Here is a 108,901-nt window from a genome sequence, read left to right as displayed (position 1 = left end):
GCGTGTAAGACACACCTCTGTGTACTGTATTTTGCTCCTGGGTTGTCTCAAGAAAGCTCTCCAGGAGAGCTTTTTATCAGGTACGCCTGATTCGCCAGTTGCACCCCTTTCTAGACCAGGATTCCTTATGCACAGTCACTCATGCTCTTGTCACTTCTCGCCTGGACTACTGCAATGCTCTCTACATGGGGCTCCCCTTGAAGAGCACCCGGAGGCTCCAGTTGGTCCAGAATGCGGCTGCGCGGGTGATAGAGGGAGCCACTCGTGGCTCCCATATAACACCTCTCCTGAGCAAGCTGCACTGGCTGCCTGTGGTCTTCCGGGTGCACTTCAAGGTGCTGGTTATCACCTTTAAAGCGCTCCATGGCTTAGGACCGGGTTATTTACGGGACCGCCTACTGCCACCGTTTGCTTCCCACCGACCCATGCGCTCTCATAGGGAGGGCCTCCTCAGGGTGCCATCAGCCAAACAATGTCGGCTGGCGGCCCCCAGGGTGAGGGCCTTTTCCGTGGGGGCTCCTACCCTCTGGAACGAACTTCCCCCAGGACTTTGACAACTTCCTGACCTCCGGACCTTCCGCCGCGAGCTGAAGACGTATTTATTTTTCCGCGCAGGACTGCCATAGAATTTTTACTATTAGTTTTAATTTTAATGGGGTTTTATGGTTTTAATGTATTTTAACTAGGGGCCAAATTGAATAAGTTTTTTAATATTGGTTTTTATTTGTATTGTATTTATCTATTGTTGGTGTCAAGGTTCCAGAAAAACCTCTTCTGCATAAAAAAAACTCAGAGGCCATTGTTTTCCAGAGTTCTTTACTAGCATGAGGAAACTGGCACACGATGAGTGAAATTCCAAAACTGAATTTCCGGATTCTTTTCCCAGTTATACAAACCCCAAGAGTCCCACCCCCCTGACCCCTTTGATGGTCACATGGTCCCACGTTCTCCCAGTTCATTCGAATATCTTCTTGCCACTCTTCCTTCAGATGTGAACACCATCCGACCTTGACCACTTGAAGAATGTTATCATACCCCTCAGCCCCCCTTCCTCCCCTCAGGGGAAAATGTGGCAGCGTCTGGAACCCCAAAGTCTAATATGGTTTCCAGGCCTGACAGGCGTCCCCCCTTGGAAAAGAAGCTATATCCTAGGAAAGAAAACAAAGAGTCGATAAAGAAGAGTGTCAGTGGTCCACACTTCCCTTCTACCCCCCCCCTCCCCTCTCCAAGAGGTTTTTTAGGTTTGTCAGGGAAAGTGTCGTGAAATTGTTTAATCAAATTGTCCGCATTTACTTTCCAACTTTTGACCCAAGTAGATTCAGATAATGGATATCCCTTCCAGTGAACTAAATATTGTAATTGACCTCTGTATAGTCTAGAGTCAAGGATTTTCTTGATTTCATAGTGGGTTTCACCTTGGATTATCAAGCGTGGTGGGGGAGCGGCAGGTTGAGGTCTCAGACCAGACTGTCTAGCAGGTTTTAATAAGCTGGTATGGAATACCGGGTGTATTTTCCCCAACATTCGAGGGAGCTTGAGTTGGACGGTAACGGGATTAATAATTTTTACAATGGGGAAAGGACCCAAAAATTTTGGACCGAATTTTCTGCTAGGTATTCTCAACCTCAGATACTTAGTAGATAAAAAGACTTTATCTCCAATGCGAAAAGGGGGTTGAAGGGAACGGTGTTTGTCAGCTTGGGCTTTGTAATTCCGAGCTGTCACAGCCAAGCTGTGGGTTTAGCTGGCCTGTTTGCGGTTGAAGAGGGATTTGGGGGACGGCCGTTGCTGTTGTAGCTGGTTGCTGAGTTGTGAAGGGGGGTGGAATTCCACCTGGCTGCTGAGAAGGAAGTCCTTGAAATGCTTCAGCTGTCGAGGCAAACATCGGCGTGGGGCCCCCAGGAAAGAAAGGTGCTGAACTGGCTGGTTGCCATTGGTATTGGATCCACCCTTGTCCAGGATAAAATGCCCAACCAGGAGGAATAGAAGCAGCTGGAGGCAGCGTAGGCCTCTGTTGGCGGGAAAAGTCAATTGGAGGGGGGAGTTGAGATTCCCCCCAAGTCCCTGGTGCTGCCTGAACTCCCTGCCGTCTGAAGGAGGGAAGGGAGGTCCTCCTGCATTCATCGGAACGGCTTTGAGCTTCAGTAATTTCTCCCTCTCTGGTGGGAGGAAAGGTGAATTTAGGCTGAGCTAAAGGCTCTCGAGGTGGGTGAGCTGAGCTTATACGAGGCCTCACTTCCAAACGCTCAAAAGTTTCAGGGAGGTCTAATAGGGACTGGGGTTTCAGGGGGTTTCTCAGGTCCCAATCCAGTGACTCTCCCGATTCTCTGGGTTTTACTGTCCTCCAGTGAGGTTGAGAAGAGGGAGGGGGCTCTCCATTCCGCCCCGGCAAAATGTTTTCTCCCGAACGACAGCTTACCCATGAATCGGAGTCTTTGGGCCGTGCTCCAAGCTGACAAGCAGGCTCTACCACTTCGGGTTTTTGAGTCATATCTTCCGATGGGAAGTAGGGGATTTCAATTAAATCGTTAGATTCAAGCTTCTGTGCTACATCCACGCTTTCAGCTTGCTGCTCCTCCATCTTCGCTGGGTCTTTGCACCACTGTGGAGGTTACGGAGGCTGGGGCCCAGCACCCCCCTAACGGGCCCCCTCTGAGCGGAGGAGAGGGTACCGTTAGCAAAAGAAAGTTAGGAGTTTTGGAATGATGTCAAGGTTCCAGAAAAACCTCTTCTGCATAAAAAAAACTCAGAGGCCATTGTTTTCCAGAGTTCTTTACTAGCATGAGGAAACTGGCACACGATGAGTGAAATTCCAAAACTGAATTTCCGGATTCTTTTCCCAGTTATACAAACCCCAAGAGTCCCACCCCCCTGACCCCTTTGATGGTCACATGGTCCCACGTTCTCCCAGTTCATTCGAATATCTTCTTGCCACTCTTCCTTCAGATGTGAACACCATCCGACCTTGACCGCTTGAAGAATGTTATCATACCCCTCAGCCCCCCTTCCTCCACTCAGGGGAAAATGTGGCAGTGTCTAGAACCCCAAAGTCTAATATGGTTTCCAGGCCTGACAGTTGGTTTTTATCTGGTTGTGAACCGCCCTGAGTCCTTCGGGAGAAGGGCGGTATAGAAATTAAATTATTATTATTATTATTATTATTATTATTATTATTATTATTATTATTATTATTATTATTATTATTATTGTTGTTGTTGTTGTTGTTGTTGTTATTATTATTATTAAAATAATAGCCACGCTGTAAACACAGAATTGAGACTGATGATGACTAAATAGTTCAAAAATAATGTTTATCAGGAAGAATCAAGCATTGGCACAAATGCTAGATTGCATCTTGAAATTGCAGCTTCCTTCCCTCCATTTTTGACTTGTAAACTATTTTTCTGGTTCCTGGTTTGACTTAAAATTTTTCTGAATGGCAACATCCCGTTTCCAAATGCAGGGAAATTCAACTCTGCTCGGCAAATATGAAACATCTTTCTGGCTCTGTGGAGCACAACAGCGAAAACTATTCCTATTAATGGCTGTTATTACAATTTAAAATCTGGGCCGGGTAGTCAAGAGTGGAAATTTAATCAATATAATGTGCATTTAATAGTGACATACAAATAGAAAAATAGTAGCATATGAAATTGTCCATGGAATATAGCCTTCCAAGAAACTCAGTTTCCATTTATAAAGTACATTACAAAATCCCTTGTAACCTTTTTTTATGCAGCCATAGGCTTCAACGTTCATGCACAATGCCATGTGGCTGTCAGAAGTTCATAATCACCATTTCAAGTAGCCGGAGCTAAGACTTAAATACGTGACACGGTATTTTGCCCCTGGCAAAGTTAATCATCATGGTTAGCAAAACATAATGGCATAAAATATGCATACAGTACCTCCACTGCCCTGTATGTAAAAAATTGCTTCATTTATGCAGGCTGCAAAACAGATTGTTCCCAGAAGCTACAGCAGATCCCTCCATATCTTCCACGATTACTGCCTGACCAGGCTACGTAAAGTCAGGACTGCACTTATGTTTATGTCAGTTAGCTGTTCTCTGATGCGCTGCTTAGAGAGTCCAAGCAGTGGGTTTAATCTCATCTCATTGGCCAGAGACTGAGTTAAATTTGCAGAAACACTCCTCCATCCTCCCCTGGGGCTCCAGTTTGTTAACTCAGTCAGGCCAAGCGAGACTTTATTCTTAGAGCTCCACTGCTTGGACTTTTTAATAGCTATTTTGTTACCATTTTTAAAAAAAATAGCTTAATTGAGTTTAGCGACTTTGTAGCTTTGTGGTGCTCTCTGGAGTCACGCCGCTCAGCTGAGCAGCGCTAATTACAGCAGCGGCTTCTTCGCTTCCAGGGAGCCTGCAGATCGTCGGATCAAGCTAAAAATAACAACTTTTGTGAGTTTTGAGAGCGGTTTGGCGCGCAAGGAACTGTGTTGTTGGCTCTGCGCTGTTTGTCGGATTGCCAAGCGCGAAGGGGGTCGTGGTGTCAACTCTGCGCGTTTCTTTTAAATTGTCAAATTTTCTTGTGGCTAATTGACCGAGCTGGGAGCTGTGGTGTCAGCTCCGCGCTGTCTGCCTTGTATTTTAAGTGCAAAAGGGACCGTGGTGTCGGTTCTGCCTTTCAACATATTGGCTAGCCATCTATTTAAGGGAAATTCCCTTCTGCCGTTTGGCAGTTTATATTGAGGTTTGAATTCCAGTGCTGCACAGAATTCCCTTTTGACAGTTTGGCGCGTGGCAGCATCCTTTATTACCTCAGCTAATTAGCAAGGTTTAATATTGTATTGGAAGTAACAGGGCTGTAGTGCGGGCTCTAAACTTCTATTAAAGCTCTGCAATTGGTCTTTGTGTCTTTATATGAACCGGGATGATCGGTTCAGTCTTAATATGGATCTCTTAAGGTATTTATTCAACCTATGGCTCTGGGCGCTCAATGAACCGTGGTGTCAATTTGGTGTTTATTTACATGGTATCAGATCCCTAATTGCCAGACTCGCTGTGAGTAACAGGCGCTTGTACAGCTGTGGTGTTGGCTGCGCGCCATATTTTTATTTATATACTTAACCAGCGAATGCGCTATCTTGTGATTATTGACCATGGTGTCGGTCATAACATATTGGATTCTATCATTTGATTCTTTTATCAATTTTATTTAACTATGGCTGACTGCAGTCGTTCTCCATGTCGGGGAAACGCCAGTCAGGACTGGGAATTCCTCCTGTCTGCTGAAGGACCGAGTCTGCTAGTTTTTTTCTTGTAAGCCCTGCCTTCTGCTGTCATCCTCCAGCTTTTCGACTCGGTCCTGCTAAGGATCAAACATGTCTTTTAGTGCTCTACCAAGGATTTTCCCCCCAGGGCTTTCAATTCTGGCGTGAAGGGTTTTTTAACCTGATCCCGCCGAGGACCGGTCTTTAGACATTGCCTGCTGACCGGCAGTCCTGGAAAGTGACCACGGGCTTGCCCCGATATGCTCCCAGAGGGTCCATTGCCGATCACAGCAACGGGCGGGCGACTGAGGCTTTTTACATCTGACAGCCGTTTGCCTTGCCGCCAAGTTGTTTCGGCTTTGGAACGTCGCGTTTGAAGCCTTTGGGCTAGCGACCATCGGGGCTTTATTTTTCTTCGAGGAAACTTCGGATCCTCATCGGCCAGCTTCCCATTCAGGCCTTTACCTGTGTTTGCAGCCATTCGGCGAGCAGGCTTTTCAAAGTGCCTGAGCTGTTTCCGACCTGCGTTTGCAGCCATTCGGCGAGCGGGCTTTTTGAAAATTGCCTGGACTGTTTCCAACGGGGCCAAGATCGCTGTGACACTTCGGATAGCGATCGGTTCCCTCCCTGCCATTTCAAGGATCTGCATCTGTCCATATAGGAGCCCGGTGCCACCAATGACTGTAAGTCGCGGTTTTACCGCCTTTCCATAAGTTTCCTTTCGCCTTGGAGGTTTGGGTGGGAAAGTGACAGGAGAACAAAATGGCGGATGCCAATCATTCTCCTCAGGCCAAGGACACTGCAACCGGGCACGATGGTAGCCATCTTAGTGACCCAGGAGAAAGGCCCTCACGGCACCTTCACATCGAGCCCATAGGGAGCGTTCTAACCCTCCCAAGGCCAAAAAGTCTAGGGGATCAAGGGCGGAGGAACATCGCCACAAGGCCCTCGAAAGGGTCATTGTCAAGGCCCAGTCAAAAGCGGGCAAGGCTGCTCCAACCCGGCCCGGTCCAGCCAGGAGCCCTGACCTCCAGCAAAACTCTGCTCCGGATTCAGGCTCTTGGTCTCCAGATCAGCCAGGAGTGTTACCTCCCTTAACAGAGGCCGCACCACCTTTCAGGGCCCTATCTGAATCAGACCTCCAGGTTCAACCTGAGGTTCCTGCTTCAGTCTCCAGTACATAGATACCCTTCCTGGGATTTGTCACTTGTATTACAGGCTCTCACATCTTATTTATTTATTTTATTTTTATTTATTCGATTTTTATACCGCCCTTCTCCCGAAGGACTCAGGGCGGTGTACAGCCAAATAAAAAAGTGCTATATATACATTAAAACAAGACTAAAACAAACATATTACAAAACATCTTCCCCGTTCGAACCTATGGACACTAATAGCGTTAAGCTAATGTCTTTCAAAGTAGCCTTTCTTGTAGCTATCACATCTGCTCGAAGGGTCTCAGAAATAAATGCACTATCTGTCCGCAAGGAACTCTGCATTTTTTATCCTGACAGGGTGGTTCTCCATCTGGATCCCACGTTTGTCCCTAAAATCAATTCATGGTTCCATAGAGCCCAGGAGATTATTCTTCCAGATTTTTGTCCACGTCTAACACATTCTAGAGCAGGGGTCCCCAATCTTGGTCCCTTTAAGACTTGTGGACTTCAACTCCCAGAGTCCCTCAGCCGGCAAAGCAAAGCTGGCTGAGGAACTCTGGGAGTTGAAGTCCACAAGTCTTAAAGGGACCAAGGTTGGAGACCCCTGTTCTAGAGAAGGTCTCTGGCATACCCTAGACGTGCTTGGGCTCTGTGCAGATATATTGACCACGCCGCATCGACGATTTGAATCATTGTTCGTATCTTTCAAGCCTAGTTCCTTGGGCACGAAAGTGTCTTCTTCCACAATCAGTCGATGGATCAGGGCCTGCATATCTTTGGCCTACGAATAGAAGGTTCAGCCCAGACCATCTGGCATCACAGCTCATTCAACAAGAAGTGCGGCGACTTCTACAGCTTGGGCCACTCAGGCTTTGATACTGGAAATTTGTACGGCAGCCACCTGGACTTCGCCCTCTCCTTTCATATGGAATTATAAGATTGACAAGTTTGCTTCAGCTGAGGTGGCTTTTTGGCGGAGAATGTTACAGCAGGTTCTTCAACCCAAAGGGACCCTGGACTCTTCGGTTTCCTGCCCTAGGGATACTTAGCTTGAGTATATCCCACTGCTTGGACTCTCTAAGCAGCGCACCACAGAAGGAACATTGGACTTACCTGAAGGTTCCTTCTGGGTGCGCTGCGTGAGAGTCCAAACCCTCCCTTATTTATTTCCAACAGGTCAAGGGTCTGGAGGTGAGTATCTTTTTATTGTTACAGGTATCCTATCTAGATCCAGACCTCGTTAACGAACTGGAGCTCCAGGGGAGGATGGACGAGTGTTTATGCAAATTTAACTCAGTCTCTGGCCACTCAGATGAGATTAAATCCACTGCTTGGACTCTCATGCAGCGCACCCAGAAGGAACCTTCAAGTAAGTCCAATGTTCCTTCTCCATGTCTCTGTAGCCCCTCCCTTTACACTCACAATCTACATAAAGGTTTGGTAGCCAATCGCCACAAAGGGTAGGATTCCGAAAGATTCTGATTGGGCTACAGGCATACCCACAAATATTTTCTACTTTGGCTCAAAGGGATCTTCCTCCTTGGTCTTTGACCAGATTGAACGATGCAGCCTTGTTCTCATCCCTGAACCTTGTCCCAAAGGTGCTTTTTCAAGAGGCAAATGGACTTTCTGGAAACCAAAAGCACCTTTGGGACAACTATGACCTAGATGACTAAGAATCTCCCCTGAACCTTGCTGCAATGTCCCATTTTGTGTCCTGTTGACCAGTTTTGGTTGCAGTGGACCTATCTATTCCCTGCCAATGTCCCTCCATGGCCATTTCATTTTGTGCTGTTGGATTGACACGATGACAGGACCAAACTGTTGATCAGATCTTTGGAGATGCAAATGCCTCCACATCTATATCCTTCTGAGAGATGTTGCAGTGGCCTCCTGGCCAGGGTATTTATTTTTACAGGTTCTGACAGGTAGGTCACCAAATCTACTAATCAGAGGACTCTGGGGAGCAGCTCACCTGTCAGACTATGCAAAACAAATATCCAGACATGGAGTTGGCTCTGCTACAGTATGACAAGCAGATTGTCCCAAGATCTGTAGAGCAGTTCTTAAACTGAGGTGTGGATAGATGGCTAAACTGACTGATATATCCATTCATCCAAACTTGTTTGTCTCCTGCCCCCCAGCTCTAGCACCATCCCACGTTAAAGGGCATAATTAATACGGCCAATGTTTTTCCCACTGTCTAAGAAATCCCCCCATTCTTTCAACATAACTTGCCCTACAGTAAACAGTTAGGACAGCACACTCACTGGCCTCATTCGTGACACAAGAGAGACCAGCTATGTAGACAGAATAAATTATGTGGGTGTACTTTTTCACCCACATGGAAGGAAAACACGTCAAACTGACTGTTAAGACATGCCCCACCACTAGATGAAGCCAGATATGGCAGAACACCAAGATTGTCCTTTTATCCCAGAACTGAGCCCAGAGGAGCTGAGTGAAAGATTGTGATTGGTGGGACTTTGTTTTAGAATAGAATAGAATAGAATAGAATAGAATAGAATAGAATTTTTTATTGGCCAAGTGTGATTGGACACACAAGGAATTTGTCTTGGTGCATATGCTCTCAGTGTACATAAAAGAAAAGATACTTCATCAAGGTACAACATTTACAACACAATTGATGATCAATATATCAATATAAATCATAAGGATTGCCAGCAACAAGTTATAGTCATACAGTCATAAGTGGAAAGAGATTGGTGATGGGAACTATGAAACGATTAACAGTAGTGCAGATTCAGTAAATAGTCTGACAGTGTTGAGGGAATTATTTGTTTAGCAGAGTGATGGCCTTCGGGAAAAAACTGTTCTTGTGTCTAGTTGTTCTGGTGTGCAGTGCTCTATAGCGTCGTTTTGAGGGTAGGAGTTGAAACAGTTTATGTCCAGGATGCGAGGGATCTGCAAATATTTTCACGGCCCTCTTCTTGATTCGTGCAGTATACAGGTCCTCAATGGAAGGCAAGTTGGTAGCAATTATTTTTTCTGCAGTTCTAATTATCCTCTGAAGTCTGTGTTTTTCTTGTTGGGTTGCAGAACCGAACCAGACAGTTATAGAGGTGCAAATGACAGACTCAATAATTCCTCTGTAGAACTGGATCAGCAGCTCCTTGGGCAGTTTGAGCTTACTGAGTTTTAAGAGGCTAGGGCTCATGGGTCTTTGCTGATTTTGCAACCGGCTGACATAATACAAGTGGTTTGCAGGAAATGTCAGGAATTCTCTCTACTGTTGTTTTTTCTCCTTCTGCTCGGTCCGCTATTCAATTATGACGGTAATTGCAAGGGCAGGAGGCTTCACCTTTTTCCCCATGTCACACGGCTGAGTCTGAACCGGGTTTGCCATTGGCTCTGCTGCAAGTGGAGAGCTCAGAGGGGGCGGGTCCTGTGCTGGTGTGGGAAGCCCAGTGGCGCCCTCGGGATGGCTTTTACTTTTTTTTTTATTAAAAAGTTTTACCAGTTTTAACAAATTACTCTCCTCCTCCCTCCACCTCCCACCTTCCCCCCCTTCACCCAACCCCCCTGCCCCCCCCCAAACTTCCCAGAGCAAATACAGGGTATAGCATTTACCAATCATAAGCTAAAATACGCTAATTATTCATAAACTCCCATCCCTCCCCTAGAACCATAACTCCCTTATTTCATATTAAAAAAAGATTTTTTTTAAAAAAAGAATACTGTATACAATACAATTATTAGTTTCTGGTCATTCATATGCTATTTGATACTTTTTAGTCTGATATTTGTTTTGAATATATTCTATGCATCTTTTCCATTCCACTATATATCTTTCTTGTGAATAGTCTTTCAGATATGCTTAAATTTTTGCAATTTCTGCTAAGTTCATTACTTTTAGTGTCCATTCTTCAATAGTAGGCAGTTGTTCCTTCTTCCAGTATTGTGCCACCAGTAGTCTGGCTTCTGCTATTAAGTTTAAAATTAATTTAGTCTCTATTGATATACAGTCCGTAGTTATACCCAATAAAAACAATTGTGGGGTAAATTTTATCTTCTTCTTCAAAATATTTTGGATAATCCACCAAATTTTAATCCAAAATACTTTGATTTTTTTACAAGTCCACCATATATGATAATAAGTAGCATCATCACAATCACATCTCCAACATTTAGCTTGCAAATTCGGATACATACACGCCAATTTTTTTGGATCTAGGTGTCTTCTATAAAACATTTTATAAAAATTTTCTCTCAAGTTTTGAGCTTGCGTAAATTTAACATTTCTAACCCATATTGTTTCCCATGTTTCCATCATTATAGGTTGTTGAATATTTTGTGCCCATTTTATCATACAGTCCTTAACTAATTCCGCTTCTGAATCTATTTCTATGAACGCATTATATAACCTTTTAATATGCAATTGGCTTTGATCTCTAATTTGCTTTACCAGATTTTCCTCGTGTTGCATAATACCAATTTTTTGGTCTTCTCTCCATCTAGCTTGCAGCTGTCCATATTGAAACCAAGTATAATTTATCCTTTCTTCTCTCATTATATTTAAAGGTTTCAATTGTAATTTACCCTCCTGCATAAAGAGGAGCTCTTTATAGGTAACCACTTCCTGTTTTTGTTCTATATTTATATTCTCTAGCGCATGCCTAGGGATTGCCCATATGGGAATTTTATAGTTTAATTTATATTGGTACCTTTTCCAAACCCGCAACTAAGCACTTCTAAGTATATGATTTTTAAAAATCCTGTCCACTTTTTTATCATATAGTAAGTAAGCATGCCAATCATATAAAAGATCGTGACCTTCCACATTCAATATTCTTTCTTCTGTTAGGTTAAACCAATCACTGATTAGTGACAGAACAGCTGCTTCATAATATAGTCTTAAGTTAGGCATTTTGAGACCCCTTCTTTCACGTATATCCTGTATTATTTTTAGTTTCAGTCTCGGTTTCTTACCTATCCAAATAAATTTATTAATCCCTTTTTGCCATTCCTGCAAATTTGCATCTTTTTAAAGTATTGGTATCACTTGAAACAGAAATAAGAACCTAGGCAGAACGTTCATTTTTATTACTGCTATTCTTCCCAGCAATGATAGTTATAGCTTTTTCCAATTCTCCATTTCCTTCTGCACTTTTTGCCATAACACCTCATAATTATTTTTATATAATTTCACGTTTGAGGCTGTGATATATACTCCTAAGTATTTAACCTTTTTCACTATTTCAAATCCCGTTGCTCTTTCTAATTCTTCCTTTTGGTCTATAGTCATATTTTTAGTTATTATCTTTGTCTTATGTTGATTTACCTTAAATCCACATACCTTCCCATATTGACTAATTATATACTTCCCATGTTGACTAATTATATCCATCATATATGTAACTGATTGTGTTGGTTGAGATAAGGTAACAACCAGGTCATCTGCAAATGCTCTTAACCTGTAATCTTGATGTCTAATTTTAATTCCCTTTATTTTACTTGATCTACGTATTTTATTCAGTAAAATTTCTAAAGTTAAAATAAATAATAATGGGGACAAAGGACATCCCTGCCTTGTCCCCTTTTCAATTCTGAAAGCTTCTGTTAAGCTACCATTAACTATTATTTGTGCCGTTTGTCTCTGGTATATTGCTCTGATTGCTTGTGTAAAATGTTTCCCAAATTGCATCTTTTCTAATATTTTAAATAAAAATTGCCAATTCAATCGATCAAATGCCTTCTCAGCATCTAAGAAAAAGAGTGCTGCTGGGACCTGGTTGTTCCTATCCAAATATTCCAATACATTTACAATCTGTTTCACATTATATCTTATTTGTTTGCCTTCTATAAATCCTGATTGATCATTATGAATCATTTGTCTCATAACTACCATTAGTCTATTTGCTAATATTTTAGCAAAGATCTTATAATCAGTATTCAAAAGCGATATTGGTCTTTGGTTTTCTAGTTTGCTACAATCTTGATCTTCCTTTGGTATCAATGAGATAAATGCAGATCTCCAAGATGGAGGCACATCTCCTCCAAATTGGATTTTGTTAAATAAGTCCTTGAGCGGTTCTACCATTTCGGACTGTAAGTTTTTATAATAAACAGCTGTTAATCCATCTGTTCCTGGGGCTTTACCAATTTTTAACTGTTTAATTGCTAATATAATTTCTTCAGAAGTTATAGGTTGATTCAATCCTTGCCTTTGATCCTTTGTGAGTTCACAAATATTTTCTTCCTGTAAGTATCTATCTATATCTATACCCTGAATTGAGTCGCTAGCATACAACTTTGTATAAAATTCTAAAAAAGCCTTTTTAATCATATTCTGTTGAAATACCTCTTTACCTTTATATTTTATCTTTACAATAGTTTGTGATTTCTGTTTTTTCTTTATTACATATGCTAGCTACCTACCTGGTTTATTGGCATTACAAAATGTATTATGCTTAGCGTATTGTAAGTTAGTTGCCACCTGATCAGCCATCAACATATTAAACTGTCCTTCTTTAAATATATAACTATACCATTCTTCTTTTCCGGTACCGATGCAACAAAATGAGTGCTAAGTCTAGAATTTATCAAATATTTCTGATCAGATATTCTAATATGTGTTTCCTGCAGGCAAATTACATCATTTTTAAATTGTTTCAAATAATGAAATATCTTTCTTCTTTTCTGTGGTGAATTTAAACCATTAACATTCCAGGTTAAAAATTTAGTTGCCATTCTTGGCTCCTTGAAGCTTTTGGAGCATCACCTGGAAATCTTCCCCCATCTTCCTTTTAGGCCTTGCTCCCCCCACAGCTTCTGTTTTAGTGAAATCTTGGGTTGTCACTTGCGATTGTTGCCTCTTTGTTTCTTGTTCTTTACGTTTAGTAGCTACTTGAGTCATTCTTTGTTCCTTTGCTTCTTCTATTTTTCCCTGGGTTTCTGATATTTGAAATGTATTCGGAAGTTGCAACAAACTTTCATCAACAGCTACATCCACAGCTTGAGCTTGTGCCTGCATTCCTTCTCCTTCCTTCTTCCTCCTGGCTTCTGGAGATGGTGGATTTCCAGCCTTCAATACATTAACATAGAAATCTCTTGCCTTCCGAACTGTATTGAGACGATATCTTTGATCCATGTATATCAATGATATTCCAGCTGGAACATCCCATCTAAACTGCATTTGTCAGTTTCTCAGTTCATTCACCAAAAAGTCATACTCCTTCCTACCTCTTAACATTTTGGGTGGAATTTTCTTCAGCACTAATACCTCTTGGCCTGTTATTTGAATCTTGTTTTTGTACGCTGCCTGTAGCACTTCATTTCTAATCCTCCTGGTTGTAAAATAAATCACTACATCTCTTGGCAAATTTTTCTGTCTGGCAACCCAGGAGTTAATGCGATAAATTTTGTCAATTTGAAATGCAAGATCCGCTGGTTGTTCTTCCAAAATCTGTGCAAAGGCCTCTGCAAAGATCTCTCTCAAATTCTCCTGTTTATTTTCTTTCAGGCCTCTCACTCTCAGTGCAAATTCCATCGATCTATATTGTAGCAAAATCATTTCTTCATCAGCCCTGTCTACCTTAGTCTGAACTTCCTCCATTTTATTTTCCAAATTCAAATTAGATTGACTAATTTCTTCCACCCTTTCATCCAGCTGGACCATATTTGTTGCCAAACCTTGAAACGCTAATACAATGTCATCTCTTCTTGCCTCAACCAGATTTTTGACTTCTGATATTTCCTCTGTAATTTCCTTGAATTTCTCCTCAATAACTGAACTTTGCAGCTCTAGCGCTTCCTTCAGAGATTCCTTCATAGACTCTTTCAAAGAGTCTTGTAAGGCTTCCAAATTCACTGTTTTTGGATCAGCCGTATGGGCTGGGGAACCTCCAGCACTTTTAGAAAGACCAGGTTTTATTTGTTTAGATGCCATCTTTTTTATTTGTACTTTGCAATAATAAAGTCAGTGAAAACAGTTTCTTAATTCTTTTCTTAGACACAGTTCTATAATCTTTTCCTTTCAATGTTCTTTAGCCTTTTCTTGTTATTAAATCTCTTCAATTAAACGTAAAATCCAGCAGCCTTAAGAGGGCTACTTGCCAGCGACAGTAATAAAAACTTCCTTAACTTTCATTTTCACGCCCTATTAGAACAGAGGCGCCATTTCCTCTAGCCATTTCCCCTAGCCCTCTCAGTTCGTTTCAACAAAAAACAACGTATCAAAGGAGTTAGGATTTGTTACTTGCAGCTACTGGTGCTCCTGTTTTTGCTCCGTCTGATTTAGAATCCGATTAAAGTCCAATATTGATCCCAGAGGTGGTCGTGGTGCTTTGCTCTGCTTATGCAGAGATGCCCCCAGATCCGGAGCTTCTTCAGGCTTCTAGGGAGCTCACCTTTCAAGCCCCACGAATTACTCCTGGGGCTATTTGGGGAGCTCTACCTCCACCCGATTGCTCACCTCCCCCTCTTCTCCCGAGGCGAAGGTTTCCGAGCCGCTAGACTGCTGATTTACGCTGTCTTAGCAGCTCTACGCGATCGTGGGGCTGGTGGTCTAAAAAGACTGTCTTCAGCACTCAAACAGTGCCACCGGAAGCCGATGGCTCTTACTCTTGTGCGCAGTGACATTGTCCTTCTTCTCAAACTTCTTCCCACAAAGGTCGCAGGAGAACTGGTAGGAGGAGTCGGCGTCATGCTTTTTCATGTGCCAGTTCAAGGATGCCTTTTGGCGGCAGGTGAAACCACAGATTTCGCACCTGGGTGAAAAGGAAGGGGGGGAGGGGTTCACCAAAGAGGAAAGTGGGTTGCCAGAAATAGGTGATAAATCCAGCCTTGGCTCTCCCCATCACCCTCCTTACAACAGGGAGTCGTCTTCGTACAACAGGGTCGGCCAATTCTTTTGCTGGCTCTGGCTGAATGACTGACTTGGTGAAGCAGAATAGAAAATCAATACAATTTAAGATTGCCTGGGTTACCTCAGGAGCAGCCACCAATTAAAATATCTCTGCTCCTTATGTGGAAGCTAGTCGGTTGCCTTTTTTAAAAATTTAAACCTGTTAAGTTAATGAAGCCACCATAAATATATATACATTGGGATGATCGTAATTCAAGGACTACCTGTATTCATGACTGTAGCCCAGAAAGTGAGATTGAGGAAACCATCTGCTTTATGATTTACTGGAAAGGCTTCTCAGTTGATGATTGTGAGAAGGAGGAGGCTGGATTTGATGGGAGTGATTCTGATGGTGCTTAAGTCATTTCTGCAATAGGGGAAAGCATTGTGGGGCATACTCACTGTAGGGGTTTTTCTCCGGTATGAATCCGCCTATGGACAGTTAAATTACTACTTGATCGGAAGGAGTGGGTGCAGAACTCACATATGTAGTCCCTTTTATCTGCAAGTAAAGGGCACAATAAGTCACCGACCAGCCTGATCCTAAAAGCACATCCTTCATAATAGATATGGGCAACCTATAAATCTTTTCTCCCCAATTCTAGTCTGGGCTGGCCCAAGATGTTTTGATTTAGGCAGACTACAAGGGAATTAAAGCTGTAGTTCACAACTTTTAGCAGGCACCAGACGGGTGGAAGACAGATGGTTAGACTGCTCACCACTGTGCAGTTTCTCGTGTTCCTTGAGATGTTTCTTGAAGTTGAAGGATTTGCCACAGCTTGGATCAGAGCAGGTAAAGGTCTCTTGGTGAACATGCCGGTATTTCTTGTGGTACTGGAAGATGGGGAAAATAATAGCCCACAGAGAATATAAGGCTCTAAAATCTGTATGGCTCCTTAGCTTAGATCAGTAGTTCTCAACCTTTTCTTCACCATGGACTCCCTTTAAATGCCTTTTGTGGCCACAGACCCCATCCCAGATATAAATCATAAACTTTCTTCAAGTCCTCCTGGACCCCCTCTAATGACACTGCAGTCCCCCAGGGGTCTGCAGACCACAGGTTGAGAACCACTGGCATAGATAAGCCAAAGGAAGATTTTTTTAGTAGCATATGACATACACAATGATGACATTCTGTAGCAGCTGGACCATGCATCCCTTCTATTTTTTGGATGATGCTTCTAAAGCAAAGGGGGGGAACTTTTTCTGGCGTAAATTCTAAAATTTGTAGTCTTCTGTTAACTTCAGTACTCCTGGTCCAGCCAGATGCCAACAAACAGGGAATTATAGAAAGTGTCACCCTGCTGCTTTCCTCCAGAATACTGACACTTTGGAAAATTTAAAGGAAACATGGAAGTTCTGTCAGTCACCTGTCCATCCAGCCCAAAAGACCAGTGACCACTGCTGTTCCTCCATCACTTACATTCAAGTATTGGCGATTGGAGAAAATTTTCCCACAACCATCATAATCACAAAGGAGAATTTCTCGCTTGGCTGCCTTCCTGTGAAAAGGAAGAGGAAAAATGTCAAATCTCCAGGATGGGGATACGCAACAGAATTGTAGAACTATTAATACAACCTTTTTGTACTCTAGCTCAACATACTAAAATATTTTATGTCTCCCCCATCCCAAAGTAAACAACCCTGTATTGTTTAGAGATCTTGATGGGTCAAAAATAATTTGGGCAGCTAAATATATCACTTTACTTAAACTTTAACCAGTGTGATTTTTTGTTGTTAGTTGCAAAGTCGTGTCCGACCCATTGAGACCCCATGGACAACGTTCCTCCAGGCCTTCCTATCCTCTACCATCCGCTGAAGTCCATTTAAACTCACGCCTACTGCTTCAGGGACTCCATCCAGCCACCTCATTCTCTGTCGTCTCTTTCTTCTTTTGCCCTCAATCTTTCCCAGCATTAGGCTCTTCTCCAGTGAGTTTTAATGTGATTTTAATCATATTCATTTGATAGCAAAATAGATTAAATAAGAGTTTTCGGGAAGCAACTTTTCCCAAAATATTTCACTAGATGTTTTCAGTCTGTAACTCTTGAAATCTCCATGATTCCAAAGAGAATGCAATTACAATAATCCATTAGGTTTTTAATAATTTTTGTATTTTCATGTAGATGAATTTTTAAAATAATTTCTGGTTTTGCTAATCCTAGCTGCTCTTCTCCTTCTTTGGATTTTGTAATTGTTCCTTTCAGTGCAGCTGCTCTGTCTTATTCTAATGAGCAAGAACCATGGTGGCGCAATGGTCAGAATGCAGTATTGCAAGCTAACTCTGCCGACTACCTTCAGTTCGATCCTGACCAGTTCAAAGTTTACTCAGCTTTCCATCTTTCTGAGGTCGGTAAAATGAGGACCCAGATTGTTGGGGGCAATATACTGACTTTGTAAACCACTTAGAGAGGGCTGAAAAGCACTATGAAATGGCATATAAATCTAAATGCTTTTGCTATGGCTGATGATGGTTTTTATTTAATGATGTATTATTTTTGTTGTTGTAAGCTGCTTTGAGCTTGTTAGACTAAACAGCATATAAATGGCAGTTTGTAAGTAGGTTGGATGGACCGAAAGGCAGACAGACAATAAATAGATAGACAAGCCAATAATCTTTCCCAGACTTGCAGCTTTAATCAACCTACCTAAACTTCCTATACGTTTCCCTTTCTACTTTTGGCCCACGTTGGCTGAGGATATCATGAGCAACCAGGGACCTGAACTTACCTGATTCTCTTAGGACCAATTTGGGACAAGTCTTCATCTCTTGGCTGTGCCTGCTTCTTGCACCTAGAAAGAGAGATTGGGATAGCTTTTCATGAAAACTGAGCTAAAATGGCAATAAAAAACATAGAATCAATCAATGACTTAAATCAGTCAATAATAAAAGCCAAGATTTCTACACAAGGGCTTTGGGCTGACAAATATGGGGAAAGGAACTACCTGGATAGCTGGCAGAAAAATGAAGGAACTGAGTAAACCTGTCTAGGACCTTGTATGGGTCAAATCAAGTTTATACTGTAGACTAGACTGCATTTGTACTTTAATGGTACTCTATTCTTTAAGACAGAGGTGCAGAACCTGAAACCCCAGGGTAGAACATGGCTTTAAATACCTTGGTTATAGCCCAGATTTTTCCTTGACACACTATAATTCTCAAGATAATAATAGTAACATATTAACTATGTGAAAGGTAATCATTTTGTATTGACCAGTGTAATTATATTTTTAAGAGTCAGTTAGCGTAACGGTTAAACTCTAAAAGGTCACAGAGAGTTCTTAGTTTGAAAAAAAAAATGTTGCAGCATAAAGTAAAAGTGGAAAGTAGTGGTTATAAGCCATCTTTTGTACCCAATAACTAAAAAGACAGAGATCTTGGGCATTGCAGATAATTTTTTGAGTCCAATGACAATTATAATGCAGTGTCTTATCATAACCCTGTTATATCCCAGATAAGAGTCAAAGGATTTCCTATAGAATGACAGCACCTACTTGATCTTGGCTGTTCTTGAAAGACCTGGTTATACTTGGATGGTAGTCTATAAAGAAATCCCAGGACTGTAAATAGAACGGGAACTTTGCAAAATATCCCAAAGGTAGACAGTGCTAAATCACTTCCTGCCTTGCTATTGCTTTATTTAATTTTTACTGGTCTGCATTGCTAAAATCAGTTAGCCTGAGTGTTCATTTGAGATGTTCTATTCCAATGTTTCTCAACCTTGACAACTTGAAGATATGTGGATTTCAACTCCCAGAATTTCGGGAGTTCAAGTCCCATACCATTAAGTTGCTAAGACTGGGAAGAACTCTTCTATTCCATAGGTTACCTGGCAGGACTTGTACTGTATATGAAGTGGTACACAAATGATTAAAGAAAGTACTTCCTTATTGATCTTTTCTTATCCACACTGAAGTGGACTCTGCTGCATTTAAATTCTTCTAATTTCATTACCTATCCAAGGAAGGCTGATAATTTTCATCTCGCAGGTCATCAATGTGTACCACATTATCTTTCTCTGTGATATCTTCCTCCTTCAGGCGTTTCTGATCATTGATAGGTATTGCAGATGCACCACCTTCTCCATAATCAATATGCATGCATTGACTCTGCAGCCCTACTTCTTGAAGAATGATGTCTCTGTCTGGTCCCATCACATTTCTTTTGGAACCAGTGAATATTGCTTCCTTCTGCAAGGTTGTCTTTTGCTGGTTCTTCGGACAGTTCTTATTCAACTTTTGTTTAGGATGTTGTAAAATGACCTCCTTTGATTTTTCCAACCATTCCACTGCTGGTTCAGAGACTTCCTGCAAAGGTTCTTCCTCTTGGCTTTTTCCTTTGATCTGATCACTTGCTGAAGGAAAGAAATAATCAAAATGTTCCTTAAGCCCATCAATATTAGTTTGCAGTGAAAACTCTGTTTCAACATCAATCATAATGTTAAATATGGTAATTTTATAAAAAGCTTTGTATTCTAAGTATATGAAAAATTTTACCTATTGTCAGAATTTCTTTATTATTTTATTTTATTAAATTTGTATAGCACCATAACTTATTCTCAGTTATTCTGGATGGTTATACTTGCTCTTTGTATGCAACCAAATAACATTTCGGCTCACTTTTTAATATTCTGCTATGTACAGGTAATCCTCAATTTATGACCGTAATAGAGGCTGCCCATTATGGTTGCAAGTCATGACAGCCATAAAACGGGTCAACCCACATGAGTGACCCAATTATATGTTGTTGTTTTTTGCAGCAGTCATTAAGCAGCTAATTAAAATATTTTTGGATAAACTCCGTTAAAATCTTTTTATCTCAGAATTTAGCTTAATTCCAAGTAAATTAATCTGAGCCTTTCAAATCTTTTCGCCTTTGGCTCCAATTACTCAACACTTGTAAGCTATGGGAATTGTAGACCAAACATCTAAAAAGTAACAAGTTGCCTTAGTTTTCTAATCTTCAGAAGACCTCTGTTCTAGGATTTCCTCAGAATTCTTACCCAGATAGGCTACATTATCATAATTTTGATGCATGACATTCCAGTAAAGGTTTTTTTCTTTATGGTAGAGTAGACTCCATTCTTCCTCGGTGAAGTGAATAGATACATCTTCAAAGGTTATCATATCCTAAAATAATCAGAGGGGTTAGTCTATTAATTGCACGATATTTTGCAAAGACTTTGAGATGGAATTACTGATCAAATATCAGCACTATCCTCAATTTGTGATCACAGAAAAGGAAGTGCAGGACCTATTTCACAGACAAAAGCCAGGAAAAGCGCCAGGCCCAGACAAGATAACTCCTTCTTGCTTAAAAGTCTGTGCTGACCAATTGGCCCCCATCTTCACCCATATTTTCAATAAATCACTAGAGATGTGCTATGTTCCTTCTTGCTTCAAACGCTCTACCATCATCCCAGTGCCGAAGAAGCCCACCATCAAGGAACTAAATGACTACAGACCAGTTGCTCTAACATCTGTAGTCATGAAAACCTTTGAAAGGCTAGTGCTTTCCTACCTGAAAACCATCACGAATCCGCTTTTAGACCCCTTGCAATTTGCATACCGAGCAAATAGATCAACAGATGATGCTGTTAATATGGCTCTGCACTACATCCTACAACATCTTGAGTCTCCAAAGACCTATGCAAGGGTCCTTTTTGTAGACTTTAGTTCAGCATTCAATACCATCATTCCAGACATTCTTCTAACTAAGCTAAACCAGCTACAGGTACCGGAACAGACTTGTAAGTGGATCACAAGCTTCCTAACAAACAGGAAGCAGCAGGTGAAGCTAAGCAAGATCACATCAAATACCTGTACAATTAGCACAGGGCCCCCAAGGCTGTGTGCTCTCCCCACTTCTCTTCTCTCTGTATACCAATGACTGCATCTCCAATGATCCATTTGTTAAGCTACTGAAGTTCGCAGATGACACAACAGTGATTGGTCTCATTCGAGACAATGACGAATCCGCATATAGACGAGAGGTCGAACGACTAGCCTTGTGGTGCAACCAAAACAATCTGGAACTGAACACACTCAAAACCGTAGAAATGGTGGTAGATTTTAGGAAAAACCCTTCCATACTTCCACCTCTCACAATACTTGACAACACAGTATCAACAGTAGAAACCTTCAAATTTCTGGGTTCTATCATATCGCAAGATCTCAAATGGACAGCTAACATCAAAAACATCATTAAAAAAGGACAACAAAGAATGTTCTTTCTGCGCCAACTCAGTAAGCTCAAACTGCCCAAGGAGCTGCTGATCCAGTTCTACAGAGGAATTAACGTGTAGTCCTCAACGGAACTACATCCACATGGAGGGAAGTATGCAGTGGAGTACCCCAAGGCTCTGTTTTAGGCCCAGTACTCTTCAACATCTTCATCAATGACTTGGACGAGGGGATAGATGGGGAACTCATCAAATTTGCAGATGACACCAAGCTGGCAGGAATAGCCAACACTCCAGAAGATAGGCTCAAGTTACAGAAAGATCTTGACAGACTTGAACATTGGGCGCTATCTAACAAAATGAAATTCAACAGTGAAAAAAGTAAGGTTCTACATTTAGGCCAAAAAAACAAAATGCACCAGTACCGTATATGTGGTACCTTGCTCAATAGTAGTACCTGTGAGAGGGATCTTGGAGTCCTAGTGGATAACCATTTAGATATGAGCCAGCAGTGTGCAGCAGCTGTTAAAAAGCCAACACAGTTCTGGGCTGCATAAACAGAGGATAGAATCAAGATCACGTGAAGTGTTAGTGCCACTTTATAATGCCTTGGTAAGGCCACACTTGGAATATTGCATCCAGTTTTGGTCGCCACGATGTAAAAAGATGTTGAGACTCTAGAAAGAGTGCAGAGAAGAGCAACAAAGATGATTAGGGACTGGAGGATAAAACATATGAAGAACGGTTGCAGGAACTGGGTATGTCTAGTTTAACAAAAGAAGGACTAGGGAGACATGATAGCTGTGTTCCAATATCTTAGGGGCTGCCACAAAGAAGAGGGAGTCAGGCTGTTCACCAAAGCACCTGAGGGTAGAACAAGAAGCAATGGGTGGAAACTGGTCAAAGAAAGAAGCAACTTAGAACTAAGGAGAAATTTCCTGACAGTTAGAACAATTAATAAGTGGAACGACTTGCCTTCAGAAGTTGTGAATGCTCCAACACTGGAAATTTTTAAGAAAATGTTGGATAACCATCTGACTGAGATGGTATAGGGTTTCCTGCCTGGGCAGGGGGTTGGACTAGAAGGCCTCCAAGGTCCCTTCCAACTCTGATGTTATGTTATGTTATGTTATGTTATGTTATGTTATGTTATGTTATGTTATGTTATGTTATGTTATGTTATGTTATGTTATTGAGTCTGTCATTTGCACCTCTATAACTGTCTGGTTCGGTTCTGCAACCCAACAAGAAAAACACAGACTTCAGAGGATAATTAGAACTGCAGAAAAAATAATTGCTACCAACTTGCCTTCCATTGAGGACCTGTATACTGCACGAATCAAGAAGAGAGCCGTGAAAATATTTGCAGATCCCTCGCATCCTGGACATAAACTGTTTCAACTCCTACCCTCAAAACGACGCTATAGAGCACTGCACACCAGAACAACTAGACACAAGAACAGTTTTTTCCCGAAGGCCATCACTCTGCTAAACAAATAATTCCCTCAACACTGTCAGACTATTTACTGAATCTGCACTACTATTAATCGTTTCATAGTTCCCATCACCAATCTCTTTCCACTTATGACTGTATGACTATAACTTGTTGCTGGCAATCCTTATGATTTATATTGATATATTGATCATCAATTGTGTTGTAAATGTTGTACCTTGATGAACGTATCTTTTCTTTTATGTACACTGAGAGCATATGCACCAAGACAAATTCCTTGTGTGTCCAATCACACTTGGCCAATAAAATTCTATTCTATTCTATTCTATTCTAATTTCTTTGATTACCCAGGTCAAGTATACTATAAGGGGCGTGCATAAGTGCACAAAAGTGCCTACCGTTCCTGTCCTATTGTTTTCTTTCATTATATGTGCTTGTATATAATGTTGTGACAAAAAAAAAAAAAGTCCAATTTTATTCCCAATTTGTACGAGCGGAATAAGCAATGTAGTATACATGATTACTGGATGGCTAGATATGAAATGCAAACTGAAAACAACAAAGCAATGAAAAATTATCAGTATGAAAAGTAAAAATTTCGTATTCCTCAAATTGATTCTGCTGCCATCTAGACAATTATCCACTCCACTTATGTAACTGACACATAAAGCTCTTTTCTCCAGCCACTGCTTTTGTTTTAGAAAAAATTGCCCTAACTGGCAACTGGTTTAGATGGCTCAAAGAAAGGATTTAACCATTTATGGATTACAAGTCTAACAACAGCTATTAACCATAACAAGTAAATGGATTCTCTAAATTAGCACTTCCCAAATCTGGGTAAATTACCCAAAATGGGTCAAAGATATTGTTCTTTGGATAATGACACATAAACCCATTACTACAATAGGGATATTTAAATTACTTTTGGCACATGTACCAAAATACATTCAAAAACTTCCCAAAGAATTCATCTGAAGATGAAAATTGATATAATTCATAAGGCAAATTTGTTGAAATGACATAACCATTCAATAATATTGTATTATAATGCAGGTAGTCATTGAGTTATGACCATTCATTCAGTGACCACTTGAAGTCACGACGGTGCTGAAGGGAAGGACTTATGACCGGTCCTTGTAGTTTGTTAAGACTTCTTGATAAGTGGTTTTGAGTAATGAAGGAAAGGGTTTGGCAAGCATTGCTCTAAATCTAAGCCCTGAAATAAGCCATTGGCCTTATTGGCATGCGTTCAAAAGCCTGATTGTGCTTATTATCAGTGAATGATTTATTTTGGGGGAAACGGTATTAATGACCAGAATCAGCCAGTTTGACTTTAGAATTCTACATCAGGATTATTGACTTGATCATGTTCATAATTTGTTAAGAATAAACTAGAAGAAAAACTTCTAGTGTATTCTTAACAAATTATAAACCTGATCAAGTCAATAATCAAACAATGGACAAGACAGCTTTGTAAGAGACTGGAAGCCATTTGTGGATTTTCTACAATACAATAACAGATGCTTAACAGAGGGATTTGAAGACTAGGGTAATGTTCGGGCTAATCTGCTGACCGTTTCTTTTTTCATTTTTTAAATATATATTCTAATTAGATGTTGGGTCTATTTGATTATTAGAGATTTCCTAATCTGAAATATTTGTTTATATATTTTTCTTGCTAAATAAAGTTGAGAAAATTATTTGTAAATCTGTTATGTAGGAGGAGGAGAAATTACCAGGGTTTTTAAATTTTTCTTTTCAGCATCCAGCCAGGGTGGATTTTTTTGGTATGTTCAATGTTAAACTTATTTGGACGTTTGAGTCACTTTTTTCTTTTTTGTATACAATTGTTTTTTTGTTGTTACTGTTGAACGTATGGTTCTCTGTTTTATGTTTTGCATATTATTCCTGTTGATAAAACATTATATATATAGATATATAGATATATAGATAGATGTATGTATGTATGTATGTATGTGTGTGTGTGTGTGTGTGTATAGGTCTTTGGTTATTTGGGTTTTCTCCCATGTAAAATTGGAAGTGTCGTGGCGACGTTTCGACGAAGTCTCATTCGTCATCTTCAGGCTTCAGCTGCGTGCTTCTAGGAGCAATGTGTGATCGCAATGGTTTCTTCCTTTTAACTGCTAGTGGGGGTTTGAACTGATTGGGTGGGAGCTTGGCTGTGCTCTGTTTGGATGGGGTTTTTTTGTGCTCTGATTGGCTGGAGGTGTGTCCTGTTTGGGTGGGGGCTTGGTTGTGCTCAGATTAGTCTGAGTTGCAGGGGGATTTGAGCTGGTAAGCTGCTGGTGAGCTGGTGAGATGATACCTCCCGCCTACCAGCCATTTGGAAACCCGCCCTTATTAACAAACGAGTCCCTAACACGAGGAATGACACCAGACCCACACTCACGAGGGCCACACAGGATGTCACCACCACACATCCACCCAGAAAGCAGACTCAAACCCACACCGATGATGAAGCACAACCAAGGACCAGAAGCCAGACCGCAGCTGTAACATTAGCCATTTCAAACCCCTCCAATCCATACATGCAGCAGACTGACACCCACCATGAAGATGTAGCACGACCACGACCACGAAGCCAAACAACAGCAATGCAGCTCACCAGCTAAAACCTTTTGCGTATCAGCAAAGATACCAAATCCATAGCATCCATGTTGGTTATATAATCAGATTACATGTAGGCAGCACAATCTGTGCATGAATCTACAAACTACCAATTAGCCTGTATCAACACATGGACAGGAAGTATTTTCTTTTTCCAACATACATGGGCCTTTAACAGCAATAAAAGAAGCAGGATAAAAACCTTTCTTTGCAATATATGCATTCTAATCCAGCTTTCACTCTCCCCAATATATGCATTCTAATCCAGCTTTCAGTCTCCCCAATTTCTAAATGAAGAAAGCATATAGAGTCTGCCAGCAGATTAAGGCTGGCTATTTTAAAGCGTAGATGAGTCTGATATTTTCTGAATATCGTACTCTGGATAAAACCTTTTCTTTCCTTAAACTGAGACCTCAAATAAATTCCTTGTACTCACCAGACCCCTCCTCTCCTTTTCAAAATACTTCCTTATGGATGTTCTAGCTATAAGTAAAGGATTACAGCATTAGAAGCTCTCTGACTAGAGAGGCCAAACACTTTTCTCCATTCAGAACTGCCTGCACTGCTCCCTGTGAATTCAGGAGCAGCAAAGGCATCATCAGAACTTCCAGCATGTTTAAATATCAACTACATTGACAGCTTTACGTTCTAAAGATAATGTCATTCTAATAAATCCTCAGTATACCCCATTCCCCAGCACCTGAATGGGCTTGGCAGGTTCCTGTTTATGATAGGCCATAGCCAGATGTACGGCCTCCTTGCTGCTGCCTGGCTCCTGGGCTTTCAGCCATGTCTGCATGTCTGCTGGAAGCACATTGAGAAATTGCTCCAGGATGACCATGTCCACAATCTGGTCCTTGCTGTGTTCCTGAGGACAGAGCCACTGCAGTGCTGTGGTACTCAGCCTGGACAGAATCTCTTGCAGAGTTTCTCCAGGTAGGAGGGTGGATAGGCGGAATCGCTGTCGACCAGCTTCCCGATTAGCCTGGATTGAAGGCGAGTTCAGAGCGTGTTTCTCTTTATGAAGAACGGGGCTTGGCATGTAACCTCCATCCATAGAGTTGTCAGTGAACTCGTGAAAGCGAGGAGATGTTAAAGCTGATGGTATAATTGGCTCTTTAATAGTCATTTCAACAGCAGTGACAGGTTCCCGTAAATTGGGTGAAGATTGGCGGGTTGCCTTCAAACATGCTCTCAAACGCTGTATTGTCTGACTTGGATGGTTTGTACACCATTTCTTGGTACGAACTTCTGACAATGCATTACAACTTGCTGTATTCATTTTAGGGATTGATTCTGGTTTTCTTCCTGCCATATGGCACGTGTTCATCTTCTGTTGGCGTCCTGGTGGGAGGAGGATGAAGATGTGGTAAAGACTTTATAGCTTGGTTGTGGCTTGTGTGAGCCCTTCCTGTATAACAGTATTTGTGGTATTCAGTACAATTCCAAAATGTTTTATTCCTGCTTGCACACACTTTCTTATACAGATATAATGTCAATTATACAGATAATTATACAAATATACAGATAATTATACAGATATAATGTCAATGCCTGGAATGCACTACCTGACTCAGTGGTTTCATCCCCAAACCCTGAAAACTTTAACCTTAGACTGTCTACTGTTGACCTCACCCCATTCCTAAGAGGTCTGTAAGGGGCGTGCATAAGAGCACCAGTGTGCCTACCTCCCTGTCCTAATGTTCCCTTTAATTGTATTCATTTTATGTATTCAATTTCATGCTTATACTTATATATATTATCTAATATGTACTCGACAAATATTTAAATAAAAATAAAATAAAATATATCCCTTATAAAGCAGCTGATCCTTACCTTTGTCATCCCTGATATACTGCAAGGACATTTTCACAGTGACACCGTGTATAGGATCTTAGACAATGCCTTTACCACAAGTTAAAAGATAGAGACAGAGGAAACCAGACATGTAATGAAAGAAATCCCTTGCTATAATGACTTGCACCGACGGCTCTTCAAATATGAGGGATGATTTATTGAATAGTTACCGAAGAATGAAAGGCTTCCTTCTGGTCCGCTCAGGCTTTCCCGTTTTCCCCCTCAGAGGCGAACATGAATCAGGCTGCTCCCATTTTTCCCCAGGTCCTAAGGTTGACAGCCGAACCGGATCTGTAAATTGGCTCCTTACTCCTTGCAGAGCACAAAAGAAGCAGTCTTCCTCGTTACGTGTCAGTTCTTGTTCTCCGTAACAGTACTTAATACCATGAGTCTAGCGCTTTAAATGCTATTTGAAAATGAAGAGCCTAGAAACGGTTAACGGTACTCCTAGTTTTCATTCCGGTCCGAATCTACTTCCGGTAATTAGCTGAATAACCGGAAATACCCTATTTAGCCACGCCTCCTTCCATTTTAAAGGAATAAAGGCGGAAGTCCCGTCATACGGATGTTGCCTATCCAGCCGTGAATACTGTATAGGAGCGGCTGGAAGTAAACCTGTGCGAAGGAAAATTTGCCAGGATATTTGGTTTAAAGAGCCTCCTTGTGGGAATACTTTGTAATTGTACACGTTTACCTTTAACAGATCCTTTGAACTTGAGGCTTTAAGTTTTGGGAGGGAAGGATTATATTGGGTTGTGGCATAAACCTGCTTAGGATCAGGTATTGCCCAAAAGATGATCTGCTTTTTTGGTTTAGAGACTGTGGTCAGTAAGCCATACTTTTGTACAAAATCAGTTATTTTTTATTAAATACATCTTGATTAAACCAGTAGGGCCTAATGCAATATGTAAATAACTTTCTAGCACCTTTCCTTTGAATCTTTACAGGATCCTGAATTTTAGATTGGAGAGTGCCTGAGGTGCTCATTTTTTAAAAATAAGTTGAATTGTAGTAGTATTGGAGAAGATTTACAAGAATAGCCAAGAAAATGAACAGAGAGAAATCAAATCTATCTAGAATACTCAAAGCTTTAATGAAATTATATGAAGACTTAGCTTTTTGAGTAAGTTTTAATAGAGGGAAAGGAAAAAGGAGACAGGTCAGCCTGGAAAAGGTCTATTTATATAGTTGGCAAAAGTTATCAACTTTACAGTACAGTATAAGCTGTGGGTTTACAAGCCACAAAGATTGGATTCAAAGAAACAGCGAACATGCCAGATTTTGGCTTAGCACAGTGGCTAAAACAGTGTGTGTTATTGCGGTCAAGGTAGCCACAGTACAGTACAGTACAGTAAAGTTAGCGAAGGACCTCCTTTTTATGAATCTTGTTTTATGTCTGTTTTCCTGGCCTGGAGGTCACTGAAAAAAAATAGTTGCATGTTAAAATGTGGTTATTATGTGACATATGTCTAATTATATTTTTTCATCTTCCTTTTTTATTCTTTCCTGTAATAAACACACATATTGATTTAATACTAGACAAACACTTTAGATCAGTAGGTACGTAAAGGGACCCAAACATTAGTTTATTTGCTAAGATCTCCCACTGTTTTGTTTCATTCTTATAGGAGAAGATCCATTTATTTGTTTCCAACCTTCCAACAAACCTTTAAGATTTGTCGGAGTGTTTACAATGTGACTACTATTTTGAGACAACCCAGGAGCAAAATACAGGACAGAAAGGTTTTTCTTACAGTGGTTTATATAGAAGACTTCTATATATATACATACACATGGTAGGCACTACCAGGGAAGCAATCAATCACCAACCCTACACCACAGAAGATGAGGAGATACACGAGGAGAGAGACGCCTTCTCATGGCTTCCCTTATATAGACAGCTTCTTAAAGTGGCAATAACCCTGCAGACTCATCCTCAGTCTTAAAGCGGCAATAACTCTGTTGATTCATCCTGGTCCACAGCCTTATAGTGGCTGGTCAGCTTTAAACCATACCTTGACAAGATTTCATACCCATTGCCAGAAGAAATCAAAACAGCAGCCACCATCTCCTTTTGACACTGCAAAATTTAGAAATTCGTAACTTTTTGGGGTTGGGCTTCAAAAATTTTAGCAAGGAGTTCTGTGTCTGGTTGCTGGGTGGGTGTGGCCATGGTGGGTGTGGCTAGTTGGCTTCCTGCACCACGATGTGGAGGTGTATTTGCCCTCCCTGGGCTCCGGAGGCTTTCCTCGAGCCTCTGGGATGGCGAAAACGGCCTCCCAGGCTAGAGGTGGGTTTCAGCAGGTTCTGACTAGTTCTGGAGAACCGGTAGCAGAAATTTTGAGTTTGGAGAATCAGTAGTAAAAATTCTGACTGGCCCCGCCCCCATCTATTCTCTGCCTCCCAATTCCCAGCTGATCGGGAGGAAATGGGGATTTTTGCAGTAACCTTCCCCTGGAGTGGGGTGGGAATGAAGATTTTATAGTATCCTTCCCCTGCAATGCCCACCAAGCTATGCCATACCCACAGAACCAGTAGTAAAAATTTCTGAAACCCACCACTGTCCCAGGCTCCGGAGGCCCTCTGGAGGCAGGAAATGGGTTCGTTTCCAGCCTTCCCGAACTTCTGGTAGGTCTGTTTTTCGCCCTCCTTGAGCCTATGCATACCCTGCACTTACCTGCATCCAAAATGGGCTGCTTGGGGACTCCTGGGAGGGGCGGGGCCAGCTAGGAGTGAGATTTGGGGGTTCTCCGAACTGCACAGAATCTTAGCTAGAGGTTCCCACGAACCCCCAGCAGCCGACCCCTGCAACTTTTAGCATTTGTTCCACCTCCATGTAAATGAAAAAAAAAAATTGGGGAATGTAAACAGCTATATCCAATTTCCTAAGAACCTCAGCCTTCATATCAAACATAACACAACTTTTAAATCTTCACTAGGGTTATGAGACATAATACCTACACAATGTCTGAAATCTCCAATTCACGGGAAGCAGCCGCAGAAAGCAGGAATGGTTACTCTGCATAGCTCTTTCTCATCCTTTCCCATTATTCACAGAAGTGAAATAAATTTTGCTAAACTGAAGTTTGTCAAGATAAAATACTTTCAGTAAATTGTTTCCAGAAACATATAGAACACAGCTGTGTGGACGGAGAACCCTTGGTGTGAAGTCTCACTATAGCTTCCTGGTAAGAAAACTCCTTGGATTTAGATCTATACATTTCTAGGACTCCAGTATGGATGCGGTTGGCATGGCTTGACATAAAACTGGGCATAACTCCAAAATCCTATGAAATTAAAATACTGTACTTATAGATATACACTGGAGCATATTTCCCAAACTTGTGAAAGCTAAGGTTGTTTTTTTTTTTAATTATTTTAAGAAAAATGAGACTGTGAAGAATCACTCACTCCTATACTGCAAATGAGTCCAAAGCAGGGATACTCCGAGCAGGACCTTATACAGAGAAGCAGCGGAAGCATTCCTTTCCTGACGGGAGATGCATATGCTGCAGAGACAGCACCATTACCTGAGCAATGCTCAGAGCCCTCCAACAACAGCCTTTCAATACATATATTTCTCTCAACATCCTAGAAATGAGTCAAAAGAGTAATTACCGTATATACTCGAGTATAAGCCGAGTTTTTCAGCACGTTTTTTGTGCTGAAAAACGTCCCCTCGGCTTATACTCGAGTCACGCTCGGAACCCCGGCACAGGAGGGGGTACCGACCGGACCCCCATGGGAGGGACGGGGAGCGGGCCCGCCGAGGTCTCGCGGGATTTGTCGCCCCCAGGCCGGCCCCCATTCCCGTGTCTGGTGGGCGGACGGCGCAAACTTGGCGGGCTGTGCATTGGCGCGGGGAAGCCCTGGTGGTGCAGTGTTCCCGTTCGCCCTGGCCTCCGTCCTCCGATCTCCTGCGCTGGGAGGCGGCGGCGAGCCAGCGAGCAACCGGGCACCGCGGACTTTGGCAAGGAGGAAGGTGGGAGGAAGCGGAGCTGCCGGCTGTGGGGGTTGAGGCGTGCAAGAGGAGTGGCGTGGAAAGGCCTTTTGTGTGTGTGCGTGTGTGTGCGCGCCTGTGCCTAGGGAGGAGCGGAGCTGCGGCTGTGTGGGGGTTGAGGGGCGTGCAAGAGGAGCGGCGTGGAAAGGCCTTTTGTGTGTGTGTGTGTGTGTGCGCCTGTGTGCCCTAGGGAGGAAGCGGAGCTGCGGCTGTGGGGGTTGAGGCGTGCAAGAGGTGGCGTGGAAAGGCCTTTTGTGTGTGTGCGTGTGTGCGCCTGTGCCCTAGGAGGCGGAGCTGCCGGCTGTGGGGGTTGAGGCGTGCAAGAGGGTGGCGTGGAAAGGCCTTTTGTGTGTGTGTGCGTGTGTGTGCGCCTGTGTGCCTAGGGAGGCGGGCTGCGGCTGTGTGGGGGTTGAGGCGTGCAGAGGAGCGGCGTGGAAAGGCCTTTTGTGTGTGTGTGTGCGTGTGTGCGCCTGTGTGCCCTAGGGAGGCGGAGCTGCCGGCTGTGGGGGTTGAGGCGTGCAAGAGGAGTGGCGTGGAAAGGCCTTTTGTGTGTGTGTGTGTGTGTGCGCGCCTGTGTGCCTAGGGAGGCGGAGCTGCCGGCTGTGTGGGGGTTGAGGCGTGCAAGAGGCGCGCCTCCTCCTCTTCCTCCACGCTCGCTCCTCTTGCCGCCCCTCAACCCCACCATCCCCACCCTCTCCAGCGTGAAGGTCACCTCCTCCTCTTCCAGGCGGCGGCGGCGGCTCGCGGCTCCGGCTCAGCGGGCGCCACAGCCGGCAGCTCGCTTCCTCCCACTGGTCCCAGTCCAGCGAACGGTGGCGACATGCCGGCGCGCTCCGCTTTCACCGTTCGGCTGATTGGGACCGGCTGGCATGGGTCCGCGCGGGCGGGGAGCCGCCAGCCTTCTCGGCCGACGCCACCGCTCGGGAAACCCTCCCTCCCTCAGCCGAGAAGGCTGGCGGCTCCCCGCCCGCCGCGACCTGTTAAGCGGTCCCAATCCAGCCGAACGGTGAAAGCGGAGCGCGCCGCATGTCGCCACCGCTCGCTGGACTGGGACCAGTGGGAGGAAGCGAGCTGCCGGCTGTGGCGCTCGCTGAGCCGCCGCCGAGCCGCCGCCGCCTGGAAGAGGAGGAGGTGACCTTCACGCTGGAGAGGGTGGGGGATGGTGGGGTTGAGGCGTGCAGAGGAGCGGCGTGGAGGAAGAGGAGGAGGCGCGCCTCTGCACGCCTCAACCCCCACAGCCGGCAGCTCCGCTTCCTCCCTAGGGCACACAGGCGCGCACACACGCACACACACACAAAAGGCCTTTCCACGCTCACTCCTCTTGCACGCCTCAACCCCCACAGCCGGCAGCTCGCTTCCTCCCACCTTCCTCCTTGCCAAAGTCCGCGGTGCCCGGTTGCTCGCTGGCTCGCCGCCGCTCCCAGCGCAGGAGATCGGAGGACGGAGGCCAGGGCGAACGGGAACAGCCCACGCTCGAAGAGGGAAAGGGAGCGAGTGGGTGGGTGGCTGGGACAAGACCCCACCACAAACACACACACACACGCCCGTGAGGCGTCTTGCTTGCATGTCACACACGCACCGCTCGCTGGGAAAAAAAAGGATGGATGGATGGATGGAAGTAAGGAAGGAAGGATGGATTGATGGATGGGCGACCGCTTTGAAGCGCAACCCTTCTCCCGCAACTAAGGGGGGGGGGTCAATGTTTTCCCCAATCCTAGGGTGTGGGGAAACAGTCATTCTTTCTTCCCCCCTAGTCTCTCCCGAGATCGCACTGCAGCGCCCATCATCCCCAGCCGGCAATCTGAGCTCGTGCCATGGCCGGCGTGGAGGGTGTGGTGGTGGTAAAACGGCCAGGAGAAAGCTTTCGCTCTTTTCGAGAGGTCCTCTTGGAAGGCTGCCTTGGAAAGGCAAAGTGGGAGGGGCAGAGATTTCTCCTCAAGGTCCCCTTGGAAGGCTGGGTTGGAAAGGGAAAGTGGGAGGGGCAGAGATTTCTTCCTCGGGTCCTTCTAGAGTCCTTGAGAAACTGATATCATACAAGGTTAATAAATTATACTCCTCCTCCTCATTGATGAGTTTTTCATCCTGAAATTGATTGAAACATTGTACCATCATATGCTGCCATAGTATAGTGTTAACAACATCTGTAAAGATGATATATGAGCATGACACTAAGTTTTTCTATATTTCCCCTTTATTGAAAAACTTCCATCATGCTTCTTTCTGAAAACAAAGGTCATTATAATATACCTCATTATATATTTGATTTGATGATATTTCAGTTAATAAATACCATTTAAGGTGTTAAGCTTCTTTTCTTTTTCAGCAGCAAAGTGAATTACAACTTTAAAGAACTTTATTACTTTATATTCATTTATTTTAAGTATAGATTTTAGATTTTTAAACAAATATGTTTAGAGCTTTTATATCTTTCAAGTTATTCAAATTATCCCCTCAGCAGGTATATAATGGCACCCAATTCCAATATCATGTTGGGGCTTTTGAGCAAGGGAGGAGGAACGTGAGCACCGCCTTTCGCTGGCATTCCGGGATTTCCCTTTGTTTAGAGCTGGGAATCCTCCTTCCCCCTTTTGCACTCCCTCCCTCTCTCTCTCTCTCTCTCTCTCTCTCTCTCTCTCACACACACACACACACACACACACACACAGACTTCTAAAGTCGATTGGCACAATGAAAGGCAAAGACCACAATTGTTTTAAGAAAGAAGCTTTAGCAGGGGGGGGATGGGAGGGTGTTTTAAGTTTTGGCAAACAGCCAGGCCAACTGTATTGGAGAAGGTCACACAACTGGCCTTAACATTTTAGCTGCTGTCTTTTTCCTCACACTTGGGTTTAATGATATTAGAGACCCTTATTGCCCTGCCAAAAAAAAAAAAAAAAAAGCCACCCCAACGTCTATGAAAATTAACCTTCTCTGCCAAGAGACACTGTGCAGGGTATTTTCACTATTGGTGTGCATACAGGCTTAGATTTGTGCTGGGTTCTTAGTGCTTAGAGCACTGACCTTCAGAGGCACCCTGGTCCCTTGGAAGCTAAAGGAGGACTCATTTTCATGCTTGCAGTTGTATTGTCAATTTCTGTGAGACAATGTTGTTGAAGTAACTCACTCACTCATTCATTCATTCATTCATTCCTTGTGTGTCCAATCACACTTAGCCAATAAAAATTTATTCTATTCTATTCTATTCATTCATTCATTCATTCATTTATTTTGTCAAATACATATTAAATAATTATATAAATATAAGCATGAATTGAATACATAAAAGGAATACAACTAAAGGGAACATTAGGACAGGGACGGTAGGCACGCTGGTGCTCTTATGCACGCCTTACAGACCTCTTAGGAATGGGGTGAGGTCAATACTAGATAGTCTTTGGTTAAGGCTTTGGGGATTTTGGGAAGAGACCACAGAGTCAGGTAGCACATTCCAGGCATTAACAACTCTGTTACTGAAGTCACATTTTCTGCAATCTAGATTGGAGAGGTTCACTTTAAGTTTGAATCTATTGTGTTCTCGTGTATTGTTGTGGTTGAAGCTGAAGTAGTCATTGATAGGAAGTACATTGTAGCAGATAATTTTATGAGCTATGCTCAGGTCATACCAAAGGCGTAGTTCTAAATTTTCTAAAGCTGGGAATCCTCCTTCCCCTTTTGCACTCCCTCCCTCTCTCTCTCTCTCTCTCTCTCTCTCACACACACACACACACACACACACACACAGACTTCTAAAGTCGATTGGCACAATGAAAGGCAAAGACCACAATTGTTTTAAGAAAGAAGCTTTAGCAGGGGGGGGGGATGGGAGGGTGTTTTAAGTTTTGGCAAACAGCCAGGCCAACTGTATTGGAGAAGGTCACACAACTGGCCTTAACATTTTAGCTGCTGTCTTTTTCCTCACACTTGGGTTTAATGATATTAGAGACCCTTATTGCCCTGCCAAAAAAAAAAAAAAAGCCACCCCAACGTCTATGAAAATTAACCTTCTCTGCCAAGAGACACTGTGCAGGGTATTTTCACTATTGGTGTGCATACAGGCTTAGATTTGTGCTGGGTTCTTAGTGCTTAGAGCACTGACCTTCAGAGGCACCCTGGTCCCTTGGAAGCTAAAGGAGGACTCATTTTCATGCTTGCAGTTGTATTGTCAATTTCTGTGAGACAATGTTGTTGAAGTAACTCACTCACTCATTCATTCATTCATTCATTCCTTGTGTGTCCAATCACACTTAGCCAATAAAAATTCTATTCTATTCTATTCTATTCATTCATTCATTCATTCATTTTATTTTGTCAAATACATATTAAATAATTATATAAATATAAGCATGAATTGAATACATAAAAGGAATACAACTAAAGGGAACATTAGGACAGGGACGGTAGGCACGCTGGTGCTCTTATGCACGCCTTACAGACCTCTTAGGAATGGGGTGAGGTCAATACTAGATAGTCTTTGGTTAAGGCTTTGGGGATTTTGGGAAGAGACCACAGAGTCAGGTAGCACATTCAGGCATTAACAACTCTGTTACTGAAGTCACATTTTCTGCAATCTAGATTGGAGGTTCACTTTAAGTTTGAATCTATTGTGTTCTCGTGTATTGTTGTGGTTGAAGCTGAAGTAGTCATTGATAGGAAGTACATTGTAGCAGATAATTTTATGAGCTATGCTCAGGTCATACCAAAGGCGGCGTAGTTCTAAATTTTCTAAAGCTGGGAATCCTCCTTCCCCCTTTTGCACTTTTATTGTTTTTCGTTCAAATAAATATTCATGTTATTTTACTTGGCTCTATCTTTATTTTTTACATTGACCAGTAGCTGCCTCATTTCCCACCCTCGGCTTATACTCGAGTCAATAGTTTTTCCCAGTTTTTGTGGTAAAATTAGGTGCCTCGGCTTATATTCGGATCGGCTTATACTCAAGTATATACGGTATATTAAGACCAATGAACTTTCCCAAGTACATATCTTCTGGGCCTCCTGAAAAAGGAGGAATCTAGATCCCGTGTTATTCAAGGGATGATAAACACAAAGTGTTTTGTTTTTCAGTGTTTATATAATCCTGACGTATGAAGAAAGCTGCTTTTTAATTATCACCACTCAATACAATTCTTATTCGTCTTTTGGTGGCAGAGCTCTATGTCCTGGAAGCTGACCCTAAATGTCAGGGTAGGAATATCCAAAACACGCAGGAATTGAGGCCGATGATGACTGAACAGCTCAAAAATACAGTTTATCAGGAAGGAAGAATCAAGGTTGGCACAAATGCTAGATTGCATCTTGAAATTGCAGCTTCCTTCCCTCCATTTTTGACTTGTAAACTATTTTTCTGGCTCCTGGTTTGACTTAAAAATTTTTCTGAATGGCAACATCCCGTTTCCAGAAGCAGGGAAGTGCAGCACTGCTCGGCAAATATGACATATCTTTCTGGCTCTGTGGAGCACAACAGCGAAAACTACTCCTATTAATGGCTGTTATTACAATTTAAAATTTGGGCCAGCTAGACAAGAGTGGAAAATTAATCAATATAATGTGCATTTAATAGTGACATACAAATAGAAAAATAGTAGCGTATGAAATTGTCCATGGAATACGGCCTTCCAAGAAACTCAGTTTCCACTTAAAAAGTACATTACAAAATCCCTTGTAACCCTTTTTTATGCAGCCATAGGCTTCAACGTTCATGCACAATGTCATGTGGCTGTCCGAAGTTCATAATCACCATTTCAAGTAGCCGGAGCTAAGACTTAAATACTTGACATGATATTTTGCTCCTGGCAAAGTTAATCATCATGGTTAGCAAAACATAATGGCATAAAATATGCATACAGTACCTCCACTGCCCTGTATGTAAAAAATTGCTTCATTTATGCAGGCTGCAAAACAGATTGTTCCCAGAAGCTACAGCAGATCCCTCCATATCTTCCACGATTACTGCCTGACCAGGCTATGTAAAGTCAGGACTGCACTTACGTTTATGTCAGTTAGCTGTTCTCCATGTCTCTGTAGCCCCTCCCTTTACACTCCCAATCTACATAAAGGTTTGGTAGCCAATCGCCACAAAGGGTAGGATTCCGAAAGATTCTGATTGGGCTACAGGCATAGCCACAAATATTTCCTACTTTGGCTCAAAGGGATCTTCCTCCTTGGTCTTTGAACGATGCAGTCTTGTTCTCATCCCTGAACCTTGTCCCAGTTGCCTCTTGAAAAAGCACCTTTGGGACAACCATGACCTGTGCTGTTGGACTGACATGATGACAGCACCAAACTGCTGATCAGAACTGTCAAGATGCAAACGGCCTGTTCTGAGCTAGGCTTCCTTAGAAAGTAAACAGCACGAACTTAGTCCCGGCAAACCTCTTTAATTCAAACGGCTGTGAATTATTCACTCCCAGTCTGAAAGGCTTCTCAAACAGTCTATCAGGGGAGTGTTTACAAACACTCGCCTTATCTCCCTTGGAATGCTGCCAGAGAACTATTTGCCAAACGCAGGGCAAGGTCAAACTTAGCACAGAGTCAAACAGAGCTTTTAGAGATAATTAGACAACCAAACAGCTAACTAATTGCTTCCTGCAAAAGATCATGTCCCGGTTCGCTTCTTTTATGTCTTATGGGAGGGGCCAATCATCTCCAAGCCTTACTCCCAAGTCAACCCTGTTTCCTTAATTGTTCCTGTCTCTTGGCAGCTCTGCGTATGTTCACACTGTTATTCTGCTTCACTGATGTCAGACTCCGGAGGCAGCAAAGAACTACCAGACGGCCTTGGCCCGCTTTCTGCCTTCAACTCACAGCCATCGTTTGAGCCATCCCCAGACTCCAGGACTGGCCCACGTTCCTCCCCAACCTCTTCACTGTCCGAATCTGTTGCCAGCTTTGCTGGCGGGCCACAACATCTCTATCCTTCTGAGAGATGTTGCAGTGGCCTCCTGGCCAGGGTATGTATTTTACAGGTGCTGGCAGGTAAGTCACCATACAGAGGCTCAAATCTACCGATTAGAGGAGCAGTTCACCTGTCAGGCTATGTAAAACAAGTATCCAGGCATGGAGGTGGCTCTGCTACAGTCTGACAAGCAGATTGCCCCAAGATCTGTAGAGCAGTACTTACACTGAAAGGTGCAGATAGATGGCTAAACTCACTGCTATATCCATTCGTCCAAACTTGTTTGTCTCCTGCCCTCCCAGTTCTAGCACCATCCCACATTAAAGGGCATAATTAATACGGCCAATGTTTTTCCCACTGTCTGAGAAATCCCCCCATTCTTTCAACATAACTTGCCCTGCAGTAAACAGTTAGGACAGCACCACTCACTGGCCTCATTCGTGACACAAGAGAGACCAGCTGTGTAGACAGAATAAATTATGCCAGTGTACTTGTTCACCCACAGATGGAAGGAAAACACATCAAACTGACTGTCAAGACATGCCCCACCACTAGATGGAGCCAGATATGGCAGAACACCAAAGCTGTCCTTTTATTCCAGAACTGAGCCCAGAGGAGCCAAGTAAAAGATTGTGATTGGTGGGACTTTGATTTAAGAGGCTAGGGCCCATGTGTCCTTGCTGATTTTGCAACCGGCTGACATAATGCAACTGGTTTCTCTCTAGTGTTGCTTTTTCTCCTTCTGCTCGGTCCGCTATTCAATGATGACGGTAATTGCAAGGGCAGGAGGCTCCACCTTTTTCCCCATGTCACACGGCTGAGTCTGAACCGGGTTTGCCATTGGCTCTGCTGCAAGTGGAGAACTCGGAGGGGGCGGGTCCTGTGCTGGTGTGGGAAGCCCAGTGGCGCCCTCGGGATGGCTCTTACTCTTGTGCGCAGTGACATTGTCCTTCTTCTCAAACTTCTTCCCACAAAGGTCGCAGGAGAACTGGTAGAAGGAGTCGGCGTCATGCTTTTTCATGTGCCAGTTCAAGGATGCCTTTTGGCGGCAGGTGAAACCACAGATCTCGCACCTGGGTGAAAAGGAAGGGGGGGAGGGGTTCACCAAAGAGGAAAATGGGCTGCCAGAAATAGGTGATAAATCCAGCCTTGGCTCTCCCCACCACCCTCCTCACAACAGGGAAAGTTGTCTTCGTACAACAGAGTCGGCCAATTCTTTCGCTGGCTCTGGTTGAATTACTGACTTGGTGAAGCAGAGTGGAAAATCAATGCAATTTGCCTGGGTTACCTCAGGAGCACCCACCAATTCAAGTATCTCTGCTCCTTATGTGGAAGCTAGCTGGTTGTCTTTTTTTTAAAATTTAAACCTGTTAAGTTAATGGAGCCACCATAAATATATACTGTATTTTTTGGAGTATAAGACACACTTTTTCCCCCCTAAAAGGGGGTGAAAATTTGGGTGCATCTTATACACCGAATGTAGCCATGCCTACCTGCTGGCCCCCACCCTTCAGCCTCTGCCTCCCAACAGTTTACCTCCTTGCAGCAAACAGCCCATTTGAGCTTCAGCACAGCCTAATTAGAACAAGCAGTTGATTGTCAAATGGATCGGCCTCCTGACCCTCAGCTGTTTCAGGCTGCAGGGATTGCCATTGCCTATTGCTGCACCGAGCTCCGCAGTTTGCTGCAAGGAGGTAAATTGCTGGGAGGCAGGTTTTTTTTGTGTGTGCTAATCAGGCTGTGGTGAAAATGAAAATGAAATGAAAATGAAAATGAAACTAAAGCAGACTGTTTGCTGCTTTATTGCTGGGAGGCAGATTTTTTTTTTTTTCCCTCCCCAAAACAGGTAGGTGTGTCTTATAGTCCGCAGCGTCTTATACACCGAAAAATACGATATATGTTGGGATGATCATAAGTCAAGGACTACCTTGACTTGAATGTAACCTAGAACAGGGGTCACCAACCTTTCAGACCTCAGGGACCACTAAATTCATAATCTTAAATCCCGAGGACCACTAATATGATTTTTTAAAAAAGATAAATAGTATTTAGTGAAATATAAAAAATGCAAATAATTTTTTTGCGGACCACCAAAATTTTCTCGCAGACCACCAATGGTCCGCGGAACACTGGGTTGGTGACCACTGGCCTAGAAAGTGAGATTGAGAAAACCATCTGCTTTATGATTTACTGGAAAGGCTTCTCAGTTGATGATTGTGAGAAGAAGGAAGCTGGATTTGATGGGAGTGATTCTGATGGTGCTTAAGTCATTTCTGCAATAGGGGAAAGCATTGTGGGACATACTCACTGTAGGGGTTTTTCTCCTGTATGGATCCGCCTGTGGATAATTAAATTACTGCTTGTTCGGAAGGAGCGGGCGCAGAACTCACATATGTAGTCCCTTTTATCTGCAAGTAAAGGGCACAATAAGTCACCGACCAACCTGATTCTAAAGGCACATCCTTCAAAATAGATATGGGCATTGATGGGATTCAAGCAGTTTGCACCAGTTCAGGAGAACCGGTTGTTAACTTTCTGAGCAGTTTGATAAACTGGTTGTTGGAAGAAATAATTAGGGCAGAGAACCGATTGTTAAATTGCTTGAATCCCACCATTGGATATGGGCAACCTATAAATATTTTCTCCCCAATTCTAGTCAGGGCTGGCCCAAGACGTTTTGATTTAGACAGACTGCAAGGGCAATGAAAGCTGTAGTTCACAACGTTTAGCAGGCACCAGACGGGTGGAAGAGAGATGGTTAGACTGCTCACCACTGTGCAGCTTCTCATGTTCCTTGAGATGTTTCTTGAAGTTGAAGGATTTGCCACAGCTTGGATCAGAGCAGGTAAAGGTCTTTTGGTGAACATGCTGGTATTTCTTGTGGTACTGGAAGATGGGGAAAAAATAGCCCATAGAGAATATAAGGCTCTAAAATCTGTATGGCTCCTTACTTAGATCAGTAGTTCTCAACCTTTTCTTCATTATGGACTCCCTTTAAATGCCTTTTGTGGCCACAGACCCCCCCCCCCCGATTTAAATCATAAACTTTTTTCAAGTTCTCCTGGACCCCCTCTAATGACACTGCAGTCCCCCAGGGGTTCGCGGACCACAGGTTGAGAACCACTGGCATAGATAAGCCAAAGGAAGATTTTTTTTTAGTAGCAGCGACATACACAATGATGACATTCTGTAGCAGCTGGACCATGCATCCCTTCTATTTCTCTGGATGATGCTTCTAAAGCAAAGGGGGAGGGGACTTTTCCTGGCGTAAATTCTAAAATTTGTAGTCTTCTGTTAACTTCAGTACTCCTGGTCCAGCCAGATGCCAACAAACAGGGAATTATAGAAAGTGTCACCCTGCTGCTTTCCTCCAAAATGCTGACACTTTGGAAAATTTAAAGGAAACATGGAAGTTCTGTCAGTCACCTGTATCCAGCCCAAGAGACCGGTGACCACTGCTGTTCCTCCATCACTTACATTCAAGTATTGGCGATTGGAGAAAATTTTCCCACAGCCATCATAGTCACAAAGGAGAATTTCTCGCTTGGCTGCCTTCCTATGAAGAAAGGCAAAGGCAGAAGAGACAGGGAAGCCAAAAGGAAGAGGAAAAATGTCAAATCTCCAGGCTGGGGATACGCAACAGAATTGTAGAACTATTAACACAGCCTTTGTGTACTCTAGCTCAACATACAAAAATATTTTATGTCTCCCCCACCCCAAAGTAAACAACCCTGTATTGTTTAGAGATCTTGATGGGTCAAAAAATAATTTGGACAAAGACAGCTAAATATATCACTTTACTTAAACTTCAACCAGTGTGATTTTAATCATATCCATTTGATACATAATAGATTAACAATTTTTGGGCAGCATCTTTTCCCAAAGTCTTTATGATTCCAACGAGAAGGCAATTACAATAATCCATTAGGTTTTTAATAACTTTTGTATTATTAGGTAAAGGTTTCATGGGTTTGCTAATCCTGATAAGCTACAGTGGGCCTTCCTAGCTGCTCTTCTCCTTCTTTGGATCTTGTAGTTCCTTTGGGTGAAGCTACTCCGTCTTATTCTAATGAGCAAGAGCCATCGTGGCACAATGGTTAGAATGCTGTATTGCAAGCTAACTCTGCCAACTGCCTTCAGTTTGATCCTGACCGGTTCAAGGTTGACTCAGCTTTCCATCTTCCTGAGGTTGGTAAAATGAGGACCCAGATTGTTGGGAGCAATATGCTGACATTGTAAACCACTTAGAGAGGGCTGTAAAGCACTATGAAGTGGCATATAAATCTAAATGCTATTGCTATGACTAATGATGGTTTATTTAATGATGCATTATTTGCGCTTGTTAGACTAAACAGCATATAAATGGCAGTTTGTAAGTAGGATGGATGGACCGAAAGACAGACAGACAATAAATAGATAGACAAGCCAATCATCTTTCCCAGACTTGCAGCTTTAATCAACCTACCTAAACTTTTTGTAAGCTTCCCTTTCTACTTTTGGCCCATGTTGGCTGAGGATATCATGAGCAACCAGGGACCTGAACTTACCTGATTCTCTTAGGACCAATTTGGGACAAGTCTTCATCTCTTGGCTGTGCCTGCTTCTTGCAGCTAGAAAGAGAGATTGGGATTGCTTTTCATGAAAACTGGGCTAAAATGGCAATAAAAAACAGAATCAATCAATGACTCAAATCAGTTGATAATAAAAGCCAAGATTTCTACACAAGGGCTTTGGGCTGACAAATATGGGGAAAGGAACTACCTGGATAGCGGGTAGAAAAATGAAGGAACTGCGTAAACCTGTCTAGGACCTTTTATGGGTCAAATCAAGTTTATACTGTAGACTAGACTGCATTTGTACTTTAATGGTACTCTATCTTTAAGACAGAGGTTCAAAGCCTTAAATCCCAGGGTAGAACATGGCTCTAAATGTATTGATTATAGCCTAGACCAGTGATGGCTAACCTTTTTGCCATCGTGTGCCAGGAGAGGGGGTGTCACACACGTGCGGTGCCCACACCCATAATTCTATGTGTCCCGCCCCTGTGCATGTGCGCGACCCCCCCAGCTCCTGGCACGCGATGGCCCGGTAGGCCTGTTTTTCTTTATCACCTGACTCCATGCCCACTCTAGGAGTCTAGGGAGGGCAAAAACGGCTTTCCCCACCCTCCAGAGTTCCTCCAGAGGCAGAAAACGGCCCGTTTGACAAAATCCAATCCCGCGCATGCGTGCGCCGCAGCTGAACTCGCGTGCCCACTGATATGCCATAGGTTTGCCATCGCAGGCCTAGACTGTTCCTTGACACACTATAATTCTTGATAATAGTGATAGAACACTATTAACTATGTGAAATATAATCATTTTGTGTTGACCAGTGTAATTATATTTTTAAGAGTCAGTTAGTGTAACAGTTAAACTCTAAAAGGCCACAGAGAGTCCTTAGTTTCAAAAAAAGATTTGCAACATAAAGTAAAAGGATAAAGTAGTGGTTATAAGCCATCTTTTGTATCCAATAACTAAAAAGACATAGATCTGGGGCATTCCAGATAACCATTTGAGTCCAATAATGTCCAATGACATTTATAACGCAGTGTGTCATCATAACCCTGTTATATCCCAAATAAGAGTCAAAGGATTTCCTACAGGATGACAGCACCTACTTGATATTGGCTGTTCTTAAAAGACCTGATTATACTTGGATGGTAGTCTATAAAGAAATCCCAGGACTGTAAATAGAACGGGATCTTTGCAAAATATCCCAAAGGTACGCAGTGCTAAATCACTTCCTGCCTTGCTAATGCTTTTTTTAATTTTTACTGGTCTGCATTGTTAAAATCATTTAGCCTGAGTGTTCATTTGAGATGTTCTATTCCAATGTTTCTCAACCTTGACAACTTGAAGATATGTGGATTTCAATTCCCAGAATTTCGGGAATTGAAGTCCACATACCATTAAGTTGCTAAGACTGGGAAGAACTCTTCTGTTCCATAGGTTACCTGGTAGGAGTGGCATATGAAGTGGTACAGTAGAACCTCTGGTCACAACCATAATTTGTTCCATAACTTTGGCCACAAACTGATTTGGTTGTGAGCTGAACCTAATTTTGGAAATTTGGTGCTTGCAAAAAAAATGGTGCGGAAGGGGAAATTGGTTGCGGAAAAAAACTGAGTTTTTGGGTCGGAACCCGATTTGGTCCTGGTCAGAAGCATTCAAGAAAATACTTCCTTGTTGATCTCTCATTATCCACACTGAAGTGGACTCTGCTGCATTTAAATTCTTCTAATTTCATTACCTATCCAAGGAAGGCTGATAATTTTCATCTCGCAGGTCATCCATGTATAGCATGTTATCTTCCTCTGTGAAATCTTCTGCTTCCTCTTCCTCTGGTGGACCAGACACTGATTCTGGTGTCTCCCCTGGTACAGTTAAAATCCTGAAGAAAATAAAAAAATGAAAGGCCAAGATTCAGTCCCCAAACATCCTTCATTCTGGATGAACCTTGGCTTCTTTAGTTTGGTACATTCCTCCTTTTCAGTTGATGTGGTTATTGGGTCAAGAATGGTAGGTTATAAGTCAAGTCAAGCCTCATGTTATTTTTATTAGAGATCTGAAGCAGCTTTCCCCTAGTGGTCATCCTCCAGAGATATGGACTTCAACTCCCAGAATTCCCCTGCCAACAATGTTCCCTCTAATTTTTCACGAGTCTGAGCAAGCACACTAACTCCCTGAGCGGTCCCTTGGACCACTGTGAGCAACATCAGACGTGCGGGTCATGCCAGCATCGCATCCATTCAAGTCAGATGATTTATTAAATCCATTCATTTATTTTATTTATTTATTATTATTATTATTTTATTTTATTTTATTTATTATTATTATTATTATTATTATTTATTATTATTCATTTATTAAATCCATCCATTCAAGTCACATGATTTATTAAAAGAATCAAACAGATTCGGCTAGCTAAAACTTTTAGCTAGATTCGGCTAGCTAAAACTTTTAGCTAGCCGAATCTGTGCTGCGCAGCTAATCAACATCATTTGACAGGCGTTGATTAGCTGCGCAGCACAGATTCGCTAGCTAAAACTTTTAGCTAGAATCGCTAGCTAAAAGTTTTAGCTAGCGAATCTGTGCTGCAGCTAATCAACGAATTTGACAGGCGTTGATTAGCTGCGCAGCACAGATTCGACTAGCTAAAACTTTTAGCTAGAATCGCTAGCTAAAGTTTTAGCTAGCGAATCTGTGCTGCAGCTAATCAACGCCTGTCAAATGGCGTTGATTAGCTGCGCACAGATTCGCTAGCTAAAAGTTTTAGCTAGCGAATCTGTGCTGCGCAGCTAATCAACGTCATTTGACAGGCGTTGATTAGCTGCGCAGCACAGATTTTCTGTGCGCGGAGACCGTGTCAGCAGTGCGCATTTGCGCACGCGCGCAGCTTAGAGGGAACAGTGCCTGCCAATATGTAGTTACTGCTGAATTTACTGGAATATCTACAGAACCCAAAGTTGGGGAAGACTGAGCTAACAACTAAACCTGGAATCCTTCTGTTCAAGTTATGTTATGTTATGTTATGTTATGTTATGGCAAATCTCCTTCCCAGGCTGAAGGAAATCAACAACTGGCAGATGACCTGAACGTGTTTTACTGCAGGTTTGAAAGGAAACTACAGCCACCTATCTCCACAACCCCCATCTCAGACACACCAATAGCAGCCAAGCCTCCTCCAACTGACCCTATCCCATTGGGTTCACAACCCCTAGTGATCATAGAAAAGGAAGTTCAAGACCTATTTCACAGACAAAAGCCAGGAAAAACTCCAGGCCCAGACAAGATAACTCCTTCTTGCTTAAAAGTCTGTGCTGACCAATTGGACCCCATCTTCACCCGTATCTTCAATAAATTGCTAGAGATGTGCTACGTTCCTTCTTGCTTCAAATGCTCTATTATCATCCCAGTGCCAAAGAAGCCCACCATCAAGGAACTGAATGATTACAGACCAGTTGCTCTAACAACTGTAATTATGAAAACCTTTGAAAGGCTAGTGCTGTCTCACTTGAAAACCATCACGGATCCACTGTTAGACCCCCCTGAATTTGCATACTGATTAAATAGCTCAACAGATGATTTGCTTCATTTATGCAGGCTGCAAAACAGATTGTTCCCAGAAGCTACAGCAGATCCCTCCATGACAAAATTAGTGGACCAGAGGAATGCTGTCGATATAATTTACTTGGACTTCAGTAAAGCATTTGATAAAGTAGACCATAACCTACTACTAGATAAAGTAGAAAAATGTGAGTTAGACAGCACTACCACCAGATGGATTCGCAACTGGCTGACCAACCGCACTCAACATGTAGTCCTCAATGGAACTACATCCACATGGAGGGAAGTATGCAGTGGAGTACCCCAAGGCTCTGTTTTAGGCCCAGTATTCTTCAACATCTTCATCAATGACTTGGACAAGGGGATAGATGGGGAACTCATCAAATTTGCAGATGACACCAAGCTGGCAGGAATAGCCAACACTCCAGAAGATAGGCTCAAGATACAGAAGGATCTTTACAGACTTGAACATTGGGCGCTATCTAACAAAATGAAGTTCAACAGTGAAAAAAGTAAGGTTCTAAATTTAGATAAAAAAACTAAAATGCTATTGCTCAATAGTAGTAACTGTGAGAGGGATCTTGGAGTCCTAGTGGACAACCATTTAGCTATGAGCCAGCAGTGTGCAGCAGCTGCCAAAAAAGCCAACACTGTTCTGGGCTGCATAAACAGAAGGATAGAATCAAGATCATGTGAAGTGTTAATACCACTTTATAATGCCTTGGTAAAGCCATACTTGGAATATTGCATTCAGTTTTGGTCGCCACGATGTAAAAAAGATGTTGAGACTCTAGAAAGAATGCAGAGAAGAGCAACAAAGATGATTAGGGGACTGGAGGCTAAAACATATGAAGAATGGTTGCAGGAACTGGGTATGTCTAGTTTAATGAAAAGAAGGACTAGGGGAGACATGATAGCAGTGTTCCAATATCTCAGGGGTTGCCACAAAGAAGAGGGAGTCAAACTATTCTCCAAAGCACCTGAGGGTAGAACAAGAAGCAATGGGTGGAAACTAATCAAGGAGAGAAGCAACTTGGAACTAAGGAGGAATTTCCTGACAGTTAGAACAATCGATAAGTGGAACAACTTGCCTGCAGAAGTTGTGAATGCTCCAACACTGGAAATTTTTAAGAAAATGTTGGATAGCCATTGGTCTGAAATGGTGTAGGGTTTCCTGCCTGGGCAGGGGGTTGGACTAGAAGACCTCCAAGGTCCCTTCCAACTCTGCTATTATGTTATGTTATATCTTCCGCGATCACTGCCTGACCAGGGTATGTAAAGTCAGGACTGCACTTGTGTTTATGTCAGTTAACTGTTCTCCATGTTTCTGTAGCCCCTCACTTACTCACAATCTACATAAAGGTTTGGCCGCCGTTGCCGCCGCAGCTACCGTCACACACACAAACGAAAACCAGGAATAGATTTTTGTAAAATCTACTGAAGTTCGCAGATGACACAACAGTGATTGGTCTCATTCGAGACAATGACGAATCCGCATATAGACGAGAGGTCGAACGACTAGCCTTGTGGTGCAACCAAAACAATCTGGAACTGAACACACTCAAAACCGTAGAAATGGTGGTAGACTTTAGGAAAAACCCTTCCATACTTCCACCTCTCACAATACTTGACAACACAGTATCAACAGTAGAAACCTTCAAATTTCTGGGTTCTATCATATCGCAAGATCTCAAATGGACAGCTAACATCAAAAACATCATTAAAAAAGGACAACAAAGAATGTTCTTTCTGCGCCAACTCAGTAAGCTCAAACTGCCCAAGGAGCTGCTGATCCAATTCTACAGAGGAATTATTGAGTCTGTCATTTGCACCTCTATAACTGTCTGGTTCGGTTCTGCAACCCAACAAGAAAAACACAGACTTCAGAGGATAATTAGAACTGCAGAAAAAATAATTGCTACCAACCTGCCTTCCATTGAGGACCTGTATACTGCACGAATCAAGAAGAGGGCCGTGAAAATATTTGCAGATCCCTCGCATCCTGGACATAAACTGTTTCAACTCCTACCCTCAAAACGACGCTATAGAGCACTGCACACCAGAACAACTAGACACAAGAACAGTTTTTTCCCGAAGGCCATCACTCTGCTAAACAAATAATTCCCTCAACACTGTCAGACTATTTACTGAATCTGCACTACTATTAATCGTTTCATAGTTCCCATCACCAATCTCTTTCCACTTATGACTGTATGACTATAACTTGTTGCTGGCAATCCTTATGATTTATATTGATATATTGATCATCAATTGTGTTGTAAATGTTGTACCTTGATGAACGTATCTTTTCTTTTATGTACACTGAGAGCATATGCACCAAGACAAATTCCTTGTGTGTCCAATCACACTTGGCCAATAAAATTCTATTCTATTCTATTCTATTCTATTCTATTCTATTCTATTCTATTCTATTCTATTCTATTCTATTCTATTCTATTCTATTCTAAAGAACAGTTGTGGATGTTCACTATGAGGCTCAGAACAAATAATGGGATCATTATTCTTCCTCAATGTCTTTCCAAGATGTCTTTTGCACCAGGTTTCTTTGGCAAATGCCATTTTTACAAAAGATGCCGTCAATCTCGTAAATCTGAAAGCCATTTGCCCTCAACACATAGCATGGCAAGCAAGTTCCATTTGGACCCTGCCATGATGGCATGAGAGAAGAAATGTACCTTTCAGGTCCTGGAGCTTCGGTGCTACCTGGAATCTCATCCGGTGCAGCTTCTACAAGAGAAAACACAGCCGTGTCAGATTGAGAGAAGAGAATCAGCAAAACTGCAGTCTTTTTAAGGTAAGTCATTTAAAAGGAGCTTGAATGCTGAAGCTCAACAGTGGACATAAAATTGCTTCCAAGACCCATTTCCCTAGACTAGGGGTGTCAAACACAAAGGCCCGGGCACTGAATCCGGCCTGCAAGGTACTTAGATCTGGCCCGCAGGGCCTCCCTGGAAACAGCAAAGGAGTGGGCACATGCAGACCTCCCAAGCTCCATTTTCACTGGCAGAGGGTTGCAAGAGGGCGTCGCAGCCGAAAATGGAGCTTGGGAGCCTGTTTTTGCTGGCAAAGGACTTGGGCCACCATAGGAGTGATGACGAGCTGGCCATGCCTACCCTATCCATGTCCCCCCTCCCTGCAAGGTGAAGCACAACCCTGATGCGGCCCTCAATGAAATAGAGTTTGACACCCCTGCCCTATGCCATATTTCTTTTTTTTTAAAATACAGCCATCTACTTGGTTCGCTTTTAATAGTCTCTTGCCTGGTTAGCACTGGTGAGTAAGAATCTCCTTTAGGGGATCATACAGAAGTATTTTTGAAAACTACAAAGGACTTCCTTTCTTTCTTGTTCCCCCAGAATATATGTTTGGGGGGTGAAGGCTAGTAAGCCTTGATAGCAGGGGTGCTATTCAGCAGCTTTTGACAGGTTCTGGAGAACCGATAGCGGAAATTTTCAGTAGTTCGGAGAACCGGCAAATATCACCTCTGGCTGGCCCCAGGAGTGGGGTGGGAATGGAGATTTTGCAATATCCTTCCCCTGGAGTGAGATAGGAATGGAGATTTTACAGTATCCTTCCCCTGCCACGCCCACTAAGCCACACCACTAGAAATGGTAGTAAAAAAAATTGAATTCCACCACTTCTTGATAGGTTCATATTCCCTATAAGTGCATTTTGTTTGGTTCTTTATTCAAGAGCAGTGACATTCCTTCTGGACTCAGTATCTCCCACTTCCAACTGCCTTTCTTTTTCAAAATGCATGTCCCTTGCCCTCATTGTTGGGGGGGCGGGGGGGGGGGAGAGAAGAAAGATCTTGCTTCCTCACTGGTATTTTGCAGGGTTTCCTCTTTTTGGGCTAAGATTATTTAGGATTACTGGACACACAGTAAATGTGTTATTGACAGGCTCAAAAGCTTGAAATAAACTTCTAAGCCACAACCCAGATACGCTATGAGAAAAACTTGACCCTGGCCCACCTCTGCCCTATACTCACTCCACCCCCCCTTGTCCGTGGTTTGCATATGCTACCAATCTGTCACCTTTGCCCAACACAAGTCTAGCCTTACCGCCTCCCAATTCCATCCGTGGCTCCTCCACCCACTCTCCTCACCTGTTTCATCCGAATCTGTACTGCACAGTAATTCTGTCTCCTTGTCCAGACCTGTGCCACTGGCAGGAGACATACATGTGGTCCTCTCTCTATTTGTACCACATTCCTCATCCTCTTGGGAAGATGGTTCTGGCTCGTCCACAGGACAGGGCGAGTTGGAAGCAAGTGCTAACGAAATGGCATGGGCTGCTGCTGCTTTGCGAAGGGAGCGCCGGCATCTGGTGACCCGAGAGGGTGGGTGGCTAAGCACGGAAGTAATTGCTTCCTCCTCTTGCTCCTGCCTGCCACCAGAGGCTGTTTGGCAAAAGGGTGGCGGGCTGATCTTTGAGGCAGGGGGACTCCAGGCGAAGGTATGACCAGCCAGACACTCCCATTCCAGCTGGCTGCAGACTCTCTCCTGCTCCAGCAAAGCAGTCTTCACATTAGGGATGAAGCCACATTCCTGGCTGTGATTGTGAGAAAGGATAACCAGACGTTGCAATGCCTCCGAAGGAAAAGGGATGGGATCAGCAGTGGAGCTGTCTGATCCTGAAGAAAGGAGGAAAGAAAAAAAAAAGAGACTCAGCTTTAACAGAGAAGCAAAACTTCAGTGTGAAATTCCCCACTCTTAAGCTCTCAATCCTGTTTTTGATCTCAAAAGGAGAAACTGAATTTCAGTTCAAGGAACTATATAATTACCAATAGTCCTTGAAACTGTTTGAAGTTACAATGTCACTGAAAAAAGTGACATATGACTATTTTTCACTTACAACTGTTGCAGCATCTCCATGGTCACGTGATCAAAATTCAGACACTTGGCAACGGACTCACATTTATGACGGTCGCAGTGTCCCAGGGTCATGTGATCCCCTTATGTGACCTAACAACTATGTTATTAACTTAACAACTGCAGTGATTCACTTAATAACTGTGGCAAGAAAGGTCATAAAATGGAGCAAAACTTGCTTAACAACTGTCTTACTTAACAACAGAGAGTTTGAGCTCAATTGCAGTCATAACTCAAGGACTACCAGTATAAGCCTGTTCTAGACCATAGATAACCTGTAAGGGCGTTTACCTGTTTTCAATACTGAGGCATGTGAACTGCACCTACCAAAGAAAGATAAGAGGTAGAGTGAGCAGACAGAATAAATTGTGCTCACACATGAGCAATAATAATCTCTAAACTGCATCCAGCATACAAGATAATTTTAATAATAAAAATCAGCAGTGCTAGAACCTTCTCAAATGTGGAACTTCCATGGATATGGACTTCAATTCTCTTTTAAGGTTCTCCTAGCCAATTAAAGATTGGAACAAAGTAAGAACAGGGAGAAAGGCATTAGAATATCCCAAAATGAGGATGGGAGTGGCTGATGATGGGAGCGACTCGTTCTCTGTGAACTTATTAATATATTTTCTACGCTGTGAAACCTCAGCTTGATATTCTCTTCCTCTAATAGCAGAAAGGTTGCAACATTTGCCCAAAATCAAGCAGTTCAACCTCCCATTAAAGTAGCATGAGACATGTCACACAGCCCTTTACTTAAATTCATATAGTCTAATGTTGAATGTTTACTTAATATTTGGACAAAACTAACCAAAATAGTCATTGTGCACAAAGTCTCACCTGTCAAGCAGATATTTGGCCAGCTGGGAATGGAGAGAAAATCCCAGCTGCTCTTTCAGCTGACACCACTGCTCCAGGTGGCTTCCGATACGGATCCGGCACTTGCTGCGTCGGGCATCCAGGTCTTTACGTTTCTGCTTGCGAATAATCTCGGAGGCCCGCTGGCGGCCCTTGCGTCCACGCCGCATCATCTCACTGAACTGGACAGACAGGCAGATTAGGAATCTGCATAGAATAGCCACTGGATCATAAGTACATTACATGCCCACAAAGAGAGATCTGTCTCCAGCCATAGTTGAAGGATCCAATGGCTCTGGCCAGCATGGACAGTTCTGCCTTCTGTTTCAGGGGTTGTAGATATTCCAGCTTTGACTCCAACATCAGAAGACTTTAGATGACACCACTGCCTAGAAAAAGGTGATCAATGGGCAACCTAAGCCGAGGAAGAGGACAAGATGTTATCCCATGTTCCTGGCCACACATAAACACTAAAATCTCTGTTCCATATTTGTAGATCCCAATTTTAGATTTTTGTCCCTGTAATAATTCTTTATAAACTGATTTAAGAGCAACCTCATGGCCCATGGAAGACAACTATTTATAGTAGAATCACATCATAAAATGTGTTCCTACTTGGGTGCACATATAAAATTAATTTGCAGCAAGCAAAATGGAAATCTTTGGAGTTATGTGCTGGGCAGATATGACAGCAAAATTGAATATTTTTTCAAAGTCACCAGTATCACTTCCATAAATTTATCTGACCCCCCCCCACCTTTTTTTTTTTTGCAAGGTAGATAAATCTTCAAGAAGTGCCTAATGGTAATGCAGTAGCAGCCTCTTTTTTAAAATTAAGAGTCAGCACAAGATGAAGCCGAAAAGGATGTTCCAGCGCATAGTGAAAAAGCCTCAAAATCTTTATCTTAAGGTAAGGTACACTAGATATTTTAAAGAAACACATATTTATGAAGGACCGCGTTCTACTGAATCCACAATTCTTTTATTTTTTTCCACCTTCAGAGGCATGGCATATCTAACTCGGGAATAAGATCGACGTAAGCTAAACCGGCGATCCTAATCAGGAGACTAGATTTTAACTTGTACCAAGAGCTAATAACACAAGCAATGAATACCAATTCTGCGCTTGGTTCGCATCAAATCTCGGTCATTCCTCTCCTCTCCTCTCGCTTTCCAAGCCGAATTTGCAGCACAAGCTGGTCGCTTGGAACCGGAAGCGCGCGCAGAAGTAGAATGGGCGGTGGAGGAGAGAGGGAAAAGGCGGCAGTTCTTACGACGGCAAAGCTGGAGATGCATGAGCAGCTTTGGCTTTCCGCTTCGTTCCACACGCTCCCATGAATTTACAGGCGGAAATCCTAGGTTGTTGTCCCAAGTTGCCAGGCGAGCTTTCCTCTCTTCGGGATAGTTTCAAAATGCCTGGCTGGGCGCGTGGCTCGTTTGCCAGGCTGAGCGAAGACGAGCGTCCCAGGAGCGACCCGAGATTTCGCTCAGACGGCAACCTCGAGGATGTCCGTCCAACCGTCCAGTTCCTTTAAGGGTCAGGTTGCAAATCCCGGATAGACTGGAAAAGCCGCTACACCGCTGAAGCGGAGACAGTTGCCGCCCGGCTTGGAAGCAGCAACGGCACAGGAAGGGGTTGGATCAGCTCTCGGTCACAGCTGTGCGTGGCCTGCAACGGCGGGCGAATCGGAAGAAGCGGCAAAAGGAAAAAGGCGGCCCGCTGAAAATTGAGCTGCGGGTGCGTTTAGTTATACGTATAAGTTATTCCCCTTGGAGAAGTCCCGTCGCCGAAGTGCTTTTCCACGGATCTGTGATAGCAGCTTTCAACCGCGAGCCCGACCAGAGTGAAAACTTCCAAATCCTAGACTAGGTTCAAATCAAATCAAATCTTTGTTGTCAGTGCACAACATATGTGCAAAATAGAATAGAATAGAATAGAATTTTTTATTGGCCAAGTGTGATTGGACGGACACACAAGGAATTTGTCTTGGTGCATATAAGGTAACCAACTTTTTTACAATGAGGACGACACAAATTGAAGAAAAAAAATCGTAAATAAAAGAAACATTTTATTCATTGCAACAGTAATACATAATACACTATAATATGATCAAAGCATGATAAAAACATTTGTAACAATAACATTTTATATTGTGATTGTGCTTACATGCCTATTAATTATTATTTAAATGAATACTTTTCCATTGAATAAATAAACTTGTAAATAAAATTATACATGCCTTTTCAAGATCCATAATTTCAGATGGATGATAAGCTAGATGTGTAAAGATTATGATTTTTGCTACTCATTGTAATTTTTGGAAGTGTGAAAACATTCCTCTGTCATAATAATACTAATTCTTGCTAAGAAAAACTAAAAAGTCTGAATGGTGGGTGTGGCAGTACCTGGAAACAGCAGAATTGAAAGATTTGAGCTATTGGAGATTAAAAAAAAATACAAAGACTTGCAAATAGAAGTAGAATGGCAGTGGCAAAGGCAAGCAAGGGTCGTACCAATAATAATACGCGCCTTGGGTGCAATCCCAAAACAACTGGAGCACCACTTGAATACTATCAGCATTGACAAGTTCACCATCAGTCAGTTGCAAAAAGCAGCTTTATTTGGAACAGCTTACATCCTGTGATGATACCTTTGATTTAATCAAACCTTCACATCTGTCTATCCCAGGTCCTTGGGAAGGGCTCAATAGGTGGACAAAAATTCCAAATGCAGTCTGAATATCTGCCTGTGTGACAAGCAATAATTTATTAAGAGTATGCTGCATGTCTCAATGATTCTACAGTGAAATAAAGTACAATAAAATAAAAAAGTAAAGATAAAAAGATGGCAAGCATGATGAAATAAGGGGTCTCACTCTTCCACACCAAAGGCCGGAGTGAAAAGGCAGGTCTTGGTTCTTCTAAATCTAAACAACAAAGATGGGAGGCGGCTCACACAAAGTTTAGTTCAAGTAAAAACTTTCTATAGTGTGCAGGGATTATATTATTTTCATGGAAACATCTTTCCACTCAGTCTTTCTGAACTGAAGAGATTTCTAGTTCAGTTCTGAAATAGAATGAAATTTGCAACAGGAGCTTTGAAAGAATATTGTAGGGTAAGAAGATAGTTCAGTGATTAAACAAGTCATTCTCAGTTCAAGTAGAAAATACAACCCTCTTAGAAACTTAATATTTTTTATTTTACTACTTAGGTGCCTTTTTTAAAAAGTAACATTGTACCATAATTTGGTTAGTCTTATGGGAGAGTTTTGGAAACTAAAAATTAACACAAATTTATGATCCGTGAAAATTGATGCACAGCGATTAACATTTGTCATGGTCCTGCTTGCGTTTCATCTTGATTCTGCCAATGACAGTGACAGTGTCACAATGTCTTCTGTTGGCCCATGTCAAAGAGAAAGCTCAGGAAGTACATTATGAGGTGCTGGAACCTGATTGGCTATCCTTTCTACATCAGAACTTGCAACTCTTAGTACACCAGCAGACTATCAGTGGGATGAAGAGTACTGGAGCTCCAGACACTAAATGAAACCAAAGCTCAAAGCCACAGTGGCTTTCTCAGGTGGAAAAAACTGAAATAACTTGGAGACATTGGGGCAATGGCTGCTGCTCGCAGACCAAAGCGCAGGACTCGGTTTCCAAGGAGAAAGAAGCAGACCAGAGGCAGGAAGGGAACACACCGGAAGCTGTTGCCAAAATGCAGAAAGCAACGTAGAAAACAAGGCAAGCAGGGAACAATGGTGGTGAGAAAGCTAGGTGGGCCTCAAAAGCCAGGTCTGAAGCGACCTTATGACGAGTTTATTTCTAAAGTCCTGCGTCGGCTGCATCGGGACAAAATACCCATATCAACCAAAGCAAAGGGAAAGATGATCTCCTTCATAAGGAAGTTCTACAACAATGTGTCTGAGAAGGCCAAGTGTAACAAGAAAGTCAAGCAGAGCTGTACCATCGGCTCCAAGGAATTACAAAATGCATTAAAGAAAGTGATGCGCAAAAAGCACGCCATGGATTTGGTCCAAACTATACGCAAAGAGCCACGACGCTATTAGAACTGCTCCTTCCTATTTCCTTTGGTTGGCCCTTGTGACATCTACAAACAAGAAGGAGGGGAGAGAGCCAGCCTTCAAAACAACGCCCCCCCCTCCAAAATCTAGTTTCCACCTGATGAAAAGTCCTGACAATACTCTAAAGATACTGAGAATCTCTTCCTTTTTGAGGGACATCTCACGTAAGCACAGGAACCAACAACCTTCTGACCTGCAGAAAACTCCTCACATCACTGGAAAAAAAATCTTTGGAAAAGAAACATCTTATTCTTAGGAGTATAATAAAATGGGGTTTTATCAGGTCATTTAATGCTCACGTGGTTTTCTTTCCTTTTAAATAATGTCGGCTGCAGTGTGACTTGAACCCAAACCTTCTTGCACACTGAACATTAGAGGGTAGGGACAAAAAAGGTAGATGTAGCACTTCTGAAAATTGTTATGAGATTTGGAGGTTTAGTTAAACTCACCACCTAATGAGTTTATGATGGTTATCCAAATGGAAGATTTCATACTTGCAACGTAACTTGGATATCTGGGTTTGTTTAGAAACAGGAATGGGATTACTAGGTAATTACAGTACTGCTTTGAGTCCTTCACACCCTGTGTGAATGAAAATGATTGGTGTGTCTCAGAAATAATACTGTTCTCTGTTCTTAGGAAACAATCAGGTCACAATCTCAAGTGGCTTCTTGAAAGAAACAAATTTAGACTTGCAAATTGTTCAGTATATTGAACTGAGAACCAGGGATGTCTGCAGGGGGTTCAAAAAAGTCAAGATGATGAGGCCCTTGCCTTTTATATGAACATAATACATGTGTTAGTTACATGTAAAAACAGCCATATTCAGGGGGGTTATGGGATGGGTGGAAAATGGTTGAGGATACCTCAGCTCCAAGACAGAGGCCATCTTGATCACAATCCATTTATTGAATTGATCCTATCTTCCTTAAATCCAAATTCCATACCAGCACGATCTTGAACTTGTTCTGAAGCTATAACTATATTTACCTCATATTCTCTATTACACTTACATGTGTCTACATTAGTTATCATTGCATAATCATGTTCAGCCCTTGCATCCAGATCAGATTTCCAAGTTAAGTCATACACTGTGGGTTTGAAAAACATGACAAAAATTGGTTTGGATTGGGGCAGGACCTGGTAATACGAAGGAAGCTGCTAATACTGCAGTAATTTCCCAGTGCCAATTCAATACTTCCTGTCTGAGAGTTGGTAAGGGTAGCAACCTATTCATGAATGAATAGCAAAGTATGTTGTAGCTTAGAACGTATTTTAGGATAGCTGATGAACGGGGTAAAACTGTATGGCATTATATCGTTATAGCAATGGCCATTAAGCTGTTGATCATAACCATTTTAATGTAACAATGACAGCTTACCTATAACAAAGGCAAAGATAGCCAACCAATCAGGTCTCCCAGTGTAGCCCTATTTGCATGAGGCTGTCTATAAGTGACATTGCCTCAAAAATCTGATGACATTTCAAGCAGGAGCTTCCAGAGAAAAGAACAATGGCTGCCAAACAGCAAGGCAAAAAGAAAGCCAGAAATGCAAAGAGAAAGAAAATCCAGAAAAAGTACCAACTAGCCAAGCGGAAGCAGAAGAAACTGCAGCCTAGGAAACAGAAGAAGCACCAGGCTCGTCCTAAGCGTCGGGTCAAGCAGCCCTCTGCCACCAAGTCAGTGGACAGTGGTCCAGAGAGGATCTGCTCCCCAAGGCTCTTTGCCGCCAAGGTCTTTCGGCAGATGCCCAAGGTCAGGATGGAGATCAAGGCCAGGAGCCTGATGAAGACCTTGCTGACTGATGTCTATGACCATGTGGCCACAGAGGTGGAGAATTTGAGCCAGAAGAACGACCTGTCCAACATCAGCGGCACTGATGTGCAAGCTGCCTTGAAGGAAGCCATGACAAAGGAAATGGCCAAACACTCGGCCGAGCCTATCAGCACTGAATGTGCTTAGAGATGTGCTCAGGGAGCCAAAGGGAGAAGACCAAAGATCTTTAAAAAATATCCAAGAAACTTTAACATATTTTCCTGCCCTTTTAAGCGTAAGAAATCCTGCAGTCTACCTTTCCTAAGACATCATCTTTCACCTCCACAGATGTTACTCGGAAACAATAGGAAGTTAAAAGTGATGACTGGACAATGGCCTGTATTTTTGAAGAGAATTTCATCTCATAAGCCAGAAGCTCAAGGCTAAGAAAGATGAGCCATGGTTAAATAGATGTTTGAAATAATTGTTTGTGAGGTGTTTGCAAAAAGGAAAAGGAACATCATATTATGTACAATATGTATGTATGTATCGCCAATAAATCAGGATTTTAGCAACTACATTCAATGAATTGCATGTATGATTTTTTTTAGTGTTTTCTTCTCTCTTTAGGGGATTTTTCTCTGGGTTTTTATTTTAATCAGCTACCCAAAATTTTTGTCTTACAGTTGTATCAAAAGGATAATAATACTAGAAATTCGCAATAGTCATACCATGAAAATGAATTTTCATTGAGTTTGTCCTACAGCCTATCAAATTACGGCTGCGACCAACTATACATAATAATAAATATCAGTACATTGGGAGGCGGCAGCACTAAGGATTATTTTTAAAAAGGAGTGCCAGTTAATTTTACAAAAAAAAAAAGACCCTAGTTGGAACTGGAACTGTTTGGCCCCAGGAACTATAAACATCGTCCAAACGTCTAGCGGCTTGACTGGATGTTTAGTTTTCCAATTGTAATGCAGTTATGCTTTGTGGCTGCCGGGGAGTTCAGATAGTTAGATATTTACCCTGGCGCATTATTTTTCCGAGGAAACGTGAAGAAATCTGCATGTGTCACAATTGCTTTGCAAACTGCAATCTAGGTTCGTGTGTTGGCGGAACGAAATGGAAGTATAAAGGGACTCTTTTCAGAAGCTTATTAAGCGAGTGTCAGGATGGCCGAGTGGTCTAAGGCGCCAGACTCAAGGCTTAGCTCCTTCCCTGTGCTGGGTGTTCTGGTCTCCGAATGGAGGCGTGGGTTCAAATCCCACTTCTGACAACTCCCTTTTTCCCCCTCTTATATTATATGGGTCTTTTTTCTTCCTATATGTCCACAAAGACGTATCAAACTTATGCTTATATATCTAGAAAACAAGCGAAACTTACATTTTAAAGGTTTTTCATCCTGCTCATTTTATGGACGCGTTCACGTTTTTTTTTTCCTATTTTCAATTTCTCTTTGCTAGCGAAGAAGCATTTTGCGGGATAGAGAATTTTAAGACCGGATGCATAGAAAAGAATCCCGCTCCCCATTCCCCCTTTTCCTTTAAGATTCTGATCTCTGAATTTTAGAAATGAAAATCTCCAGATCTTCCTGAATGCTTTATCATAGCGTTTTATAGAAAAGGAACTTCAGGTTATATTTCTGGTTGCTGGGAAAAACATCAAGTTTAAAATGTCTGAATGATTATAATACTACATTTCATTGAGTCTCATTGTAGTTTGATAGAAAATAATTACATTTATCAAAAAATATAGAATGCCCTATTTGGACTATGTTAGGACTAAAGAAAAGGTTTATAGCAGGTTCCCTGGTGGTCTAGTGGTTAGGATTCGGCGCTCTCACCGCCGCGGCCCGGGTTCGATTCCCGGTCAGGGAATGACCTTTTTCTTCATAATCAAATTGTTCCTTAACGAGAAGCCTCTTTTATTCTATTTTTAAAAAGCTCTTTTCATAGTTTACTATACATTTCTAAAAAAACTGCTGTAGTAGTTTCCTCAATTTCAGCCAAATAAAGCAAAAGAAAAACAAAACAAAACCGATCACTCCTTGTCCTTCTAGAAATAATACCTTGATCTTCGTTTATTCTTACGGTTTGCTACCCTTTTAACCAGAACTACGTTATCCATGAGATGACTTATCAAGTTTTTTTTAACACTAGTGAATAACGATAATGTTTGAAGATCCCTCAAGTTTGTATTTAAAGCTTTGTATTTATATTTCCTCAAGAATAAGAATTAAAATGAAACAAATATTAAAATTAAATATGAAATGAACGTGTGTTTGTGTGCATAGTAAGATGGAAATAGACGCAATAGATGCTTTAGTAAGAAAATCCTTTAAATATCATTAAAAAAGGAAAAGCTCAACAACCCTATTAAGAGATTTAATATAATTAAATATAGTATTTATTTAATTGAAAATTTAATTATAAACATGATACATACTTTCATATTTAAATGCTTGGTGATATTGCTGCTCAATGATATTTGGCTCTGCTTACAGTTTCTACTCAATTATGTTAAAAGTCCAATTAGCAAAATTTAAAAAAAAGGTGTGAAGTCCATGATTTCAAACAAGTTGACTAATTGTGTGTTTTATATAAGGAAAGAGTTTTCTATAAAATGTACGCAAATTCTTGTAAGAACTTCTGTAAAAAAATGCAAGGAAACAACAGTCTGATGTAGAATAAGGTTATAGTTTACTGCTATTAAGATAAACCTTAAAAAGTTTGATAACATTCTGGTTCCTGCCTCTGATGTCTCATTAATTTAACTTTTAATTTTTCTAATGTAGCCATGAAAGAGATCTCATTAATCCACAATTTAGTCGTTATATTATCTAGAGTGTGTCATGTTACATAATTATATTTTGGCTAATAAGATTAAATAATAAGTTTCTTATATTTAAGCTTTTTTATTTACTACTGTGAGGAGCATTCAGGGTTTTTAAAAAAATAAGTGCTAGAACTTATCTTCCCAAAAATGTTACACCAAAAATGTAGAACTTTATGATATGATCAGCACAAGCGGGGGAAAAAATGACATTTTTTTGGACAACCCGTCCAATATATGGAAGAATAATTTTGAAATATATTTTCAAAATATATTTATATATTTTATATAAATATTATACAAGTATTTATATAAAATAAATATAATATATATAATAATTTATATTATATATATATATTAAATATATGCCAGCCTTAGAGAGCCTATATAACCTTTCACTTCATTTCTTGCACTGACATGACCTGACATGAATCCTTCTGCTTTCCTTAACTTCTGCTTATTTGTCTCCTGTGTGGGATTACCAAGATCAGTTTTCCAAGTTTATTTTAAACTGTACGGTGGATCCAGTATTTCTAATTGCAATAATAACCTATATACATTCTTGAAATTGTTCCTTTTGATTATTCTAAATAATGACGTACAGATAGTCCTTAACTTACAATAGTTTATTTAATGACTGTTCAAAATTACAATGGCACTGAAAAAAGTGATTTACGACTGTTTTCACACATTGCAGATCCCCATGGACACACGATCAAAATTCAGACACTTGGCAACTGATTCATATTTATGATGATTGCAGTATCCCTGGGTCACTTGCTCATTTTTTGTGACTTTCTGATAAGCAAAATCAATGGGGAAGCCAGATTCACTTAACAATCATGTCGCTAACTTAACAACTGCAGTGGTTCACTTAACAAATGTGGCCTGAAAGATTGTAAAATGGAGCAAAACTCACTTAACAGATGTCTTGCCTAGCAACAGAAATTTGCTATGCGAATTTCAAGAAGCTTCTTCAGTTCTGACTGAAGAGAATGGAAGGATTCATATTCCTTGTGGTCATCCGGTCATTAGCACTCTCACACCTTCAAGGAAAAATAAAGGAAGTCCAGTTGCCTTTTGAAAAAGCATTTTTGGGACAACCATGACTTGGATGACTGAGAATCTCCATAGACATTTTGAATAGTACTAAAGACTTCAGTGATTTCTGAAACAGAAAATAGAGGCGCCATGAATTCTGGGAATAATAATGTATTTAAATATTGATTAATTTCTAATGGTGATAGATTGAAGAATATATTTGGTTGGATATATGTGAGTGCGAGAGTGTGCATGATTGTTAAAAAAAATTGAATTCTTGACTTATACCTTTAATTTTGGTGTTAATTTTACTTAGAGTTGGAACCATAACATTTATTGCTGTGTGCCACTCAGTTGTGACATCATAGGATTTCATAACTGCCCAGATCATAACCACACCTGGAGTGATAATGGTAGCTTTATTACAGCAAAGGTTTGAGCTGTCCAATCAGCACTTTCAGTTTAATTCCTTCATTTGCATACTGTTGCCTATAAATGGCTTCACTCACAATGGGTTGGTGACATTTGAAGGCAAGGGCTTGCTGAGAGTAGGACCAAAACAGTAACAGAAAAAAAGAACAATGGCTGCTAAACAGCAAGTGAAAAGAAAGGCCAAAACTGTGAAAAGAAACCAGCTCAGGAAGAAGTATCAGTACACCCGGCAAAGTCGAAGAACTCGAACTCAGAAGAGACTCCATTCTCACCTAGAACATGGGGTCAAGCATGCATATGCCACTAACACTGTCAGCAGCAAGATGGTGAGATTCAGTTCCCCTAAGCTGTTTGCCTCCAAGATGGTCCGACAGGTGCTCAAGTCTTACGTTGAAGCCAAAACCAAAGGCCTGGTCAAAACCTTACTAACAGATGTATACAATCATGTAACCACAGAAGTGCAGGGCCTGAGCCAGAAAACCCAGCCCTTCAGCATCAGCTGCACAGATGTGCAGGCTGCTTTGAAAGAAGCCATGACGAAGGAGCTGGCCAGCCACACGGCTGAGCCCATCAGCAGTGCTTAGAAGAAGTAGCCCTTTCCTCTCCTTGGAAAGGCCCCATGTAAGGGTGAAAAGGAAGAGGATCATTTCAAGAAAGACCTAAGAAACATTAAAATATTTTGCTGCCTTATTATATCCAAGAAATCCTGTGATCTCCCATTCACTAAACTTCTAGCTTCACTTCCAACAGTAGCTTAGAAAATGGAGTTTATGGGATGAGCTAAACAACATTGTGCATATTCATAATCATCTGAACTACCTGGTGATGAAACAGATGTTGGACTGCTCTATCTGTACTAGAGATATTCCATACTATAAAGAAGAATCAGACCAATCTACCTTATTTCAATTGTTTGTGAAGTGGTTTCTGATCAGAAGAGGAACATCGTATATTATGTATCATGCTTTTCCAATAAATCAGGATTTTAGCAGCTTTAATAACTCTCATGTGTATATTGTATCTTTTATACTATTTCTGGTTTAAAATCTTGTACACCATTTCCAGTTTAAAAATCCTGAAGTCATCACTAGAGATTAAAATATTCAGTTAAAACAATAGAATCTAAGAATCGTGGGCAGGCAGATGGTGATGACAAACCTAATTATATCACACATTGATGGTATAGCTATTAAAAGAGCAAAATTATCTTGCAAAATGGAATAAAGGCATGTGAAATCTTGTAGTTCTTTTGCCTTGGTCATGAAAGATAAAGAAACATATATAAGCAATACTAGCTAGAATAGACACTGGGATCATTTCTAGCATCAACAAAGCTTTGCTAGATTGGATGTACACCACTTCAAAATAATACAATCAGAATATTTGCCAAAATTCTCCTGAAAACTAATGTGTAGATAGTGATAAAGCTGCTCCTTATTGATGGTATAATGAAAATTGTAATTACACTTTCATATAAATTACCTGAGGTTTTTGGAATTTCTATCAAGAATGGAATGCTTGATCAGATCTTTGATGTAGTTATTTGGAATCTCATTATAGCTGTTGCTCATCTACAAATTAGTATATTTCAAATGCTGAATTGTAGCAATTAACAACTGGAAAGAAGAACAGGAGGTGGTTCAAGCCTGTTCTGAATGGTCTGAATGGTCTGAATGGTCTGAATGGTGATTGGTCTCATTCGAGACAATGACGAATCCGCATATAGACGAGAGGTCGAACGACTAGCCTTGTGGTGCAACCAAAACAATCTGGAACTGAACACACTCAAAACCGTAGAAATGGTGGTAGACTTTAGGAAAAACCCTTCCATACTTCCACCTCTCACAATACTTGACAACACAGTATCAACAGTAGAAACCTTCAAATTTCTGGGTTCTATCATATCGCAAGATCTCAAATGGACAGCTAACATCAAAAACATCATTAAAAAAGGACAACAAAGAATGTTCTTTCTGCGCCAACTCAGTAAGCTCAAACTGCCCAAGGAGCTGCTGATCCAATTCTACAGAGGAATTATTGAGTCTGTCATTTGCACCTCTATAACTGTCTGGTTCGGTTCTGCAACCCAACAAGAAAAACACAGACTTCAGAGGATAATTAGAACTGCAGAAAAAATAATTGCTACCAACTTGCCTTCCATTGAGGACCTGTATACTGCACGAATCAAGAAGAGGGCCGTGAAAATATTTGCAGATCCCTCGCATCCTGGACATAAACTGTTTCAACTCCTACCCTCAAAACGACGCTATAGAGCACTGCACACCAGAACAACTAGACACAAGAACAGTTTTTTCCCGAAGGCCATCACTCTGCTAAACAAATAATTCCCTCAACACTGTCAGACTATTTACTGAATCTGCACTACTATTAATCGTTTCATAGTTCCCATCACCCATCTCTTTCCACTTATGACTGTATGACTATAACTTGTTGCTGGCAATACTTATGATTTATATTGATATATTGATCATCAATTGTGTTGTAAATGTTGTACCTTGATGAACGTATCTTTTCTTTTAGAATAGAATAGAATAGAATAGAATAGAATTTTATTGGCCAAGTGTGATTGGACACACAAGGAATTTGTCTTGGTGCATATGCTCTCAGTGTACATAAAAGAAAAGATACGTTCATCAAGGTACAACATTTACAACACAATTGATGATCAATATATCAATATAAATCATAAGGATTGCCAGCAACAAGTTATAGTCATACAGTCATAAGTGGAAAGAGATTGGTGATGGGAACTATGAAACGATTAATAGTAGTGCAGATTCAGTAAATAGTCTGACAGTGTTGAGGGAATTATTTGTTTTGCAGAGTGATGGCCTTCGGGAAAAAACTGTTCTTGTGTCTAGTTGTTCTGGTGTGCAGTGCTCTATAGCGTCGTTTTGAGGGTAGGAGTTGAAACAGTTTATGTCCAGGATGCGAGGGATCTGCAAATATTTTCACGGCCCTCTTCTTGATTCGTGCAGTATACAGGTCCTCAATGGAAGGCAAGTTGGTAGCAATTATTTTTTCTGCAGTTCTAATTATCCTCTGAAGTTTTATGTACACTGAGAGCATATGCACCAAGACAAATTCCTTGTGTGTCCAATCACACTTGGCCAATAAAATTCTATTCTATTCTATTCTATTCTGAAGTAAATAAAGACAAGATATTTAAACTTTGGCATATAAATCATCTTGGAATTATTGCTTTTTATGACATTTTAAATTTGTCTGAATAATCACAGCAGCTTCTATCTCTTATTTTCAGTTCCTCATGAAGGGGGAACAAATACTTTTCTTAGAATTTTCCCATGTGAAAAATTGTTTTCTGTGGATTTTATCACTTTCTAAGAAGATGCTTTGTCTGTTGAACAGCTCACTGAAATATAGCAGACATATTTGGTAAAATAGCATTCACCCCAAATATTAGGCTACTGCAGACTACATTTGCAACGAGCCAAGAAAATGGTAAACAAGTTGTAAAGACAACCATAAACTCAAAATATTACGGTATTTTGTGTTTAAAGATAATCAAATCGATTTTGGGAATAAGAGCGAGGGTGAAGAACTGGAAACTAGGGTATTCAGTGAAGATGGCAAAAATGAATTTTCATTGCAAAAATTTAAATATGGCCAGGAAATCCTTGAACCAGGAAATGGTGGCAGAGTTAAACTTCATTTCTTGAAGATTAAAAAAAAAATAGATCACAATCCTGTCCTTTGTAACAATGGCTCCATGGATACGATGAAGGTAAGGCTACCCAATCAGCACACTCCATACAGACCTCTCATTTGCATGTTATTGTCTATAAGTGACTTTGTCTGGCAAAAGCCTGGTGACATTTCAGGCAGAGGCTTCAAGAGAAAAGAACAATGGCTGCCAAACAGAAAGGCAAAAGGAAAGTCAGAGATGCAAAGAGAAAGAAAATCCAAAAGAAGCACCAACTAGCTAAGCGGAGGCAGAAGAAACTGCAGCCTAGGAAACAGAAGAAGCACCAGGCTCGTCCTAAGCGTCGGGTCAAGCAGTCCTCTGCCACCAAGTCAGTGGACAGTGGTCCAGAGAGGATCTGCTCCCCAAGGCTCTTTGCCGCCAAGGTCCTTCGGCAAATGCCCAAAGTGCGGATGGAGGCCAAGGCCAGGAGCCTGATGAAGACTTTGCTGACCGATGTCTATGACCATGTGGCCACAGAGGTGGAGAATTTGAGCCAGAAGAATGAGCTGTCCAACATCAGCGGCACAGATGTGCAAGCTGCCTTGAAGGAAGCCATGACAAAGGAATTGGCCAAGCACTCGGCCGAGTCCACTAGCACTGAATGTGCTTAGAGAAGCCTCCTCCCTTCTCCCTCAGGGAGCCAAAGGGAGAAGACCAAAGATCTTAAAAAATATCCTAGAGACTTTAAAATATTTTGCTGCCTTAGGAAATCCACTGAATCCTGTAACCCATCACTGTCTAAGATGCCCATCTTCAATCATCTTCATAGGCAACACAAACACCACAATTATGGTGATTGCCAGCAAATTCTCCTCATTGTTGAATGGAATCAGCTGAGCAGAAAGACCACTGCTTTGGACAAACAGATGTGGAAGATGTTCGTGAGGGGGCTTCCAACAGAGGAAGGAAGTGTAGTATCGGTTTTCTGGTCAACAGGATTTGAGTGGCTTTATTCATGTCTTCCAAATAAATCGGGCTTTTAGCAGCTTTAATTCATTGTGTTTGTTTTTTCTTTCTTAATCACTGAAAATCTATACTTCATGCCGAAAGATAAATATGACTGCTGATTGATCATAAATAGGAGCAAGACGACTTCTTAGCATTTAATTAAAAATAAAAGCCTGTTTCAAGGCGTCCTCCACTCCTAGGGATGGTATTGACCCATTCAGCTGGTCTGTTTGGCAGATTCTCTTTGGTGTTCTCATACTGAGGCAAATACGTATAATTTAAAAAAAGGAGAATAGGAAATATAGGAGAGGTATGAAATGGGAATCACAAATGCAAGTCTTAAAATGCTTTCAACGTGTAATTCTGAGAACCGGGAGTTCTAAAAACATTTACTTTTGAAACTTATTTGGAATTTGGCTTTTTCTTCGAAGAGCAGCGCCGTCCTTAGACGGCCCACGTTTTTCCTGATCCATTTTTTTCCGCAATCGATCCGTCTGGGAATGTTTGTAGCCGCCTCCGAAAAAAACACCCCAAATCAAGTATCTCCTGAATGGATGAAAAAAAGCGTTTCTTTCCATTAATTTGTAAGTTAAAGACAAGTGATATTCCCAGAACGAAAGATACTGTGTTAGTAGTTAAGCTGGTGAGTTTATTAAACTGGCAATGCCTAGGTTAGAGATTTATTTTGTTATGTAATTATAGTATAAAAGAACTGATTTAAGAGAGAGTAAATTTTAGAGGACGATTGCTATAAGAGGAAACTATTAAAAAGCAGGTTTAAAATAAATGGCAATATTGCCTGATAAGACCTTTAAGAAGCATGTTATTTAACTTCCCTGGTGGTCTAGTGGTTAGGATTCGGCGCTCTCACCGCCGCGGCCCGGGTTCGATTCCCGGTCAGGGAACACATTTTGGAAGAAGCCGAAAGGTATATTTTTATGAAATAGGGATATTCAAGACCCTGAAAGCGAATCTACATTTTATAAAATGGAGTCATTCTTCGAGGGGCTGCTTTCTGAAACATAAGAGTTGCTTATCAATTTTATCGTCAAGTATCAATAATAACTTCAACAGATTTCTGAAGAGTTCATTTCTTAAATTTTATACCAATGGGTTACTTAATGAATTATCTTTTCCTTACTCAGAATAATTTATTTTTTACAATTTCTATCACTCCTTCCTGCCTGCCAAAACTCACCACACAAAACAAGGCATCAAGGTAAAGAACCCAACATCAAAACAAGATCACTTAATAGCCACTTAATATCTAAAAAGAAAAGCCAGATAAAACTATGGTCAGGTTTGCATACAATGCACAGCATTTTTCCTGTAGCAGCTGATCTTACCAGAGTATACAAATAACAGTAATTCCCCTTGCTCAGTAGTTCTAGTTTTTCTGCTCTAATATGAAGAAAGGATCAAATTGCCAAAACCTCAGTTTTTTACCTATAATCATGTCAAAATTATGTATTAGAGTTTTGAGAATCATCTTTCAATTCATAATGCGGTGTGCATCAGAGGTGGGTTTCAGCAGGTTCTGACCAGTTTTGGAGAACCAGCAGCAGAAATTTTGAGTAGTTCGGAGAACCGGTAGTAAAAATTCTGACTGGCCCCGCCCCCATCTATTCTCTGCCTCCTGAGTCCCAGCTGATAGGGAGGAAATGGGGATTTTTCAGTAACCTTCCCTTGGAGTGGGGAGGGAATGGAGATTTTACAGTATCTTTCCCCTGCCATGCCCACCAAGCCACATCCACAGAACTGGTAGTAAAAAAAAATTGAATCCCACCACTGGTCACATGGAACGTGGTTGCGTTTTATGTGACTCAATAGCTAGCATATTCAGCTTAGTTCAGCTTTCTGTGTGTTTGTGTGGTGATTTACACTCACCACAGAAACACAAAGTCTCACAAAGCCACATGACAACAAAGCCCCAGCCAATCACAGGACCATGAAGCCCAGCTTCGCCCAGTCCCAGGATCATCAAGTCACACCCACAAAATAAGCCACACCCACAGAACCGGTAGTAAAAAATTTGGAACCCATCCCTGTTGTGCATGTATATGTATCTGCGCACGCACGCACGTATACATGCAAACATACAAACACACACACACACACATTTGTAGGTTTTCATGGGTATAGGTATGTAGGTCTTGGCACATTTGGATCTTGTCCCGTGTAAGGTTGAGAGTATCTTGGCGACATTTCGACAAGGTCTCACTCATCATCTTCAGGCTGGTGCTTTCGGCTTTGTGCTTTACTCTATGTGGTACTTTTATACAGAATTTCTAACAATTAGCAGTTCTAAATGCAAAGCATGCTGCATTTTTGTTAACGTGGTTTTAATTTTTTAAAAAAAATAATTTTAATTTAAAACCAGATTAATTTAAACTGGTTTAGCCAGTTTAGAGTCCCAGGGATTTCTCCATCTCTAGGCCCAAGCTAAAGCAGAAACAAACAAACAAAAAAACTGAAGAGGCAGGGAAAATTATAATGTATGCTTTTATTATCATTTTCTGTTTTCCTGCTTTTCCAGAACTCTAATCAGAGGACGGTTGCAAATTGGAGAAATTGCAAATTAAGGTTGTCTTCAGGCCTGCTTGATGTCATAATGTGTTTTCTTCCCCATCAGTGAACCTGTAGCACTTGCAATTTTTGATGGTTGCAGGAAATATAGAATCAAAGCTTAGGACCAGTAGATGCTTGATGTACCAAAGAAAAATGGTTATACGTATGAGATCTTTTAAAATGAAGTAGTAGCATAAACTCACAAAGCCGCTTGTAATAATAACTATAGTTTCTTTTCCATTCCTTTTTGGGAAGGGCAACAGAAGGACCCTATCTTTAGACAATCCATGACTTGTTGGTCATCCCTTTAGAGATAGTTCTTTACTAGATTCCTCAATCACTTGAACAATGGCAGAGCTAATGTACTACCTTCACTGAAAAGTTGGGACACATTCACAGATGCATCTGCCTTGAAAATAATGCATGGTGAACTGTATAGCACAGTAAAACATCAGCACAGGAAATGTTTTATGGCATCTTGTATTATAATAATGATAATTTTTTCTGTCAGAATAATAGAGTTGGAAGGGACTTTGGAGGTCTTCTAATGTAACCTTCTGCTCAAGCAGGAAACACTATAGCATTTGTAACAAATGACATAAAATGTTTCATAAAATTTGCCAAATTTTAGTACTAGGAGAATCATGGGTTTTGGATTTTGGATGCTTTTTGTAAGGTTAGCCCATTAGAGGTAGTTTGGTTCAAAAATTCTTGCCCTATGATGCACTGTTTCGCCCAGTTAAAGATTACAGAAATGAGAATTTTAGTAGTATATATAGATTTTCCTGAGAGAACTTCCTTTCCAAATTGTGGTGGCATGCTAGTAATCCTTTTCATTCTGTGGTTTATCTTTGTTTCCTCTAAAATGCTCTTAGATAGATTGACATGTTTTGGCTGATATAACGTGATAATTTAGTTAGGCCAAATCAGCTTATTTCCCCCAATTCCTTCTGGCTCCAAACTCCTGGGATGACAACTCCTAGAATTTCCAGATATTCTGGAAATTTTAGTCTGAAACATCTGGAAGTTGCAAGAATGGGGAAAGTGGCTATAGTTCTCTGTTTATAATTCTCCTTTCGTTGACCTCCTTCTTAAAGTTGATTATCACTGATCAGGTGGATTCTTGATGGCTTCTCAGAAGCACGATTCACATCTCTTGCTGCTTTCAGCCCTGACTTAACTGCGCCATCCAACCAACCATGAAGTTTGGTAGTGTGCTCCCCTGCAAAGTAGATTCTGCCTACAGGTGTAGCGAGTGGTTCACTATAATCTTGAAACTGGTAGGGAGTGAAGGAGGTTATAGAACCCATAGCATACTTATCCAGGCTCCATTTTTTAACTACCGAGGGGTAACAGAAGGCCTGGATCTCTTTCTTGGGCAGCTGATGGATGAATGAAAGGTCATTAATGACAATATCAGCAGTGTTCTTGATATCAAGAGCTTGAAAGAAATCGGCATCATTAGCAATGACATAGGCCACAATAACCCCAATGCCACTAGTAAAGTTATGGTTAGGATAGTAGATGAATCGGGATGGAAGATCAGTTGTGGACTTCCCACCATGAATGCCGTCAGCCTCCCAAAACCTCTTCGTGCAAGTGAGGAAGATCTTGGTGCCACTTATGTAGTGGGTAGACCGCAAAGCATGTGCTATTTTTGGTGGAAGGGGTGGTTCAAAATAGATGCGACGGGTGGCCCTTGATGTGGAGCACACAATGACATAATCAGCTATCACATTTGACAAGGTCTTTGCCGGGGTTTGATATTCCACTCTGACTTTCTCAGCATTCTGTTGTATCTTGATTACTCGGGCATTGAGATGCACCATTTCCGCAATGGCTCGATACATGGATATAGGTAACTGATCAAATCCGCCAACAATTTCATCAAATCTGCAAGACCAAAATGGGACAGAGGAAGTAAAAACCTGCTCTGCTAAAATTGGATAATGATATTAGTGAATAAAAAGCCGTTTAGTCACACAGGACAACGAAATGAAAACAGTTCTGGAAAGAAGTTGGCAGCAGATTTCATAGAAAGCAAAGAATACGCTTTATTCTTACTTTGACTTTCCTATCTATTATTTGCTATTTTTGCTTCTCAAATTTGTTTGCCACCCATTTCACCACGAGGTGTCTCTGGGCGGCTTACAATGTTACAATATTTAATGACATATCAGGGATTTCACCAGGAAGGGCCATTAAACAAAAGATCTCACTATCATAATGCTTTTTTTAAATTCTTAGATAAGCAGACACCTGAAATATGAAATAAGTTTGATTTAAAAATGCCTTTCAAAATTATTGGGCAATATCATTTTATCTATACAAATTTATCCCAGGAAAATATTTTATGTAAACATATTTTACTTTTGGAAGAGAAGATGACATTATCTCAAATTGTCTACTCATCAATAGCTGTCAAATATGATTCTGTAAATCTGAGACGAGGGAGACTATAAAAAGGGAAAATTGTGCCTGAGCTGAAATGAACAACTTCGTTCCTATTGAGTTGTGTATAGTTTGGATAAGCAAGCGCTATACAAGCCTTGATATAGAAACTGACTGGGTGGATATTTGCAATACTAAGCAAAGTTTGCAAATTTCCAATATTTTTTTTGTCGATTTTAGAATTAATTGTGTTTTAATAAAATACAAAGAGCAATGCTTTGTGCCTTGTAGAATGATTTAACATGAAATGCTGTCTTTACAGTCCAGAATATTAGTCCACTCCCAAGGTTTGTTTTACAGGATGCTTCAAAAAGAATATCTGGCAACTAGTTAACCTAGTGGTTTAAACTAAAGCACAGGAGACGTTATATATAGAACAAGTCCGCACAAATGACAATCTATTTCATATGCCATTTCTAACTAATATAAAAATTAATATCTATCGATAATGTTACCATTACTGATAATTGCCATTTCTTGCAACTGCAATAGTGTGTTAGCTTTGGTTTCAGTTGCCAGCTTGTGGTTTGGGTTAACCTATACCTAACATAGCTGTGCCATGACTTTATTTGGCAGCAAAGAGTTAAGAGTTTATGAACACCAATTTAGGGAGGATTTGACTGTGACCATGTATGTGCCTGCCTTCCCGCAGATTTTTATCTCCAGTTCCTTGCAGATTCCCATGGATCCTTCAATGGATAAACAAGGGTTTCATCTTTAAATTGGGAAAATGATGAGGAAGTCATCTAATCCAAGTGATACAGGTTTGCTTACCTTTTTTCGTTAAAGAAGATACCAGCATTTTTCAGGCTCTCAGTAAAAGATACGTAATAGGAAGAATCTTCATTCAGTAAGTCTCCAATCATATCTACAGCTCCACGGCTCAGATTTCCTTCTTTAATTAGATACTCCTGTTTGAGGAGAGAAATCCTTAAATTCGTCTACAATACATTGCTCAAAAACATCATTTCAGAGCAAGGAGCTTGATTTCAGATTAAAACTGGTGGGCTGCAAATAGGACAAATTCTTCTAATTGTGAGGAGATGTTGAGTTAGAGGTTTAAGCATGAAGCCGAATCATTCTGTTATTGTTCCACTTAATGACCTCCAGGGGAATAATCTGTCTCTTAAATAACTTCCATTTTGTTGAAAGCAATTTACGGATAACCTTCGACTGACGACCACAATTCAACCCAAAATTTCTGTTGTTAAGCAAGTCAATTGTTAAGTGTGTTTCCCCCATTTTACGACCTTTCTTGTCACAGTTGTTAAGTGAATCACTGCAGTTGTTAAATGAATCTGGTTTTCCCATTGACTTTGATTGTCAGAAGGTCGCAAAAGGTGATTTACATCACTCTGGGACACTGCAACCATCATAAATAGGAGTTGCCATGTGTCTGAATTTTGATCACATGACCAAAGAGATGCTGTGGTCATAAGTGTGAAAAACAGTCATAAGTCACTTTTTCCACTGCCGTTGTAACTTCAAACAGTCACTAAACAAATGTTTTAAGTTGAGGACTACCTTTACATTATGTTCAATAAAGGGGATAAAGCTTGAGATGATACGACCAACGCCTGGGAAGTCTCAAGCAGGGTTATAATAGGAAGGCAGTTTATATTTTAAAATTTGTTGTTGTGCGTCCCTGTATTTGCCTGCATTTCAGTGCTTTAAATTTGCATATATTTAATTTAATGATATACTTATAAAAGTGTATATGTCTATTAAGATATACTCACAAAAAAGAAAGTATTTACAATTCTGACTCAGAATTTGGGAGGACAAAACAGAAGGGGATTGTTCAGTGAGTCGACATGGTAGCTTGCTGTTTAAACTAATTATTTTATTTATTTATTTATTTTATTTTGTCACAACAATATATGTAGGTATCATACAAAAAGATTATATAGTAAATAAACATATATATGAGTAAATATAAGGAGGTATAAGCATATATATAGGAAGAAGAAAAGAAAAACAAAAGGACAGGAACAGTAGGCACGTTTGTGCGCTTATGCACGCCCCTTATGGTCCTCTTAGGAATGGGGTGAGGTCAATAGTAGAAAGTTTTTGGATAAAACTTTTAGGATTATGGGAAGAGACCACAGAGTCAGGTAAAGTATTCCAAGCACTGATGATTCTGTTACAGAAGTCATATTTTCTGCAATCTAGATTAAAGCGGTTGACATTAAGTTTAAATCTATTGGTTGCTCTAGTATTATTGCAATTAAAGCTGAAATTTAATTTAATATTATTGCAATTAAAGCTGAAATATTTAATTAATGAGATGGAATTATATTCCATCTCATTAATTAAATATAATATGACCAAATCCTTTACAAACTGTAGTCCTCGTGTCTCAGTCCAGACAGAATGCTTGTTAGCCAGTTTAGAGTTAAGCCAGCATGAGCACCGAAAAGTTAAGCATGCAGTGTAATTACTGTATGCCCTAAGACGAAAATCTGGTACTTCTGTGATGCCCTTAATGACTTTTTTGTTGTGCTTTACTACATTTGTCATCGACAGTGATGCTTTACGGCAAGCAGGTTGTAATAAGTATTCAGATTGATTTGGGGAGTGTCAAGTTCTCACTCACCACTTCAAGAACTAAGTTCAAATAGGCCAAACAGGCATTATCTCTGACTATGTCTGAGACAGGCTTGGATATTTTTTAAGAAGGCCATTATATGGCTTTAGGGGAGACACAACCACTCGCCGTCAATCCTGCCTGACAAAGAGGTCCCTCCAACCTGTGTTTTACTACAGGTGGTGTTGCATGTGCAAAATAAAAACCTCATAAAAAAAACAAGTGGACAACAAATGACACCATTCTTATTGAAGGAAATAAATAAAGGTTATTCTTTTATAAATTGTACAAATGTAATACCAAAGTATGAGACTATCTGTCTGCTGTTTCCTGACTATGCAAAGTGTCTACAAATGGTAATCAATGGAGACAATGTATGACTTGCTAAGAGCTTACCAGGAGACAGGAGCTTACACCTGGGGCAAAAATCCTATCAGGAGACAGGAACATCAGCCCAAGGTGAAAATTACAAGTAAATAAGATAAGATATTGGTGGATGGACGGAAATCGGAAATCGCCAAGATAACCCTTTAAAGTGTAAAACAACTAAAAGAATGACTTAAGAGAATAAGGGGGCTAGGGGGGAATTTCTTAGGCGTGGTGTGCATTGTGTAGGAGTGTAAAATGTGTTGCTTGAAAACTGCTTCTTGCACTCTTTGAACTCAATCCATTTGGGAAGAGTCTAAGAGACTGCGCTTGCAACCGTTTTTCTTTCTTTCTTTTTTTTTGTATTTTTGTACAATAAATCTTTGATTTTGTTAATCAGACTTGTCTTGGAGTTGTGAGTATCAAATTTGGTGGTTTTAAATCTCACATTATTGACTGCCATCTTACTCTTTGGATTGCAAGTATTAGTATTTGTAAGAAGAACATGATAATACACCTTAAAGATTACTCCCCCCCCCTAAATTCCGCCCCCCCAACCGTACTGTTTAGAGACATGGTTTCAGGGCACAATCCAAATACCTTCGTTGAGTAGGTGTCATATTTATTTAATATGTAGCTGCAGTTAGTCCTTTTCAATTCTTCTATAACCTGAGAATGATTTGGAAAGGAGAAAGGAGACATAGGAGAAAGGAAGTATTTAGTTAAAAATGTATTACATCAAATAAAAGAAAAAGGACAAAAAGGAAAAATGCAGAATCAATATTGATAGATTATTATCAATAATAATTGGAACAGATTGGAACTAGATTTATGATAAATGTGAAAAATTATTAAAGTCAGTATGGTATAATAAAACTATAGCACTATAATGAAACTATGGCACTCCCACACATACAGCCAAAAGTATGGATCCAATATGAAGATAACAGCTTTTTCATAATAAAAAATATGGCAACAACATATTTATTATTTTATTTATTATTTATTAGATTTATAAACCGCCCTTCTCCCGAAGGACTCAGGGCGGTGTACAGCCAGGATAAAAAAAAGCAATATACAGTTAAAATACAATTAAAAAACTTATTATACAATATGGCCGAAATTAGAATAATTAAGAATCTAAAAACCCCAATTAAAAACAGAGAAAAATTTAGAATTTAAAACTAAACAATTTAAGAAAGCCCCGCACGAACAAACAGATATGTTTTCAGTTCGCGGCGAAAAGTCCGAAGGTCAGGAATTTGACGTAAACCAGGGGGGAGTTCATTCCAAAGAGTGGGGGCCCCTACAGAGAAGGATCTTCCTCTGGGGGCCGCCAGCCGGCATTGTCTGGCGGACGGCACCCTGAGAAGGCCCTCTCTGTGCGAGCGTCTGGTCGGTGGGAGGCATGAGGTAACAGAAGGCGGTCCCGTAAGTACCCAGGTCCCAAGCCATGGAGCGCTTTAAAGGTGGTTACCAAAACCTTGAAATGCACCCGAAAGGCAACAGGAAGCCAGTGCAGTCTGCGCAGGAGAGGTGTCACATGGGAGCTACGTGGAGCTCCCTCTATCACCCGCGCAGCTGCATTCTGGACCAACTGAAGCCTCCGAGTGCATCTCAAGGGGAGCCCCATGTAGAGAGCATTGCAATAATCCAGGCGGGAGATAACAAGAGCGTGAGTGACTGTGCATAGGGCATCCCGATCAAGGAAGGGGCGCAACTGGCGAACCAGGCGAACCTGGTGAAAGGCTCTCCTGGAGACGGCCGCCAAATGATCTTCAAACGACAGCCGTGCATCCAGGAGAACACCCAAGTTGCGCACTCCTTCCTTTGGGGCCAATAACTCGCCCCCAACAGTCAGCTGCGGCTGCAGCTGACTGTATCGGGGTGCCGGCATCCACAGCCACTCCGTCTTGGAGGGATTGAGCTTGAGCCTGTTCCTCCCCATCCAGACCCGTACGGCTTCCAAACACCGGGACAACACTTCGACAGCTTCGTTGGGGTGGCCCGGGGTGGAAAAGTACAGCTGAGTATCATCAGCGTACAGTTGATATCTCACCCCAAAGCCACTGATGATCTCACCCAACGGCTTCATATAGATGTTGAACAGGAGGGGTGAGAGAATCGACCCCTGCGGCACCCCACAAGTGAGGTGTCTCGCGGTCAGCCTCTGCCCCCCTGTCAACACCATCTGCGACCGGTCCGGGAGATAGGAGGAGGACCACCGATAGGCGGTGCCTCCACTCCCAATCCCTCCACCGGGTGCAGCAGGATACCATGGTCGATGGTATCGAAAGCCGCTGAGAGGTCTAATAGGACCAGGGCAGAGGAATAACCCCTGTCTCTGGCCCTCCAGAGATCATCCACCAACGCGACCAAAGCTGTCTCCGTGCTGTATCCGGGTCGGAAACCGGACTGGAACGGGTCTAGATAGACGGCTTCATCCAGGTACTGGGGTAGCTGCCGTGCCACCGCACTCTCTACAACCTTCGCAGTGAGCGAAGGTTGGAGACCGACGGTAATTACCTAAAATAGCTGGGTCCAGGAAGGCTTCTTGAGGAGGGTCTCACCACTGCCTCCTTCAAGGCAGCAGGAAAACTCCTCCAACAAAGAAGCGTTGGTAATCCCTGGAGCCAGCCTCGTGTCACTTCCGGGAGGCCAGCACCAACCAGGAAGGGCACGGGTCCAGTAAACATGTCGTAGTATGCAGCCTCCCAGCAACCTGTCCACGTCCTCGAGAGTCACAGGATCAAACTCATCCCAAATAACCTCCACAAGACGCGACTCCGCCTCCCACCTGGATCATCCCAATTTCGGTCCAAGCCGTCCCGAGCTGAACGATTTTGTCGTATAGATAACCACTAAACTCCTCAGCACGGCCCTGCAGCGGGTCATCCCGCACCTCCTGATGCAGGAGGAGCGGGTCACCAAACAGGGCGGCCGGGCGGTTATCTGCCGACGCAATGAGGGTGGAAGCATAGGAGCGCCTCGCCTCCCTCATTGCCACTAGGTAGGTCCTAGAATAGGATCTAACTAGTGTTCGGTCAGCTTCTGAGCGGCTGGACCTCCAGACACTCTCTAGGCGTCTTCTCCGGCGTTTCATCTCCCTCATCCCCTCGGAGAACCAAGGGGCCGGGCGAGGCCTACGCCGGGTCAGAGGCCGCAAGGGCACGACACGGTCCAAAGCTCCAGCCGCGGCCCGTTCCCAGGCCGCAACTAGCTCTCCAGCCGTGCCGTGGGCCAGGTCCTCAGGAAACGGCCCAAGCTCCGTCTGGAACCTCTCCGGGTCCATCAGGCGCTTGGGATGGAACCAACGCGTTGGCTCCGTCTCCCTGCAGTGGTGGATAGCGGTCCGAAAATCTAAGCGAAGGAGAGAATGATCTGACCATGACACCGGTTCTATTTCTAAGTTATCTAATACCAGATCATTTCGCCACTGACCAGAGATATAAATCAGGTCCAGTGTGCCACCCCCTGTGTGCGTGGGGCCATCAATTACCTGGATCAGGTCCAAGGCCGTCATGGAAGCCTGGAACTCCCGAGCCGCTGTCGATGACAGGCCCGTCGATGGCAGGTTAAAGTCCCCCATGACTATCAGTCTGGGGGTCTCCACCGCCACCCCGGCGAGTACCTCCAACAGCTCGGGTAGGGCTGTGGTCACGCAGCAAGGAGCCAGGTACGTGATCAACAAGCCCATCTGATCGCGATGGCCCCACTTCACAAAGAGGGATTCACAACCAGCAATCTGAGGAACAGTGGCCTCCCTCGGCTCTAGACTTTCTCTAATGACAACTGCTACCCCCCCACCCCTACCTTGGGCTCTCGGCTGATGAAATGCTCGGAAACCTGGTGGGCATAACTCCACAAGGGAAACCCCCCCCTCCGGACCCAACCAGGTCTCCGTAATGCCCATGAGGTCCGCGGCTTCCCCCTGAATAAGATCACCAATCAGGGGGGCCTTATTGACCACGGACCGGGCATTACATAACATCAGCCGGAGACCAAGGCTCTGAGGACCATGGCCCCCCGGGGAACGGGTGAAGACTGAGGGGCCGGAGCACGTGAGACAACGAGCACGTGCTCCCAACACTTGATATGGCCCCCCGCTTCCGCCATATCTGCCTCTCCCACTTACCATACAGATGGAACAATTCTCCACTCCTGGAATGAACCCATCCCCCTCTGCCTTCGGACCAGATGATACAATGCCGCGAACAAGCACAGGGGCTAAATCCCTCCCCAACGGGTTATTCCCCTCACCCGTCGTATCCCTCCCTCCCCTTAAAAGACCCCTTTTAAAAAACCTATTTAAAAATCCCCAGAAACTCTTCTTGGCCGCATGCCATATTTCAAGGAATAAAATTCACACGGGGAGAAAAAACAACACGTTGTTACCCTTCCTGGATATCCTCAACAGCACAGGAAATGATGACAAATTAGAAAGCCAAGTCTATTGAAAAACAACCAATACTAAACAAGTGATCCATTATTACAGTAACAATCTAACCTCCCATAAGAAAACCTGTATAAGAACACTATTTAGTTGAGCACAAACACACTGCAGCAACCTTGAACACCAGGAAAATAAACCATCTTCCAACAAAATGGATACTTGTGCAATTTTATCAAAAAGTGCTGACCTCTCAACCAGTGGTGAAATTCAAATTTTTTTACTACCAGTTCTGTGGGCATGGCTTGGTGGGCGTGGTGTGGCTTGATGGGGGTGGCTTGGTGGGCATGGCAGGGGAAGGATCCTGCAAAATCCCCATTCCCCACACAATCCTAGGGGAAAGATATTGCAAAATCCCTATTCCCACCCCACTCTGGGACCAGCCAGAGGTGGTATTTGCTGGTTCTCCGAACTACTCAAAATTTCCGCTACTGGTTCTCTAGAACCTGCTGGATTTCATCCCTGCTCTCAACCCACCACAGCACAAGTGACATAAGGTTTGAAAAGGATAACGCTACCATACACCAATAATATCTCAGAAACAACCAACAGACTATTACATGACATTGCCATAGCACACAAAACAACTAACACCCTCCAAAACCATCCTAAATAAAGCAAAAGATCCAGTAATCCAAGAACAAAAAACAGGTGTCATCTACAACTTACATTGTAAGGACTGTTATAGCCAGTGTGTAGGACATACAGTCAGAGACTAGCAGAGCGCATCCATGAATACCAACTAGCAATCAGAAGACACAACAAAGTCTCCTTAATCTTAATAGACTGACTCAATCATATTTTCAACTAGGAAACCATGAGCATGCTAGACCAAACTAAATCTAAAACTACTAGGGAATTCCTGGAATATTGGCATTCTACAAATCAGCCATCAATAGACACATAGACTTAAATCACATTTACATACCATTCAAATGAAAAAGCTGAAAAGGAAATAAAAAAGACCAGAACATATCCTGTCCAGTAACCAACACCCAGATAAGCAAGTATTGACACCAGACAAATAATAAAGCAGAAAAAAAATTACCTAATCAAGGAGAAAACCACAGTTTCGCCAGTACTGGCAGGACACAGTACTGTATGTAAACAGGGAGCAAACCACATGCTCATTAGCACTGATGGTATTACCTAGTCAGGTAATGATGCAAGCAAACAACCAAGCTTAGAAAAGATCAAGGTTCCCACATAGCTATTACAGGAAGACCTTAGTTAACAATTCCACTGTTTAGTGACCATTCAAACCTACAGTGAAATTTGAATGGTCACTAAAATGCTGAAAAAGAAGGTTTACAATAGGTCCTTACACTGCCCATAGCATCCTTGCAGTCACGTGATCATGATTTGAGCACTTGGCAACCAATGCACATTTATGACAGTTGCAGCACATAAGCCAATGCCTACAGGTGGGAAATCCAAGTGTATTTCATTTCCCCCCCCATATTTATGTAAGCATGGCTCATTACGATAACTTGCTTTTCAATGTATCAAATTGAAACCCATTCAGAAAATGGGTTAATTCAGCAAGTGGGTTGAGAGCTGTGCAAATACCACTAATATCTGATTGAATAACTTTATCCACGTCTGGTGGATAATTTTTTAATTTGCCGAGACTACAAATACCAGATTTTTATTTTAAATTTACATTTATATCCCGCCCTTTTCCAAAGACTCAGGGCGGCTTACAGTGTATAAGGCAATAGTCTCATTCTATTTGTATATTTTACAAAGTCAACTTATTGCCCCCCCAACAATCTGGGTCCTCATTTTACCTACCTTATAAAGGATGGAAGGCTGAGTCAACCTTGGGCCGGGCTTGAACCTGCAGTAATTGCAGGCTACTGTGTTCTAATAACAGGCTCCTTACAGCCTGAGCTATCCAAGGCCCCTGTATTGTATTGTATTGGCATTGAGTGGCCAACCCCCTAACTTTTCTCTGTGAGTCTTGGAGTATGGCCAGCAGTTGCAGGATCATTCTGATCAGAAAAGAGAGATGAGTCTAGGAGTTGCCTTTTTAATTGTTCCCAATGGCAGTTAAATATTGCTCAGGGTGTATTTAGGATGCCATAAGCCTTCAAATGGTAGGTGGAGTTGTATATTCAAGAGACACCCAGGGCTAATGTTAAAAATTGGGTGGAGTCTGATACCATCATTTCAGACTAACACATTTTATTAAAAGACATAAATCCATCAGATGCATGGAGTGGCGAGACCAGAGTTTCCCAACCTTTACAACCTTAAGAGCTGTAAAAATCCCAGGTGCTGTGGCCTTAGCTTCTGAATGCCATTTTTCTTAGTCCCGCATTTGAAAGCTGATTTTTAGGGATTACTTTGAAATAAAATGGTTTATTCCTAAACAAGGATCTCTCAGTTTCCTTGAGCAAAATTTATTAAAAGAACGTAGTAGCGATACATGCATTCTAGCAAGTATAACATTTGTTAAAATAAGAACCAATTTATTTTATTAGTAGTAAGTTTATTTATCGTTCTATTTATATACCACCTTTATTTTTGTACAGCTCAAGGCAGTGCATTTAATACTCACTCGTATTTTCCCACAACAACCTTGTGAAATGGGTTAGGTTGAGAGAGAGGGGATGGGCCAAAATCAAGCAGATGGGCTATTCCTTCCTTGACTGTAGTTTATGCATTTTAATAAGGTGACCAACATTTTTACAGTGAGAAGGAGGACACAAATAATTTGAAGAGTTAAAATAGCATTTCCTCTTTTTTGATTTTTCCATCCCTAAATGAAATTTAAAATTAAAAATAAAATATAGAGCTTCACGAACGATGCAAGCACATTCATTATGAATAAAATAAATAAATAAATAAATAAATAAAAATTATTAAAACTGAAACAATAACATAAGTGAATAAACTTGTAAATAAAATTATAAATAAAATTATACATATTTGGAAATTATTAAATAGATAATGAATTAATAAAACGTGAATTATTGTGTTCACCTGTGTATGATTGAATATTCACCGAGAAAGAAGTGAGTCTAATGCATGCATGTTTACCATGTCGTGTTTCGGTAAGAAGTAAACAAAAGCCACTTGTGTGCGGTGCACTCTTGTGCACGGTGCACTCTCTCAAAACAATTCTCCTGTGCGGAGCGCATGTGTCTCATAATCGCGTCTCGCTGCACTGTACAAGCATTGACAAATCGTCACATCACATGCAACGGATTGGCTCAGCATCGATCGAATACAGAGATTTACAGATTAGTCTTCAAATATTGAAAAGGAGGACATGTAGGAGGACACTTTTCAAGAGAGGACAGAACTTACAAAAGAAGGACTGTCCTCCTTAAAGGAGGACGATAGGTCACCTTAATTTTTTCCTAGCACTAAACCTAGAAAAGCCGAAACAAGATCAGATAAACTTCACCAAAGAAAAAAAAACAGCCCAATCAAGGAACTATCAAGGAAGAAACCACATCCCAACCATGATTGCTGGGGCTAACTACCATCTATTATCAGCCAACAAACTCCACTCTCCCCTTGCGGTGATCAGATTACCCAAGCTGGTAACAAAGCACCTGTGGGAAAACAATCAAGAATCTAACAGCTATCATTTTGTCAAGATAGGAACCCTCCCTGCACATTAAAAAACAGGCAGAACCTCAGTCACCCCATTATGGCCTTTATCTTGGTTTTTTTGACCGTACCCTGAGGACAGCTCTGGATGATAGAGAAACTAGTTTTGGAGAATGCTTTTGGTACCTTTTGTCTATATAATACATTGCTTGAAATAAGCCATAGCATAAATTTCCTGATTAAAGATAAATTTTATGACTTATCTGAACCTTTTTGAGAGACTCTTGATATAGCTGTGAAGCAGATTTGCCTTCTTCTGAGGGCTTCACGGGATATTTCAAGAGGCCGGGGTCTTTCTTGACTTCCCATACTCTCTTCCTGATGTTTTTAATAAAATACCAGGCATTCTCATTTTCCTGAAAAAATTCGTTCAACTGGAGATCAAACTTTCTGATATATTCTCGGATAATCCTGGGGAGAGGAAAGGAGAAAACAGTGAAAGGGGAAAAAAAATAGAATGATGTTACCACCTTTAAAGCGCTCCATGGCTTAGGACCCGGGTACTTACGGGACTGCCTGCTGTTACCTTATGCCTCCCACCGACCCGTACGCTCACACAGAGAGGGCCTTCTCCGGGTGCCGTCCGCCAAGCAATGTCGGTTGGTGGCCCCCAGGGGAAGGGCCTTCTCTGTGGGAGCTCCTACGCTTTGGAATGAACTTCCCCCTGGCTTACGTCAAGTGCCTGATCTTCGCCGTGAGCTGAAAACGCACCTATTTATTCAAGCGGGACTGGACTGAAATTTTACTGGGGTTATTTATATTTTAAGATTTAAATTTGTTTTAAAATTTGGGCCACGTTATAATACGTTTTTTAACTTTCTCTTAATGTTTATATATTGAATTTTGAGTCCTTCGGGAGAAGGGCGGTATAAAAATAGAAATAAATAAATAAATAAATAAATAAATAATTCTGTGCAGAAGATAGCACTGAAAAGCACTGCATCTGATTATCAAGAGAATTATGGTGCAAATGTGATGGTGAAATAATTATTCTGCCATCATTTCTGGAGTATCATTGTCTCTCTTTCACTTTGCTTTACATATAGAAAGAAAAACTGCACACATTTAGCCAGAATTTCCAGTTTCAAGACAGCTTTTTCCCTCCATTAAAAAAAAAAAAGGAAGAAAGAGCTACCAATTGAGAAGAGAGGAAAAAACAGCACAGAAAAACAGCAACATCTGTCAAATTGCTTGATAAACTCTTACAAGTCATTTGTCTTACCAAAATCATTCAGGTTTTATTTTTCTCACATGAATAGATACTTGGAAGAAAGATAAGATCAAACAGAATGATTCCAATCCAAATTAAACTTGTTTTATTCTCAATTATTTGGCCTGGCTTTTAGGATGCTTTTTTTTAACTTCCCTGTGGAGCCTACAGACTTAGGATTTCCTAGTAATCTGCCATCCAAGTATTAAGCAATATCAGGTTGGGCCTGCTTAGCTTTTTTGGAAGCCAAGCTAGATATTTCCACCTAATTTGTCCTCTTAATTCTAAAGAAAATTAGCTTAATCGTGAATGCTCCAGCAGCAATACGTCATTCCATTTCTCATCATGTTTGTCCTGTTCACTCAGTATAAATTGCTGTAGGCTCTGTTGCCAACTTTTAAATGGCTACTGAACCACCCTTACAAATACGTGGAATTTTATACCGGCTGGCGTTCCCAAAGTCTAAAATAGCAATGTTGTTTCGGGACATACCTCCATGACCCTCCTTGGTATTCAAAGAGAAGAGATAAGTAAACATGATCGTCTCATATCTCACCTGTGTTTCTCGGGGAGACGCATGGGTCCCAGATTGACATACCAGCCTTCTCTGTCATTTCGATACGTGGTCACTCGTCCTCCCACACGTTCACTAGCTTCAAGAACCGTCACCTGAAGGCAAATAGGAAAGCCATTGCATCATTTGGACAATGGTTTATTAAAACTTCTCTGCTCGGCTGCTTTGTGACTTATTTTCAGGAGACTTTTCTTCATAGCATGATGGATTTGGCTTCGAGATGTCAGTATTATATGGCTGTTGGCACCTCTTCCATTTCCTAAGTTTCCTTTCCACAAATTGGCATTTTTCTACGGTATCTGCTCTTCTCAACATTTGACATCTTTCCAGGGGGGAAGTGCATGTGCCCCATGCGCATGCTCGCTTTGCTCTCACCTTCTGCACATACACAAAACGTTCTGCACATGCAGAGAAGGTCAAAAACACATTACTTCCTGGTTAAAACCAGGAAGTAATGACACCTGGGTGGGTGGGTGGAACTTTGCTCTGCCATCGCCAGCAGATCGCTGAACTACAGGCTGCGATTGCTACCGGATCACACGATCCGGTACGATCCGGTAGCATTTCACCCCTGCATCTTTCCCTTCTGACACCCAGAGACCTTTCTCACTGTGTTCTTTGAGGCACCTTCCCCCAATAGAGTCCCAGCAATTCAAATAGCAGAACCGCAATGTTGAAATGTGTTACGCTGGACAATTATTGGAAGTTCTATCACATGGATTTGCTTTCCAACCTTATTTTGTGCGGGGAATATTTTGTGTGAAATAGCATTTCATCTTCAGATACCTCACTTGAATATGTCTTAGCATCTAAGGAGATCTATTCTTTGCAATCAGGAGGACTTTTTCTTTTCTTTGTCTTGTTTTAATCTATTTAAACTTTATTTAGTCGGCTTTTCTTTATTTTTTGAAAAGTATTCTAAACAGCATGATGACAGCTGCAGTCATTGTGCAACAGAAACTGAGTTTCTTCCTCCTGTGAAGCTCATAGCCCACATCAAGATGGATCTCTGCAGCCACAAAAAAAGGTTCTATGCTAAAGCCTTAAATTCAGTCATAAGACTCTAAGCTTTGCTGTGGTCAGATCACTTTCTGGTTAAAATGTATTATCCTGGATCTCTGCTAGGTAGGATTTTATTTATTTATTTTTATTTATTTGATCATATTTATATACCGCCCTATCTCCCGAAGGACTCAGGGCGGTTTACAGGCACTTAAAAAACACATAAATACAATATAAAAAACAATTAAAAAACTTATTCTAAAAGCCCAATAATTAAAATATAGGAATAAAACCCAATTTAAAACCATAAATTTAAAATCTAACTCAGTCCTGCGCAATTAAATAAGTATGTTTTAAGCTCGCGGCGGAAGGTCCGAAGGTCCGGAAGCTGATGAAGTCCGGGGGGTAGTTCGTTCCAGAGGGTGGGAGCCCCCACAGAGAAGGCCCTTCCCCTGGGCGTCGCCAGACGACATTGCCTCGCTGACGGCACCCTGAGGAGTCCCTCTCTATGAGAGCGCACGGGTCGGTGAGAGGTATTCGGTAGCAGTAGGCGGTCCCATAAATAACCCGGCCCTATGCCATGGAGCGCTTTAAAGGTGGTCACCAAAACCTTGAAGCGCACCCGGAAGGCCACAGGTAGCCAGTGCAGTCTGCGCAGGATGGGTGTTATGCGGGAGCCACGGGGGGCTCCATCTATCACCCGCGCAGCCGCATTCTGGACTAACTGTAGCCTCCAGATGCCCTTCAAGGGGAGCCCCATGTAGAGAGCATTGCAGTAATCAAGGCGAGACGTCACGAGTGCATGAGTGACCGTGCATAGGGCATCCCGGTCCAGAAAGGGGCGCAACTGGCGCACCAGGCGAACCTGGTAAAACGCTTTCCTGGAGACCGCCGTCAAATGATCTTCTAGAGACAGCCGTTCATCCAGAAGGACACCTAAGTTGCACACCCTCTCCATCGGGGCCAATGACTCGCCACCGATGGTCAGCCGCGGATTTAGCTGACTGTACCGGGATGCCGGCATCCACAGCCACTCTGTCTTGGAGGGATTGAGCTTGAGCCTGTTTCTCCCCATCCAGACCCGTACGGCCTCCAGACACCGGGACAGCACTTGATAACCGTTGGGGTGGTCCGGTGTGGAAAAGTACAGCTGGGTGTCATCCGCATACAGCTGGTACCTCACACCGAAACCACTGATGATCTCACCCAGCGGCTTCATGTAGATGTTAAACAGAAGGGGCGAGAGGATCGACCCCTGTGGCACCCCACAAGTGAGGCGCCTCGGGGCCGACCTCTGCCCCCCTGTCAACACCGACTGCGACCGGTCGGAGAGATAGGAGGAGAACCACCGATAAACGGTGCCTCCCACTCCCAATCCCTCCAACCGGCGCAGCAGGATACCATGGTCAATGGTATCGAAAGCCGCTGAGAGGTCTAATAGGACCAGGGCAGAGGAACAACCCCTATCCCTGGCCCTCCAGAGATCATCCACCAACGCGACCAAAGCCGTCTCAGTGCTGTAACCGGGCCGGAAACCGGACTGGAACGGGTCTAGATAGACAGTTTCATCCAGGTGTAAGGGAAACTGATATGCCACCACACTCTCTACAACCTTCGCCGCGAAGCGAAGGTTGGAGACCGGACGATAATTACCTAAAACAGCCGGGTCCAGGGAAGGCTTCTTAAGGAGGGGCCTCACCACCGCCTCTTTCAAGGCGGCCAGAAAGACACCCTCCACCAAAGAAGCGGTCGTAATCGCCTAGAGCCAGCCTCGTGTCACCTCCTGAGTGGCCAGCACCAGCCAGGAGGGGCACGGGTCCAGTAAACACGTGGTGGCATTCAACCTACCCAACAACCTGTCCATGTCCTCGGGAGCCACAGGGTCAAACTCATCCCAAACAATGTCACCAAGACCACCCTCGGGCGTCTCACCTGAGTCACCGCAATTTTGGTCCAACCCGTCCCGAAGCTGAACGATTTTATCGTATAGATAACCGTTAAACTCCTCAGCACGTCCCTGCAGCGGATGCCCTGTATTTGAATGGTCTATGTCCATCTCAGTGTCTAATGGATCTACAGGGTTACCAGAGGATGTTTGGGGATTTTCCTGACAATCAGTTGGACAGCTTGGTCTTGCACCTTGTGAATTCCTACAGATGGGAGGGCAATGGAGAAGATTGCCCCTCCACAGTCTTTCTCCAGTTTCTTTAGGCCAAGCAACTCTTTCGTTTTCCAGGTTCCTACAGGAATGAAGCAACTGAAGACGCTCTTAGAGCACAAATAGCACAAAAGTAAAACTAGAGATTACTGAGTGTTTTTGAACCCACACTTGAGTCACTGCCACTAAGAACAGCAACACATTAATACTTCTTTGTGCTTATTGCATCTGGAATTTTCTGATTGATAAACCATTCAGAGTGACCTTAATCCCTTACAAAAATGTGGTTACAACAGGGCACCTGCAATGGCACATACAAGTTTGCAGGGATTTTTGCATAGTTGCTTGATTTTATTCTTGGATGCCATTTGGACAAGATCAAGGGAAGGCAGCTTTTTGTGTTATGATCTGGGATACATTTGAGCTTGTGGAACCCAAGGAAATGAACTGAGTTCTCTGTAGCATAAGTTCTTCCATTTCTCAGCTGGATCCATGTCCTTCCTGGCTCTTGTAAGCAGCCAGGTGGGTATAGGTGGCTGGATTTAGGAAATAGTCAATGTTTTGTTGTGGGAAGTTATTATGCCATTGTCTTTAAATGGGGTGGTCAGTTTGAACTTCTCTCCTAAAACAACTCTCTTGACTTGGCTGTATGTGATGACTTTTGCACTGTCTACCATCTTCCCATTGTGAGGAAGGTTGTTGAAAAGGAGGAAGAGATTAGTTATATAGGATCCTAGAGGAAGTGGATCATCTGTATCCCTTTCAGCTGAGGTCAAGGCTCAGTACTGCGATAGAAACAGACTGGATTGCTCTAAAGTATAGTTTCTGGGACCTGAGAGGGGAGAATGTAGCTCTCATAATCCTAGTAGACCTTTCATTGGCTTTTGGTGCCATCATGTTATCCTTCTGGATTACCCAAGAGTTGGGAGTAAGAGGCATCATTCTAAAGTAATTCTTCAATGGCTTACCTTATGTCCAGCCTCTGCAAGAACGTAGGCTGCACTAAGACCAGCCATTCCTGCACCTACAACCACAACATGCTTTGGATTTGATGTCTGTTTCAGACCATTTCTGGCGATCTCTAGAAATTCTTCATAATCAGCTTCTTGGAAACATTTTTCTAGGGGGCTTCTGTCATCTGCACAGCTTCCCAAGGCAGCCAAGAGCAGCAGTGAGAAATTAACTGGATAAAACACATACAAAAATGGAATATGTATGAAGGTGGTGTTTTCCTGGCTTTTCTTATTCTGGATTTATTGCTTCTTGCTCTGTTCATTTGTTCCATTCTTTTATATGTGTCATTGAACCAACTTCTAACCAGACTTCCTGAGATCATCACCATCATCATCATCATCATCATCATCATCATCATCATCACAACAACAATAACAACAGAGTTGGAAGGGACCTTGGAGGTCTTCTAGTCCAACCCCCTGCCTAGGTAGGAAACCCTACACCACTTCAGACAAATGGTTATCCAACATTTTTTAAAAAACTTCCAGGGCCGTGGGTGGCTCAGGCTGTAAGATAGCCTGTTATTAAAACACAGCTGCTTGCAATTACTGCAGGCTCGAGTCCCACCAGGCCCAAGGTTGACTCAGCCTTCCATCCTTTATAAGGTAGGTAAAATGAGGACGGGTGCTCTTCAAGGGGAGCCCCATGTAGAGAGCATTGCAACAGTCCAGGCGGGAAGTGACGAGGGCGTGAGTGACCGTGCGTAAGGCGTCCCGGTCAAGGAAGGGGCGCAACTGGCAAATCAGGTGAACCTGATAAAATGCTCCCCTGGCGACGGCCGTCAAATGATCCTCTAAGGACAGCCGATCGTCCAGGAGTTATGAAAGATAGCAAAAAAGGGACATGACCTGGATTCAAAGTTCCAACATCTGCCTATTTCTATGCTCACATGCCCACATTCTGGGCACTTGGCAACCAGCCTGCATTTAGGATCGTTTGCAGTGACTGCAATTTATGGTGGTTTTTTTCCTGGAAACTGGCATTTACTTCCGGTTTCTGGGAAAAACAATGCATAGCAAACAATGAGTTTGCTTAATGACAGTGGCATTTGCTTAATGGCCACTGCAAAAGCTCAAAAATTACACTCTATGAATATTACAACTTATGACCAAAATTGCCAGCTCAATTTCATTTGTAAGCTGAGGACCATCTACATAACTCCTGGAAATTGGAAATTCTGCTCACCCTGACCCAAAGGTCTGGGGAAAGAGCCAGGTTTTCTCTGCCTTTTTGAAAGCCTGTAGGATTCTCAACCTATTGCCTGGGTGTAAAAAAGATGGCTGTTTTAATAAATTGCATCCTTAAAGCAGCACAATTAATGATTCTGAACCTAGAACTAAGAAGAAATTTCCTGACAGTTAGAACAATTTGCCTCCAGAAGATGTGAATGCTCCAACATTGGAAGTTTTTAAGAAGAGATATTGGACAATCATGTGTCTGAAATGGTAAGGGGTTTTGACAAGAGGACACTTGGCCAATGAAAAATTCAATTCAATTCAATTCAATTCAATTCAATTCAATTCAATTCAATTCTATCCCATCCCATCCCATCCCATCCCATCCCATCCCATCCCATCCCCATTCCATTCTAAAATAGAGATGCAGCTTTCTAGGCCTGCTGATGGCTCCAAATGTTTTTCCAAAATATCCCAATGTGGAATGCACATTGTTTCCTTGGAAATTTATTTATTTATTTATTTATTAATCATACTTTTATACCACACCATCTCCCGTAGGACTCAGGGCGGTTCACAGGCATATTAAAAAACAATATAATAAATAAGCATTAAAAACCCAATTAAAACTAAATATTATCATAGCCAAATCACTAAAAATGGTAAAAACCCATTAAAAACCCTTAAAATTTAGTTAAAACATTTTATTCTTAGGCTAGTCCAGTGCGCTGAAATAATAAAGTCTTCAGTTCACGTCTGAAGCTCCGGAGGTCGGGGAGTTGTCGTAATCCCGGAGGAAGCTCGTTCCACAGGGCTGGTGCCGCCACAGAGAAGGCCCTCCCCCTGGGGATCGCCAACCTACATTGTTTGGTCAACGGCACCCTGAGGAGGCCCACTCTGTGGGAGCGCACGGGTCGTTGGGAGGCAATCGGTGGCAGAAGGCGGTCTCGAAGGTATCCCGGTCCTAAGCCATGGAGCGCTTTAAAGATGGTAACCAAAACCTTGAATTGCACCCGGAAGGCTACCGGTAGCCAGTGTAGACCGCGCAGGATGGGTGTTATATGGGAGCAACGCGGTGCTCCCTCTATCACCCGCGCGGCCGCATTCTGGACTAACTGGAGCCTCCGGGTGCTCTTCAAGGGGAGCCCCATGTAGAGAGCATTGCAATAGTCCAGGCGGGAAGTGACGAGGGCGTGAGTGACCGTGCGTAAGGCGTCCCGGTCAAGGAAGGGGCACAACTGGCGAATCAGGTGAACCTGATAAAATGCTCCCCTGGCGACGGCCGTCAAATGATCCTCTAAGGACAGCCGATCGTCCAGGAGAACGCCTAAGTTGCGCACTCCTTCCCTGGGGGTCAGGACTTCCTCCCCCACAGTCAGCGATGGTGTAAGCTGACTGTACCGGGACGCCGGAATTCACAGCCACTCTGTCTTGGAAGGGTTGAGTCGGAGCCTATTCCTCCCCATCCAGACCCGCACGGCCTCAAGACACCGGCCCATCACCTCAATGGCTTTGTTGGGGTGGTTCGGGGTGGAAATGTACAGCTGAGTATCATCAGCGTACAGATGATAATCCACCCCGAAACCACGGATAACCTCATCCAGCGGCTTCATATAGATGTTGAACAGGAGAGGCGACAGAACAGACCCCTGAGGCACCCCACAAGTGAGGTGCCTTGGGGTCGATCTCTGCCCCCCTGCCAACACCGTCTGCGAATGATCAGAGAGATAGGAGGAGAACCACCGATAAACGGTGCCTCCCACCCCCAATCCCTCCAACCGTCGCAGCAGGATACCATGGTCGATGGTATCAAAAGCCGCCGAGAGATCTAATAGAACCAGGACAGAGGAACAACCCCTGTCCCGGGCTCTCCAGAGGTCATCCACCAACGTGACCAAAGCCTCGGTGCTGTATCCGGGTCTGAAACCGGACTCGAACGGGTCCAGATAGACAGTTTCCTCCAGGTGCTGAGGAAGCTGATATGCCACCACACTCTCAACAACCTTCGCCAAAAAGCGAAGGTTGGAGACTGGACGGTAGTTCGCTAAAACAGCCGGGTCCAGGGAGGGCTTCTTGAGGAGGGGCCTCACCACCGCCTCTTTCAAAGTGGCGGGGAAAACACCCTCCAACAAAGAAGCGTTAGTAACTCCCTGGAGCCAGCCTCGTGTAACCTCCCGTGTGGCCAGTACCATCCAGGAGGGACATGGGTCCAATAAACATGTGGTGGAATTCAACCTACCCAACAACCTGTCCATGTCTTCAGGGGTCACAGGATCTAACTCAGCCCAGATAACACTCTCAAGACTCGTCTCCGCCATCCCACCTGGATCTATCCAATCAGTGTCCAGGCTGTCCCGAATCTGAGCGATTTTATCAGACAGATACTGAACAAAATCCTCAGCGCGTCCCTGTAAGGGGTCCTCCCGAGCCTCCTGCCTAAGCAGGGAGCGGGTCACCCTAAACAGGGTGACTGGGCGATTATCTGCCGATGTGATGAGTGCAGAGAAATAGTTATGTTTCGCCGCCCTGATCGCCACTAGATAGGTCTGAATATATGACCTCACTAGTGTTCGGTCAGATTCGTAGCGGCTGGACCTCCAGGCGCTCTCTAGGCTTCTTTTCCGGCGCTTCATCTCTTTCAGCTCCTTGTTGTACCAAGGAGCTGGTCGAGTTCGTCGCCGGATCAGAAGCCGCAAAGGCACGACGCGGTCTAAGGCGCCAGCGGCCACCTCCTCCCAGGCGGCTGCCAGCTCCTCAGCCGAGCCGTGGGCTAACTCCCTCGGAAATGGCCCAAGCTCCGTCAGAAACCTCTCAGGGTCCATCAGGCGCCTGGGACGGAACCATTGGAATGTTTCCTTCTATGTTCAAAGCAATTCTATCAAAGCTTTTCAAGTTAAAAAATAACTACATTCCTTCTCCATGTTTGTTTCAGTCCTGGGAATTAACCCGTCTCCACTCCTCCATGAGATGGATGCCTTCTGCATTAAAAAAACCAACCTCTCTTTATGAGTCTGAAAGTTGAGTCACGGCAACTGGACTTCTTTTCTTTTTGGTTTGAAGCGTTTTGCTGCTTATGCAATTAGCTTCTTCAGTCACATACTCACTCCCTTTATAAGCAAAGTCAGATGGTATTTGGCCACAAACGCAAGGAAGGTCTTGAACTTTTCCAGAATATCGCTGCAGGCTCCAACGGATGACCTGACTGTGAACTGAAATGATGACTGTTCCTTCTTGCTGCTGATGCCGATTAACCTATCTGCTTTCTTAAAAGAATTTCATTAGAAGTGCCTGGAATATGCCAGACCTGGGGAAGTTACCTCAAAAGCCATGAGGAAGTTATTTCTATAAAGGGTGGTTATGACTTCTGTTTTCTTCAGCTTAGAAACTTTATAATCTGTAATTCTAAATTGCACTCCCCACCCTGTTTCCTCATGTTCTGCTGTCTAAATTCTTTTCCTGATTGTTGATTCTAATCATCACCCATGTCTGGATGAAGTGTCCCTCAACAAAGCACAGAAACGTTGTCTTAATGTAACTAAGAGGTAAAGATCTTTGGGAACTGCAGTTATTCAGTTTCTGGGATTATATTAATTAAGTAGTACTTAATTGTAATTATGAATTTATTTTATTACATAGTTTGTTGCCCTTTTTTTGCATTGACTGCAAGAATTTGCTTTTGCATAACAATTAGAATTGCCTTACTGAACCAGTTTCTACATTCATAAATAAAAATTAATTAATAGAATTGGAGATTCCAACTACAAGAAGGCAAACCGTGATATAACAAAATAGCCTTTAAAAATCTCATTTAAAACAAGATCCTAATTCAATTCAGTGTTTGAAAAGGATCTGCTGCAGGGATCGCTTGGTTTCAGTTTTGGGCACAAAGAACACAGGCAAAAGGCTGAAATTTTTTAAAAGCAGAATTCCCACTTAAGTGGCTGTCCCTTAGAGGTAATAGCATCTAGTCACGAAGCTTAGTGGATGTTTTAGGTTGTCTTTCACTGAATGATCTATTTAACTAAATAAATCAGTTCCTCAACTTTATCAACTGTAAAATATGTGGACTTCAACTGCCAGAATTCTCCTACTCCCATAATTCCATGCTGGCTGGGGAATTCTGGGAGTTGAACACTTCTTAAAGTTGCCAAGCTTGAGAAATACTGGAATAGATGCATGGCCAAACTGGAGGACGGATATGTCAATGGCTATGAATGACCTCAAATGACTGTGAATGAATAAAAATAAAATAAATAACATCGTTTAAACTCTATTTACCCTATTAATAGAATTGTAACACTTATGGGTGCATTAAAAGACTTCTTGCAAGACTGGTTTGATTCTTCGGCATGAAACTGGAAATGTGGGAAACAAGAGTCTGAAAACAGCAGGTACAAGACTGTGCAGATGATTAAATGTTTTCTCTGACAATTGTTTTTCTAGCTCAGCTTGAAGCACTACCCTAAAATTTTGATTTAATTGTCTGAAATGTAATTTGTGAACAGGTTCTAAGCCGTTTTACGTTTAAGGTCTCCCTTATTCAGTTGATGCTCATCAAAGAATGGCTTTTTAATTGTTTACAGGTAATCCTCAATTTATAACCACAACGGAGATCAGAATTGCAGTTGTGAGTTGTTGAGGTCATTAAGGGAGACGCCCATGTGACTGCTTTGCTCAACAATCACGTTCCTAAAAGTCTATGGAGATTCCCAATCATCCAGGTCATGGTTGTCCCAAAGGTGCCTTTTCAGGAGGCAACTAGACTTTCTTGTTTTTTCTTTGCTTCTCATCCAACAAGCTTCTTCAGCAATCTTCCATTCCCCACCATCCACTCCGAGCTGAAGAAGCTTCTTGGATGAGAAGCGAAATGTCTTCAAAGAAAAAACAAGAAAGTCCAGTTGCCTCCTGAAAAAGCACCTTTTGGATAATCTCATTCCTAGCATTTGTAAGTAAGCATGCAAGGGATGCCTCAGAGGGTGGGGCAGGCCCTGAAAGGCCCAGCGCAGACTAAGCATGAACTGGAGAGGTGCTGCAATGCAGTACATAGCTTAAGACGCCCCAGTCTAGCCTTGCAGTGCAGCACTTTTGGTGGAAGCCCTGGGCCTAGCCCTGAAGTAGAAGCCTGGAGCCTTCAGCAGTATCAGTCAGCTGCCATCATCCAGGCCTCAATCTCAGCCCTAGTGCTACCATTCTAAGGAGCGCTGCTTAATTTTACACATCTGCCTATTTTTCTCCTATCAAGGCCACCAAGCAGAACAGTCCATGGCTTTAGGGCCTTCTGCATTCTCAGCCTGTTGCCACTATTCAGGCCCCAACATTAGTCCTAGCGTCACCATTGCCACTAGAAATGCCGGCTCTCATTTTTCTCCAAGGCGTCTAACCATTGGGGAATAGCGTGATTGCCCCCATCACCCAGTGCTCCCAAGAATATGCCACACATAGTTTACCTTCAGGTGTTTTTCTCCTGCTGTTGAGAGGCTCACATGGCCTATCCAATGCAACTCCTGGTTGCACCAGGCCTTCTTTGCCAAAGCTGCCTTGGAGTCAATTCCAACAGGGCTTTGAAAACCTTCTAAAGCATCAGATAGGCCTGCATGGGCATCTCAATAGCAGGAGCAAACTGCCTGGAGTGTCCAGCAGATCTTGGGGGAGGGCTGGGAGGTGGGGACAATCACAAAGTTTTCCAAAGCTCATGTGCCTTGGGGAAGGGCATAATTGCTTCTGCTTTATACTGCCTACCTTCAAGGGCCAAACATTTTATTACACAACAGCAGGGTTGCTGCAAAATTGTAACTCTGGGCAGAATAACAGTTGAAAGGGATCTTAGAGGTCTTCTAGTCCAATCCCCTGCTGAAGAAGGAAATCCTATAACATTTCAGACAAATGGCTGTCCAATCTTGTCTTAAAAGCCTCCACAACTTCTGGAGCAAGTCATTCCACTGATTAATTATTAATTAGGAAATTTCCCCTTAGTTCTAAGTAGTTCTAGGCAGCATGAGTCATAACTGCCTTTGACCATCACCTTCATAATTTCAAATGGTTACTGAGTATGTTCTGAGTAAATGGTTCAGGGAGGTCATATGTACCAACAAAGACTTTGTGACAAATCTAACTTACTAGTTTTTAGTATGCTCTTCCCTTATTACTACAAATATTAGAAATGTATCAAGGCAAATTGACTATAACCCATCATTAATTTGAATTTGACCACTTGAGTAAATAGCAACTGATTTTAAATGATAAAAGGTTACGAAATCTTGAAATCTAATCATGGAATAATAATAATAATACACCTGTGATTTCACATTCTGGTGAACAAAGAATAATAATAATGGGTAAACTCACCACCAGTCAATTGCAAAAGGCAACTTTACTCGGAACAGCTGACATCCTGTGACAATACCTCTAACACAGGCGTGTCAAACTCGTGTCACGTGCTGGCACCCCCCCGCCCGGTTTAGTAAAGGGGAAAAAATTCCTGATTCGTCATGTGACGCCACGAGTTTGACACCTCTGCTCTAACATCATAAAACATTAATATCTGCCTATCCCAGGTCCTTAGGAAGGACTTGATAAGTGGACAAAAATGCCAAATCCAGTCTGAACATCTGGCTAACTGTGCGATGAACCAGTAATTAAAAATGTCTAATCCAGCCTAAACAATCACCTGACTATGCTTCGAGCCATAATCTATTAAATAAGACATTCCATTCAAGCCATAATTCAGTTAGTGAGTCTTAGGTAAAAAGGTACTTACAGAAGACATTCATCTTGTTGGCTTGGAGACTATCAATGGCAATGCTTGGAAGAAGATTTAATGATGCTACGTAAAGTGCTCAAAACACTTTGATTCGCATGTTGAGAGGATGCATTGGAGAATGCTTTTATACCCTAACATTCTCGCCTACACTTTTATCCTCCCATTCTAATTATACATAAAACAAGGAACAAGGAAATCAACTCTTTTGGATTTACACCCATGAGGAACGCACGTGAAAGGAACATATCAGTTCTGAGAGTAATTCAGGAATTTTAGATGCTGCTTATACATCTGGACCTAATTGTAAAATGAAAATAAGTTTCAGTTGACTATCCTGTCATTTCACATCCAAATTCCTCTTGCAATAATCTAAATTCTATCCTATTTAAAAAACCTGACTGAGGAAGCTGGTTGAGGAATTCTGGGAATTCACACATTTTAAAGTTGCCAAGGTTGAAAAACACCGATTTACAGGAATCTTTCTCAACCTTTTTATCATGGACGAACCCTTATAATAAATTTCAAGTCTTACTTGAAAAACCTCTGCATAAAGATCACAAAAATATAAAAACATTGCAATATAGTTAACTTCTAACCTAGATAACGCATGTTTTACAAGAGCATAGCAACAGGCTAGCAGCTGAGTTACAGCACTTAAAAATGTCCATCAGGTGAGCAATAGCATAGAGCAACGTGAATCGTTAAAAAAAAAAATCAGATTTACAGTATTTTTTTCTGTCACAATCTCTTGTAGAATCTCTGGATCTGAGGAATCCCATCTATATATATTAATACATATATTTATTTTACAACTTTTAGATTTTCTCAAAAACTCACTAGATTTTAACCATTTATTTATATTTAAATTTATCTGAGACAATTTGAAATAAAGGCAATTTAAAGCATCAAATAAAGCTCCAGGTTTTAGATTTGCATAAATATGCTAGAGACTACAGGAAATTTATGTAACTAATTATCTGAGTAACCTATTAATATGCCAAAGCTGTATCAATTTATTTTGGTATGGCACATTTATACTGTAACAGTGAATAAGACTTAATTTATTATTGGCATAGAGAACAATCTGTGATCAGCTCACAGATTTGTTTATGCTCAGGGTGGCTTTGATACTCTGATCAGACAGAGTCAGTCAATATTCCATCAAGCATAACTTAATGTTGATAAATATTGCTACATTGAACATTTGTTTATTTGTTTAGACATATCTTGCCTTTAATATTTTTATAAATAAAGTCAAAGAACATATCTAATGCTCTTTTTTTGTTGTATTTTCCCCACAACAAAAACCCTGTGAGGTGGGTTAGTGATAGGCCCAAAGTCACCCAGCTGGCTTTCATGCTTAAAGCAGGACTAGTACTCCAGGCTTAACCACTAGACTAAACTGGCTTTCTAATACAAGCATATTAAACAGAAGAGGAGATTAAGGATTTCCTTGATAAGTTTAATGAAACATCTTAATTGGTGAGTAAATTATTTTAGTTGAAGGATTAGAGTAATATGTTTTAATCCAATTAACAAAAATAGAAACCTCTGTATTTTGTTCAGAAATATGCTTTGTATCTAACATGGCTAATAATAAATTCAATTTTTCTGAAGGAAGATCAAAATTATCAATTTGCATTCTATCATTATTCAAAGCTGGTTTCATTTTTTAAAAAGTAGACTGCATAGGATGGATAAAGAAAGCCTTGCCAAAATATTGGCATTTACATTTAGAAGAAAATCAGGCAGCTAAAACTTGACAGTATGATTTTTCCAAATCAGTTATTTAATGTACAGGTGAAACTAAAAAAATTAGAATATCGTGCAAAAGTTCATTTATTTCAGTAATGCAATTAGTGAAACTAATATATGAGATAGACTCATTACATGCAAAGCAAGATAGTTCACGCCTTGATTTGTCATAATTGTGATGATTATGGCTGACAGCTCATGAAAACCCCAAATTCACAATCTCAGAAATTAGATTACATGAAATCAATAAAACAAGGATTGTACATAGAACGATATTGGACCTCTGAAAAGTATAAGCATGCATATGCATTCAGTACTTGGTTTGGGCCCCTTTTGCATCAATTACTGCCTAATGGGGTGTGGCATGGATGCCATCAGCCTGTGGCACTGTGAAGTGTTATGGAAGACCAGGATGCTTCAATAGCGGCCTTCAGCTCTTCTGCATTGTTCGGTCTCATATCTCTCATCTTTCTCTTGGCAATGCCCCATAGATTCTCTATGGGGTTTAGGTTAGGCGAGTTTGCTGGCCAATCAAGCACAGAAATCTCATGGGCATTGAACCAGGTTTTGGTATTTTTGGCAGTGTGGGTAGGTGCCAGGTCCTCTGGAAAATGAAGTCAGCATCCCCATAAAGTTCATCTGTGGAAGGAAGCATGAAGTGTTCCAAAATCTCCTGGTAGACGGCTGCGTTGACCCTGGACTTAATGAGGCACAGTGGACCAACACCAGCAGATGACATGGTTCCCCAAATCAACGCAGACTGTGAAAACTTCACACTGGACTTCAAGCATCTTTCAGTGTGTGCCTCTCCATTCTTCCTCCAGACTCTGGATCCTTGGTTTCCAAATGAGATGCAAAAGTTGCTCTCATCAGAAAAGAGGACTTTGGACCATTGAGCAACAGACCAGTTCTTTTTTTCTTTAGCCCAGGTAAAACGCTTCTGACATCGTTTGTTGCTCAGGAGCAGCTTGACAAGAGGAATACAACATTTGAAGCCTATGTCCAGGATGTGTCTGTGTGTGGTGGCTCTTGATGCACTGACTCCAGCCTCACTCCACTCCTTGTGAAAGTCCCCAACACTTTTGAATGGCCTTTTCCTGACAATCCTCTCCAGGCTGCGGTCATCCCTGCTGCTTGTGCACCTTTTTCTTCCACATTTTTCCCTTCCACATGACTTTCTATTAATGTGCTTTGATACAGCACTTTGGGAACATCCAACGTCTTTTGCAATTACCTTTTGAGGCTTTCCATCCTTATGGAAGGTGTCAATGATTGTTTTCTGCACAATTGTCAGGTCAGCAGTCTTTCCCATGATTGTGATTTCTACTGAACCAGACTGGGAGATCATTTAAAGATTCAGGAACTCTTTGCAGGTGTTATGGCTTAATTAACTGATTAGAGTGGGACGCTTTGAGCCTAGAATATTGAACTTTTTCACAATAGAATAGAATAGAATAGAATTTTTATTGGCCAAGTGTGATTGGACACACAAGGAATTTGTCTTGGTGCATATGCTCTCAGTGTACATAAAAGAAAAGATACATTCATCAAGGTACAACATTTACAACACAATTGATGATCAATATATCAATATAAATCATAAGGATTGCCAGCAACAAGTTATAGTCATACAGTCATAAGTGGAAAGAGATGGGTGATGGGAATTATGAAACAATTAATAGTAGTGCAGATTCAGTAAATAGTCTGACAGTGTTGAGGGAATTATTTGTTTAGCAGAGTGATGGCCTTCGGGAAAAAACTGTTCTTGTGTCTAGTTGTTCTGGTGTGCAGTGCTCTATAGCGTCATTTTGAGGGTAGGAGTTGAAACAGTTTATGTCCAGGATGCGAGGGATCTGCAATTATTTTCACGGCCCTCTTCTTGATTCATGCAGTATACAGGTCCTCAATGAAAGGCAAGTTGGCAGCAATTATTTTTTCTGCAAATTCTGCAAAAAATTCTAATTGCAGCGTATGCGGCCAGAGAATCATTGCCTATTGGCTCAGAAATGAGCGGCCGTCATTGGCCAATAGGTGATTGCTGCTATATAAGTAGCAGCTGTGAGTGAAGTTGGTTTGTTCGGTAATATTGCCTTATTTTTACTTGCTGTTAGTTTGTTGTTAATAAAGGATTATTGCTAACCATCAAGCCTCCATTCCTTTCTTCATTCTTTGAATGAAGCACTAATTTTCTGAGATTGTGAATTTGGGGTTTTCATGAGCTGTAAGCCATAATCATCAAAAATATGACAAATCAAGGCGTGAACTATCTCGCTTTGCATGTAATGAGTCTAACTCACATATTAGTTTCACCTTTTAAGTTGCATTACTGAAATAAATGAATTTTTGCACACTATTCTAATTTTTTGAGTTTCACCTGTATATAAAAATCTGACATTCTGGCTTAGTTCTTAAGTTCTTAAGACATCAGGCTAGAAAGTGGGAAATTGGGAATCCTAGTCCCACCTTAGGCACAAAGTCAGCTGGATGACTTTGGATCAGACACTGTTTCAGCCCCAGGAAGAAGGCAATGGTGAACAATTTCTGAAAAGCCTTGCCCCATGGAAATGACTAGCTGTTTGCAAGGAATATAAATCTTTCCATTGCCCACCATTCGGTCAGAGTTGGAGAAGCTTCTTGGATGAGAAGTGAAATGTCTTCAAAGAAAAAACCAAGAGAGTCCAGTTGTCTCTCGAAAAAGCAGCTTTGGGATTTCTCCGGGAACCTTTGACTCAGTATTATAAAGTAAAGAATGACAATTAAAGAATGCCAATGCATCAGATCAGTATCATTCTACTGTGTATTTCCCCCCGTGGGTATTTACCAGTATTTATCACCATAGCACTGTTAAAAATGCTAACTCATAGGATTGCCTGGAAATTTCCCATCAAATACTCATCCTGCCTACTGCTCCTTAGTTGTTTGAAGAAAAGCCAAGATCAACTCAGTGAGTATCTAAATCATACATCTCTCAATGCGTAATACCTTGATTATTTGCAAAAGAGGCGTTGTGTTGTGGCAATCATTCCTATGACAGTATCTACTTCTTTGTGCATCCCTATTATAAAATCAGGTCCAGTCATGTGGTGATCCACTTAATGACTTTCACCACTTATGACCCTAATTGCAGGGTTCAATTAACATAATGATTTAAGGGCTACCTGTGCTTCCCAAATAACCCTCAGAATAACTGGGAATCCGGCAGCATATACATTTAATAAATTATGATTGTCCTTACCTGGGAAAATAGGCTACTTGGCTTTGGGAATTCTTGGTTGTTGACTTGCAGACCAAAGTTGCATTTCCCAACTAGAATACATCATCAATTCTTTTGTAAAAGGCCTTTCCATGATTCCGTTCCAAATCTTACTGGGCCAGGGTGTTCCTAGAAATGTTTTGGCTGAAGCAATAGATACTGGTTGACTTGGTACCTCTCCCTCTCTTCTGCTTCCTCCAATAGATAATAATTTCCTTCACATGAATAGTCCACATCCCACCTTAAGTACTATGTCCAGTTTGGCATCATTCTTTAAGAAGGATTCAGATGATTGGAAAACATAACAAAAAGGGCAATGGGGACAATCAGGAGATTAGAAAGTAGAACTCGTCCCTCCGCAAGGTGCAGTCAAAAAAGTCAAGATGGTAGCTGTAGTGGTGCTAGCAAGACTCTGTTCTTATATGCAGAGCTGCAATCGCACCATTGAGGACGCCATCTTGACGTTTTGGCTACATCTTGCAGACATCCTTGCAGTGTGTGATTAAAAAGGTTATTTGGACGAATAAAGTTGGGAACTCTTTACAGTAAACCAAAATGTTTCCTGAGAAGATTGGTGGTGGCTGTTTTAAAGAGAGCTGAGAAGTGCTGTGTGAACTTGACTTATGATCACAATTGAGCCCAACATTTCATTGCTAAACAAGACAGTTGTTAAGTGAGTTTTGCCCTATTTTAAGATCTGTCTTGCCACAGTTGTTAAGTGAATCATTGCAGTTGTTAAGTTAATAACATGCTTATTAAGTGAATCTGGCTTCCCCATTGATTTTTGCTTGTCTGAAGGTTGCAAAAGGACCTTCAGGACTTTAGGACGCCGCAACTGTCATAAATACATGCCAGGGCCAAGCGCCTGAATTTTGATCACATGGCCGTGGGGATGCTGCAATGGTCATACACGTGTCACGCCCCAGCATATAATTTGTATATGTATTGTTGTTGCTCAGAACAGCGCTAAAAATGGTCATTAGTCCTTTTTCCAGTGCCACTTTAACTTTGAATGGTTAATAAATGGTTATAAATCATGGGCTAATTGTAATCCAGAGCACAATTTTCCTTCCAATCTGCAGCATCCCAAACTACAAGAAACTAACTCCTGGGAAGAGAGATTGGCAGAAATGGAATCTATCATAAACCAATCCATTACACTCCACCTTGAAACAAACAACCTTCTCTCTAATAAACAATTTGGTTTCAGAAAAAAATTGTCTTGTAACTTACAACTTCTCCACTGCAAAAACATATGGACTACCAACCTTGATTAAGGAAAAGCAATAGATGCAATCTACATAGACTTCTGCAAAGCTTTTGACTCAGTAGTATGATAAACTTCTCCTCAAACTAAAATCCTACGGCATTTCGGGACCTCTTCACAATTGGATAAATGCCTTCCTGTCAAACAGACAACAAGTGGTCAAAATTGGCAACGCTCTATCAAATCCTGTTCCTGTCAAAAGTGGTGTTCCCCAAGGTAATGTTCTTGGACCAACGCTCTTCATACTATACATAAATGATCTCTGTGACCTTATCTCAAGTTATTGTGTTCTCTTTGCTGACAATGTCAAACTATTTAATACCACTAACAATACTTTTACCCTTCAAGAAGACCTTGACTTTGTTTCCGATTAATCTAAAACTTGGCAACTCCAAATCTCAACCAGCAAATGCTCAGTCTTACATATTGGAAAAAAGAACCCTATCAACAAGTACAAGCTTGATGGTCATTACCTTACTGACGACCCCCACCCTGTCAAAGATCTTGGAGTTTTCATATCAAATGACCTAAATGCCAAAGCCCACTGCAACTACATAGCAAAAAAGGCTCTAAGAGTTGTAAACCTAATTTTACGCAGCTTCTTTTCCAAAAACTCTATACTACTAACTAGAGCATACAAAACATTTGCCAGACCTATTCTTGAATACAGCTCATCCGTCTGGAACCCATACCAAATCTCTGACATTAATACAATTGAACGCGTCCAGAAATATTTTACTAGAAGAGTTCTTCGCTCCTCCGAAAACAACAAAACACCTTATACCACCAGGCTTGAAATCCTGGGATTAGAAAATTTAGAACTCCGCTGACTTTGACATGACCTGTGTTTAACACACAAAATCATCTATTGCAATGTCCTTCCTGTAAAAGACTACTTCAGCTTCAATCGCAATAATACAAGAGCAAACAATAGATTCAAACTTAATGTCAACCGCTTCAAACTTGATTGCAGAAAATATGACTTCTGTAACAGAGTTGTTAACGCTTGGAACTCATTACCTGACTCCATAGTCTCTACTCAAAATTCCAAAATCTTCAGCCAAAAACTGTCTACTATTGACCTCACCCCATTCCTAAGAGGACTATAAGGGGCGTGCATAAGAGCACAATAGTGCCTACCGTTCCTGTCCTATTGTTCCCTTCATTATATCAAATTAACATAGCTGTTGCATACTTTTACTTATATATATATATATATTTCTTTTATGATGTGTTGTTGTTTTTTTATGTCGATGTTTGTGTATACTGTTGTGACAAAATGAAATTAAAAAAAAAACCCTGCAAATATACACTTCCCAGCAAATGTTGTTGTTCAGTTGCTACATTGTGTGCAGCTGTTCATGACCCCATGGACCATAGCACAACCCGCCTTCCTTGTTATGTATGCTAATGAGGAGTCAAGCCAAGGAACATAGGTTTCACTCAGGTCCGCATAGTCCGGCGGGAAAATAAGTAAATCTGATTGATTGAGCTGTCTGACAGCTCCTCTTTAAAGGACAAGCTGTCAGACAGGCAGAGAGTTTGTATTGTATCTGTTTGCAGAATAAAGAGCTGTTTGTCTGGCACTCCTGCCTCTTCAACACACACACACCCGCCATCGGCAATGTCCCCCAAAGCAATCTTAAATTCATACTCATTGCCTCAATGACACTATCTGACCATCGCATCCTCTGCTGTCCCCTTCGCCTTTTGCTTTCATTTTGTACTTGAGCTTCAGCTTCCAAAGGACAGTCAGGGTTGATTTTTCTTTAGGAAAGGAGGCAAATTAAGGAAGGGGGAAAAACAAAAACCCAACGCTAGCAGCAAAATCATTTCCCATGTGCGTTCCAGCAGAGGCTAGAGAGCCTTTGGTTGTCATGCACTGGATAACTGGCTTGTTATCTTATTTTGTTTCAAAAATATCCTAAATCTTGAATCCACCTTTTCTCTTTCTTTGGAAAAGAAGGTAATGAAGCTCACTCAACCATCCATATTAGGGGACCAAATGGCCGATAGAACGGCCTCCGGATTACCTGCCACCCCACTTCCCACCCCGGAACACGCCGGTGGGATCGCTTGAGACAAGAGCGAATTGACAGCTTGTTAAATCAACCCTCGCCGAAGCAAGAGGTTCATCTGCGATATCTGCAGGGCTGCCTTGGCTCCGTCTTTCTTAAATCGAGAGTCGCTTTTCCGTTCGAGCTGCTTGCTAAATAAAAGAGAGCAACAGTCGGCGGGTGTGATCAGGAAATAGAAATCCCGTAGCTTTCTTTGGAAACGGAGAAGCTGCCATATTGTCGCCTGCGCAATGGCGCTTGCGAGGAAGTTGAGTTTGGGGCGAGACATTTGAGGTTTAAATGTTGAAAATTTCCGCTGGGAAGAGGGGGGAATGGGTCAGGTCGTTAACGTTTGCTGCAGAAGTTTATAGCGAAAGGGAAATATTTGGGACTGGGAGGAAAAAAAGGTTTTATGTCAGAAGTGGGATTTGAACCCACGCCTCCATTCGGAGACCAGAACTCCCAACACTGGGAAAGGGGCGAACCTTGAGTCTGGCGCCTTAGACCACTCGGCCATCCTGACATCTGGGAGAAATGTTTCTGAAAGTAGTTACCTAATTGTTCCCATGCCAATTCATTTGTGTACGTGTTTCGGATCTCGTAATTTGGAGGCGCTTCCCTTTCTTGTTACAAGGCGTCGCCTTTTTGATATTGCCGGGAAAAAAGGGGCAGCGTCTATGTTGCACAAACCAAACCCAGTCACTTTTCCTTGTGAACAAAAGGGGGAAAATGTGCAGCCTGGCTAACCGCTCTTTCCTCTTACTCAGTTATATATAATTGCAAAATCAAAAGTATTTGTCGGATATTGAAGATATTTGCAAAAATGTAAAACAAAGCCACTCTTCTTATGATTACTATTGTTAAATAAAACCATACACCCTGTATTTTTAAAGTTAATAACTAATGATTTAATATTATTGTTTTTACACAATACAATTTCTCTAAAGGGAGCAATTTTAATTTTTAATACAGTAAATATTGATAAATACAACATATGTACACAAGGGTTCTTTTGGGGTCCTCCATCATTTTTAAAAGTGGGAAGGGTTTCTGAGGGAAAAATAAATGCTCCTCTACATAAATACTTGAGATATCTTTCTTCCCTGGAGTTGACATTATAGCCACCCACCCTTGAATGGGTGAAGAAGCTCATAGGTACCCAATGACCTCATTGCCAGTCTTTTTCCTGATAGAGTCCTTTTTAAAAAAAAATGATCGTAATTTCTGTTTTCCAAGGATATGGGTGAGGAAACCCATTTTCCATCTGGTTTCCATCTTTCTTGAGATGTGAGATAAGAGGAAAAGGCTATGTCAGCATTAGTAGGGCTATGAATGACTTGAGGGTATCCCTCTCATGGGTTAGACAGGGGAAGGTCATGTCATGGGCACTTACAGAAGATAATATTTGTAACACTTGGTTGAACTGTGGGGTGTTTGGTGTTCTTTGGGTTTGATTGTTTCCTTGCAAACATTCCATTACCCAACTAAGTATAATAACATCCTCCTCCACAAGTGATAGCACTGATGATGTTACCTACTTGGGTAATGAAATGTCTGCAAGAAAACAACCAAGCTCAGAAACCACCAAGGACCCGATATGGGGACTTAGCAGGGGAAAAAAAAGTTGACAGGAAAGATTGTGTCTGGGTACAGTACAAATAGGATCATGACAAAGACCAATCCTTCTCTCCATCAAACCAGAATTGGACAGTGGGCCTACTGATTAAATTAAATGTGCCACAGTGTTTTAAAATAGTTTTGTCCAGATTTTAAAAATACAAATTTGTCTGTTTTGTTTTATAAAATTTTTAATTCCTGTGGAATGTCTAAAAAGTTGTGGCTTGGATTATATTGGTTCAACCCTGGTTTTAATGGTTTTTCAATATGTTTACTAAAAGCAACGAAGAAGACTCTGAAAGTAAAGACTAAAGCATATATATTTAGCATACACTTTATAACAGTAACAGAGTTAGAAGGGACCTTGGAGGTCATCCAGCCCAACCCCATGCTCATGCAGGAGACCTATACTAGGGATTCAAACTGCCGACCTTTCTGATCAACAATTTCAGCATCTTAGCCACTGAGCCACCAGCTACCTAATACTTTCAAAAACTTTCAAGAACTAACATTTGCTGCAGCAATGAAGAAAATGCAGAAAGTTCAGGACCTTGCTTCTTTTCCATCAGATGTTGCATTTCCTGAGTGATGTACCATTTGGAATAAGAAAGCCCACACTGGAGAACACTAAGAGCTCATTTAGTTCAGCAAACTGCAGATATAGTAGGCAACCAGATGCAACCATGAAGCTCGCAAGGTTGGGCAAAAATGAATAGCTGTTGTTCCCTAATTGCTAATAGTTAATATAAGCTTTTTCCTACCTTCTAGAGGTAATAAATAGCCACTGTCTAATAACAATTGATAAATATCTCCTTGGTGAAGGCATGGATTTGCCCAGTTTCTTTATAAGGTAAAGTTAGAGGCTTCATCAATTCAGTTCAATTACTGGACATTCCTATGTTGTTTACCTGGGTGAAATACGGACTTTTTCACTGTCTTCCTTCAAGAACTGTTTCTTTTTACTTTTAGCTTTTTCTGACAATCTTCCATTCAAGTACTACAGGTAGTCCTCATTGGTTGTTTAGCTTAATCCAGTGGTGGGGTTCAAGTAATTTAACAACCGGTTCTCTTCCCTAATGATTTCTTCCAACAACCAGTTTGCCAAATTGTTCAGACAGTTAACAACCTGTTCTCCCGAAGTGGGAACTGGCTGAATCCCACCACTGGCTTAATCCCTAAAAAAGCTTGTTACATCTTGGATTTGAAGTTCCAACTTTCACATACCCATCTGCCCTGCAGTCATATGACCACATTTTGGATGTTCAACAACCGGCCTGCATTTACAGCCATTTGCAGTGCCCTGTGGTCACACGATCACCATTTATGAGGGTTTTGCCAGAAACTGGTGTTTACTTAAAGAACACTGCAAAAAGGTTCATAATATGATGACCCACTTCATGAGTCACGATTTATGATTGAAATTGTGGGCTCAATGATGGCTAAAGTTGTGGACTACTTGTAATTAAATTCTTGCCTGCTTAGCTTTGAGGAATCAGTCATGTTTCGCTAGATGTTGGCACCTGTTGTGATAGTCCCTTTCAAAATGACTAAACTGTTGGGCACCCTTACCCACAATGCAATTAATTTCACAACTGCATTGATTGGGTGGAGAGAAAACAGGGTTTAAATGTTTATTCTTTCCACTGTGAACTTCAGCACCATCTTTGTTGCTGCCCTGCTTCTCTAGAATATTTGGGGAAGAGGTCTGGGAAGGGCATTAGGTGTTAGAAGGGGGTATTATGGTGGTTATAGAATTCCTCTCCCCTCTTTTCCATCTCTTGGCTGCCTCTAGTGGATTAGAATGCATTCTGCAGAGGGAAGCAGCTTTTTCATTGCAAGGAAACTTATGCTGGATTCATCTGTGACAAATATGTAAAAATAGAAAGAATAAAATAGAATTTTTATTGGCCAAGTGTGATTGGACACACAAGGAATTTGTCTTGGTGCATATGCTCTTAGTGTACATAAAAGAAAAGATACATAAAAGAAAAGATACGTTCATCAAGGTACAACATTTACAACACAAATGATGGTCAATATATCAATATAAATCAT

General features: G+C 41.9%; 4 protein-coding genes and 4 non-coding genes across 8 annotated transcripts; 5 read left to right on the top strand and 3 right to left on the bottom strand.

Annotated features, from left to right (window-relative positions):
• Nucleotides 1-14,928: 14,928 nt before the first annotated feature.
• On the bottom strand, nucleotides 14,929-54,347 carry LOC131190413 (uncharacterized). Its single transcript, XM_058167734.1, has 20 exons — nucleotides 53,247-54,347; nucleotides 52,114-52,546; nucleotides 51,562-51,593; nucleotides 50,505-51,032; nucleotides 49,072-49,123; nucleotides 44,559-44,699; nucleotides 42,815-42,877; nucleotides 41,694-41,823; nucleotides 41,039-41,153; nucleotides 40,576-40,675; nucleotides 39,037-39,340; nucleotides 27,352-27,370; nucleotides 26,216-26,859; nucleotides 20,256-20,382; nucleotides 19,208-19,607; nucleotides 17,983-18,045; nucleotides 16,676-16,754; nucleotides 15,972-16,086; nucleotides 15,655-15,754; nucleotides 14,929-15,115 (listed from the first exon to the last, which is right to left on the bottom strand). Exons 2-20 carry the CDS (start codon nucleotides 52,302-52,304, stop codon nucleotides 14,929-14,931), a joined length of 3,390 nt encoding a protein of 1,129 aa, XP_058023717.1. The 5' UTR covers nucleotides 52,305-52,546; nucleotides 53,247-54,347.
• Nucleotides 54,348-57,717: 3,370 nt separating this feature from the next.
• LOC131190314 (histone H2B.v3-like) lies at nucleotides 57,718-58,538 on the top strand. The gene has a single exon (XM_058167594.1). The coding sequence runs from the start codon at nucleotides 57,730-57,732 to the stop codon at nucleotides 58,177-58,179; it is 450 nt and encodes a 149-aa protein (XP_058023577.1). The 5' UTR covers nucleotides 57,718-57,729; the 3' UTR covers nucleotides 58,180-58,538.
• Nucleotides 58,539-59,144: 606 nt separating this feature from the next.
• On the top strand, nucleotides 59,145-59,254 carry TRNAL-CAA (transfer RNA leucine (anticodon CAA)). The gene is made up of 2 exons: nucleotides 59,145-59,182; nucleotides 59,209-59,254. It is a non-coding gene; the product is annotated as a tRNA-Leu (tRNA).
• Nucleotides 59,255-59,783: 529 nt separating this feature from the next.
• TRNAE-CUC (transfer RNA glutamic acid (anticodon CUC)) lies at nucleotides 59,784-59,855 on the top strand. The gene has a single exon. It is a non-coding gene; the product is annotated as a tRNA-Glu (tRNA).
• Nucleotides 59,856-66,171: 6,316 nt separating this feature from the next.
• Nucleotides 66,172-66,885, top strand: LOC131190315 (histone H2B.v3-like). The gene has a single exon (XM_058167595.1). It carries the CDS (start codon nucleotides 66,172-66,174, stop codon nucleotides 66,619-66,621), a length of 450 nt encoding a protein of 149 aa, XP_058023578.1. The 3' UTR covers nucleotides 66,622-66,885.
• A 906-nt stretch (nucleotides 66,886-67,791) lies between these two features.
• On the top strand, nucleotides 67,792-67,863 carry TRNAE-CUC (transfer RNA glutamic acid (anticodon CUC)). Its single transcript has one exon. It is a non-coding gene; the product is annotated as a tRNA-Glu (tRNA).
• Nucleotides 67,864-69,472: 1,609 nt separating this feature from the next.
• LOC131190293 (L-amino-acid oxidase) lies at nucleotides 69,473-96,980 on the bottom strand. The gene is made up of 7 exons (XM_058167552.1): nucleotides 96,895-96,980; nucleotides 88,917-89,131; nucleotides 84,771-84,883; nucleotides 83,214-83,415; nucleotides 75,531-75,599; nucleotides 72,752-72,888; nucleotides 69,473-71,419 (listed from the first exon to the last, which is right to left on the bottom strand). The coding sequence occupies exons 1-7, from the start codon at nucleotides 96,905-96,907 to the stop codon at nucleotides 70,618-70,620; spliced, it is 1,551 nt and encodes a 516-aa protein (XP_058023535.1). The 5' UTR covers nucleotides 96,908-96,980; the 3' UTR covers nucleotides 69,473-70,617.
• Nucleotides 96,981-105,642: 8,662 nt separating this feature from the next.
• On the bottom strand, nucleotides 105,643-105,752 carry TRNAL-CAA (transfer RNA leucine (anticodon CAA)). Its single transcript has 2 exons — nucleotides 105,715-105,752; nucleotides 105,643-105,688 (listed from the first exon to the last, which is right to left on the bottom strand). It is a non-coding gene; the product is annotated as a tRNA-Leu (tRNA).
• Nucleotides 105,753-108,901: the final 3,149 nt, after the last annotated feature.

The sequence above is a fragment of the Ahaetulla prasina genome, chromosome 2 (assembly GCF_028640845.1).
Source record: "Ahaetulla prasina isolate Xishuangbanna chromosome 2, ASM2864084v1, whole genome shotgun sequence".
Classification (NCBI taxonomy): Eukaryota; Metazoa; Chordata; class Lepidosauria; order Squamata; family Colubridae; genus Ahaetulla; species Ahaetulla prasina.
This window is presented reverse-complemented; position numbering and strand designations above follow the sequence as displayed.

Coding starts and splice junctions, on each gene's coding strand:
- LOC131190413 (XM_058167734.1), bottom strand. CDS start 52,304: ATGATGCGGCGTGGACGCAAGGGCCGCCAGCGGGCCTCCGAGATTATT. Junction 44,700..49,071: donor GAAGCTCCAGGACCTGAAAG/GTACATTTCTTC, acceptor TATTTTCTTCAG/GATTTTAACTGTACCAGGGG. Junction 39,341..40,575: donor ACAGGAGAAAAACCCCTACA/GTGAGTATGTCC, acceptor CTTTTCACCCAG/GTGCGAGATCTGTGGTTTCA.
- LOC131190314 (XM_058167594.1), top strand. CDS start 57,730: ATGGCTGCCAAACAGCAAGGCAAAAAGAAAGCCAGAAATGCAAAGAGA.
- LOC131190315 (XM_058167595.1), top strand. CDS start 66,172: ATGGCTGCCAAACAGAAAGGCAAAAGGAAAGTCAGAGATGCAAAGAGA.
- LOC131190293 (XM_058167552.1), bottom strand. Junction 84,884..88,916: donor TTGCAGAGGCTGGACATAAG/GTAAGCCATTGA, acceptor ATTTGCCTTCAG/GTGACGGTTCTTGAAGCTAG. Junction 75,600..83,213: donor ATCAAGAGTCTCTCAAAAAG/GTTCAGATAAGT, acceptor AATCATTCTCAG/GTTATAGAAGAATTGAAAAG.